This window comes from Gossypium hirsutum, chromosome D03 (assembly GCF_007990345.1).
Source record: "Gossypium hirsutum isolate 1008001.06 chromosome D03, Gossypium_hirsutum_v2.1, whole genome shotgun sequence".
NCBI classification, from domain to species: domain Eukaryota; kingdom Viridiplantae; phylum Streptophyta; class Magnoliopsida; order Malvales; family Malvaceae; genus Gossypium; species Gossypium hirsutum.
This window is the reverse complement of record NC_053439.1, coordinates 8,356,424-8,499,905: the sequence shown is the minus strand read 5'-3', so window position 1 is coordinate 8,499,905 and position 143,482 is coordinate 8,356,424. Positions and strand designations below refer to the sequence as shown.

The 143,482-nt window shown below is 32.4% G+C and overlaps 7 protein-coding genes, 2 long non-coding RNA genes and 1 other non-coding gene across 24 annotated transcripts; 6 read left to right on the top strand and 4 right to left on the bottom strand.

The window, feature by feature from the left end:
• Positions 1-6,673: 6,673 nt before the first annotated feature.
• On the bottom strand, positions 6,674-10,882 carry LOC107950549 (syntaxin-21). Its single transcript, XM_016885430.2, has 7 exons — positions 10,447-10,882; positions 9,705-9,792; positions 9,215-9,354; positions 8,564-8,635; positions 7,700-7,857; positions 7,487-7,587; positions 6,674-6,968 (listed from the first exon to the last, which is right to left on the bottom strand). Exons 1-7 carry the CDS (start codon positions 10,662-10,664, stop codon positions 6,903-6,905), a joined length of 843 nt encoding a protein of 280 aa, XP_016740919.1. The 5' UTR covers positions 10,665-10,882; the 3' UTR covers positions 6,674-6,902.
• Positions 10,883-14,394: 3,512 nt separating this feature from the next.
• LOC121215777 (small nucleolar RNA R71) lies at positions 14,395-14,501 on the bottom strand. The gene has a single exon (XR_005911752.1). It is a non-coding gene; the product is annotated as a small nucleolar RNA R71 (small nucleolar RNA).
• A 30,653-nt stretch (positions 14,502-45,154) lies between these two features.
• Positions 45,155-48,737, top strand: LOC107950550 (binding partner of ACD11 1). The gene is made up of 5 exons (XM_016885431.2): positions 45,155-45,609; positions 46,350-46,453; positions 46,645-46,720; positions 47,807-47,887; positions 47,973-48,737. Exons 1-5 carry the CDS (start codon positions 45,604-45,606, stop codon positions 48,516-48,518), a joined length of 813 nt encoding a protein of 270 aa, XP_016740920.1. The 5' UTR covers positions 45,155-45,603; the 3' UTR covers positions 48,519-48,737.
• A 20,073-nt stretch (positions 48,738-68,810) lies between these two features.
• On the top strand, positions 68,811-71,074 carry LOC107950551 (uncharacterized). Its single transcript, XR_001698098.2, has 2 exons — positions 68,811-69,088; positions 69,351-71,074. It is a non-coding gene; the product is annotated as an uncharacterized lncRNA (long non-coding RNA).
• Positions 71,075-82,858: 11,784 nt separating this feature from the next.
• On the bottom strand, positions 82,859-88,878 carry LOC107950552 (peptidyl-tRNA hydrolase 2, mitochondrial). Of its 5 annotated transcripts, none has more exons than XR_005911143.1 (9): positions 88,633-88,878; positions 87,574-87,801; positions 87,404-87,462; positions 86,549-86,608; positions 86,376-86,445; positions 85,575-85,644; positions 83,385-83,411; positions 83,127-83,257; positions 82,859-83,018 (listed from the first exon to the last, which is right to left on the bottom strand). XR_005911143.1 is itself a non-coding variant. In XM_041089717.1 (8 exons), exons 2-8 carry the CDS (start codon positions 87,775-87,777, stop codon positions 83,208-83,210), a joined length of 540 nt encoding a protein of 179 aa, XP_040945651.1. In that variant the 5' UTR covers positions 87,778-87,801; positions 88,633-88,878; the 3' UTR covers positions 82,859-83,207. The 5 variants fall into 5 exon arrangements, 2 of the variants coding, with proteins under 2 accessions (XP_040945651.1, XP_016740921.1); XR_001698100.2 differs by having other exon boundaries at positions 82,859-83,042; positions 87,574-87,808; positions 88,633-88,877; XR_001698099.2 differs by having other exon boundaries at positions 87,574-87,808; positions 88,633-88,877.
• Positions 88,779-93,093, top strand: LOC107950025 (transcription factor UNE12-like). The gene is made up of 2 exons (XM_041089851.1): positions 88,779-88,804; positions 92,706-93,093. Exons 1-2 carry the CDS (start codon positions 88,779-88,781, stop codon positions 93,091-93,093), a joined length of 414 nt encoding a protein of 137 aa, XP_040945785.1.
• Positions 93,094-95,222: 2,129 nt separating this feature from the next.
• On the top strand, positions 95,223-99,170 carry LOC107950553 (TOM1-like protein 1). 4 transcript variants are annotated; one of them, XM_016885433.2, is made up of 4 exons: positions 95,223-95,873; positions 96,479-97,008; positions 97,427-97,690; positions 98,526-99,170. In XM_016885433.2, exons 1-4 carry the CDS (start codon positions 95,633-95,635, stop codon positions 98,946-98,948), a joined length of 1,458 nt encoding a protein of 485 aa, XP_016740922.1. In that variant the 5' UTR covers positions 95,223-95,632; the 3' UTR covers positions 98,949-99,170. The 4 variants fall into 4 exon arrangements, with proteins under 4 accessions (XP_016740922.1, XP_040945650.1, XP_016740924.1 ...); XM_041089716.1 differs by lacking the exon at positions 95,223-95,873 and adding an exon at positions 95,921-95,938; XM_016885435.2 differs by lacking the exon at positions 95,223-95,873 and adding an exon at positions 96,121-96,262.
• Positions 99,171-120,192: 21,022 nt separating this feature from the next.
• Positions 120,193-123,403, bottom strand: LOC107950555 (uncharacterized). Of its 5 annotated transcripts, XR_001698104.2 has the most exons (6): positions 122,694-123,403; positions 122,459-122,567; positions 122,244-122,301; positions 121,672-121,765; positions 121,176-121,246; positions 120,677-121,055 (listed from the first exon to the last, which is right to left on the bottom strand). It is a non-coding gene; the product is annotated as an uncharacterized lncRNA (long non-coding RNA). The 5 variants fall into 5 exon arrangements; XR_005911142.1 differs by having other exon boundaries at positions 122,390-123,403; XR_001698101.2 differs by having other exon boundaries at positions 122,459-123,403.
• A 121-nt stretch (positions 123,404-123,524) lies between these two features.
• LOC107950554 (probable arabinosyltransferase ARAD1) lies at positions 123,525-128,896 on the top strand. Its single transcript, XM_041089715.1, has 9 exons — positions 123,525-124,004; positions 124,153-124,326; positions 124,912-125,069; positions 125,158-125,305; positions 125,949-126,064; positions 126,144-126,282; positions 127,296-127,406; positions 127,900-127,968; positions 128,462-128,896. The coding sequence occupies exons 1-9, from the start codon at positions 123,525-123,527 to the stop codon at positions 128,606-128,608; spliced, it is 1,542 nt and encodes a 513-aa protein (XP_040945649.1). The 3' UTR covers positions 128,609-128,896.
• Positions 128,897-129,969: 1,073 nt separating this feature from the next.
• LOC107950557 (exosome complex component RRP45A) lies at positions 129,970-137,128 on the top strand. Of its 4 annotated transcripts, none has more exons than XM_016885437.2 (10): positions 129,970-130,283; positions 130,407-130,560; positions 131,305-131,514; positions 131,598-131,693; positions 131,795-131,909; positions 133,381-133,461; positions 133,569-133,754; positions 134,656-134,915; positions 135,903-135,961; positions 136,889-137,128. In XM_016885437.2, exons 2-10 carry the CDS (start codon positions 130,424-130,426, stop codon positions 137,095-137,097), a joined length of 1,353 nt encoding a protein of 450 aa, XP_016740926.1. In that variant the 5' UTR covers positions 129,970-130,283; positions 130,407-130,423; the 3' UTR covers positions 137,098-137,128. The 4 variants fall into 4 exon arrangements, 3 of the variants coding, with proteins under 3 accessions (XP_016740926.1, XP_016740927.1, XP_040945648.1); XM_016885438.2 differs by having other exon boundaries at positions 130,051-130,195; XR_005911140.1 differs by lacking the exons at positions 135,903-135,961; positions 136,889-137,128 and having other exon boundaries at positions 130,061-130,283; positions 133,549-133,754; positions 134,656-134,736.
• Positions 137,129-143,482: the final 6,354 nt, after the last annotated feature.

Here is a 143,482-nt window from a genome sequence, read left to right as displayed (position 1 = left end):
AGAGGGGACCAGTAGTTACTTACTTTTTACAAATGATTGTATCCTTTTTGGTGAAAAAACTAAAGGAAGTGTTAGTATCTTGCAAGAGGTTCTAAAAGAATATGAGATATGCTCTAGACAGTGTGTTAATTTTGATAAGTCCCTTTTATTTTTCAATTCAAATGTTATTGAAAATGTCAGATATTTAGTGTCACAAACGTTGAAGGTTCAATTTTTATCAGACCCAAAAAAGTATTTTATGCTTCTGAACATGGTTGGCACGAAAAAGAAAATTGCTTTTTAGATATTCAAAGATAGACTGATTAAAAGAATTAATAGTTGGTGTGTTAAGCCCCTCTTTCAAGGTGGAAAAGAGGTGTTCATTAAAAGTATGCTGCAAGCCATACCAACTTATTCAATGTCATGTTTCTTAATGTTTGTTTCTCTTTGTACGGATATGGAACACATTATAAGTAGATTTTGATGGCAAAACTTCAAAGGAAAAAGAGGCATACAGTGGTGTGAATGGAAGAACCTATGTGAGTTAAAAGAGGATGGGGGTTAGGTTTTAGGAATTTAGCAAAGTTTAATGTTGCTTTGCTTGCGAAGCAATGATAACGTTTGGTTAATTACCCAAATTCTCTATTGGCGGGCATGTTGAAGGAAAAATATTACCCAAATATTACATTTATAATATCGACTTTATGGAACAATACATCTTATACTTGGAAAGAGCATTTGGGCCACCAAAGGAGTGTTGCAAGAAGGTATGTGTTGGCAAGTGTGAGCAAGGACTGACATCTCAGTTTGAGATGATGCGTGGCTATTACGATCTGTGGATTTTAAAGTACGCAATAGTGTTTAGGAATAGTGAACTGAATGCAATTTTGGACTTAATCGATCAAAGACAAAGATGCTAGAAAGAAGATCTTATTGCTAGATATTTTTCCCTAAAAGAGGCTGAATACATCCTTTGTATTCTGTTATCTCGACACCCTCAAGAAGATAGGATGGTTTGGAGGAGTAAGGCAACTAGTGAGTATACAGTGAGGAGTTATTACAAACGCTTATTATAGGGAGGGGATACACCTGAGCCTAGGCACTACAATAATGATTACACCACATTTTATAAGAAATTGTGGCAGATAGACTTGCCATGTAACAGCTCGTTTTCAGTGAAATCGAAACAGTGGTTTTAGGACCACAAATTCGAGTCTGGAAAAAAAATTATTTTAATATTATTTTATGGTCTGCATTATGATAGGAATATCGTAAGAAAATTTCGTTAAGAAATTTTACTAATTTTATGTTCAATCTAATAAAAAAGAACAAATTACATAAAATGTAAAAATTGAATTCTAGTAGCTAAAGGTACCAAATAGCTATGAAATTCAAAATTGGAGGTCCTTATATGGCAAATAGACCATTTAGTGGAATTAGTAGATAAGGATGATTATTTCTCATTGGAATTTAGCAAATTATTAAGGGTTAAATTGGAAAGATGATAAAATAAAAATGATAAATGAATTAAATAATAAAAATATCATCATTTTCATCATCTTTCCTAAAATTAAAAACATGAAAACCCTAGTTACAAGAATTTGAAGTAAGCAAACTTATTTGGCTTAATTGGGTAAGTATCTTTGTCCAATTTTTAATAATTTTTATGTTTCTGATATCGTAATAGCTTAATCTAGCTATTTCGGGGATTAACTTGTAAAGTTATTAAAGTATCAAAGTTTTGTCATGGACGAGTGTAGTTGAATTATGAAGTTTTATGGTAGAAAATGAAGGGTTGTTGATAGATAAACAACTTCTGTAAAGTGAATTTTGATGAAATTGTGATTTAGGGACTAAATTGAAAAGATAAAAAACTCATGGAAAAATTCTGAATTTTATGAAATACATGGGCTGCAATTGTTACATATGAAAATCGGCTAGGCTTGGAATAAGGATTAAATTGTATGGATTTCATTTTCTGAGCCTAGGGACAATTGTAATTAATTAGCAGTATAGAGGCAAAATAGTAATTTTGTCAAAGATGTGTATTGGACTGAATTTAATATAAATTATATTAAACTGAGTTAAATTCTTTCATATAGATCTGGATAGACCAAATACGGAGTTAGATCGAGGAAAAAAGAAAGTATTAGATTAGTAGCCTACGAATTTACATACACTGGTCGAGGTAAGTTCGTGTAACTAAATTAAATATTTATATGCTTTGAATTGAATATTATTATGTATGTGAAATGTATAATTGTCATGTATAATGTATTGATCATATATCTGGCAAGTACTAAGTCTTGTTTGAACCTTAGAAAATCGATGGATACAGATGACATTGTCATTAAGGGTTTCTGATTGGTTGTGATCCTGCATGTGTTGCGGACACACCACAGCTAGCAAGAGTGTCCCATTATTAGCTCTCATGAGCATCCCAATATTGGCTCTCTTGAGCTTCCTGATATTTGGTTCTCACGAGCTTCCCGTTATTTAGCTCTTATGAGCACACTAACATATGGCTCTTACGAGCTTTCTGATTAAAGGCTCTCTCATGAGCTTCCCGATTAATGGCTCTCTAGAGCTACCTGATTGCGGCTCTTATGAGCTTCCCGATATACGGCTTACATGAGCTTCCCGTTATATGGCTCGAAAGAGCTACTTGTTTATATGCTCACATGAGCATTCCTAAATATGAATTGACGAATATTATATGAATTGACGGATTATAGTTTTGTACACTTAGTGTGTATTACCCATGTATCCATCGATATTTTAAATGGTTCAACGGGCAAAAAATTCTAATATGAAACAATATGAATACGAAATGAATTATTACCCGTATATACCTGAAATACATGAAAATGATGTTACTTGATAAGTTGAAAAATGAGATGAAAGATACATGTGTGTGAAACTTGCCTGATGAGTTGAAAAATGAGATGAAAGATACATGTGTGTGAAACTTGTCTGATGACTATGTACAATTGTGATTATGAGTTATTATATGAATTATATGACTAACATATTTGATGAAGATATATGTTTAGGCATTTGGCCAAATTGGTTTAAGCATGTTTAGTTTGTTTACCTTAAATGAGAATTAATTGGTAAGCTAAATTCCATGTTATACGAACTTACTAAACTTTAAAGCTTACTCTGTTTTATTTCTCATGTTTTATAGTAACTTGGAAGCTCGTTAAGGTTGGAAGTTGGTCGAAGTCACATCACACTATTCATCGGCCTTTTTTGTATATTTAATAAATCAACTTTGGTTATAATGGCATGTATAGGTTAATTTGGTCATTTATGGTATGTAAATGTTTTGTTGTGATTAGTCATTTGAATGGCTTATGTTTGATACATTTTGACATATAAGTATATGGCCTTATTATGGTTGATGTGTGTTTTGGTATGATTGAATAATGGTTTACTAATAGGCATATTGAGGCATGGGTTGATTTGGTATATTTGGTACAAATATGTTTATATATGTAATTGATCAATTTGATAAACATGTATACTTGGTCATATATGATGATATGTCATATATAAGACATAGTTTTGGCTTGGTTTAAATGTCTTGTATTGTCTTGTGAATGTGTTAAAATGTTAATGTAGGTTGAAGATAAATTGGGTTAGAAATATGGCTAGAAAAATGACCTATTTTCGTCTACACGGGTGTGTGTCTCAACCGTGTGTCCCCTGCATCTTTTAAATTGTAAAACAAAATACTCAAATTGTTCACATGGCTTAACATACAGGCGTGTGCCTTGGCCGTGTGACCCAAGTCAGAGAGCTCTCAATTTTGGACACAGGCTGGGACACGGCTGTGTGTCCCTCTTTCGAGTGCCCACACAGGCGTGTCTCTTGATCGTGTGAGCCACACGGCTGACCACACGGGTTTGTGTCCCCTGCATCTTTGATAAATTTTAATGTTTTTCGAAAAAAATTTTGAGTACCCGATTTAGTCTCGATATATTTCTAATGTATATTTTGGACATCGAGGGCTCATATAAGGGACATTATGATTGATTACTGATATAAATGCTATATGATATGAATTATCTGTTTATTTGATCTATAAATTCTGGTAATGCTCCGTAACCCTGTTCCGATGACAAATACGGGTTAAGGGTGTTACATGCCATCTAAAATAAAGATTACAATGTGGAGGCTCTTTAATAACTACATTCCAACGTACAATATTTAGTTCATACAAGTCTCAAAGATTGACCAAATTACCCTTTGTGGCAAAATTTCCATTTTATCTCTTTTGTCCTTTTTTATGATTTCCTCTCAAAATTAAATATTTGAATCAGTTTAAATTATTAATTCATATATAGTTCTCAATATAAGTCCTTGTATGGTGAGAATTATAGTTTTTCCCTTTTCCTAGTGGAAATGGGAAAATTACAATTTACTCCCTTTATTTTTTTTCAATTTAGTCCCAAAAGTGATTTCCATCTCACCACATCGCATCCCAATCCATTCAATGTAAAATAATCCATCCTAACTCATGTTTTCCATTTTTGTATAATTTTACATATTAGTCCTCAACTTTTCAAAATTTACAATTTGATCCTTTTGTCATATTTTCACTTTTATGACACCTTTCACATTTTTCATATCCAATTCATTCCAAAAATTTTCTCATAATTTCCTCGATATTTGAGTTTGAAATTATGTTATATGTTATATCAGAATTTTCGGGGCGTTACAATTTTTCCTTAACAAATGATCTTGACCAAATTCCTTTTTCATAATATATGTAATGCTAGTGAGAGGACGTCAATTACCTTTTGAATGAGCTATAAATTTCACTATTGCAAGTGAAGCCATGCACATGTCATACATAAGTTATATACCCCACATATAAACTTTCGACTCTGGCATCAAATGAGCTCAAGCTTTTAATATATCAAAGTAAATGAGTTACATATGCATAGTTAGTCACTTACTTAGGATTAAGGTAACTCACACTACAAACGTCACAATTAATTTATCAATAAATGGATCAGGATTAATTCAACTTGGGTCATGTCCGATATATTGTTAATCTGGACAATCACACCTATGTTTTTATCTTTCTAGGATTCATCATGCACAGATACCCAAGACAATATATCTCATCAATTGTGATAGACAATATAATAGTATCTTGAATTATTTGCTCATTTTTATTTCTTAGACTATGTATATTACCAACTATCTAAGTTGTCTTCTCTCATATAATCTAACTCTATGATGCAACTTAATATTAGTTGATTCTGTGTAATTAATTACTCAGTATTTCCTTAGTTCATTTTCCTTGTTGTGCAAAAACCAATGAGGACAAGATACGAAAGATAATAATTTAACTATGGAATTTTATTAATCAATCTGTTCAAAAAAATTACGAGCACAAATGATGAAATAACTTCACTAAGGGCTCAAAATCCCAACAGCTACAACTTCACTCCTATACACAATCTAGATCCCCCTCTTACCAAGTCTTTCCCCCTTAAAAACTTAGTTGTAAATTGATCGACAAGAATAGCTCACTTATAAAATAATTTGCACTCAAAGTAGTTTCAAAATAAGTTCCTCATTTCAAAAAGTTAAAAATACAAATATTTAAATATGCATTATGGTACTTTGTAGAAGAGCAAGTGTGATATGAATAAATCTTTTAAATTTTACCCCAATTAAATCACTTATTATAGAATATGATATAAGAGAACTTTTTCAAAATCAACATCTCTTTAAATAAATTGATCACACTAGAACTCTTTGAAAACATTTCTTGTTTAATCCAATCTTTTATCCAAACATGCCAACAACTAAAATATGTACATAAATAATTAAGAAACCTTTTCAAACATGCCAACAACTAAAAAAGTTAGAATGTTCTGTCAGCTTTTCTATAAGGGTAAACCTATAACTTATCCCCAAGTTATACCTAAATATCACTTTGGTACTTGAAGGTTCATTTGTATCAATTTGGTACATAATGTTTCAAAACATTGTACCCATTACTCCAATACCCGATTTTGTTAAAAAATTGATGTGGCGCACTTCAAGCTTGCCATGTTGCTCGTTTTGAGAAAGAAATCCAAAAAATGGATTTTTTTTTTTAAAGAAACAAAATAGAAAAATCCCCCCCGAAAGAAACGAAAGAAATTTTAAAAACTATATAAAAACATCAGAAATTATCAAAAAAAAAAACTTTTCTTTTTTAAAATACATAAAACTCAAGAGCCAAAATTCAAAAAATATAAAAATCCAAAAATAATTATTTATTTTTAAAGCACATGGAATACATTTTCTAGAATTTCTTTTTAAAATTTTAAAATTTTCCCCAAATTTTAATAATTTTTGAGATTTTTTTCTTTTATTTTTCCTTTTCCCTATTTTCGAATTTATTTTGAAAAAATTTAGAGTAACGTCCCAACCCCTACTCTTTTAAGTCATGAAACGTAAGGCAAGGTGAGGCATGTAATAACTTAAAAGGCAGTCCATATCCAAATAATTAGTGTAGACATGAAATTAGCTTATAAGCCACTCTACTCTACATGTCAAATTGAAGAGATGCTTTATCATAAAACCTAATATTGAGCCCTTCTTCATTGTCCTTGAGATTATAGAATTGAATCTCTCTCTCTCTCTCTCTCTCTCTCTCACACACACACACCCCAACACTTTATGCCAATTGTTACAAACAATTTGAATATACAATTTTTCACTTTGAAATTTTATTACACGAGGCAATCTATTTTACATGCTTTGCTGCCAAACAAAGAGCCTCCATAGAGGATCTTTACCTACAGCATAAAAAATTAGTATTACAGATTATACATATGACTGTATGATTTGGACGGCATACCACCCGACTCACTGCTTCGGAGAACTTTTAAGTTCGAGATGCCAAATCTGTAGGCTTAAGCCACAACAACTATGATGAAAATAAGGAGAATGATCCCAAAGATTAACACCAGCAAACACCTCTGCATGAAAAACAGTAATTGTATAATTGCATCTTTTTTTTAATGTCACAGATTTGCTCAAAACTTGCAAAAATTGATCAATATGCCTTATCCTATAAGAAGTTTGAATTATCATCCACTATGAGAGGAAAATGGGGAACTGAAGAAATGTGTTATGTGAAACAACTATAAGTATGACTAAAAATTTGTAAACAATCAACCATTGGCAGTTACAAATTGATTGAAAGAGCTGATTTCTTTAGCTCATAAGATTGTCATTTTTGCTTTTATAAATTCAGTTAAATTTTGCTCAAGTGGTAAATGAGTTGTTCAGACAATTCAACACTTCTACACTTAATGGCAATTTAAGGAACTAGCACCCATAGAAGTTATTGTGCTGCTAGAGTCAAAGAACAAGAACTAATACCTTCCACTTAACTCCCATAAATTACTCCAATAAATCAAAACATCAATACACTAAACCGGGAAAGATAGTTCCATATTGATCAAGGAGGGAAAATCAGATATATTAAACTTACTGTTGATGAATTTGCTCTCTGGATCTTGGATGCCCTTTTAAGATGAGAAGTAGCTTGCACAGTTGCAGAATGGGAATTTTCAATATTCGAACCTATGTCATCTGCCAAGAGTAAAATTTCAACAGCTTGGAAAGTTAGCAGGCAAAACATGGAGAATCTAGAGCAAGAAAGAGAAATATTCCACTGGAAGTACACAAAGGACACAAGTATTACCAATCATGCCTCCTTGCACATGTACCAAATCTGCTAGATCTTTGAAAATCTCATTCACCTCACTGATCTGTTGCTGAACTTCTTTGATCCCCTGCTCTCGTTCTTCAATAATAGCTTCATTAAATGTGATTTCATTCTCCAACAGTACAACTTCTTGTCTTTTAACACAAAAAATAAATTGACAGTCAAAAGCATTTCCAGGAAAATGAATTGATGAAAAATTCAAAGGAAATAAATATAGCTTTACCCCTTGAATGGTCGATACAATAACCAAGCATGTAGATCACATGGATGAAAAAGAATATTTGAAGCCAGGCTATAATTGTTTAAAGCCTCAAAGAAAAATACTGCACTAATCCAGTGCAATTGTTTTGGCCGAAGTTACTCAAGAAAACCATTAAAATGAGTCTCATAATAGCAACTTCTTAAACATAAATAAGGAGGCTGATCAATTCTGGAAGTGGCAGTCCACACTTTAGAATAAGGAAGAAGAAAGGTAGAGATCCATATAAACGATTTTGGAATTAGAAACCATCAAACAGGATTTCTTGAGAATCAGCAACAGCATTCACGGAGTTAAGATGAAGAATTTCTCAATTTAACAAATCTTTCTTCTACAATATAAAGGGAAGATGAAAAGCTCCCACCTCAAAAGTATGAATCGCAAAGGCAATGGAGAAAACATTTTTTTCTAAGCAAGAAGCTTAAAATAATAATAAGGTTAAGTCATAACAGTGCTAAAGATTCTCCACTACACCAATAGCAAAACCTTAGCTAAAATCTAGAAAGTTATTGCAAATAAGTAATAGCTCCTTAAGAGAAGGTTATAGCATCAACATACTATGTAAATAGAAAACAGCTCACCTTTTTGTAACCAGAAGATTTTGTTGTTCAAAACTCTTAGATGGATTGTTCTCCACCTCATGGGCAGCATAACTGCATATGTTTAATAAAAGTGTAACACAAGAGTCAAGTACAAAGGATAACAGCTGAGCAGTAATTAAATTATAGACGGTATGGTCAACCCTGTACCAGATAAAAGTAGCTTAAAAAGTAATATCAAAACCTTCCATGAGTCACACTATATTACATTCCAATTTAATCTTTTATATTCTTCAACAGAAATAGAAAGATTGTATAATTAAAAATATATATTAATATTAAAAGTAATAAAACATCAAAATCATTCACCAATATGCCTAATTTTTTAGAAGTCTTGATTTGATTTTCTTTTTTCATGTTCTATAGTTACTAACTTACTATATGTGTTCAAAATTCAATAAAATTAAAATTAAAAAACATAAAAAGGTTGGTTAATGTTTCACTCCATAAAAGAAGTCAAGATGTTTGTACCCAGAACACAACCAACCTGAAATCACATTGAACATGCGTGGAAGCATGTGTATATTTGACAGATTCAGACAGGTGTTATCTTATACACAAGCTTCAGGGTATGTGTATTTATGCTGCATGCACATAAGAGTAATTTCAATGCTTGTCAACTGTAAAAGTTACCTGGAAGGAAGAACTTCTTTGGGAGCAGAAGGTGTATATGCTGTTTCTCTCTCAGCTGCAAGCCTTTGAGCCTTCTGGAAGTCTTTAAGAGCAGCTTGAAAATCTTTCGCAAGCTTAGCATCAGCAATCTTCTTTAAGGGCTGCAGTTCAACGAAAAAATTTTCAGGTGAGAAATGTAAGGCAATAAAATGACGGTGACAAATATAGTGGAGAATAAAAAATTTTCAAAAACCAATCTAGTAAAAAGATGAGAGAATAAAAGCATAAGCAGATAAAGAACGGGAAACCAACAAGTAAACCAATGTCATCAAGAATGAAATGAAGTGCTCGTGAGAGGTTACAGACACAATGGAAGTGTCTTAGAACACCCAAAATAGGACTGACTTGCATCCTCGTACCATAATTATTTTCATAAAAATATTACGTAGTTTTCTATTTTTGGAGAAAAGCTGAACAAATTAAACAAAATGCAGATTTAACATGCACTAACTTCTGCATCTTGATCAGCTTCACTTGCTTCCCTTAGTTTTGCTGAAGTCTCTTTGACCAGCTGCCCAATATGTAGCCTTGTCTTGTGCCTGCCAATGCAAACATCCAGATATAAGGACCAATGCCGAGCAAAACCATTGGATGCATTACATATCATGTTGAGCAACAAAATAAGAGAGAAGTCGCTCTCATCCCATAAATTCCATCTAATCTATTCCGAGATTCATGTCCAAGATATCTAAATTGAGTCCCAAGTGCTAATCGCAGGAACATGAAAGGTTAAATAGCATTAATCATGCAATCAGTCATTCATTCACTCAATTATTTGTTAGTTGTACATGGCTAAAAAAATAATCCCACAAAATAACAAAAATTCAAAACTCCACAAGAAAATTGTCCAAAATCTTGAATAAGCGTAAAACAAAACCAAGGGCCAAATACAATTTGGCTCCATAATTATATGGTCAATTTAGTTAAAAAGGCTAATCAAGTTAAATTCTCCCAATAATAAATCAGAAAAACCCATCTTCGAATTGACCAAAAAAGGGGGGAAATTGTCAATTAAATTACTCGGTAGATGATCCAAGTACAGAAAATCCTGAAAGAAGGCCCAAATTTACCTTCTTTTGATTCGATGAAAAGTAAGCTTCAATTAAAACCAAAACTCAAATACATTTATAGCCCAGAGAAAAAGAATCAAAATAAAGAAAACTGTTATTTTGGGGGGGGGGGAGAGAACATACAACTTATCGCGTAATTCAAAGGTGTCTTTAGGGGTAGCGAGGGAATTAACAAGGCGATCAAAGGCCAAAAGAGCAGTTCTTAATTTGAAAATCCCGGCCGCCACCGACTGCGAAGGCGAAGTGTCTCCTATTTCTTGCCTCAGCTTTTGCTGTGAAGAATTCAAGTAATTACTAGGGTGTGGCCTAGCGAACCCCGCTTCAAGATCCTGGAAACTCATCTTGTTTTTCTTGTTCCTTAATTTGGAAGGATTTAGGTTAGGTTGAAGAAAGGCAAAGGAAGAGTAATGAAGGATGAAAACTTGGCGTTGAGTTGTTGATGAAGTCTTTTATTATTTTAATTTATAAATTAAAAACAGAGAAAAACTTGTTTGGCGTAGCCGCTGTTCAAGTCAAACTAAGACAATCTAATCTTCAAAAAAAAAATCTGGAAGTTTCCATGGATTTGGACATCATACCAAATAAATTATGGCCATCCATATTTTAAATTTTTTAATAATTAAATGCGAAAAGTATTTGCTTATAAATTCTCATTATTTTTCAGGGTTCATATAAAGCGCTTTTGGCACTTGAATCCAACATTTATTTTTTAAAGTATTAGTTTTTTAGTTATATAAAAATAATAAAAGACAAAACCATTGTTATAATATTATTTATTGCTTTATTACAAAATGTTTTTTAAGTTATTTTTATGATTAAATTAGTGTTGAGTTGACACGTGACATTAAATTTATCAAATTTAAATTTTAATCTCGATTCTCTCTTAGATTTACTTTAAGTTTAAATCTATCATATATAGATGTTAGCCTTATCGGGTCTTACATTGGTTTCATTCTAGTTATAGTTACTCAAACATATATTATTTGTTATTTAAAGAACAACATAACACCTAATCATTGAGTAAAATAAAAAAATAAAAAACTTGTAAATAAATATTGATAAGTTTAATTTTATATTAATTATATTTCTTGGGTTTAAGTTTAGATTTTAAGTTTTCTATTGTGATTACAAGAGAGGAAAATATAATACATATCGTTAATATTTAAGTATGTTTCAATAAAATTATTAGTATTTATTTAGGGTAAAAGAGACTTACCTCTCAAGTTTGGTGTAAAATATACTCTCTTATAGTTTGAAAAATATTGAATTACCCATTCGGTTTAGAGAAAACCACGTAAAATCCTTTAAAGATCTCTTTACTAAATAAATTTTAAATAAAAAAATTGGTAAAAGTACTAGGAAAGCTCTTGTATATAGGGGTGGATCGTATTTCAGCTCTTTTACTGAAAAAATGGGCAAATTAACCTTTAGATATTTCGAAACATGCAAATTAGCTCCTCTGTTAAATTTTATCTATTAAATGACATGGAACGTTATACTCATGCTGAAAATTATTTTTTTATGGGTAAACTGCAAAAATGTTATCAAACTATTAATTTTTCAATTTAGTCACTAAACTTTTCAAAATTAAATATTTTAGTCACTTTGGCCCGATATGGGCTTTTTTATTAGTCTAGTAACAAAATTAGCCCTATAATGTTTACATATTCTATCAATTTGCTCCTAAATATAAAAAAATCAACAAATTTAGCCTTCAACGTTTACAAAATTTGATATTTTAGTTCTAATTCTAAAAAATTCAACAAATCTGGCCCTCAACATTTACAAAATCTATCAAAATAGCCTTAACTCTAAAACTAAAAAAATGTTTTTTAACAAAATCATTTTCAGCCCTTTATAACTCATCGACTAATCCATGTGAAATATTAGAATAAGAAAACCGGTACCCCTTTTTGCAACAATTTCTTTTACTATAAAATTAAGTTTATAAAAAAACCATAGAACAAAAAATATATTTTAAAACATAAAACACTTGATAATAAAATTTGAAACGTATTAACGTAGAATAAATATGTTGTATTACTTTTTTAACTCAAGGATTTGTTTTTGAGGATGTGGCATTTAAATAGTCTATCCATACATGTCATTCAAAAATGTTATCCATGAAAACATTGTAACACCCTTCATCGTCCTAACGTATGTGATAAATGATAAATCTAACATATTTTAATTTCGTTCTTAATACATTTTTGGATGATTATTTATGCAAATTGATGAATTTGATATTTGAATTCATGTTCCTATACTTAGGTGAGCATTTGGGAGCTAAAGGAGCGAAAATTGGACAAAAAAAGCAGATTTCAAGAGCCACACGAGCTGGACACACGGCCATGTGTCAGACCTTATTGATTTTGCAACTTGCTTCCCAAACATGCAGGAAAATGCAATTTTTAGACTTTCTGAGTATTCTAAAGTCTATAAATACCAAATAGAAGAAGAGATATGAGACAATAGAGAATATTGAAGAAGACAACTCGAAGAACACCATTGGAGCCAACTCTGAAGCAGATTTCCATCAAGATCGAAGACCTCCTTTTAATTTCTTTTGAAGTTTTTATGATTTTCTTTATTTCTTATGGTTATTCTGACTTTGAGATATTTTTATTTAGAATTATGAACTAATTCCCTAGATACCTAGAAAGATGAACCCTATGATGAATTCTATTATTTGATTTCTATTTTACGTGATAAATATTAGATTCTTGTTTTCAGTTGTGTATGTTTATTTCTTGTTTTAATATTTTCGGGATATTAATTCATGTTTAATGTGCTTAAATCAGATGAGGAAAAATCCCTGTTTAAGAGTAGATCTAGCATAATTGAGTGGAGTTGCATGCAATCCTAGAAATAGGACGACATAAATCTACCGGATTAGAGTCAAATCTAATAAGGGAATCCATAGATCGAGTTAATTCGATAATAGGGGTTTGAATTAGAAAGAAATTTTAGTTTATCAACCTAGAGTTAGTTGCTCTTACTCTCGAAAGAGATTTTAGCATAATTTAGGGATTTCTACGAATCAAGATACCAACTGAATAAATTGTTTAACTCATATTCATAATAATAGATGAAGCTTAGGTGGATTCTTTCCTGGGTCCTGTCTCTCTTATTGGTTATTATTCAATTATTTTCCTGATTTATTCTCTGTTGAGTTCTTAGTTAAATTAGTTTAGTAATTTTAGTTTAAAACCCATCACTCTAAATTGTCAGCTAAATAATAGAAAAACGGTAATTACTAATACTTTTAATCCTTGTGGCTACGATATCTCTACTTACCATAGTTTATTATTTATCGATAGGTGCACTTGCCTTTGTTGTATTTTTAGTTAGTTTCGTGATATATCAAGTTTTTGATGCGCCGTCACCGAGGACTAAAATATTAGGAACATTTGATTTTTATTAATTTAGCCATTTTATTTTATTTTTATATTTTTGTTTTAGTTTAATTTTTACATCCTAATTTTTCTTTTGTTTGCTTCTGGCAGGTTCTTTTAGTTTATGACTAGAGGAAACCCGTCGGGACCATTACTTTTCAATAGTGAAATTGAAAGTACTACTCGTAGAAATCATAGAGAACCAAGACAGAGTCGACAAAATATAGTAGACGACCAAGAGGACAACAATATTACTAAGGAGATAGGTAATAATCAAAATATTCAACTACCTCCTACAAATCCTGCCCATCGTACTATGTACGATTATGCCAAGCCTACTCTGATTGGGGCTGAATCGAGTATTGTGAGACCAAATATTGCTGCGAACAATTTCAAACTGAAGCCGAACACAATTCAGATGGTACAACAATATGTTCAGTTTGATAGTTTGCAAGATGAAGACCCAAATACACATTTGGCCAATTTTTTAGAGATTTGTGACACTTTTAAGATTAATGGCGCCGCTGATGACATCATTCGGTTACGGTTGTTCCCATTCTCGTTGAGGAACAAAGAAAAACAGTGGTTAAACTCTTTACCACAAGGATCCATCACTACATGGGCTCAAATGACCAAGAAATTTCTGCTAAAGTACTCTCTACTAGCTAAAACAACCAAGTTGAGGAATGATATCTCTTCCTTTGTTCAGATCAATTTAGAGACTTTATATGATACATGAGAGAGATACAAAGATCTATTGAGACGGTACCCTTACCATAGGCTACCTTTATGGTTACAAGTTCAAACCTTCCACAACGGTTTGAATCCCTCAACTAGGCAATGAATTAATGCAGCAACTGGTGGAACACTAAACAATAAAACACTTGATGCGGCTTATGAGTTTATAGATGGCACTGAATAATTATTAGTGGTAAGTCATGAGGACAAAGTTGATGAAAGTAGTCGGTGTTTTTAATCTAGATGCAGCCACCATGTTATCAAACCAAGTAGAATTACTAAATAAGAAAATTGATTATTTATATTTTTCTATGGAGGTGAATTCGGTGATGCAATGTGATACAAATGGAGGTGGAATGAATAACCCAGAATGTTTACCTTTCGGTCCTAACATAGAGAATGAGCAAGTCAATTATATGGGTAATAATTCTAGACCTCAAAATAACCCTTATAGTAATAACTATAATGCAAGTTGGAGAAACCATCCCAATTTCTCTTGGAGCGATCAAGGCAACAAAGAACACAACCACCTCCAGACTTTCAGCAACCTTATCAGCAAGAGAAAAATCGAACCTTGAGGAGATGTTGACAAAGTTTATATCAGTGTCAGAAACTCGCTTTTAGAACACTGTGGCAGCACTGAAAAATCAACAAACGTCGATTCAAGGACTCAAAATTTAAATAGGTTAGCTTGCTAAACTAATTTTGGAAAGACCACAAGGTAGCTTGTCTAGAAATTTGAAACTAACCCAAGGGAGTAGCTTCATGCAATTACTGTTTAGGACATGGAAGGGTTGGTTGAACCTGAACAAGAACCGAGGCAAGAAATTGTGGTGAACAATGATGAGATTGAGGAAGGTAAGGGAAAGCAAAAGCTGGTTGTCAAGGAATACAAACCTCGAGTGCCATATCCTAACGCGTCAAAGAATGACCACACGAACGAACAATATGGTAAATTTCTTAAGCTTCTTAAAAAATTACATATTAACTTACTATTTGTTGAAGCTCTTTCGTAAATGTCAAATTATGTCAAGTTCTTAGAGGAGCTATTAACAAACAAGAGGAAGATAGACGATCCGTTGACTATGGAACTCAACGCAGTTTGCTTGGCCATTCTCCAAAATAAACTACCCAACAAACTAAAAGATCTAGGGAGTTTTACTATTCCTTGTCTCATTGGTAGTTTGAATATTGATAATGCTTTGGCTGATTTAGGGGCCAGTATTAATGTTATGCCCTACAAAATGATTCAACAACTTGGTCTTGGGAAACCCAAACACATTAGGATGAGTATTCAATTAGCGGATAGAACCATTAGATATCCTAGGGGTATTATTGAGGATGTGCTTGTGTAAATTGATAATTTTCTATTCCTCGTTGATTTTGTTGTTTTAGACATGGATAAGGATAGTGAGGTATCTTTGATCTTAGGTCGACCCTTTTTAGCCACTACTAGGACTATTATCGATGTTGGTATGGGTGAACTTGTGCTTCGTGTAGGTGACGAAAAGATTATTCTCCAAGCACGTGATTCAGCGAGAGTCTCTAGTGATTGAGATGATATTAAAAGCTCTGTTAATGTTAGTAACCAAGTGGCTCAACCTTCTTTGAAGGAAATCCCTCGTGAAAATGTATGAGAGTCATGTTTTGGTCGAGGTGACAAAAATAGAACAACTTCTGAAGAGCGAATGGTGCAACTCGATGAATTAGATGAATGGCAAACACATGTCAAAGAGAAACAAAAAAACGATGAAAAGCCAAAATGACGCCATGATGAGCATGTGAATGGAATAAACCAATTTAAGGTTAGGGATAAAGTACTGCTGGACAAAATGGATCCACAAATCTCCCCTTCAGAGCTCGAATCAAACGGATTGAACCCATGCACGGTACTAAACGTCTTCCCATACGGTACAGTCAAAGTAACTCATTCTGAGTTCGACACATTTAAGGTAAACAGTACTTGACTCAAACCTTATCTTGGTAAAATAATTGATAACGAGAAAGAGGAGCTTCAGCTTTGCAAACCACCGTGACCATGTGCATACAAGGTAAGTCGAGCTTAGACTCTAAATAAGTCCTTCTCGAAAGGCAACCCGAGTGTTTAACCTCTGCTAATTCTTTTAATTTTATTACATGCTAATTTAAAATTAAATTAATTAAAAAAAATTTGACCCACACGGCCTGGACACATGGGCGTGTCCCAGGCCGTGTGTGTAAACCCCTAACCCGTATCCGTTGCTGGAATAGGATTACGGAGTATTAAAGAATAAATCATAACTTAAGACATTTAATTCTAAACATTTCATAATTCATAACAATTTCATTCAAACACATGCGTATTATCTCTTATTCGAGTCCTCGAGGTCCTAGAAACACTTTAAAAACAATTCGGGACTAATTCAGAAACATTTGGAACCTTAAGGAAAAAGATAAAATTTTTCACACTACATGGGTCACACAGCCGTGTGGCCAGGCTATGTGGACATTCAAAGTAGGGACACATGGCCGTGTCCCAGCCCGTATCCGTACCAGTGTAACTCTCTGACTTGGGTTACACGGCCAAGCCACACGCCCGTGTGCCAGGCCGTGTAACTCTCGAATGGCCTCAAACACCCGTGTCCCAGGCTGTGTGCTAGGCCGTGTAACTGTCTGACTTTTAACCCTTTTAAACCTACAAGGAACATTAATTCATGTTTAATATTTTAGGGATATTAATTCATGTTTAATGCGCTTAAATTAGAGGAGGAAAAGTCCCTATTTAAAAGTAGATCTAGCATAATTGAGTGGAGCTGCATGCAATCCTAGAAATAGGGCGACATAAATCCACCGGATTAGAGTCATATCTAATAAGGGAATCCATAGATTAATTTAATGCAATAATAGGGGTTTTAATTAGAAATAAATTTTAGTTAATCAACCGAGAGTCAGTTGCTCTTACTCTCGAAAAAGATTTTAGCGTAATTTAGGGATTTCTACGGATCAAGATACCAAGTGAATAAATCGTTTAACTCATATTCATAATAATAGATGAAGTTTAGGTGGATTCTTTCCTGAGTCCTGTCTCTCTCATTGGTTATTATTCAATTATTTTCCTGATTTATTCTCTGTTGAGTTCTTAGTTAAATTAGTTTAGTAATTTTAGTTTAAAACCCATCACTCTAAATTGTCGACTAAATAATAGAAAAACGATAATTACTAATACTTTTAATCCTCGTGGATACGATATCTCTACTCACCATAGATGTACTATTTTTCGATAGGTGCACTTGCCTTTGTCATATTTTTAGTTAGTTTCATGATACATTAGTATGATACGAGTGGGAGTTGTTACCAGAGCACTTTCAGATTCGAATAAAAAATTTTCTTTTGTAAAAGTATTTATTTTGCATTAATGTTCTTTAAATCAAATTGGTGAAGTTTAGAAAATTTTGATTAAAATTATAAATCATTTCGAGTCGTTGAAACATATACGAACATTACTAATTCGTAAAACGAGTATTCAAAGCTTTTTGACTTAAATCAAAGTCATACAGGTTGAGAAGAGTAGGAGTTTCTCAAAAACTTAAGATAATTTAAATAAAATTATAGAAATATTTTAAAATAAAATTGAAGGCTTTAAAATCATCTTAAAACCATTTATAAAATTTCCGTGGGTGATCGGAGGTGTTCAAGGTCAAATATGAGCTCTAGGGAGCTTAAAATAACCAAAACAGTGCAAGGGCTTTGTCCAATAGGCTAGGTATCGGTACCTATGCCCTAGGTATTGGTAACTAGGCCTAGAATTGTAGCATTTTGGCTATTGACTTGTTTTGGCCGGATACCTACGGTAAGGGTATCGAATCTTGAACCCCCGAAACTGAAAATAAAGACCAAAAGACATTTCAAAAACATCCACAATCAACACCATATTGCATCAATAGGTCCTAGATCATTTTAAACACATTTAAATGACTCAAAGACTCCATTCATTCATAAAAAAATATACAAAAATTTCAAGAAACAACTATAATTTATCATTCATCGAATTAAAGCCAAATCATACAAACTTATTATTGAATGAAACTCATCCTATGTACATGTCATGCTACAGGAGACAAGTGAAACACCCTTATACCCGACCCATTCGTCAGGTCCAAGCACCGGAATGTAACATTCGTTGTCGAAGCAACTTTAAAGAAATATAATTCAAATGCTTTTTCTAGTCAAGTTAACAAAATAATCTATAGTAAATATAAGGTTTTCGTTTCTATTCCAAGTTTTAATCGAGGTTTCGTTAGCTCCTTCAACAGCTTATAGACCATTTAGGACTTATTTACAAACTTTTTAAACTTCAGGGACAAATAACAATGTCTCAAATATTTTATAAAGTACAGAACTAGTTCCAAATGAATCAAATATCGATACCCTCTATATGGTATCGATACCTTGACTCGAGTATGATACCCCTGCCTAGTATCAATACCAGTTTGAGCTTTAATGTTTAGAATTTAATCATAAGTATCGATACCTTCGTCAAAGTATTGATACTATGCCCTTGGTATCGATACCAAAATATGGCTCGATGTTCTGAATTTAAGAGAAAATTCATTTTAGGACAATTTGAATCTTACACTCTGACTTCTCATAATTATTACAATTAACCGAATATATATATATATATTAAATTTGTTATCAAAAATCATTACCCATTAACTTATTTCTAGAACATATGATATTTTCTTAAAGAATCATGTGTAAATGTTGTTTATATCAAAGTTTATAAAATTATCACAATCATTGAAGTTTTACAAATAAGTCCATTAGAGGATTCACACTTTACAAAAATAGTTTACTCTTTCTATATACCGTCATTATGCCAACCTTTACCAATCAATTATCAATTAGGACTCCCTTAATTTCTTTTATAACAATCACTCACTTAGTATTTCAACAATTCATCTAAGCTTCTTTTATGTATTAATAAATCTGCCATTTGCAACAATTTCTTAATGTTATAACTCTTCTATTATTTTCCTCCTCCTCCTCCTCCTCCTATTCATTCCACATCTTATATGTACATGTAGTTATATAAAAATATTTGATTTTTAATATGGCATGCTTATATGTAACATTAATTATTCTTCCACTATTTACACATATACTTTAACAAAGCTTTCTTCTTGAGTAGTAATTACTAAATTATTTATATCTTGACCTACAGAATTCTAAATTAAGATTTTTTTTTTGTTTTTAAAACTAGACTCTATGAGGTTTTTATCATAAAAATTCTAGAATTTCTACATAAAATAAATACAATTTTTTTTCCAAATATTCTCTTGTTCTGTTGCTAGACAGCTCTAACCCTTCTTCAGTAAAAATAAATTACCTTTCAGTACAAGACTCGTATTATATTTCCGTTTGTTTCCGTTGAAAATAGACTCATCAAGATTTTAGTATCTTGTCTCACAAAAATTATTATATCTCACAATCTACAACTCAATTGTTTTCACCATTTCTTCTATGAAAAACTAGACTCGTTAATATTTAATTTCATAATCGATTCAACCTCTAACTCAATTTCTACAATTTTTGGTGAATTTTCAAAGTCAAGTCACTGCTGCTATCCAAAAACTATTTTAGTGTTAATGATTACTTTTTCATGGTTCTTTGCATTAACTTTCATTTAGACATACATAGTCATTACACTTTTTATTATTATTCAATTTAATCCTTAAAATTCACGTATCATTAATATATAGTTTCATCATAACTTCACTTATTTCAATTATAGATTTCACAACTTTACAATTTAATCCTTAGCATTATGAAAATTCATCATTTAATATAATTTCACTTTAATATCACTTTGTAATTTATCCTCTAACACATAACACGTAATTTAAACTCTTTTTCATAATACTTTATTTAAATAATAAAATTTTGTACACTTTACAATTTAGTCTCCATTTTCACAAATGCAAGTTAACTTGGAAATTTCACCACACCATCACTTTTGATGTAATCACTATATCATCACACTTCATTTATATTCTATTTTCAACATTCCATTCCACATATCTTATTTTGTTTACTTTACAACTTAATCCTTTTTTCTACTATTTCAATGTAGTAATATAATTTCATTAATAATATTTGCACATTCATAATTAATTCAACTATTTAACATTCTTTATAGACTAAAATTAAATAAAGTAAAATCCTTAAAGTACATACCTTTTCTCTTTAATCTCTTCACTTTCTCCTCAACTTTCTTCATCTCCAACTTCAAGTTTTTTCTTCCAAGATGGTATTCTAACTCTTTTTGGTATCTCTACTTCACTTCTCTTTTGGGTGGCTATGGAAATTATCAAGGAATTTGTAAGAAAAGTGGGATTTCATGATAATGACCAAATTATAAGAAAAGGAGAACTCCTCCCCTATTTATAATGGTGTCATGTTGAGTGAAAGGAAAATGTAGAGAATTTTCTTCACACTTCCATACAAATATCTTTTTAATATCTTAATTAAAATTTGAAAATATCTTATGATAATAAAATATTCAACCAATCGTAATTTTACACTTTTCTTCCTTAATTATTACAACATATAATTATCTAATTTGGGTGATGACCATTTTACCGCTCACATTTTTTCAAAATTCCAATATTGAATCACCACTCACTTTTGGTAAAATTGTTACTTAGTCCTTCATATTTTTCCACTTATTCAATTTAGTCCCTACACGCCAATTTTATGTCATGAGGAATTGGGTTGTTTTCAATTTTGGTCCTTCAATTTTTCTTATATTTATATTTCAACCCTTCAAATTTTGAATAATTTTATTTGAACCTCAAAACTTTTAACACATTTATGATTTAATCCTTACTTTAATATAGTATCCCACAACATACTTCTCAATTCAATTTTCTTTAATACTCCTCAATATTCTATTTTATCATGTTTATATTATTTTCTCATTTACCAGAAAATCAATTATACACTATTCAATTTATTACTACTTTCACAATATATCAATTTTAAGGGTGTTACAACAAGAACCAAGTATTAATATATAACTCTTTAACTTTTCAAATGTGATGGAGACTTATGAAGTGGATGTGACCTCGCGTAATGTAATGCCCTAAAATTTTCCAATGTTTCATACAATATTGTTCTGATAATTTTATTTATATATCCAATAAGAAATTTTTTTATTGGATTTAATTATTTTTAGACTACTGAGAGATCATTAGAATGCATTTTGAGACATTTTTAAAGTTTTAGGCCCAATTAGGTATAAATTCCAGTCGTGGAATTCATAGCCCAACTAATGAATAAATGATATCTTCTCATCGACATTAAATGATAGATGAAAAGTAAACATGGCCATGGATCGTTTGTCTTTATGATAAATGACTTGATTACTATTTGGTAGTAATTGACTTTTCATGAAGAAGATGTAATGGTTACCATGAGATAAAATAGGATCATATTGGGAGAACAGATTTATCCCAAAGAGATTAAGGATATATATCCTATGAGGGTAACACACTTATGACAAGGTCATTGGACGAGCACTTATTAAGTTGTTTTTGTAATAGTATGTAATTAGTAAGAGCTTAGTCACAATACTATAGTGGAATGACTTCGTGACTAAATAAGTATATAATTAATAGGCGAAAAGCTGGAACTTAATTATAAATTATTTGAGCCCTAATTATATATGTCTAATCGATCCCTCCGCTAGCTCATTGAAACCAAAAATGAATTGCATGTAGAACCAAATGAATAGAAATGGTAAAGTTAGAGAAATGGGTGCATTCACAAATGAATGTATTTTCTCACTAAGTATAGAAATAAGTTGAGAATTAATTTAAGGTTTTCGAATTATTATTTAATTAACTATAATTAAATAATTAAAGTTCGAAAATGGAATTAAATTAATTAGTCATAATGAATTTGTTTAATATAGAAATTAAATATATTTCTTCATAAATTATTTTACGGTAAAGTTTTCATGAGTTTAATAGAACTAGAATTGGTTTGATAAAATTATTTAATTGAGAAATTAATTTAGTTAATTAATTAATTAATTAATATTTATTTTGAGAAATAGAAAACAAATATTGGGTTAAATTAAATTATAAAGTATTGGGTCAAAAATCCAAAAAGCACATGTAATTGGACCCAATACAAGAGATGCTCAAATCCTCTCATATTATATAAAAGAGGCAGCAACCCTAGTGTTATTATCTAAGGTGTGCCTCCCCCCTCTCTTTCATGGTTGGACTAAGGGAGTGTTTTCTATTAAATAAATATTATTTGTGCTATTCATTTTCAATAAGAATTCTCTTATCTCTCCCTATAAATAGATTATACTAGTAAAATTATTTACACTTAAGTTCTATATATTGTTATTCTGCTTGAAAGTAGTGGAAATTTATTTTCTTAGAATAAATTCTATTTTTTTTGGAAATTACAATTTCTACGAGTTTATATTGAGAGAATTACTTTCCTACTGAAAGTAATAAAATTTGTTTCTTGTTCTGTATTTGGTTCGTGTTGCTCATGCCCACACTCAACGCAATTCGGGGTACGAGAATAGCAAAAAAGGGGATTTCATTCAAAGCCAAAAACAATACAAATCCGCCTTGCACAAAGCATAGATACTTTTCGGTAAAAATTTATTGCTATAAATATCATAAATTGGCTCAATTTTCAAAATTTTTAATCTATCCTTTGTAACTAAAAATCATTTTTAACCAAATTTTTTCAACAATTGGCATCAAAGCCAAATTGTGCCATGCTTATATATAAATTGATATCGAATTGTCTTTATTTTCATGTTTGGTTAATTTAGATAAGATATTATACTTTTTATTATATGCATGTTTTTTTATTACATATTTGAATGAATATATTTAATTATTTTATTATATATATGATGAAGTAATTTTGTCAAAGTTATCATTCCTAAAATTTAGATTGGGGGTAAATTTAGAATTTGTTAATTTTTAAGATATGTAATTAGATCGTGGGCTATCATCTCCACGTAGATTCTAATTTAAATATTTTAGTATAAGTCATGTGAGCCAAAAACAAACTTATTTTTTGTAACCAATTTTTTCAACAAATCTCGGAGAACCAAGACACATCTAAAACTAATCAAGACGGCGCAAACTTGACCCAGCCAACCAGAAAAAGATCCGTAGTGAGTCGACCAATAAAAGTCGACAACGACTGAAGGTGGTTGGATGATCAACACCAGTGTTCGACGGTGACCTGATAGTGGCGACGATGACGATGGCATCAACGACGATTACAATGGTGAACCGTGGTGGTGATGTCGATTCGGTAGTAGATCCCTTTGGTGATTTTCAAGTCTTTTGGGTTTTGGGAAATCCAAAACTAGGATATTTTTCTTTCACCAAGAAGACCCAAAGAATGTTTTGGGATAATAAATATAAAGTTTTCATTATATATATTTTTAGAATGGAATCATGGAAACTTTGGCTAGTCAGAGTCATTTAATTTTATGCTTTTATGTGATACCATGATGATATTTAAATTGACTGAAAAGTATGTTACTACATATGTATGATAAGCATGATATATAGTTTAGGAAAAGAATGTCACATGTACTTGTTATGACATTTTAATCATTCATGATTGAAAACAAAAATAAAAAACCTTATATGTTTTCTAAAAGATTGAGTGGGAAAAGGCCCTAAACAAGACCTATAGCCTCCATCAATGGTCCCTTATGATGGCATGGCAATTTGTCGGCCCTAAAGTAGGTATTGTCATGTGGATTTCATTGAAGAGATTTCCTTAATAGAAATAACTATCCTGTGATAGCATATGATAATTTGTTAGTCTTGAGGTAGGTATTATCATGTGGATTTCACTAAAGAAAGGGGAAATAACTATCCTTCATATTACATGACAGGGGCAGCAACCCTAGTGTTATTCTATAGGATGTGCCGCCCCCTCTCTCCTAGTTGGACTAGGTGAGTATTTTCTATTAAATAAATATTATTTATATTATTCTTATTCAACTAGAATTCTCTTATCTTTCCATATAAATAGATGACACTAGTAAAACTATGTACACACAAGTTTCATATATTGTTATTCTGCCAAAGGTAGTGAGAATTTATTTTCTTAAGATAAATTCTATTTTCTGGAAATTACAATTTCTACGGGTTTCTATTAAGAGAATTACTTTCCTACTAAAAATAATAAAATTTATTTCTTGTTTTGTGTTTGGTTCGTGTTGCTTGAGCCCACACTCAGTGTAATTTGGGGTATGAGAACAATAGAAAAGGTGGTTCGGTTGAAAGCTAGGAACAATACAAATTTATCTTCCATAAAGCATAAGTACTTTACGGTAAAAGTTTACTGTTATAAATATAAAAATTTTGTTCAATTTTCAAAAAAAAAATTTAATCTTACGTTGTAACCGAAAATATTTTTCTTAACCGAAATTTTCCAACACATGATGCCTTCGAGCTTTTCACTTATATGCCTTGGTGTGGTGTAGTTCTGTGCTCTCAGGAGCATTCTTGGTGTAGTGGTGGGTTACCGTGTGTCTAAGCCCATTTTACTAAAATTACATTGGGTAAAAAGCTTTATACATATAAGTACTTGACTATTGCAAATGAATAGGAAATCATTGAGATACGAACTTGAATGAAACGTTAATGATTATATATGCCTTATTATGTTATAGGTGTAACGAAAGTTGAAATTGTTGACATGCTTATATGTTCTCATGCTTAATTTTTCTTATGTGTTGTAGTTGTGATTGTTAATAACATTGTTTATGTTCTTATGGAATTTGGTATGCTCACCTCCAACAATGTAACAACCCGATTTTCAGTGGTGACGGAACAGTGGTTTCAGGACTACAAATTTCCGTTGTGTTGACTCGCAAATATTATTTTTAAATTATTTATAGATTCATTAGAGTCGTATTAAAATTTTGGTTTAGAAATATTAACGATTAGATAGTTAATTAAAGAAAATGTACTAAATTGAAAAGGTTGCAAAACTTGCAAATTAAAGAAAATAAATGATAAAATGGTTTAATTAATGTTTGAGGAGGGACTTAGGTGATAATTATGCCCCAACTAATATAGTAGGACGGCATGTTAATAGAAAATAACAAAATAAGGTAATTATAATAACAAAATTGTAAATTATTTGAAATTAAAATAAAACAAATTAGAAATTTAAGTTTCCTATTCATTTTCTTTATCATTTGGCCAAAATACCATAGGAGGAAGCACTAAGTTTGGTTTCTTCTTTTTTTATGCATGTGAGTTCAATTCTTACCCGTTTATTGTAATTTTTATGTTTTTGATATCGTTACGACTAGGTCCAGCTAGTTCGTACCTTTGTTTTCGATTCTGTTAAAATTTTTGGAAGTTTCGATTGATTAATATTGAATGTTTTTTATGAATACTATGTATTTGGAGTCTTTATTAAGCTATTTCATGAATTTGTAAAGAGATTTTTGTTAAAACTTGATTTTAGAATTAAATTGTGGAAAAGTCAAAATATTACGATTTGATAGTGAATTTTAGGTTTATTAGGGGTTTTTTGAGGCTTAGAATATTTGAATAATTTATTGATTCGAGAAAATTAGTTAATTTGATTAATTAACTAATTAAGGGATTAAATTGAAAAATTTGTAAAAATTTAGGGTAATTGTATAAATTTGAAAAATGAAATGTTATTAATTGTAAAATGGATTTGAAATGAAATATATGCGAATAATTGAAAATTTTTACATTATAGATCAAGAATCCGTAGATATTCGAGGAAAAGGGAAAATAACATAATAGTCCCTAAGCTTCTACAATTTCTACGATTCAATCCAAGGAAGTTTGCTATTTGCTTACTATTAATCTTATTGAATATTTGTACTATTTCATTATTAATTGAATATGGATTTTATTTAGTTATGTTTAACGAAATAGAAATCTGGTGATTATTCGGGCTATGTGCCTAGCAGGCTTTGTGCCGGTGATTATTCAATCTATGTGCTTAGCAGGCTTTGTGCTGGTGATTATTCGGGCTATGTGCCTAGCAGGCTTTATTCTGGTGATTATTTGGGCCATACGCCTAGCAAGCTGTGTGCCGGTGTATTAAAAACTTGCATTACTTGGATAGTCTTTGGTTAATTATTAAAGGGAAACTTATATCGAACTTACTAAGCTTGTTGATGCTTATTAGTTTGATTTATTCTTGTAGGACCATTGGAATCGTTGCTTTAATTGGATCGACTCAGAAGCTCACACACTATCATCAACATCTCGGTACTCATTTTGGTTCATACTAGTTGGTTTAAGTGGCATGTATTAGGAAAAGGTCTATAGTGCTTGAGTATTTTGTATGAATGTATATATTGGAAGTAACTTGTTATGCTTGTTTCTAGTAAAGACAGTTGAACTTGTGTGCTTAATTAGTAATCTTTTTAGAACATATATAAGTAGAAGTTGTGTAAGTATTTTGGTGTCAAATGATGATGATTAAATACTTCAAGTATGTTATGTGAATTAGCTTAGTTTTAAGTAGTTATGATGTTTAATTTTTATAAGTGTTTGACATGTTTAGAAATATGGTGAGATGGTACTTTGCTATGAATGACATTTATGAAAGTAAATGCTAGTAATTGAATGGCATATTTTTCACCATTTGGTATATATTGGTAAGCAAATTCAATGATATGTATTGTTGCAAATATTCTTAGAAGTTAGTTGATTATTTAGGCCCAAATTGTGTGCATGGTTATACATGTTTATATGTTGTCATTTGAGGTGCCTAAGGGCATATTGGTTGTATGATCTTATAGTATGTTTGAATAGCTAGAATATGCATGATTTTGGTGCCTTGTTATGACTTGTATATATGTGCAATTTCGTTTGTAGGCATATGCCAAGTTAATTGTTTATTCGAATAAAGACTTCAAGTATTTGTGTTTGAATAGCTTCAAATTTTCTTACTAGAATATTTGGATAAATTATTTATTCGAGAAAATTAGTTAATTTGATGGATTAACTAATTAAGGGATTAAATTGAAAAAATTATAAATTTTTGGGGTAATTGTGTAAATTTTAAAAATAAAAGGGTATTTATTGTAAAATAGATTTGAAATGAAATATATGCTAAGAATTTAAGAATTTTACATTATAGATCAAGAATCCGTGTATATTCGAGGAAAAGGCAAAATAATAGAATAGTTTTTAAGCTTCTACAGTTTCTACCATTCAGTCCAAGTAAGTTCGTTATTTGGTTACCATTAATCTTATTGAATATTTGTACTATTTCATTATTGGTTGAATATGGAGTTTATTTAGTTATGTTTAACGAAATAGAAATCCGGTGATTATTCAGGCTATGTGCCTAGCAGGCTTTATGCCGGTGATTATTCAGGCTATGTGCCTAGTAGGCTTTGTGCTGGTGATTATTTGGGCTATGTGCCTACCAGGCTTTGTGCCGGTGATTATTCGGGCTATGTGCCTAGCAGGCTGTGTGCCAGTGTATTGAAAACTTGTCTTAATTGGATAGTCTTCGGTTAATTATTAAAGGGAAACTTATATCGAATTTACTAAGCTTATTGATGCTTATTAGTTTGATTTATTCTTGTAGGACCTTTGGAATCGTTGCTTTGATTGGATCGACTATGAAGCTCGCACACTATCATCAACATCTCGGTACTCATTTTGGTTTATACTAGTTGGTTTTAAGTGGCATGTATTAGGAAAATGTCTATAGTGCTTGAGTATTTTGTATGAATGTAAATATTGAAAGTAACTTGTTATGCCTGTTTCTAGTAAAGACAGTTGAACTTGTGTGCTTAATTAGTAATCCTTTTAGAAAATATATAAGTAAAAGTTGTGTAAGTCTTTTGGTGTCAAATGATTATGATTAAATACTTCAAGTATGTTATGTGAATTAGCTTAATTTTAAGTAATTATGATGTTTAATTTTTATAAGTGTTTGACATGTTTAGAAATATGTTGAGATGGTACTTTTCTATGAATGACATTTATGAAAGTAAATGCTAGTAATTGAATGGCATATTTTTCACCATTTGGTATGTATTGGTAAGCAAATTCAATGATATGTATTGTTGCAAATATTCTTAGAAGTTAGTTGATTATTTAGGCCCAAATTGTGTGCATGGTTATACATGTTTATATGTTGTCATTTGAGGTGCCTAAGGGCATATTGGTTGTATGATCTTATAGCATGTTTGAATAGCTAGAATATGCATGATTGTGGTGCCTTGTTATGACTTGTATATATGTGCAATTTCGTTTTTAAGCATATGCGAAGTTGGGTGAGAAAAATGGCTTGTAAAATAGCCTATTTTCATCCACACGGCCAAGTGACATGGTCGTGTGTCCCTTGTAGCTTTCAAAAGGTTGCAAGTAAGGCTGTTACATGGCCTAGCACATGACCTTGCACACAAGCGTGTGGGGTTATTTCGAAGGGTACACAGCTTAGCACACGGGCGTGTGGCTTGGCCGTGTGACCCAAGTCAGTGAGTTGCACGGGTTAGGGCAGGGTCATGTGTCCCTATTTCGAATGCCCACACAGCCTGAGACACGGGCGTGTCTCTTGGCCTTGTGACCCCTGCAGCTTTGAAAATTTTCTTTGTTTCTTGAAAAAAAATTTGAGGTTTCGATTTAGTCCCGAACTGTTTCTAACATTTTTTAGGTCCTCGAGAGCCCGTATAAAGGACAATAAGTATGTTTTGGTTTGGATTTAATATGATTATGAATATGATTTGAAATGTTTGAATTTATGTTTATTTGATTTGAAAACTTTGGCAATGCTCTGTAACCCTATTCCTATAATTGATACGAGTTAGGGGTGTTACGTTTATTGATATTCGAGCTATGGTTTAGTCAGTTATTGGACTGAACATAGCATGTACAGAGTCTAGAAATACATGCTACTTGACTAACTGATGATAGTGTAATAGCTTTTGATTATTTTGAATTGTTCTTATATAGATAACAAGATGTCGTTAGGATCCGATCGAGCAGGTTCTGCTGAGGTAGAAATTTTTATTCCACCTACTGATGAGAAAAGTACGCAGAATGAACCTGGACCACAAGGATCTAGGGATGTCGCACCTGATGCATTTCTCCATATGATGCATGACATGTATGATGCGTACTTAAAGGTAAACTCTGCAGTTCCACAACCTCAATCTTCTCATCCGCAAGGTTCGAGTAAGCAACGTGTTCATAGAGTGTCAATTGATAAAGTTAGAAAGAGTGGAGCCGTTGAATTTTGTGGTAACGTGAGTGATGACCCAACCAAGGCAGAGTATTGGTTAGAACATACTCAGAGGGTGCTAGATGAAATGTTGTGCTCTCCTAATGATTGTTTACGGTGTATAGTATCATTGTTGAAAGAGGAAGCATTCCACTGGTGGTCCATACTAATGGCAGTGGTCCAGAAAGAAAGAATCAACTAGCACTTCTTTAAGTCCAAATTTCGAGAAAAGTATGTTAGCAAACGCTATGGAGAGCAGAAAAAGAAGGAATTTCTTGAGTTGAAGCAAGGAAGTAGGTCAGTAGTAGAGTTTGAGAGACAGTTTATTTAGCTTACCAAATATGCTTGTGAAATAGTGCCTACCGAAGAAGATATGTATGTACGTTTTGAAGATGGATTGGGGGATGAGATTAAGATGCTAGTAGGAGCTTTAGAGATCCGAGAATTTGTGGTGTTGTCTGATAGAGCCTAGAAAATGGAAGAAATTTGTGAAAGTAAAAGACGAAACGAAGAAAAGAAGCAGGAATTTAGTAAAAGTGGGGGATCGAAAGCTTTCTCCAATTCTCCACCAAAGAAGATGAAGGAATCCAGTAATAAGTTTTCTACTCCGTCAGGGCTTTTGGAAATAGATCAGTTGAGACAGAATAGCAAGAGAACTCCGGCTCCTTCAGTGGCCAGTGTAGGAAATATGAAGAAGTCAAAAAGAGGGGAGTTTAAGCAATATGGACGGATTCACTTTGGTGTCTGCAGAATTAACGACAGGGTGCGCTTTAATTGTGGATCTCCTGATCATTTCTAAAGAGAGTGTCTAAGTCTTAAAGAGCATAACGAGAAACCAGTGACCACTTCTAACAGAGGTAGAAGACATGGAAATAGTGCAAAGATAGGGGCCAACAAAGGTGGGGTTAAAGAATCAGTGACCAAATCTGAAGCCAGGGCTCCTGAAAGGACATATGTCATTCGTGCGCAAGACGAAACATTGACTCCTGATGTTATTACGTGTACATTTTCTATCTTTAATGTTAGTGTGTATGCCTTAATTAACCTAAGGTCAATGCATTCATATATATGCACTGCGTTAGTGACAGAAAAGAAATTATTTGTTGAATCTACTGATTATGATATTCATGTTACTAATCCACTAGGTCAGAGTGTGATAGTTAACTTAGTTTGTCGTAATTGTCCACTGAAAGTTAGAGGCTTTGAATTCCTACTGATTTGATGTTGTTACCCTTTCGGGAGTTTGACGTTATTCTGGGTATGGATTGATTATCATTGCATGATGTTGTAGTAAACTGTAGACAGAAATGGATTGATTTGGAATGTTAGACAACTGAGATGATTTCAGTGCAGTCTGAGAGTCTGAAAAATGTTGTTAGAATTATTTCGCTTTTTCTGCTTAGAGATTGATAAGAAAAGGTAGTGAAGCATTTCTAGCATATATTCTTGATACCAGAGATTCAGAATTGAAGCTAGATCATTACCAGTTGTTAGTGAGTTCGCTGATGTATTTCTTGAAGACTTGCTGGGTATATCCCCTAATCGTAAAGTTGAGTTTCTAATTGACTTGATTCCTGGAACTACACCGATATCGATATCACTGTACCGTATGGCACCAAATGAATTTAAAGGATTGAAAGTACAGTTGAAAGAGTTACTAAATCGAGGGTTTATTCGACCGAGCGTATCTCCCTGGGGTGCACCTGTGTTGTTTGTGAAAAAGAAATATGGCTCTTTGAGATTGTGTATAGATTATAGATTGTTGAACAAAGTCACGATAAAAAAATAAGTATCATTTGCCACGTATCGATGATTTATTTGATCAATTGAAAGGTGCCACAATGTTCTCGAAAATAGTTCTCAGATCCGGGTATTATCAATTAAAAGTTAAAGACTGTGATGTGTCAATGACGACTTTCAGAACTCGTTATGGTCATTATGAGTTTTTGGTAATGCCATTTGGCTTGACCAATGCCCCTGCTGCTTTTATAGATTTAATGAATCGGGTTTTTCAGCCTCACTTGGATAGATTCGTTGTTCTATTTATTAATGATATATTGATCTATTCCAAGTCAAAATCCAAGCATGCGCAACATTTGAGGATCATATTACAGACTTTGAGAGAAAAACAGTTGTACGTAAAACTTAGTAAATGTGAATTCTGGCTTCAAAAAGTTGGATTTTTGGGTCACAGAGTATCAGCCGATGGGATTTTAGTTGATCCGAGTAAAATTTCTACTGTAATGAATTAGAAGACCTCGAAGAATGTTTTAGAAGTGCGAAGTTTTTTGGGTTTAGAAGGTTACTATCGACGGATTGTTAAAAAATTTTGATTATTGCTTTGCCGATGACCAAATTATTACACAAAAATATTGATTTTGGTTGGTCCGATAAATACCAAAAGAATTTCGGTCAGTTGAAGAAGGTGTTGACAGAAGCTCCAGTGTTGACTCAACCTGAAGCGGGGATAGCATATGTTGTTTTTAATGATGCGTCTCTAAATGGTTTGGGTTGTGTGCTGATGCAGTCAAGAAAAGTAGTAGTTTATGCTTCTCGACAGTTAAAGTTGTATGAAAATAATTATCCTACTCATGATCTCGAGTTGGCCACGATTGTATTCACTTTGAAGATTTGGAGACATCATCTATACGACAAGAAATATCATGTGTTCACAGATCACAAAAGTTTAAAGTATTTGATGACTCAAAAAGAATTGGATTTGAGATATAAAACGTGGTTAGAACTATTGAAAGATTACGATCTGGTTATTGATAATCATCCGGGAAAGGTTAATATAGTTGCGGATACACTCAGTCGAAAGTAATCATTGTTTGCGCTGCGAATGTTGAACGCTCATTTAGTCCTGAATGGTGATGGTTTTGTATTAGCAGAATTGAAAATGAGACCCCTGTTCCTTCAGTAAATTCGAGAATTACAAGAGGAAAATCCAAAGTTGATTATGAAACGTCAGTTGGCTCAAAATAAATTGAGTTCAGAATACAGTGTTGATGATAATTGTATATTGCGTTATTATGATAGAATTTGCATTCCGAACAATTTTGTTTTAAACATGATATTCTTCCTGAAGCTCACAGCAATATGCACTCCATTCATCTTGGTAGCTCGAAGATGTATTGTGACTTGGAACAGATGTACTGGTGGTTGGGTATGAAACGAGAAATTTGCGAATTTGTAGCTAAATACTTGATTTGTCAGTAGGTGAAAGTAGAACATCAGGTACCCTCGGTTTTATTACTGTAACACCCCAAACCCGGTCTAAAAGTTATGAACGAATCTGGCGATGTCACATTGTAACATCCCTTACCCGTATTCGACGCCGTAATAGGGTACAAGGCATTACTTAAAGACATACATCTGCATACGTATTAAACCAAGTTACAAAATTTCATCTGAATTAAAACTTTTAAATTATTAACGTTCTTTTATAATTCTTTACAACATATCCTCGAAATATTTATTCATAACAAATAGGGCCTACGAGACCCGATATTTACTCATATAATTCAAAGCTTCATTTCCATTTCATTCAATTCACAATTCAAATCAATTTATCAATCCAATATATATATATTTCAATCATCTAAGAAAATAATTCAAGTTACACGAACTTACCAGGTTAAATTGCAGAAATACCAAAATTCAGGGATATTTTGGTAATTTTCTATTTTCTTTCGAATTTCCACTCAATCTTGATATAAATTAATATTTCATTCAATTTATTAATTTAAATAATAAAAAAATTCATTTCATGCAATTTGGTCACTTTTTGACATTTTTTACAAATTTACCCTTAAAATATTACTTTTATTCAATTTAGTCCCCGAACCTAAAACATGCAAATTAGCCATTTTTAATGAAAACTCATGCTAGTTGAATAATCATATATTTTCATCCTCCTCCTCTCTATTTCACAACCTTAATGTATATAACATGCTTATATGTAACATTATCTATAATTTCACTATTTATTTATTTGTTCATTCAAAGTTGTCCACTTGAGTCATTGTCACAAAATTATTTATATCTTGAGCTATATAAATCTGAATTGATATCCATTAATTTTATCTGAAACTAGACTCAGATATCTTCTTACTATAAAATTTTCAAAATTTTTGGTTTAGCCAATAAGTACAGTTTATTCTTTAAAGTCATCCATGTTCTGCTGTCTGACAGTTCTGACCCTTTTTCACTAAAAATCAATTATCTCCATGTACAAGATTCGGACGATGTTTCTGTTTGTTTCCCTTGAAAATATACTCATTCAGGATTTTAAAAATATAAATTTAATCCCATAATTATTTTTCTCCAACGAAATTTAGAATAGGGGAACCAAAATTCATTCTGACCTTATCTCACATAATTTATTATATCTCATGATTTTCAATTCCATTACTTAAACCGTTTCTTCTATGAGAAACTAGACTTAATAAGTTTTAATTCCATATTTTTCATCCTATAATTCAATTTCCATAATTTATGGTGATTTTTCGAAGTTAGCCTACTGCTGCTGTCCAAAACTGTTTTAGTGCAAAATGTTCATTACTAAGTTTATAACTTCCTTATTCATTTTCTCTATAATATTTTCCATCACTTTCTCTTCTTTCCCTTCACTAATATATCAAGAACATAAGACTTCATTTAAGAAAACTCTACTATAACATCATTTCCATGCTTTTTCAATAATAACAAACTTAAAAATATATTGAAATCTTGATGTTCTTACCTTGTCCTATTGATTTCAATCTTTAACTTGATTTTCTCTCTCCTCCAGCTTCTATTTCTTGAATCTAACTTGATATTCTAGCTCCCCATTGTCTCCTTGTTATCTTTCTCTCTTGATGGATATGAAAATTCTTTTGATTTCTAAGTGAAAATGGTGAATTTTTGGTGAAAGGACCAAATTGTATAGAAAGAAAGTTTCTTTCTTTCTTTTCTCTTCATACGTTGGATGCAAGGGAAGAAGATGAATTTTCTTCATCTTTCCTTTCATATATATACTAAATAGAATAATAATAAAATACTAAAATATCATTTAAAAATCAAATTAAAATATTAATAAACTAATATTTATTTAATTAATTAATCTAAAATATCACCAACATCATCATTGCCTTCTAGATTTCTCTCTCTTCTAATTGGCTATTTTTCCTTTTATAATCTTTAAAAATTTCATCCTTAAGTCATCACTTAATTTGGTAAAATTGTGATTTAGCCCCTCAAAATTCTTCACCTTTTCAATTTGGTCCTAATTCATCCATTTTCCTTAGTTTCTAGATTATTCCACCCTTAAAATATTTACACTATTGGTCCTTCATTTTTTTCATATTTACACTTTAACCCCTCAAATTTTGAGTATTTACTCTTGGGCAACAAAACTTTTCTCACTTTTGCAATTTAATCCTTTCTTGAATTAATATGTCATAATATAATTCCCAATGTTGCCATAACTCAAAATTTCCCTTTTTGTCACTTTATTTCCTTATTTTACTATCAAGGATACCTACTTTCTTACTGTAGTAATTTTCGGGGTATTACAGTAGTAATTTTCGGGATATTACAACTACAACCTATTATGATTCCTGACTAGAAGTGGGAGCGAGTTGCGATGGATTTCGTATCTGGTTTACCTATAACTTTGAGAAAGAAAGATTCAATCTGGGTGATTGTTGACAGATTGACGAAATCGGCACATTTTATTCCAATCAGAATAGATTACACCCTTAAGAGACAAGCAGAACTATATGTGTCTGAGATTATGAGATTACACGGAGTTCCGACATCTATCATTTCAGATCAAGATCCGAGATTTACATCAAGATTTTGGAGCAAACTTCATGAGGCTTTAGGCACTAAGTTTAATTTCAGCACTGCGTTTCATTCTCAGACTGACGGGCAATCAGAACGAGTGATTCAGATTCTGGAAGATATGTTGAGATGTTGTATACTCGAATTTGAAGGTAACTGGGAAAAATACTTATCGTTAGCCAAATTTGCATATAATAACAGTTATCAATCCAGTATAAAAATGGCACCATTTTGAAGCTTTTTATAGGAGGAAATGTATAACGTCATTGTATTGGTCAGAACTGAATGAATCCAAAATGGTCGGAATTGATTTGATCCGAGAAACAAAAGACAAAGTTTGACTTATTTAGGATTGTTTGATAGCTGCATCTGATCGTCAAAAATCGTATGCGAATTTAAAATTAAAAGATATAGAATTTACGGTTGGGGATCGAGTATTCCTGAAAGTTTCTCCGTGGAAGAAAGTGTTGCGTTTTGGCAGGAAGGGAAAGTTGAACCCGAGATTTATAGGACTGTACGAGATTGTTGAAAGAATTGGCCCTGTAGCTTATAGACTAACTTTTCCCTTTGAACTCGAGAAAATCCATAATGTATTCCACGTTTCAATGTTGAGAAGGTACAGATATGATCCTTCGTATGTGATTCCTCATAGTGAATTGAGTTACATTCGGACTTAACGTACTCGGAAGAACCAGTGAGAATCTTAGCTTGAGAAGTCAAAGAATTATGGAATAAACGAGTATTGTTAGTAAAAATCTTGTGGCATCGACACAGTTCAGAAGAAGCTGCCTGGGAAACTGAGGAATCAATTAGATTACAGTATCCGAATCTATTTTCAGGTAACAATTTCGATGACGAAATTTCCTAAAGGGGGAGAATTGTAACAACCCGATTTTTAGTAGTGACAAAACAATGGTTTCAGGACCACAAATTTCTGTCCTGTCGACTCGTAAATATTATTTTTAGATTATTTATAGATTCATTAGAGTCGTATTAAAATTTTGGTTTAGAAATATTAACGATTAAATAGTTAATTAATGAAAATAAACTAAATTGAAAAATGTGCAAAACTTGCAAATTCAAGCAAATAAGTGATGAAATGGTTTAATAATTATGCCATAAATAATATAGTGGGACGGCATGTTAATAGAAAATAACAAAATAAGGTAATTATAATGGTAAAATTGTAAATTATTTGAAATTAAAACAGAACAAGTTGGAAATTTATGTTTCCTATTCATCTTCTTCATCATTTGGCCGAAATCACCATAAGAGGAAGCTCTAAGTTCTGTTTATTCATTTTTTATGCATGTGAGTTCAATTCTTACTCGTTTATTGTAATTTTTATGTTTTTGATATCGTTGCAACTAGGTCCAGCTAACCTGTACCTTTGTTTTCGATTTTATTAAAAATTTTGGGAGTTGCCATTGATGAATATTGAATTTTTTTATGAATATTATGTATTTGGAGTCTTTATTATGCTATTTGATGAATTTGTAAAGAGATTTTTGTTAAATCTTGATTTTAGAATTAAATTGTGGAAAAGTCAAAATATTAGGGTTTGATAGTGAATTTTAGGTTTATTAGGGGTTTTTGAGGGCCTAGAATATTTGGATAAATTATTTATTCAAGAAAATTAGTTAATTTGATGGATTAAATAATTAAGGGATTAAATTGTAAATTATAAAAGTTTGATGTAATTGTGTAAATTCAAAAAATAAAAGGGTATTTATTATAAAATGGATTTGAAATGAAATATATGCTAAGAATTTAATAATTTTACATTATAGATCAAGAATCTGTAGATATTCGAGGAAAAGGCAAAATAGCAGAATAGTCCCTAAGCTTCTACAATTTCTACCATTCAGTCCAAGTAAGTTCATTATTTGCTTACTATTAATCTTATTGAATATTTGTACTATTTCATTATTGGTTGAATATGGATTTTATTTAATTATGTTCAACGAAATAGAAATCCGGTGATTATTCAGGCTATGTGCCTAGCTGGCTTTGTGCTGGTGATTATTTAGGCTATGTGCCTAGCAGGCTTTGTACCAGTGATTATTTGAGTTATGTGCCTAGCAAGCTTTGTACCGGTGATTATTCGGGCTATGTGCCTAGCAGGTTGTGTGCCAGTGTATTGAAAACTTGCGGTAATTGGATAGTCTTCGATTAATTATTAAAGGGAAACTTATATCGAACTTACTAAGCTTGTTGATGCTTATTAGTTTGATTTATTCTTGTAGGACCTTTGGAATCGTTGCTTTGATTGGATCGACTCAAAAGCTCACACACTATCATCAACATCTCGGTACTCATTTTGGTTCATACTAGTTGGTTTAAGTGGCATGTATTAGGAAAAGGTCTATGGTACTTGAGTATTTTGTATGAATGTAAATATTGGAAGTAACTTGTTATGCTTGTTTCTAGTAAAGATAGTTGAACTTGTGTGCTTAATTAGCAATCCTTTTAGAACATATATTAGTAGAAGTTGTGTAAGTCTTTTGGTGTCAAACGATGATGATTAAATACTTCAAGTATGTTATGTGAATTAGCTTAGTTTTAAGTAGTTATGATGCTTAATTTTTATAAGTGTTTGACATGTTTGGAAATATGGTGAGATGGTACTTTTTTATGAATGACATTTATGAAAGTAAATGCTAGTAATTGAATGGCATATTTTTCACCATTTGGTATATTTTGGTAAGCAAATTCAATTATATGTATTGTTGCAAATATTCTTAGAAGTTAGTTGATTATTTAGGCCCAAATTGTTTGCATGGTTATACATGTTTATATGTTGTCATTTGAGGTGCCTAAGGGCATATTGGTTGTATGATCTTATAGCATGTTTGAATAGCTAGAATATACATGATTTTGGTGCCTTGTTATGACTTGTATATATGTGCAATTTCGTTTGTAGGCATATGCCAAGTTAGGTGAGAAAAATTGCTTGTAAAATAGCCTATTTTCGTCCACATAGGCAGAGATTATTTGCTTACTCACTGTTGTTTTTACTCGTAGATGGTTGATTCAGGGAGTCTTGAAGCCTAGCTCAATCCGAGACATCACACAATCATCGAGACCTATAAGAGTATGAAAGTGACATATTTTTAGTTGTGGTATGTATTAGGTGTCTACATAAATAAATATGTTAATTTCATATTATTTGGTCCGTGTGTTGAATGTTGCTTAAATTTAAGCTTGGAAGCTAAATATGTTAGTTCAGTATCCTATTCTTCTTTTGGTTAATCAATGATATGCATGGTTACTTTACTTTCAAGACTATTGGTTGTGATTTTTAAAGTTTTTTATAATGGTTTTTGCATATATTTGAGAGATTTCTAAGCATGTTATATGTACATCATGAATAAAGAGACTTTGGGAAAACTTTTTGAAGTGTTTTGGGCATACTCAATGAGTCATGTCTCAACCACAGAGTTGTGACGTCGTGACTTCGATGTCTGACCTTGTTACTTTGCTTTCCTCACATTGCAACTTCATTACTCAGTCAATCATGTTGCTTCATCGCGCCACTGTTACAACCCTGCACTATTTTAAGTTGTTTTGACTTGTGGGGCCCATTTTGGGTTTCAGTCAACTCCGAATAAATTCTAAATGATTTTAAATTATTTTTTAAAATTTTAATTTGTCTAAAACATATTTTAATTATCTTATAAAAAATTTTTAAACTTTTAACTATTAAATAAATCCAAAATTTCTTACTCATACATGCTTCAATGGCATCTCTCATCTCCAAACAGGTGTGGGGTGTTACACGTAAACCACAATGAGTCTACGTGCAATAAACAACTGCACGCCAAGAATAAATGCTTATAAAGTAAACAAGGAAAAAGTTAACTTACCTTGAGGTCTATGAGGTTTAATTCACCTTAAGGTTTTGCTCTCTCATTGTCAAATTACAATGTAGTTAAAATTTGTTATCATCATTGATAACTCTTGAAAAGAGTTATATTTCAGGCATATAGATGGAATTAATTATTTTTAATTAAGTAAATGCATCTACATTTTTAGGATAATTTTAGAACATTGCATAACAAAGCTTGGATTACGCTATAATGGTCATTATTTGTTACTTTTATCACTTGGGGAGGAAAGGTGTGGTTTTATGTGAACACAGGTGTAGGAAGAAGAAGAAGAAGAGGAAGAGGAAGAAGATGAAGAAGGAAAATAAGGAAATGAAAAATTGTTGTGGCAAATGGTAAGATTGATTGCCAACAAAATTGCCATAGAAATTTTGGAAAATGACTTAGCACTCTAACCACGTCACTCTCAGCCAATTGTGCGTATACCAGAAAAACCAAACTGAAAAGAGGAATGAAAAATATAGGTTGAGGTGGAATGGATCTACCTAATAAAAGAAGGAGAGAGAAGAAGAAAGAGGGAGAGGAGAATTTGCGTGAGAAAAGAAAATCAGTGACAACAGTTTTCTCTCTGCGCAGAGAAAAACTCCATTGGAAAATTCCAGAGAAAGAAGGGTAGCAACTAAGAGAGCAGAGCACATGCGTGAAGAAAGGGGAGAGACATCTACCCTGGGTTCATGAGCAATCTAAAGATCAAAGAGGATGTAACACCCCAAACCCGGCCTAGACGTTATGGCCGAATCTGGCGATGTCACATGGAAAGGGATTTGAAGACAAGATTGTTGAGTTTAAAAACCGTTACAGTAAGTTAGCTTTTATTTAATTTGAAAAAAAAACTAGTTGATTTGCTTTAAAACTTGTCTCTTAGCGGAAGCTTTTGTAACCAATTAATTTAGGGAAAATCGTTTCTATTAACGAAAAACCTTAGTTTTTAGAAAAAAAATTGTACTTTATGGAGTTGCTGTTTTTTTAAAAAAATCCATAAAAAAGTATAAAGTCTCAAATTTAAAGCCAACCAGTCCATAGTCCAGAAGATACACCAAAAACCCCAAATAAGTAATGAATTCTAGGCATTAACGGAAAATAGTCTAAAATTTACGTGTGGCCACCGTCGAGTCCTCCACTGCACTGACCCGTCAAGTTTGGGGATTACCTGTACAGATTAAATAGAGAAAGGGTGAGTTTTCGCAAACTCAATGTGTAATCCCCACAGAAAACATGCATACAAATAATTAACAGAATTCAGTTAGATACAGTCTGGGGCCTGTGCCCATCACAGAATCAGTTTGGGCCTCAGCCCATTCAGATACAGTCTCAGAAATACATTAGGGCCTTAGCCCATATCAGATACAGAATGCAGATACAGTAAATCAGAATTCTACCCACCAGCCTTTACACACCATCTCTGTCCAACCCTACACATCATATGGGGATTAAATCAACCCACCCATCCCTACACACCATGCTGTACCGAAATGCGGCACATAATCAGAAGGTTTCAGTTGAGCTACCAGATAACAGGCTTAATAGCCTTTCAGACACTTCCTCCAAATATCATCAACCCACCTCGATGTAATGCAACATGCAAAATATGTCATGCCATTATGCAATTAATAGTACATACATTCAGATATCATAAGCCATGCTCGGTATAGAAATCAAACAGACAAATCACACATATAGGGGTCTAAGTAAAGCTTACTGAACCTACAATAGGTCCACAATAGACTTGGGCAACCCGTGCAACCTTACAGAACTTTTTAAAAAAATGGGCTCACATGCCCATGTGGCCTGCCCATGTGGCCCACTCGACCCAAATTGGCCTTGGCCACGTGATCCATTTTTAATGTAACCCGTGCTAGCTAAATATTCATATATATTTTGATTAATTACATATATGTTCCTTCAAAGCTGTCTACTTGAGTCACTGTTACTAAATTATTTTTATCTTGAGCTACAGAATTTCAAATTAAGGTCCGCTTGATGTCTTTGAAACTAGACTCAAATATCTTTCTACCATAACATTTTTAGAATTTTTGGTTCAGCCAATAAGTACAATAAAATCTTCAATCTTACCCCTATTCTGCTGTCTGACAGCTTCGACCTTTCTTTGCTAAAAATTAATTATCTCTTAGTAAAAAATTTGGATGATGTTACCATTTGTTTTTATTGAAAATAGACTCATTAATAATTTAAACATGTAAATTTTAATCCCTAATTATTTTTCTCCAGTTTTTGATGATTTTCCAAAGTCAAAACAGGGGAACCCGAATTCATTCTGACCTTGTCTCACAAAGTTTATTATACATCACGATTTAAAATTTCATTACTTACACCGTTTCTTCTGTGAGAAACTAGACTCAATAAGCTTTAATTCTATATTTTCTTAATCCTCTAATTTGATTTCCATAATTTATGGCGATTTTTCAAAGTTAGCCTACTGCTGCTATCCAAACAGCAAGCAATTTCGGCTTTTCGCTGAATCCTATTTTTTTTGCATTTCGGGCACACAGCTGGTTTTTTTTATGCTAAAACAGTCCCTGAGCACTCCAAAGCCTATAATTGAACAAATAATACTAATTTAATCTCACATAACATGATCCCAAATCGAACTCGTATCGAGGTTTTAACCCATAAGCTACTAAACCTTACCTTCAACTGATGAACAGTAATTCCCACACAAACTAAGACTTCAATTGGTGATTACGAGCCCTTGAATCATCCCCTAATTGGCATAAACAAAACACTTCAGAAGAAATTTAACAAACAGAGACAAATCACTTATCTAAAACTTACCGAACAATCACAGACAAACGTGGGGCAACACGAGGTAAAGTGGGAAAAGAAAAATCAAGAAGATGAAAGGTGAGAGAGAGTAGAAATTCGGCAGCAATGAAGAGAAAACGGCAAGATGGTGGAGAGATTCTGGGGAAAGTAAAAAAAAAAGGGAAAAAGAAAGATAAACAGAATATTTGATAACCACCTCATTCCCTTTTTTCTCTCCATCAAACTCCTCACTAAATCCACTACTCAGATTTTCAGTCCATCTCAAAATCTCTTGGACGCACGAGCAAAAATAATGTCCACGCCAAGATTCAAACACAGGACCTCCTTCACACCAACACTCCACTTATCCACCAGACCAGCAAGCCCATTTTATTAATTATTTGTCAACTTTTATTTAAAAGCCTACTGACCAAACCAAAATTTACCCCAAGTCCTGGCTTAAACTTAGGACCTCCCAAACACACCCAGAACACATAACCACCAAAGCAGACAGATATTTTATGTCACACATTCACAATACCCAAAATTAAAATTTTGGGGCGTTACAGAGGAGCTGGAGTGTGGCGAGAAATTCATGCATTTCTACTTTATTTTCTTGATTTTTGTGATTCGAACTTATTTGAGAATGTTGATGAATGGTTTTATTTTGATGTTAACTTTTTCACCCATGAGCTAAATCCTTTCTAGGTTGGAGTTATTTTGGGTGAATGTTTTATCACATTTAATGCCCATGATTAGGGATTGCCTATATCATTGTTTCATTCGATTTATGCTTATTTTAAATACAAGCATGCAAGCTCTTGATTGTGTGTTGTGTTCTTAAGTATTTTTAATTCTGAAAAGGTTAAATATACCAGATCTTGAATCGTTTGATGCAAGTGAATACTCGACAGAATATTCATGGCACTCTAGACATAGATGTTGCGAGTTGTACAGAGAATAACGTTCATTACGGTTATTAATCCAGAGTTTTGTAGACATACAATAACTTAGATTTCTAGCTTAAGATCTAGGTATCGACAGAGGCAGATCATAGTAGTGATTCTCTGGGTAGTAGATTAGACAATGTTTTGCCATGACATTATTTTGATATGAACATTTCACCTGAATAATTCCAACCCTATTCATTCAGTAGCAGAAACACTCTTGCTTTTCTCTGTAATTTGCCATAGCATTTTATTTGCCATATCAATTCTTTGTTGTTTTTGCATTTGACTTCATTAATTCATTATTCAACATCTTATTCAACTTGAGAATATTTCCTGTTATTCAGTATAGTCATTAAGATTATAATAACTTACTTAATTTCTTACCAAATTTCGATCCCTGTGGAGACAATACTTACTTATCACTTTATTACTTGAATGACGTGTACACTTGCACAATTGCATTAGTTATTTACATACAACAATCATAATTTAGTTTTTAAATTTTAAAATTTTTGTGAATCGTGTTGTGTATTAGCTATATTGATTCTTAAATCATTTTTCTTTTCCTCATTTCCACATAGTTTCTCAATTCAAATTTCACTTATAATTAACATAGCATACGGTCTAGTCATTTTTGCCCATAAAATTCATTTGATGTTTCATATTTAGTTCATTATTCTCACACTTTACATTTTTATTCAATTTATAGTATTTATCCCTTAGTAAAAACTAATAGAAGAAGCTTGAAGATTCATCCAAACACCAAAGAGCATGAAATGTTAAGCACCACAACACTAAGGGCACTGAAGTGCTAAGGTCAAGGGTTTCATACTATGCACATGAATGCAAGGTCCAAAGGCTAATAGAAAGTGCACATAATATGCGCAAAAGCCAAAGGAAATAGAACTCTAAATAACATGAGATTGGATTAAGAGAGGACATGTAATCTTAGAGAGGAACTAAACCCAAAGAGGGCATAACAACCATGACAAAACCATGCGATAGTTCTTGTTTCTTGGAGGCTTTGAGATCACCGATGCCAACCATAACTACCACACTATAACAAGTATACCTTAAGAAAATGAAATTAAAAGCTACTTGGCACTATAGTGAATAATGAGGTGCCACCCTCATAATTCAATTGGGACTTCATTAATCAAATTGAGAGCACTTACTCAAACTTTCTTGTGTTTTCTTTTTTGTTATCTTGCTTGCTTCACTTATAACTTTTTAACGTCAGTACCTTAAAGAATTCTCTTTGAGATTCTTAGTTTTCGAGGGTTCAAGTTAACTTAGGCAAATTTGAAGCAAATTCACTGTCTAAGGCTGCACGATTTATTAAGGTAAAGTCCAATGCCTTGACAGTTGGTAATAAACCTAGATTTGTTAAGGTGTTGAGTTGAGATGATAAATCAAATAGATGATCAATCTGTCCCACCAAAGACCCGTGTGAGGGCTAAAAAAGGGAGTAGTTCGAAAGATACGCTATTGACAATAGATGGCAGGGTTGCCAAACTTGAGGAATCCATAGGTGATGTGAAGGAAAGTCTCAAGGTGATTGAAAGCAGCATCATAGAGTTAAACTTTAAGAGAGATGAGCTCAAGGAGCATGTGCAGGATGCTCTCAATGCCAATGTGAAGCAGATGCAGGGGGTTCTAAAAGAATCATAAAAAAAATTCTTTCTAAAGATAATATCATAAGTTTCCATCATGCATAAAGCTCTCATACATACAATTTAATAATTTTGCCATTAGAGCAAAAGATTGACAACTACGGGTTTGTTTTTAAAATCATGATTTCCATATATTCTAAAATTCATTTAAAAAATAATACTACAATTGTAATTATTTTAATTATATTTAACAATTTAAATAAATAACATAAAATAAAAATATAATTTAACAAATTCTGAAAACATAAAATCAGGTGTAACAAGGTTGACATAAACAACCAGTTGTATAAATATTTACTTTTAAGTACTAAGTTTAATAGAGCTATGAACAAAATGTAGATGATGTAATGAAGGGTATAGATTGAACCTCGATCGAACCCACATTTTTTTACTCATTTCCATGAAACAAGACTGAACCTCGAAAATGAAAACCTCATGACCACGTTCCTTCACACGTCAACCCTCCTCACCTCTTCAAATCTTCTATACCCGAATCTATCTAAACTTGATATAACCACGCTTCTCACCTTGCACTTATATTCCCAAAATACCCTCAACGACATGATTCCAGCAACTATGACCACAAAAGTAATAGATCCATAACAAGGAATTAAGTACATATCCGCAGAGGATATTTTATGTTCAACCCCTTAATCCCCGCATCAATTTTCCCATTTCCTTTAAATTTTGTTGAAAAGAGAGGAAACACAAAATAGCATTTTTTTTCGGTGAAGAAAGATTCGATCTCTTTCGCTAGAAACGGGACTGAATGGCGGTTAGTACAATTTTTTTTATTTTTTCTAACCATCTTGTTTGTTTGATGAGAAAATTTATGACAAACAAGAAAAAAGAGATTTTGTATTTTCCAATTCAATTTCACCATGAAGATCTAAGATATTCTTGTTCTAACATAAATATCTGTAATTTAGTTAGTAATTTATGTTTTATTATTTTTCTTGTTCTAACATAAATTTTGATTATTAGGGCCTCATTAATCAGACGGATATAATGCTAATTTGAGTTTTGAGTTTTGTTTCTGCTGTTGCTGTGCACTTCATTTACCTTTTTCGTATTTCGTTATATGATACTATCATTTACCCTGGTCCTTAGAAATTTTATTATATACTTTTTTGCACTAGGTTAATAAAGAATCCGGCTATATCTTCTGTGGATTTGTATGCAACTATTTATAGATCTGGTTGATTTAATTTCGTGTTGTATAATCAGTTGTATGCTAATTAGGAATTTATTATGTAAAATGTTGCTCCAAGTAATGCTTACTTGAAAGAAAAATGAAAAAGTGCGAATTTAACTTGCTAATATTGAACTGCGCTCGCGTTTTTGTGATTATTAATTTAAGATGCTAGCTTTCTATGATGGTCAACCTAATAAAAATTTTGTTTGTATTCAGCCTAAATATTTATGGGAGGTTTTCTTTTTTAATGGATGTAATAATGTTGATTTGAAGATGCTTTCTCTTTTTTGGGCTGTATAAGTTGTTGTATTCTTTGACAGATCCAATCAGTGAAAGTAGGCAACGTTTCTTTGGGTGCATCTGAGCAAGATATTAAGGAGTTCTTTTCGTTCTCTGGTGACATCGAACATGCCGAAATGCATGGGTTAGTTATTACCATACTTTTGTACCGTATGGATATGAAGAAAAGTGATGATAATTGTTGAAACTACTTCTGTCATCTAACCATGTAGATGTACCAGTATAGTGATGTTCTGAGATTCTGCAAACATTATCTGGTATAGGTTTCTTATTTGCTTTTGTTTTCTCTTTTTTTTTGTTCCCCTTCCCTTTCAGCAATAACGAGCGATCACAAGTTGCATATGTTACTTTCAAGGATCCACAGGGAGCAGAAACTGCTGTTCTTCTTTCAGTACGCACATATCTCATTTCATTTGAGCTTTTTGTATCAATTATCTTAATTGTTCTCACTGACACACATGCATCACATAATCGGATTTTATGCTACTGTTTGAAGGAAATGGTATGTCTAATATATATGGGAATTAAATGTCAATGTTTTTGACGCATTTTAGTAGATATTTATATGATGCTAGTTCAATTTCTACTGTTTTTCCAAGTGAAATATGTAAAAGCTGGTAAACTTTGTAAGCAGCAGCTTTCTGCTTTCCTTGGATATTGAAATAAAATCATTTATCCAAAACACAAGGATTAAGTATTTATGTATCATTTCTGGAATCTCACAAGTGATGTGCTTTTGAAAGTGAATACTTCAGTGCATTGCCAATGTGATGACAATGCTAATGGCCATCTTTGTTTTAAGTATTTCATCATTTAGAAGATAACATTGTTACTAAAAGATCTTCCTTTGAGGTAGATTTGCTAAAGACATGTATATGAAATCCTTGCATGCATTTGACCAAGTATTTGTATTTATATCTTGAATTTTCACTGTTCTTCCGTTTAAAGGTAATTGATTTAAACCACAATTTGATGTTAAGGAAGTGATCAAATCTAGTTCCCCATTTGAATGGCGTTTAAAGCCTTTTTGGCTGATGTTTCTATTGGCATGTGTTGTTCTGGCTCGTGAACAGTTTGTTTGGTTTCACAAAAAAATTCTTGTTGCCTGTTGTGCATTATGTGGAAAAAGAACAGTTATTCTGTTATAGCTTGGATTTTGTTAATCATTTATGCGAATTTATTTTTTAGTTAGTCTCATGGTTTCAAGATATTTCCCTTTTCTTTTTGTTGGTTAGATGTCATAATCATTCCTTTTCTTCCCTTGTTGTTTTTACACTTTTTCTTATGTAAGGGAGAAAGTGAAGAGGGAAAAAGTGAGTGGGTAACTGGTGGCCATATTATTGTTAATTGCTAGCTTTTGAAAGTTTGATTAGCTTTTTCACAAAAGAGCAATCTCCCCTAAAGGCTAAATGCTTATTGATTAAATGGAAATATTTAATTTCATCGTTATGAATTGAGAATTCATGGTTTTCTCCAGGGGGCGACAATTGTAGATCAATCTGTTACCATAGAGCTGGCTCCGGATTACAAGCCACCTGTTACTGCCTCTGCAACACCTGTAATGTCCTAACCTACAGCAATCTGCTTTGACTTCACTTATTAAATGATGATTTTATTGTGAATGAATTGTTTGATTACCTTAGGCCACACAGAACAAAGAGGCCGGCCAGGCCGAATCTGCTGTCCAGAAGGCAGAGGATGTTGTAACCAGCATGCTAGCCAAGGGTTTCATTCTTGGCAAAGATGCAGTGAACAAAGCAAAGGCCTTCGATGAGAAGCATCAGTTAACATCAACTGCTACTGCCAAAGTTGCTTCTCTGGACCAGAAGATTGGTTTTACTGAGAAAATTAGTGCTGGCACAACCATGGTGAATGACAAAGTGAGGGAAATGGACCAGAAGTTTCAGGTTTCCGAGAAGACCAAGTCCGCGATTGCTGCTGCCGAGCAGACAGTCAGCAGTGCAGGTTCTGCTATAATGAAGAACCGTTATGTATTGACTGGAACCTCGTGGGTCACTGGTGCATTTAACAGGGTTGCTAAAGCAGCAGGTGATGTGGGGCAGAAGACAAAAGAAAAAGTTTTGGCTGAGGAGGAAGAAGCCCACAAATCAAAGGGGTATGCAAGGATGGACGAATGCGAATCTCCCAAAGCTGGTGCTCCCTCATCGGCACAAGGTCTAATCCTTTAATTTGCCAAAAAAGGACTGTAAATACCAGCAATGGAAGGTATGGATCTTGCCATCAGAGATGTGCTTTCTGGTTTGGACAATAGTTTAAAAACTTAAATGTAGGACAGTTTGTCACATATTGTTTGATATGTTTGGTATATTCAACTTTAAATGATAAAAAAAAATGACACTGCAAACAATTCAGCATCAATTTTATTGGTATCCATCTATTATTCTCGACTTCATGTGTATTTTCCGGAAAATGAAGAAAGATGAACGTAAATGGACAAATCGACTGGGCTTAGGGTGATCCAACCCAACTCAATTTTTAAGATTTGCTCAGTTGAAATCTTTTAAACTTTTTATTTTTATATATAAACGACGTGTTAGATTGTTTTTTTTCTTTTTTTTTAGCTTTTACCATTACAAATACTATTGAAATGACATACAATAAATGATTGAAGGAGATATAATAAAAAATTGGAGGTAATAAAGTGATATCAAAATAAAATTTTGATTAAGTGGTAAATTTAAAATGTATATAAAATATCAAAACAAAATTTTAGTTTAATGATGAATTTAAGGTGTTACTAGTGCAATTGACTTGGGTTTAAATAGTTTTGGTACATCCATAAATCAGTGAAATTTATTAAATCTAATTACATAAGTTGCTTATAGGCATTTTTGGATTTAAAATTTTTTTAATCGATGAAAAAATCATCTCTTAGCTTTAAAATGCATTTTAAATTACTTAATTTTGTGTTTGAGAGCTTTTAGTGAAAATTGCACAAACTAAATTTTCTAAAAGGGATTATTATAAGAATTATGAGTTTTGGTAATTCATATTGAGTTTGATCTTGCTTAATTTGGTTATATATAATATAGGCAGAATATATAAGAGGAAAAAGGCATTAATTTAAGTCCTTAAGGTGAAATTATTCATACTTTACTTTAGGTTCAGTTTATTTAATTAGGATTAAATTGTTTTATTTCATTCTAAAAACTTTTTTTTCTTAAATAAAACCACCACAAGGGTCAAACATTTATTAAATCGCATCACAAATGACAGCATCATGGATATCTAAAGGATAGACCATGTCAAAGAACCAAGTACAAGCCTCCGCACACATTTTCTTACAAATTAAAGCAGCAATCAAATTACAACACCAGTTAACCCAAACTAAATTTGCTGACTTAAAATTAACAAAGGCTTTTATGCTTTCCTTGATCCGCACACCAATGACCGTGACATCCGTACGTTGATTCTTCACTTTGTTGACAAGGCTTTAATGTTAAGCTTTCGGCTTCATCCACCGACATCATCTCGTACTTGAAGCCCCCGCCACCGCCTAACACGAACCCATCTTCATCCCTTGCTATAACACCATAGCCGACGCATCAAAATTTATTTTAACATGACCCTTGGGAGGTTTTTCCCTTCTTTTAACAATAGGGTTAGTAGAAAGCTACGGATCATTTAACAAATTACAAATGCGGAAATCTTGACTAAGCGTTCTAGCCCTGTCCCAAACAACCTGCGCCTCATCTTCCTTACCCCGGAATATGAAATTGTTTCTATTATTCCAGCTGTTCCACAGGTAGTCATAAGGTCGGCATGGCTCTCTTATCCAGAACTCTCATCAGGTCTTCCAACCCATCGATGCAGCAGTTGTACTCCTTCGAAATGGTGCTATTTTCCAGACCACCAGTTGAAAGAATCGCCCGAGATGTAGGGCTGTCTTTAAGGGCGTGAATAAGGGTCTCATACTCAGCCCCGCACCTAGGGCATTCCTGCCCAAAACCACGTCCAATAGATGCAATTTCAACGTTAGTAGGGAGGATCTCATGCCCCACCCGCCAAGTGAAAACCCGAATTTTGGGGATGGTGTCGAGCTTCCATATAGCTTTCCACAAGAACCTATGAGGGCCAAACCCCATTTGCTTCAACAACCATGAATAAGCCGACTTAGATGTGAACGAGCCAAGAGGGTTGTGGATGTTAGAGTATGACAGAGTTAGGCATTAACTACAGTCTGTTAAAGTCAGTTACTTTCAGTGTTACGAGTCTGTTAATGTTAGTTGCTGCTGTTAGCTACTAATAGCTGTTAGCTGTTATATGCAGTTATCAGCTTCATAGTCTCTATATATAGTATTGCATTCAGCATGTATTCGATAAGTTTTACAGATGTATTTGTTTTTCTTGGTTGAATACAAGATTTATCTTTGGTATAGAATTTAACAGTGGAACCACACCACTCTATCGCATTGGCTCTCTTCCCCAATCGGTGAGTTGCAAATTTTATCACCCAAGTCTTGCCCATACAACTCGCGAACTCTAACGTTGTTCCATCTTCTACTATCATCGAGCCATAAGTCTTTCACGCTGCTCTCATTAGGGTTCAGCAAATTTGAATTAACAGCCACACCATTAAAACCTTCCAGCCCCCAGTTATCGGTCCGAATATTGATACTATCACCATTTAAGAACATTTTTTTATTTACATATTGTTGACATCATTCTTTTGTGAAAACGGGGTCGACTTGGGTTTTGAAAATGAAACGAAAATGGGAGTCACCACCAATCTTTTTTAATGAGATGTGATCGGTCACCTCGTAAAACAGTTGTTTTTAATAAACGGTTTTAGATTTATTAAAACAATGTTTTTGGTCTGCGAAATTCAGAAAAATAGATTCGGGAGTCAGTTACGTACGAAGAAGGATTAGCACACTCGTAACGCCCAAAAATTGGTACCTAGTTGATTAATTAGTGTCTTAATGTCGAAAATTGAAAACTTTAAAGAGATTTAAAATACGATATTTTATTAAAAAAAACTTGTATAAATCAAATTACCCGTTAAGACCCTCTCATTTCGAAGAGAGAAAATGTCATACCCAATGAGTTAGGGCATAATATTTCACCTCCTCAAAAATGAGTTTATTCAAAAACTCGTACAATAAAATTTTAAAGGATATTCAATTATTTAAGTCAGATTAAGAAATCGCAGCCTAATACGTTAGGGCATAATTTAACATTGAGTATTGCCTTTATTTAATTTTTTTAGAAAATTTCTCGTCTCGAGAAAACAATGTGTCATATCCAATGCGTTAGGACACAACGTATTGAATTCTCAATAATGAGCTTTTATTTATGTTTTCTGATTAAAGAGCATTCTCGATTATTTAGATTCAACGAAGAAAATGAAACCCAATACGTTAGGACTCAATCCTCTCGAAGATCCCAAATACCGAATATTGCGTTATTTAGAAAAATTTCTTTTTTTGAATTTGGATATAAAAAAGTATGTGACAGAATAACAATTATGAAAATGCAAGTAAAATAATAATACGAACAAAAATAACAAAAATAAACATATATAAAAAACGAATCAATTATATATACAATAACAAGTAAATAAACAAATAAAAACTAAAACATTTTTTAAAATAATAATAGACATATAAATAAATAAATAAACATCAAGTAAAACAATAATAAAGAAATGAATAAAAATATAAAAATGTATGTATGAATTTTAAAAAATTTAAAATACAAAAACTATGTAGGTATTTATATATAATGAGAATATGCATGTCTATACGTATATATATATATGTATAAGAATTATAAAGTATGAAAACATAAGTACGTATATATAAATAAAAATATGCATGTGTTTATATATATTACATAAAGACAAAAAAAGATATATATGTATATTATAAAATAAAACAATGTAAGTATGTACATAGATATATATGCATATAAATAAAAATATGAATATGTATGTAGATTTATATATATATGAATTATAAAATATAAAAATGTGAGTAATTATATAATAATAATTTTAATAAGACACATACACTTGAAATTTAAATAAGTAAACACAAATAATAATATATTAACAGTAACAAACGATAATAATAATCATAATAATGTCTAATTTGCTAATATTATTAATAAAATAACTAAAATAATAAAACAAACAGGTTTAAAAGAATTTTGAAATAAAAATTGGGGGTTTAAAACGCAAATAAACAAAACAGGGGTCCCCAGGGACCAAAATATAATGCGCTAAAAGAACGGAGGGCTGATTGAGCAAATATTCCCAACCTTTAGCGCATCATTTCATTCAGGACCAAATTGAAATAAGCGCAAAAACTGCAGGGCCAAATTAAAAAGTTGCAGACTTGATTGTAAAGCTATTAAAAAGCGGAAGGGCTAAAAGCGCAAATTGCCCTTCCGCACAAAAAACACGAGGATCCCTTTGCTGGAGCGGGTCGGGTCGCGGGTTAGAGGTACAAAACGGCGTCGTTTTGGCCTCTGAACCCCCACCCCCAAAACGGCGCCGTTTAATGTCTTATTTAAACCAAAAAAAAAATTTAAAACATTTCATTTCTTTTAGTTTTCAACAAAAAAAATCACCCTCCTTTTCTCTCTTAAAGCTCCGGCCAGGTTCTGACCAAGTGCTTCGGCGCACCTCCGCCGTAGCTCCGCCGCAAGCGACGGCCGGAGGTGCAAAATTGAGCCTTTCGGGTCCCTTTTTGAACCTAGTGGCCTCTATAGCATGGATTCGACGTCGAATCACGGGAAAGGTGAGCCTAAATCCGAAAAAACGAGGAGAAACCGTTCGGTCTCTCCTCTTCCAGCGCGGCGCAGGTAAGGCTTTTTATTTTTGTTTTTGTGTTATTTTCTATGAAAGATAAAAAATATTACAGAAAAATAAAAGAAAATAGATATCCGAACACAAAGAGAGAAAAAAATCCTTTTACTTCTTTTCTGTTTTTCTAATTATTTTTGTCAAAAAAAACCCCCCTTTCGTTTTTTTACAAATCGACTTTATAGCCGAGAATAAAAACTAAATTTTGCTATTCTGGTCTCGTCTGATTCTGTTTTTGCTTCTCTTATTGCGTGTTTGCAGGTTATGGTAGAGCAGGTGGTAGCAGAAGGCGTCAGAGGCGATGGGACAAGGACGGTGGCAAGTAGGGTGCCAGAAGGCCACTAGGTGCGGCGGCAGCAGACTAGGGCTAGGTTTTTTTTTTATCTTTTTCTAATTTGATGCTTTGGGCCATTAGGGCTTGGGTAGTTGGGCTGGTATTTTTTGGGCTTAGGTTATTGGGTTTGGGCCCCGGGTAAATTTGGGCTGTACAGCTGCCCCTCTTTGCTTGTTGTCGTATAACGAGAATAGAGCAAAGACAAAGAAAGACCAAATTTGCCCGGTCTCGCCGAGTTTTGACTTCTTTTAATGCTTCTCTTTTCAAGTAGCTTTATTCCAGTCCACTGTGTATTGTTGCTTCAATCCACTCCACTGTACTTCAGAAATATCTGACTTGTAGCTTCAATCTTCTTTGTAGCAACTTCAGGGGGACGTGATTTGGGGTTTTAGTCTGCTCCACTGCAACATCAGAGAGATAAGACTTATTGTGGTAGATTTAATTTGACCTACTGCAACTTAAGAGGTATAGGATTAGCAGCTTCAGTCTACTCCACTGCAACTTCAGGAAGATAAGACTTGCATATTCGACCTGCCCTACTGCAACTTCAGGGGGATAAGGTTTGCTACTTCAACCTACTCTACTGCAACTTTAGAGAGATAATGTTTGATATGATCTGCTCTACTGCAACTTTAGATAGATAAAATTCATCATTTTAATCCGCTCCACATCAACTTCAGGGAGATAGGATTGGTTTCTTCTGTCTGCTCCACTACTGCTTAGGGAGATAAGACTGGATGCGATCTGCTCTACTGTAACTTTAGAGAGATAAGATCTGTGTTTTTAATCCGCTCCATTGCAACTTCAGGGAGATAGGATTGGTTTCTTCTGTCAGCTCCACTACTGCTTAGGGAGATAAGACTGGATGCGATTTGCTCTACTGCAACTTCAGAGAGATAAGATTTGTGGTTTTCGGTCTGCTCCACTACTGCTTAGGGAGATAAGATCTACAATCTTCTACCTACTCCGCTGCTGCTCAAGGAGATAGGGCTGGTGGCTTAAATCTGCTTCCTACTATCTCGGGAAGATAAGATTCACCGTCTTCGATCTGCTCCACTACTGCTTAAGGAGATAAGATCTGCAATCTTTAACCTACTCTACTGCTGCTCAAGGAGATAGGATAGGAGGTTTAAATTTGCTTCCTACTACCTTAGGAAGATAAGATTCGCCGTCTTTGATCTGCTCCACTACTGCTTAGGGAGATAAGATCTACAATCTTCAACCTACTCCACTGATGCTCAGGGAGATAGGACTGGTGGCTTCGATCTGCTTCATTGTCAGTACAAGAAGACAAGATCTATAATCTTCGACCTACTCCGCTGCTGCTCAGGGAGATAGGACTGGTGGCTTAAATCTGCTTCTCTACTACCTTGAGAAGATAAGATTTTTCGTCTTCGATCTGCTCCACTACTACTTAGGGAGATAAGATCTGCAATCTTCAACCTACTCCACTGCTGCTCAGGAAGATAAGATTGGTGGCTTAAATCTGCTTCCTACTACCTTAGCAAGATAAGATTCGCCGTCTTCGATCTGTTCCACTACTGCTTAGGGAGATAAGGTCTACAATCTTCAACTTACTCCATTGATGCTCAGGGAGATAGGATTGGTGGCTTCGATCTGCTTCACTGCCAGTACAGGAAAACAAGATCTATAATCTTCCACCTACTCCGCTGCTGCTCAGGGAGATAAGACTGGTGGCTTAAATCTGCTTCTCTACTACATTGAGAAGATAAGATTCGCCGTCTTCGATCTGCTCTACTACTGCTTAGAGAGATAAGATCTGCAATCTTCAACCTACTCCACTGCTGCTCAGAGAGATAAGGCTGGTGGCTTAAATCTGCTTCCTAATACCTTAGGAAGATAAGATTTACCGTCTTCGATCTGCTCCACTACTGCTTAGGGAGATAAGATCTGCAATTTTCAACTTACTCCACTACTGCTCAAGGAGATAAGGCTTGATATGATGACTTCAATCCATCCCACTACAACTTCAGGGGTATGGGTAACTTCATTGATCTGTTCTTTGGGGAACATGACCTGTAAAATCTATTTCATGGACCTATTTATGCCTAGTGTTTAGAATATTATGATTGGAATGAATCAAAATTTCCTAACTGGATGTGTACGAATGATATTTGCATGAATGGAGAATGCCATGAGAATGATCTCTCTTTAATACTTAGGTTGTCATTACTCGCTGTTCATCAAGGTTCTACCACTAATGGCTTATTGCTCAGTCAGTACCTTTGACAGAAAAACCAAAGAAATAGTCGTAATTTAGACTATTCTTTCTCAAATGCTTCCAACCCCTAGGTTTGGTTAGTTCTAAACAATAGCCTTGCTTCGGGTCCTCGTACTATTTAGAAACTTTTAGAGTTATATGCAGAACTTCTTCTACTTGAATATTATCAGTCCAGTAATCGTTATTTCAATTTGAAAAAGATTATCAAAATGGACAAGATGAAATTTTGTTGAGAGCAAAGCTCAAAATGAATGAATCAATCAAGATAGCAAATTTTGCTAGAATACAAAATGAGAATAAATTAATCAAGATGGCGTATTTTGTCAAAAATACAAAAAATGAATAAAATGGAAATAGGTGCCCCAGATATCGTAGCATGAGATTCTCTGCCCCAAACTTCTTGAGGACCCTTTTGAACTTGATATGTGTTTGGAAGTCCTAGAAGACTTTGCTGATGCCCCAAGATATAACATCTCTCCTTCTTGCTAATTCAAGAGGACAAGGCTACCGTATGCCCCACCTTTAATCAAAATTTGAATTGCCCATTCCTGGGTTTTCAATTCAAAACCCCTTTGGTCTCAAGGCGCCCTTTGTGGGTTTTCACCTTGGCCTCTCCTTTTTTTCCTTTTCTTTTTCATTTTTCTTTTTTTTTTCTTTTTTTCAAGTGAAGTATTTATTACTCGAATTAGAATTCTCAAGATTAGGCAGATTCTTGCTGTCTATCTTGGTCAATATCAACACTCTCCCAGATAAGGCCTTCCACATAAGGTCCTTTCCAGTTTGGCATCCACTTTCTTTTGAACTCCTTTTGTATGGGAATGATCTTTTCGATACCAGGTGCTCCTCATAGAATTCTCTGGAGCGAACCTTTTGGTGAGCTTGTATCATTTACTTTTGATACATTTGACCATGACAGATAACTTTGAACATTCCTCTTCAATCGGGATTAGATCCACAAAAAGCTCAAAGAGAAAGAATCTCAACTTTAATGGGTAAAAACTACAATAAGCCAAGGAGAAAGATGTTGCCCCAGTAGAGTTTTTTCTTCTTTTTTTTCCTCCACTGAACTGTTCATTTTGGGACGATATGGTGTCAATCTTGAACAGATTGCAAACTTCTTACAGTTGTTCAAATTTAATGCATTGTCAGATATGATCTTTTTTGCATTTTATTGACATATGATTTCTTCCAGAATTTGCTGACTAACCATTTTGACATTGGCATATGAAGCAGCTTCCACCCACTTAGTGAAGTAATCAATGACCACAAAGATGAATCGATAATCGCCAAAAGCTTTTGACGAGATCAGCTCAATGACCTCGATGCCCCACATAGAGAAAGGCCATGGAAAGGTCATAACATTAAGAGATAAAGGAGGCACATAAATCTTGTCTCCATAAATTTGGCACTTATGGCATTTCTTAGTATAACCGATGCAGTCCCCTTCCATGATGGATCAGCAGTACCCATATCTCATGATTTATTTGGCCATTGCAAAATCATATGCATGTGTTCCTCAGACACCCTTATGGACCTCTTCCAAGATTTTCTTAGACTTAACAACGTCCACACGTCTAAGTAGCTTAGGCATACGAAAACATCTTTGAATTGTTGGAGTAACTCAATGACGTCTCGCTTTATCTCTGCAGTGATACAGGTTCCGATCTTCACCTCTTTCTCTTCTCGTAAGTTCACAATTTTCACTGATTTTTTTGTAAAGCAAGATTTGTTTCTCGACTTGTTCTACCCTCCTTAACAATCAGGAGATAAGCTACAGTCTCGGTCATCTTTAAAGTCCTGAGATTCCTTTGGATACATATCTTGCTCAAAAGGGGATTCTGAGTCAATAGCAGTGTCACTAATATCATTGATATTTGGAGACCTATTCTAGGGACGAAGGAAGACTCAAAGAGCTAATGAATCAAAGGATAATTATCTGTGTGGTATAAGTATGAATGAAATAGAAGGAACAAAAGAATGTTTGTCAAAGCAAGACACGAAGATGCATTTCGTTGAAATAAAAATAGTGGACATGTGCCTTTTTCACAAAAGAATTTTCTATTGCTCCCAGACTTAGAGCAATAAGAGTGTTCTGAATATTACTCTGGTCCTAAAAACACAAGAATCTCCTCTACAGTCCAGTTGTTTAAAACGCCTCTAGGGATGTAGAAACAAATTCCTGATAGGTTTTTTTAGTTCCTTCTTCAAAGGCACAAACATCATTACCTTCCGAACCATCGATATATTCAAAGAATTCCAATTCTTTATCACCCATCTGGCTCTGCACTAAAGTTCTAAATACGACGTACTTTTGGATTTTAGGAAATTTATTGTATGTAATGAAATGTAATGTTGATGCATGAATGCGCATTTTTGGATTTTAGGAAATTTATTGTATGCAATGATATGTAATGTTAATGCATGAATGCAAAAAAGATACGTTAATTCTTGGTTCAATTCTACTAGAACAACTTTTCTTTACATAAAGTGGACATATATATGGTTTTACCCTTATAGGCGGAGACATTTGATCCTCTTTTTCATCGAGTGTGAAGATAAATCTCACGAACTCTTCAAAAGGGACGTCTCTTCTATCTCCTTTTTGCTTGATCCGGGCCGCCACTCGTTGCTCACTCATCCTCGTGATGCTCGTTGGATTCTCTTTAAGAAAGTTCTGCGGCTCTCGAATAATCCTTATCATCTTAAATCCTTGGGCAACGGAGCAATAGTCGTGTAGTCCTCCATTAAACTATCATCCTTCTCTTATCACATTTTCTTGGACCATACTCGGACAACCATATTGTCATCCACTTTATCAAGAGACCCATTTTCTTATGACAAGCTCTGTATTTAGCAACTGAACGTGAATTAACACCTATTTGTTATGATGAAAATGTAATGCAATCATAACAAAAAAGAAAATAGGTTAGTACAAAGCAAAACCAAGCAAGAATAAATAGAATACCTATTCGGGTGACCACTAGGGGTTTGGTGTAATTATTCCTAAGGTGGGCAATTAGGGTTCACTATATGTAGTTCGGCTTCTAAAGTAAGGGTACCCAAATCGGCAGATTCCTTGATCCTCACCCGTTATAGGCTCATACGGACCAAGTTCAATTCAGGGAAATACATTTCCCTATGGCTGCACGGAGATAAAAATCTCACGAAGACATAGGTATGGATGTATCCTGAAAGCGATCCGCTATCCTGTACGGAGGTGAAGACCTCACGAAGGAAATAGCTTTTCACTCCCACTTAAAAGGAAATAATCACTACACCAAAATAGGCTTTTAGCGGCACTTGCCGCTAAAAGTTTTTGAGGCGCTTTGAAAAGCACCGCGAAAAACGCCGCTAATGACTGCGTCGCTAACTTTAGTGGCGTTTTTAGAAATAAACGCCGCTAAAAACCAAGACCTTTAGTGACGCTTTCATCACAAATGCTGCTAAAGGTCATGGTCTTTAGCCGCACTTTTTCCACAAACGCCGCTAAAGACCATGACCTTTAACGGTGCTTTTCTAACAAATACCGCAAAAGACCATGACCTTTAGCAACATTTATCCAACAAACGCCGTTAAAGACCATGACCTTTAGTGGCGCTTATCCGACAAACGCCGCTAAAGACAACAACTTTTAACGGCGCTTTTCCAACAAACACCGCTAAAGAAAATAACATTTAGCGGCGTTTTCCAAACAAACGCCGCTAAAGACCCTAATCTTTAGCGGCGCTTTTCCCACAAACGCTGCAAAAGACCATGACCTTTAGTGGCGTTTGATCCGGGGCTGCAGACTTACATAATCTTGGATTCTTGTTGAAAAAATTATCCAAATATTTTGAATCATATTTCTCATCATTAAATTTGTCCCACCATTTAGTCCTGTAATTGCGAACTAATAATGGAATTCCAGTGTGTTGGTCTTGCTCATAAGAATAATTCCATGAGACAATCCAGGAAATGCATAGTTTTGAGAAAAAATGGATTGTCCTGTAAATGTGTTTTTCTTTCCAAAATGGTTGCTGGTTATCAGATCTTTGCATGACTCTAGTCATAAAGACATCTTTATACCATTTAAAATCGGTTAATTTTTTACATTTTAAATTTGATAATAATTCTGAATTTCTATCTTTAAGATGAGAAGGATCTCCAATGAAGTGTTTAGAGATTGAGAAAATTAAAGTTGCTACTGCATCTTGGATTTCTCTTCCTTGTTCGTCTAAAATAATTCATTATTAGTTCAGCCATGATTAAAAGAAGAATACCTGGGATGTTGTATGTAATTCGTCTTGGCTTCCAGGTACAGATCTAAAATAATGCATTTACCTGGGATGTTGTATCTAAAATAATGCATTTTTTAAAACGCCACTAATTTTGGCAGATTTGTAAAAGATATTTTTTTTATATTTTCAGCCCTCCTATAAAAACAAATCAGAAGAAACCAAATCTAAACCAACCAAAGAAATAAATCTATATAATATTTAAAATTAAACGAATAATATATAAAAAATATCAATAACTAAAATTCGTATTATTCTTACAAAAATGTTAAAAGTTAAAATGATAATTAAAAGTCAAAATTGAAGTATATTTACACAATAGTCTAAGACGGCGGCTGTTGCGACTGCCGAAACATCTTCATCATATTCTGAAGTTGCTGCTGGAGTTCATCGTAATTTCTACGTTGCTCTGCTTCCCTTGCTGCAGCCTCTACTTCCCTCGCTGCAACCTCTGCTTCTCTCGCTACCGCATCTGTTTTAAGCTGCAGCTGGAGTTCTTCATACTTTCGTTGAACCTCAGCTTCTCTCGCTGCTGCATCTGCTTTAAGTTGTAGTTGGAGTTCTTCATATCTTTTTTGAACCTCAGCTTCTCTCGATACTGCCTCCGCTTTAAGTTGTGTAATTTGCTCAACTGTTTTTGCTTGCATCTGAGCCATCTGGCCTCTTAACATCTGAACTTCAGCTTGAGCCTGACTCCCCGAACTCATGTATTGTTGCGAGCTGGATCCAAAATATTGGGATGGGTTAACAAAATATCCTTGAAATCGAACCTGACCATACCTTTCAAGACCTAAAACTTCAGTAATAATCCGGTTATCAATGCCGTCAATATGAACAGAACTATCACTGGAAGCAATCGCTTTGTACTCCGCCTTTTTATCCTTTAGTTTTTCCTAAAAAAATAAATCACATAGTTAGGAACACAATATATATTAAAAAAACAAATGCAACATAACTTAACAATATTTGCATTACAAGAAATGAAATAAACCATTAGAAAATAAACACTATAAATAATTAAAAAAAGTCAAATTGTATTAATCAAACGTACCATAATTTCTGCAGCTTCAGGAGTCATAGGGTTTCCATCTTTCTTCCTATGTGTAATGTCAAAAATTTGAAGGCGTCCAACTTTTTGACCAGACGACAGTTCCTACAATACAATAGTAAAAATATTATTTGATACAAATATATGCCAGTATTAAAAAATTCAAAATACCTCGGCCTGAGCTACACATGTAAAACTTTTCGACCCAGCTGTGTGAGTGAATTTTTGTTTCTACCTACTACTTTTTTCAACTCGTTCACGATCCTACGTTTTGAAATTATTAGTACGTTAATTAGTAAATACTATACACAAAAATAATTACAAGATTTTTGTAGTAACACATACCTCTCCTTTCTTCGAAGTCCAAAATCTAACAACCTCTTCCCACTGGTACCTCAGCATTCCCGGCGGGACATTTTGTAATTTCTAGTCGAGTGTTGTTTTTGTCTTAAAATAGTCTTTCTTTAAAGTGCTCTTATGGTATCTCCATCTTTTTCCCAATGCCTTTTTTACATAAGCATCGGAGACCTCTAGAGCAAATCTCGCCTACAAAAAACACAAGTTAAGAAAGTAAATATAAATGAAACTTAAACCCAAGTATTATAAATGACATTAACGTTTTGTTACCTTAATGTTATCGAGAGCTTGGTTATTGTTACTCTCGGGCATTTTATGCCATGACTCGAAGTTAATTGGCAACATATTTGCATTCCGTGCTAGAATGCCCATGTATCCTGCTAAAAGGCGAGCTTCTGATCCAACGGGTTGACCAAAGCTATTACTGGATACTTTGACACGCTCGACTGGATCTAGCTTGTATAAATCCCTTAGTAGCGTACGTCCTCGAACTCTCCGCGTCCCACCACTTTCAGCTGGAAAATGTTATATTGTAATATAAGAATTTTAAAAATAAATAAGCAATAAGTCAACACGCATGTAAATTAAATGTTAAATTACTTTCAACTTCTGTAGGTTCCTCAGGTGTAATCGGAACATTCGAAGATCCAATAACAGTCTGTTGTTCAGTGCTGTTTATTCCCGCCGAGTTTGGAGTCCATTGAAGAATGCTTAGCTCTTGCACTTTTCTTCTAGGCATTTTATCTGCAAAACAAATAAAATAGTTGAAAGCTTAGTATACAATTACAACTATAATAGCACATATAAAATAGTTGAAATATATAATAAGACCAATATTTATATTATGATATTACATATAATTAAATAATCGTAAAAGCTTACTACATTATAATTCGTAAATATCTTCATCTGTATCCTGGCAGACCCATTGAAATTGTGAACAAAATTATGAACAGGATATAAACAAATTATGAACAAAATTTTGCAACGAGAAATGTTATTAGATTTATATTATTTTATAAGCTATAGAGTAAGAATTATTATGCAACGAGAATTGTTATTACAATTTAATTACTTGACAGCCTATGCGACCAAATACAACAATTATTTGATAAGGTATACAGTAAGAATTATTGGGTAGAAAGCACCTTTAGATTTATATACAAAATAAGATTTTTTCCAACACTATCAATGGCGTCATTGATCATATAACCTTTTCTTTTTCCCTTTAGAAACAGATACAAAATAAGATGTTTTCCACCTCATCCACAATTGGCTACATAACATAAAATTTGTAGACTATATGGATCAGTCACGGTCACCATCATTTTTTTTTTACACTTTCATAATATTATTCGTATAACATTATTATTCTAATAACATTTTATCGTTTTCTATAATACAAACAGGATAGTGAAAATTATGAACAAAATTATGAACAGTTTCAAACTATTTTAAACTACAAACAGGAAATAAACAAATAATGAACTAAATTATGCAATGGGTATACATAAAATTCTAATAACAATTTCTCGATCTTTTCTGTCCCAAACAGGATAGTGAAAAATTGTCTAAAACCCATCAACAATTTGCGCATTTAGTTATCAATGAAGGCGTAAAACAATGTATGTGAGGTTGTAAGACAGACGGAACCATGTGCAAAACTATTTGAGTGCAGGAGAGAAAGAGGAAAACCTTACCGATCGATTTACCCTAGCGACGGCAGAGGAGTACGGCGGTACAGGACTGTGACGGTCGACGGTCGACGAGCGACAACAGAAGGGTCAGTCTACGACAATGTAGCAGAGATGGTTGGGGCGCAGCAGACTAGGGTTCTAGATTTGGGGAATTTTTGAGGAAAAATTGGGGGGAATTTTTTGGGAGAAAATAGTTTTTTCGGCTAAGTGTTGGGAGTAATTGGGATGAAATATAGACACTACAAAACGACAGTGTCTAACCAGAATGAACAATTGTGGCGTTTGTAATATAGCGCCACTAATGCCGTTAATGTGACAGAAAAACGACAGCGTTTTTTTAAAACTGGAAAGAAAATTTCCGGTGTTTTCAGCATAGCGCCACTAAAACATACCTTTAGTAGCGTTTTTACAATTGCGCCGCAAAAGCCAGTAAATTCCTAAACAAAAACTACATCGTTTTGCCCAAACTATTAATAATTTTTTACGGTGTTTATGAATAAAACGCCGCTAATGCCCATTTTCCTGGCGTTTTTTACAAAAACGCCACTAATAAATTAAATTCTTCTATAGAAATGGCACCGTTTTTTAGAGATTTTAAAATATTGTTTTTTTAATTAATATTTAAAAAACACAATATATAATTACAAATTGCGGCGTTTTCAATGGAGCGCCGCTAATGCCGTTAATATGCCACAGAAAACGACAACGTTTTGATTAAACTACAGAGAAACTTTGCGGTGTTTTCTTCCTATCTCCGCTAATGCCCAACTTTAGTGGCGTTTTCGCCCTTGCACCGCGAACGCCGTTAAATTCTTAGCCAAAAATTACATCGTTTTCACCAAATAATTAATAACTTTTTGCGGCATTTTTGCTTAAAACGCCGCTAAATCTCACATCTTTTATTTATTTATTTATTTCTTCTATGTTTCATTAGAATTTTAATTAATTAATTATTAAAATTTTAAGTAATATTTAAAAGTATTTGATAAAATTATAAATTTTAATTTTTGTTATTTCATTTTTATATTTTTATATTTTTTCTTATATTTTGATCCTATCCAAATTAAATAAGTAATTACTTATATATATATCCATATAAAAAATATCGATAATTGTTAAGGTTAAATATTTTTAAATATAAAAGTATTAATTAAATGTATCATTTAACAAGTCTCAAATAAACCTTAAACCCTAATTTAACCATTCAGTATACATGCATATATAAAATGATCTATATATATATATTATATCTCTTAATTTAATAATATAAACTATACATCTTTGAAATATCTTAAATGATCACTGAACCTCCACCAATTGTAGGATTCTTGACATGTGCTATCGGTGCCCTAGGAACATTGCCAAAATACCGAAAGGGGGCTTCTAGCTTCCAACACTCCAAATCCCGTTGTTCATCAATAAATATACCTAAACACGATCCTTTCTACTATAAATTAGAAGGCTGAACCAGATTTTGTAGAGTAATGACAAAAATTTGGAGAAACAAAACCGGGCCGTCACTACTTAATATTAAATTTATTATTATATATTTTACAAACATATAAGAACATATTTAATATATAAATTAATAAAACTAATTAATCTAAGCAACCATCCCTAACTTGAGTACCATTGACATCCTAAACCCTAAATCCCTAACCCCTAACCCTTAAATCCACTTAACCCTTAAATCCCTAACTCCTAACCCCTAACCCCTAAATCCCTAACCCCTAACCCCTAAACCTTAATCCCAAACCCTAATCCATACCCCCTACTCCTTAAAATACCTTCCAAAAATTCCCTAAATCTTTAATAATCATAAAATATAGTTAAAATCGATTAAACAATAATTAATAGTTAAAATTTTTGTATAAAGTAGCAATAAACAATATTAATCTTTATAAAATTTATTTTTTTATATAAAGTATGGAATTCTTCATATTTTATTTTATTGATAAATGAATAAATTTCTCTAATTAACAAATTTATTATATTCTTAATTTCTCAAATAGATAAATGAAAACAAGAAGGACGAACAACTATATATATATGACTTTTTTTTAATATTGAAGTGATAACAAAAGGAATGATAGTGAGTTAGGTATATGCATATATTTTAATTTGAATGATTTCAATTCAAATTCGCAAATTTATTTAAGTATTTAATTAAATGTTTGTCATGAATTATTTGAGTATTACTATTTCAACCTTAAATTTAAATTAAATAATATTATTCATCGAATTTTTTAATCCTAATAAAAAACATAATTTTAAAATTTTAACCTTTTTTTGGATATTCATATCCACAATAACTAGAATTTGAATTTAAATTAATACTATATTAAATTAATAATCATATATATATACCTTAAACCTAAAACCCTAAATTAACTATACTAATAATTAATTAATTCAATATTTTAAATTTAAAATCATACTATCTGTTTTACGATTATATAAAAAATTTTACTATATATAATATAAAAAATAATCAATATTAATCATGTACCCAAAAATCTTAAAAATTATTTTAAATAATAGTATTTTAATTTTTCCATGTGATTTATTTTAAATTATTTCTATGTGTTATTTTTCTGAATATTTTAAATATTTAATTAGATTTAAGTTGAATTTTATTTAATTAATCTAAATAATAAACCAATTAAGATAAAATATTTTTTGCGGCGCTTCAACAAAAACACCGCTAAAACCCCTAACATTAGCGGCGCTTCTCAAAAAAACGCCGCTAAAAATCTTAACTTTAGCGGTGCTTATTTAAAAACGCAGCTAAAAGACCAATCATTAGCGGTGCTTCAAAGAAAATGCCGCTAAATACCTTAACGTTAGCGGCGGTTGATTAAAAACGCCACTAAAACCCCCGACCATTAGCGACGAATACTTAAAAACGCTGCTAAAAGTCACAGCATTAGTAGCGCTAATACAAAAACGCCACTAAAGCCCTCCGAATACTACCAAACGACGCCGTTGGGAATTTTTTTGCGGCGTTTTCTAATGCATATTTTTAGCGGCGTTTTCTTAGAAACGCCGCTAAAGCTAAACGCTGCTAAAGCTCATTTTTTAGCGGCGCTTTCTCACAAGCACCGCTAATTCCTGATTTTTACTGGTGTTTTTTTTCAAAACGCCACTAAAAATACCGCTAAAACCCTATTTTGGTGTAGTGATATGAGCGATTATGTAATGCAATATGCAGAAACATATCAAAATTTAAACCCATAGAGTAATTACAAACCGAAGTAATGATCATAACAAAACGGACGAAATACAACAAAATAATCGTAAATTTAAACCAAGTTTTCAGGTGACCTCTAGGCATTCGGTGTGGTTCTACCTAGGGTAGACTCTTAAGGCTCATTATATGCGGTTCAGTTCTAAAGTAAGGGTACCTGAACCGGCAGATTCCTCGATCCTCGCCCATTATAGGCTCATACGGACTGAGTTCAGTTCAGGGGAATACATTTCCCTATAGCTATGTGGAAATGAAAATCTCACGAAGACATAGGTACGTATGTATCCCGGAAGCGATTCACTGTCCCATGCAGAGGTGAAAACCTCACGAAGGCGTAGTTTCTCATTCCCACTTAAAAGGTGTGACCCACGGTCATGCAATGCAATGTGTGAATATATAAAAATTTAAAATATCAGACATGATGAAAACTCAAACTCAAAAACAGATGAAATGTAATAAGAGGATCATATATTAAAAATCAAAATTTCAACTTTCAACAAAAATACAAAAGTTAATCAATTCACGACCTGACTCTCTTATAGTCCCCAGTGGAGTCGCCAACCTGTTGACACAATTTTTTTGTGAAAACGAGGACGACTTGAGTTTTGAAAATGAAACGAAAATGGGAGTCGCCACCAATCTTTTTTGATGAGGTGTGATCGGGTCACCTCGTAAAACAGTTGTTTTTAATAAACGATTTTAGATTTATTAAAACAATGCTTTTGGTCTGCGAAATTCAGAAAAACAGGTTTGGGAGTCGGTTACGTACGAGGAAGGATTAGCACCCTCGTAACGCCCAAAAATTGGTATCTAGTTGATTAATTAGTGTCTTAATGTTGAAAATTGAAAACTTTAAAGAGATTTAAAATATGATATTTTATTTAAAAAAAACTTGTATAAATCAAATTACCTGTTAAGACCCTCCCATTTCAGAGAGAGAAAATGTCATACCCTATGAGTTAGGGCATAATATTTCACCTCCTCAAAAATGAGCTTGTTCAAAAACTCGTGCAATAAAATTTTAAAGGATATTCAATTATTTAAGTCAAATGAAGAAATCGCAGCCCAATACGATAGGGCACAATTTCTCAAAATTCTAAACATTGAGTATTGCCTTTATTTATTTTTTTTAGAAAATTCCTCTTCTCGAGAAAACAACGTGTCATATCTAATGCGCTAGGACACAACGTATTGAATTCTCAATAATGAGCTTTTATTTATGTTTTCTGATTAAAGTGCATTCTCGATTATTTAGATTCAACGAAGAAAATGGAACCCAATACGTTAGGACTCAATCCTCTCGAAGATCCCAAATACCGAATATAGCGTTTTTTAGAAAATTTTCCTTTTTTGAATTTGGATATAAAAAAGTATGTGATAGAATAACAATTATGAAAATATAAGTAAAATAATACGAACAAAAATAACAAAAATAAACATATATAAAAAACGAATCAATTATATATACAATAACAAGTAAATAAACAAATAAAAACTAAAACATTTTTTAAAATAATAATGGGCATATAAATAAATAAATAAACACCAAGTAAAACAATAATGATAATAAAGAAATGAATAAAATTATAAAAATATAAAAAAGTATGTATGAATTTTAAAAAATTTAAAATACAAAAACTATGTAGGTATATATATATAAAATGGGAATATGCATGTCTATACGTATATATATGCATATGTATAAGAATTATAAAGTATGAAAACATAAGTACGTATATATAAATAAAATACGCATGTATGTATATATATTACATAAAGACAAAAAAGATATATATGTATATTATAAAATAAAACAATGTAAGTATGTATATATATATGCATATAAATAAAAATATGAATATGTATGTAGATTTATATATATATGAATTATAAAATATAAAAATGTGAGTAATTATATAATAATAATTTTAATAAGACACATACACTTGAAATTTAAATAAGTAAACACAAATAATAATATATTAACAGTAACAAACGATAATAATAATCATAATAATGTCTAATTTGCTAATATTATTAATAAAATAACTAAAATAATAAAACAAACAGGTTTAATCGAATTTTGGAATAAAAATTGAGGGTTTAAAACGCAAATAAACAAAAAAGGGGTCCCTAGGGACCAAACTATAATGCGCTGAAAGAACGGAGGGCTGATTGAGCAAATAGTCCCAACCTTTAGCGCATTATTTCATTCAGGACCAAATTGAAATAAGCGCAAAAACCGTGGGGCCAAATTAAAAAGCTGCAGACTTGATTGTAAAGCTATTAAAAAGCGGAAGGGCTAAAAGCGCAAATTTCCCTTCCGTACAAAAAAAGCGGATCCCTTTGCTGGAGTGGGTCGGGTTGCGGGTCAGAGGTACAAAACGGCGTCGTTTTGGCCTCTGAACCCTCACCCTCAAAACAGCGTCGTTTAATGTCTTATTTAAACCAAAAAAAAATTAAAACATTTCATTTCTTTTAGTTTTCAGAAAAAAAATCACCCCCCTTTTCTCTCTCAAAGCTCCGGGTTCCGGCCAAGTACTCCGGCGCACCTCCACCGTATCTCCGCCACAGGCAGCGGCTGGTGGTGCAAAATTGAGCCTTTTGGGTCCCTTTTTGAACCTGGTGGCCTCTAGAGCATGGATTCGACGTCGAATCACGGGAAAGGTGAGCCTAAATTCGAAAAAACGAGGAGAAACCGTTCGGTCTTTCCTCCTCCGGCGCGGCGCAGGTAAGGATTTTTATTTTTGTTTTTGTGTTATTTTCTATGAAAGATAAAAAATAATACAAAAAAATAAAAGCAAATAGAGATCCGAACACAAAGAGAGAAAAAAAATCCTTCGATTTCTTTTCTGTTTTTCTTGATATTTTTGTCCAAAAAAATCCCCCTTTCGTTTTTTACAAATCGGCTTTATAGCCGAGAATAAAAACTAAATTTTGCTATTCTGGTCTCGTTTGCTTCTGTTTCTACTTCTCTTGTTGCATGTTTGCAGGTCCTGGTAGAGCAGGTGGCGGCAGAAGGCGTCAGAGGCGATGGGACAAGGGCGGTGGCAAGTGGCGTGCCAGAAGGCCACTAGGTGCGGCCGCAGCAGACTAAGGCTAGGTTTTTTTTATCTTTTTCTGATTTGATGCTTTGGGCCATTAGGGCTTGGGTAGTTGGGCTGGTATTTTTTGGGCTTAGGTTATTGGGTTTGGGCCCCGGGTAAATTTGGGCTGTACACATATAAGTGGGACCTATTGGAGAGTAAAAACATAAGCAGAATTTCCATCTACTTTTTATGAGATCTAGAGCTCTCTCTAAACGAGTCTTAAAGGTTTTAATCTCCCTTGATTATCAGTTACCATAGGTTGTTCTAGGAATAGTTATGAAGGGAAAACAATCACTTCCAACGTTCTCGTTAATTGCCCAATGACTCCATCCTGTTCTTGTGTTTTCAACAATTTGGCATCAAACCCACTCACAATGAGTGATAAAATCCAAACTTACGTAGATTGTGGTGGTGATGAAATTTGTTGATCTGCAAAACCAGATAGACAAACAATTTCAACAAATGCAAGATCAGATGAAAGTCCTATTTTCTTATCGAAGCAAATCTACAAATAGGGAGGAGAACCCAACTAGATTAGGCGCCACTGCCACCACCATCGGGTGGGACTACTTCGACAGCTGGAGGATCTGTTCCTCAGTTTGCAAAAAGGTTATGTTATAATTGCGATTAGCCTTATTCGGCCACTCATTAGCGCAAAAAGCTACTTTGGTTAGAATTGGTGATACGGTGGAGGAGAATATTGAAGAATTAAGAGAACTTGAAATCTCCTTGCATGGTAAGACTATGCAGTTACAAGCCGTAATGAATGGACAAACGTTGTTGAGCTTGATAGATTCGGGTAGTACACACAACTTCATTAGTGTTACAGTTGCTCAGCGCCTTGCAATTCCGGTAACACCTAGTGTGTCAATTGCCAATGGTGAGAAGGTAAAAAGTAGAGGGATTTGTTCTCGGTTACTTTTTTATATTGCTACCCATGAATTTTTTGCAGGCTTTTATATTCTTCCTCTGATTGGGTCTGATATCGTGTTGGGTATTAAATGGCTTCCAACATTTGGACTTTGGTGCACTTTTGCAGTGAAAAGAAGATAGGCGAGCCCACGACTTGTTTATAAACTAACTTCGATGCCTTCCTTAAGTTTCTTTCATCTCTATTTATAGGAGTATTGTTGAACTCTTGTTTAATTTTTTTTGAATCCCGTACAATTTTTTTGATAAAAATGATGTCTCATCATTGATTTGTCATGACATGGTTGCTTCAACTTTTTTTTTTGTCTAAACTTGGATGTTGCTTTCTCAAGTTGTTTTCTTTTTTTGTCTAACTTGGATATTGTTTTCCCAAGTTGCTTCCTTTTTTGTCTAGACATGGATGTTGCTTTCCCATGTCGCTTCCTTGATATTTTTATTTGTTTTTTCCAATTGGCTTTTATCTTTTCTAAATATTATCTAGATTTATTTTCTCAATTTCATCTAGATGTAATAAATCGATTGACAGTCTTGGTGAGTTTTAATTTTTCCATGTATTCTTGATTTTTTCTATTATGTGTGATGGAAAATCATCAATATTTATGTCAACTATTTTTTTTAATAGTTGAACGGGTTCTTTATTTCTATTATCCTGGGTGTATTCGACTGCAGTATCGTATGTCAATATTCTTCTTCCATCAGTTCAGAGGCTATAAGTTTTTTGTTGAAGTAAATATTGGGCTTTGGTCTTTAAATCTGTTCCTGTTTGGATTTGATAATAACTGAGATTATTGTAACACTTATAAATATTTTTTGTCAAGTGCTCTTTCTCCTCTTTAGCCATTGAAAGGTTGGGACCTCAAATCATTTTTTTAATGGCCTAAATTTGATATGGTTGATAAAATTTTTCTTTTTGAGCTATACCAATAAGATCGTTGATTTCAAGATGAAAATAATAATAATAATAATAATCTTCATATACCATACGTAATAATATAGTCTTAATAAATGCAGAAAAATCTTTTAATAAATGGAAAGAAAACTTTTGAACTATTATTTCTTTAAGAAAATCTTATTCAATACTGCTTAAATCAAACGGTTCATGATCAAGTCTAAACTTTATAGTAGAGAATTTTTTATTTAAATCGTTTAAGAAAACATAAGCTTGTAGAATGTATTCTGAAAAGTTTTTGAAATTTAGCTTGCTAGTTGTAAATAATTTCATTTATTTTTGTAAATATTTCTACAGCAGAATATTCCTAGTCTTATTATATAAACATAACTTAAATATTTTATTTATAATTGGGTTATTTGTTCCCTTATTAATAAAATACTGAAATATATCAAGAAGATTGTTTATCCCCTTAATATCTAAATAGCTAATTTCTAGTTCTTCCCAATCTTGATATAAAATGAATTTTAATAATAAATTATGAGCTTCTTCTTCTTTAGTTGTTTTTTAACTAAAAATTGTGAAAGCTTAGTAAAAGCTTTTCTGAAATTAGCTCTTTGCTCAATAATATGGGTTTTCTATATTTCATTAAAAAAATTATATAATTCTAATGGTAAGTCTAGATTATAAAAATATTTTATTTCCTGAATTTGTTGTGGTTTCAACAAATTTTTTGATGCACAAAACTTTTCTCCTCCTTTTATGATTTCAACATAATTGACTTGGTATGTTGAATTTGGATCTTGAGACCAATGTAATTGACTCACTTGTTGTGGTGTAAATGATAATTGAGTTCCAATTGGTTGTTTTATCTTTGGATATGGAATGTAATATCCTTGGTTAGGATAAAAAGATATTTGAGAAGGTATTGTCATAAATCCTTGATTAGGATTTATTGATTTGAAAATGTTCCCTTTGTTGGGCCTTTTATGAATAGTAGCCCATTCACCGACTTTTTTTAGAGGTTATTTATCTCTGTTCGTTTGGCCTACAAAGATAATCAGCAATAATATTGTCAGTTCTTTTTACATATAATACTTCAAAATTAAAAGTATATAATTCATTATACCATCTAATTCTTCTGGGTACAGTTTCCAAACTTTTATTAATAAGAAAATGTTTAACTGCATGATTATCAGTTTTTATAATAAAATTTTCAGGTGCTAAATATATAAGAATTTTTTTTCTTTCTTTATTGCTAATAATTGTTTTTCATATATGACATTGTTGACACCATTTTTTTGTGAAAACGGGGTCAACTTGGATTTAAAAAAAATGAAAACGAATATGGGAGTCGCCACCAATCCTTTTTGATAAGGTGTAATCGGGCCACCTTGAAAAGTGGTTGTTTTTAATAAACAATTTAATTTTATTAAAATAACGATTTTGGTTCACGAAATTCAGAAAAACGGGTTCGGAAGTCGATTACGTACGAGGAAGGATTAGCACCCTCGTAACGCCCAAAATTGGAACTAGTTGATTAATTAATGTCTTAGTGTCGAAGATTGAAAACTTTAAAAAGTTCTAAAATACGATCCTTTATTGAAATGTTGAAAATTTTCGGGAAAAAGACATATTTCACGTTAATCGATAAAGAAAATTGTATCTAGTAAGTTAGGACACAATGTCTTGAATTCCCGATGCACGAATAAATGCCAAAAATTTAAAAGATATTTAGCCATCTCGGATTTTAAAAAAATGATCATGCCCAGTAAGTTAAGACACGATCTTTTCTTAATTCCCAAGATCGTTTAAAACTTGAGAAAAAAAAGGATCATGCCCAGTAAGTTAGGACACGATCTTTTGATAATTTTCGAGATTTGTAAAAACTTGTTTGAAAAAGATTCGTATATTTAGATTTATCAAGAAAATCGAAACCCTATAAGTTAGGGTACGACCTTTCGAATCTCAAAATACGAAATGCCATTTATTTAGAATAAATTTTGACATATTGAGTAAAATGAAACACGATGTCGTGTTAAAAGAATGCGAGAACAAATTACATTGTTGATATGCATAGCAAAACAAAAATGAATACGATGGTATAAAAATAATACGAACAATAGCAACGAAAATAAGATAGATAAAAGGATCAACCAATAACATACAAAATAACAATGCATATAAGCAAATAAAATTAAAACATTCTTTCAAAATAATAATGAAATGTAAATAAAGAAATAAATAAAGAAATGAATAAGATTATAAAAAAAAGTAAAAGATATATATATGTATATATATATGTATAAAAAATTGTAAGATAAAAAACATGTAAGTATATATATTCGTGAAAATAAAATGTGTATTGATCTATATAGATATGTATATAAATTATAGAAATATAAAAAATATATATATAAGTATGTACATATATAAATCAAAGATATGTATGTAGAACAAAAATAGTTTATTATAATTTATATATACATAAAATAGGATGGTATAAAAATATTGTACAGCCCAAATTTACCCGGCTCACTTACAATGCATGGCCCAAATGGCCCAACACCCAAATCAGACCCAAAAATAACTAAACAGACCCAATTACAAGGCCTAGTGGCCCAAAATTTTAAAACCATTTCAGAAACCCTAATCCCCCCTAACCCTAGGGCGCCGCATGCTAGCCTTCTGCCGCCACCATTGTCCCATCGCCGTTCACCTACTCTCTGCTCCGCCGCTCACCTACCCACCCGCCGCGCCGCACGTCAAGTCGCCCACTTGCGCCTATGACAGAAATGACAAGAACATTAAAAAAGTAATGCTTGTAATGGCTATAAAAGCCAAACAAAAATCTATTGTAAGGGTTCGGGCCCTCTTTCACGTTTTGAAGAAATAAAAAAACAAAAAACAGATTCAAGAAACCTTTTTTGGGTATAAGATCTATTTTCCTTTTTTATTTTTATTTTTCTCTTTATTTTTTCTTCCTTTCGAAACTATTGGTGTTCGATTTTGTTTCTTTTATTTTTTTAAAACTATATATATAACGTATAAACGTAAAAAAAAGGTAAAAAATACCTTTTATTTGAATTTTTCACGGTGGCCGGCGCGACGGCAGCTCTCCTCGCCGGATTCCAGGCCGGACATTGGAGAGGGGAGGGGTTTTTGAGAGAAAAATCAGTTTTTTTAAGAGAGATGGCAGAAAATGAAGTTTAAAAAAAATTTTTGATTTATAAAGGCACTTGAAACGGCGCCGTTTAGCTATTAGGGTCAGGAGCCAAAACGACGCCGTTTTGGCCTTGACCCGCGTGGTGACTCGACTCTGGGGGCGGATCCGCGTGTTTTTGGCTTTTAGGTTATTTGCGCAATTGGTTCCTCCGATCTTATGGCGCTTTCAAGGCAGTTTTTCGCATATTTGCAATTTTGGCCATAAAAATTTGCTTCTGTTTCGATTTGGTCCTTAGACCATACGCTTGGATTCCGCTAGAACGACACCGTTTCAGTGACATGGGAATATTTCACGTTTGATTCTCATCCTTTTGCAGCGTGTTTTAATTACCCTTTTTTATTTGTAATTTGAGCCCTTAAATTTATTTCTGATTCCGATTTAATCCCTTTCGTTTTTTTATTTTATTTTTTTAACTATTAATTTTTTTATTTTATTTATATTTTCATTTATCTTTATATATATGTGTGTACATTATTTTAATATGTGCTATTATTTTTTATTATTATATATTATTATTATTATTAGCATCATTATTAATATTATTAAATACCTTTTTTACTTCAAATTATGTTATATGTGTATACATACATAGATTTTTACTTTTACAATTTTATTTATTTTTGTGTTGTTATTATTGCTTTATCTTATATTTATTTATGTGTTCATCATTATTTTTATGAAATGTTAGCCCTAGTTGTCTATTATTTCATGTATAATTGTTTTGTCATCTTTTATTTATTTATTTATTTATCATTTTGTTGTGGTTATTCGTGTTATGTTTACATCGTCGTATTTATTATTGTTTTGCTACCCATATTAACATTGTGTTTTACAATTTTAAAATAAACAAAATTTCGTGTTTAGATTTGAGAAAGTTGTACCCTAACTTACTGGGTTTCGATTTTCACAATAAATCTAAATACGTGAATATTTTTAAACTCAAGTTTTTAAACGATCTCGGGAATTAAGAAAAGATTGTGTCCTAACTTACTGGGCATGATCTCTTTTCTAAACCCGAGATAATTAAATATCTTTTAAATAAGTAAATTTTTGGCATTTATTCTCGTATTGAGAATTCAATACGTTGTGTCCTAACGCATTGGATATGACACGTTGTTTTCTCGAAAGGAGGATTTTTCTAAAAAAAAAAAATAAGTATGGCAATATTTTGCATTTGGAAATTCGAGAAAGCGTGCCCAAATGTGCTGGGTTTCGATTTCTCGTTTAGCCAAATAGTCAAATACCCTCTTAAAGTTTCAAAGTATGGGTTTTGGAAACCATAAGGTGATCTTGGTTTCGAGAGTTTAAAGTATCGTATCCTAATGTGCTGGATGTGATATTCTTTCAGAATAAGAAAATCTTAAATTCCAACCCATATTGTTCGAAAGTTTTTAGGATCGTATTTTTAAAATTCTTTAAAGTTTTCAATTTTTGACATTAAGACATTAACTAATCAACTAGGTACCAATTTTTGAGCGTTACGAGGGTGCTAATCCTTCCTCGTATGTAACTGACTCCCGAATCCGTTTTTCTGAATTTCGTGGACCAAAATTGTTGTTTTAATAAAACTAAATCGTTTATTAAAAAGAACTACTTTTCAATGTGATCCGATCACACCTTATCAAAAAGGATTGGTGGCGACTCCCGTTTTCATTTTCAAAATCCAAGTCGACCCCGTTTTCATAAAAAAAATGGTGTCAACAAATATTATTGATTTTTAAAGCATAGAAGTATATAAATAAAAAAATTTAAATATATTATAAAATAAAATTATTTAAAATATATAGACAATATTGAATTAGTATGAAAACATAAACTAATACATTATGAAATTAGATATAATATACGATAAAAAGAATTAAAATCATAGTACAAAATAAAATAAAATAATATATATAAAAGGTAAATAGATATATAAACTAATACAATAATAATAATAATAATAATAACCTAATTAGTTTAATAATAATAAAATAACAATAGGAAATGACTAAATTAAAATAAACGGAAATTTAGGGGCGAAATTGAAAATGGAAAAAAGGATTAAATTGTGACACACGCGAAAGGGGGGACCAAAACAGTAAATTTCCCGCCCTCCAAAACGCATCACTTTGAGCAGGACTAAAATAAAATAAAAATAAAATTATGCGGCTAAATTAAAATAAAAGGAAAGAAGGAAAAAAAAGGGGGCCTAATTGCAGCGTGTTGCAAAAGCGGAGGGACCGCAAGCACAAATAGCCCATTTAGCTTTAAAACACGCGGATCCTCTGTCAGTCGGGTCGAGTTAAACCGGGTCTTATGCAAAACGGTGTCGTTTTGGGACCTATGCGTACAGGCAAAAACGACGCCATTTGGCCTTGTTATATAAATCAATTTTTTTTAAAACCCTCATTTTTACTTTCTCTTTGCAAAAAAACAAAGAAAACCTCTCAACCCCTCTCTCCCTCTCTCCGCTTCTGGGCAAAGGTCCGGCCGTTGGCCACCGTGGCGGCAGCTGGTTGCCGGCGACGGTGCTGTAGCCCACGGTGGCCAAAAACCTAAAATTTTTTATTTTTAGCCCGTTTTAAGCCTAGATTTTAGATCAAGGAGGAAAATGCCTAAAAAGGGAAAAAGAATGGAAAAGGTTCTGCCTTTAGCCTTCTCACCGGAGAAAGTGTCCGACGGCGAGTCACGAAGCGACACAGGTGAGTTTCTTTCCCTTCTTTCCCTTTTTCTTATTACTTAATATGTAAAAAAATAAAAACAAAAATAAAATAAAAAGGATAAAAATGAGAATCGAACTAGAAAGCAAAAGAAATCACCTCTTAAATCTGTTATGTTTTCGTTTTTTATTAATGTTCGTAAAAAGGGGAACCCCTTTCGTTTTTACAATAATCGGCTTTATAGCCGAAAGAAGAAGAGAGAAGAAAAAAAAGAATAAATCCCTCTTTCCCGTGTTTGTGGTCTGTTTCTGTTCTTGGTTGCGTGTTTCTTTTGCTTTGCAAGTGACGTCGGTAGCAGGTGGTGGTAGAGGAGCAGGTGCGGCGCTGGTCAGAGGCGGTGGCAAGTGGGGTGATGGGATGGTAGCAGAAGACCCTAGGTGTGGCGCACCTAGGGTTAGGGTTTTCTGTTTCTTTTTTTCTGAAAATGGGTCTGTTGGGCTAGGTTTGGGTATTGGGCCTGTTGGGCTTCGGGTTTTGGTCTAGGCTATTGGGTTTCTGGTTGTAATTGGGTTAGTTGGGCCCCGGGCAAAATGGGCTTGCACAGACATAATTAATTTCATTTGGTTTAAATTTTCCCGAACTATATCTACATTTTAATTCTTCGTTATTTATTGTTCTAGCTTTTAATATACAACCCTAATGATTTTGTGAATTGTCTGTTTCTAAAATTAGTTTATCTCCTTGTTTAGGTAAATAAGTTTTTGGAATTCGATTAATTTCAGATTTTAGATTTTTTATGATTTTCGAGTCTGTTTAAGACCAGATAAAGGGTTTATCCTTTTTAAAATTTTCATATAACCTACCTATTTTTTCAGATAAGTTAGGAAAAAAATTTCTTTCATAATTAATAATTCCTAAAAATTGTTGAAGCTGCTTTTTATCTTCAATTTTTCAAGAAATTCTTTTATTTTTACTATAATATGATCTTGTAGTTTAATACCATCTACAAATAATTTTAATTCTAAGAATTCTATTTCTGTTTTTTCTAGCTCTATTTTCTTAGGACTTAGTATAATTATATGTTTTATGAATTCTTGAGAAATGATATTTAAATGTTTTCTATGTAATTCTAATGTGTCTGGAAATATCAAAATATCATCTATATTAACTACACAATTTTTTTTATATTTATTAAATATAGAATCCATCCATCTTTGAAAGATTTGTGATGCATTACATAATCCAAATGGCATTACTTTTCATTGATAATGTCCATTAGGTGTACTAAAAGCTGTCAAATGTTTGGATTATTCTGTTAGCATAATTTACCAGAATCTTAATTTACAGTCAAATTTACTAAAATATTTTGCTTGTTTAACTTGATTAATTAAAACATCCTTTCTTGGAATAAAATAACCATCAAAAATAATATTTTGATTTAATCTTTTATAATTAATAACCATTCTAGCTTTTCCTCTTTTTATTTCGGCATGATTTCTAACCATCAAGGCTGGACTAGAATGTGGACTATTAGTTATTTCTATTAATCCTTTTTCTAATAATTCTTTAATTTGTATGTCAAATTCATCTATATCTTGTTTAGTATAGATCATTGGTTTAACTCTAATAATTTTATTGGGATTTTCTAATTTAATATCACAATATCTAGGACTATTTTGCCATAATTTTAATGGTTCTTCACCAAAATTATTTTCTAATATTTTAAACAACCAATGACTTGTTTCAAGTTGTTTAATTTGTTTTTTTCTTAGTGGTGTAAAGTTTTTATCACAAACAAATTTATGATTTTCTACCAATGATATTTATATAAAAGTTTTTTCTACAGATAACATAATTAATTTTTTATCAATAAAAAATGGTAAATGTTGATATATAAAATTATTACCTAATAATATATCTCCATGCATTTTTGGAAAGCATAATATTTTAGGTATAACAAATCTTACATTATTTATGTAGATTAGTACGGTTTTAGCTTTATATTGAATTATGGTTTCATTACCATCTATTTCTATGGCTCTTATTGCATACTTCATAGGTTCCCATTTTTCTAAAGGAATGACATTTTTTCTGCAACTAATAGTTGTAGTTCCAGTATCTAATAAAGCATGTAAAGAATATGTTTTATATTGTCTAAATTGAAATGTAATTTCAATATATGTGTAATATTTCTTGGATTGGAAATTTGAAAATGTAATTACATCACTTGTTCCAAGTTTCATTTGTTGGATTATTATCGAAGTTTGTAATTCTTCCATTCTAGTATTTCTAGAAGATACAAAGTTTCTACTTGGTCCTGTAGGAAAAAAAGAAATATGAACTGTTTTCATTCCTATCGGTGTTGAAGATATAGAACTTTAACTTGGATTTTCCTCATCATCCTCTATTTGAGTATTTGAGGGTAAAACCAAATTATCATTTGTATTTGTTATAGCTGTATTTTTAAAATATAATTTATCACAGGACGACAGATATTCTATTGTACTTATTGGTTTAGAAGTACTTGCACTACTTATCCTATCTACCATCCAATCTTTTGGTATTGATAAATCTCTTAAATGTAATAATTTTGGTTATATTTCAATAGTTATTTTATTAGGTTCAAAGAGTTCAATAATTTTATTATTAATTTTTTTGATTTCTACTTCTGCTATATTAGTATATTTATTAATAGAAGTCCAATTAATTGCTAGATCTTCTGCTAAATCATTAATTTCAGAATTTTTTGTCTGAATTCTAAGATATAAACATTCTTCTATCAAATGATCTGTAATAGATATAAAGTAATTTGGTTTAACTTTAAATCATATTACTCTTGCATGCAAATTTGATTGAATTCCTCCAATAAGTGTTTTTATTGTATTTTCAAATCTTTTATCTAATAAAACTGCTATTATTTGTATATCATGACATTTTCTAAACAAGGCTCTTATAGTTATCATTATTATTCCTAAATGTATGTATCTAACTTGAGGATATTTCTTTTTAATCATCTTAATTTTATCTTTATTAAATAGTGAGATTTCTGTTAATTCACCTCTAGTATCTTTGGCTACTATATTACCTCTTATTTTTTTCTATATGTCTTTGACACCATATCTTATATTTAGATATTTTATAAATTTCTTCTTTAGAAATACGATTTTTATTAATTTTTTTCTATCATTTCATCAGAAAAGTCTTTTTTTTCTCCTACTATATTTCCTAATTTTATATCTTGTTGTTCATTTTTAGGAATTTCTTCTAACTGATGATTAGAACTGCTTCCTATATTAAACATAAATATATATTCTTCTTCTTCTGTATCAGAATCCGTTTCTGATATTAAATTATTAATTCGTATAATATTTCTTCAGGATTTATTTTCTCTTCTGAACATATTTCTAAATCTTGTTTTTCGAGTGTTTTAATCATTTTTCTTGCACTTTTTCCTTTATTAGGACAATTTGATGCTATATGACCTTCTTCATCACATATAAAACACTTACATATTTGTTTTTTAGATTTTTTAGAAGTTTTTCTTCTAATAAATCTTTTCTTTTTATTAGAACCAGAATTTTTCTTATTTCCTGGTTTCCATCTAACTAGCTTATATTTTCTATTTTTCTTTTTTATAAATAGCTTATTTTTTTGTTTTTATATTTTCGAACTAGTTTATGCTTAACTTGTTTAGAAGTCTTACTTTGTAAACAATGCATAATTATGCTTTCTTTTGCAAAATTAATTCATTTTCCTATAGAATCTATTCTTTTTGATTCTACACCAGCTATTTTACTATGCTTTTCTAAATAAGAATCGTACTTTTTTATACAAATATCATTCCATGGTGGTGGTAATTTATGGAAATATTAGTTTTTTCAGAAATTTATATTTTCATTTTTTAGTTTTTGATATTCATGAAGAAATTATTTAGAAAATTATTTTAACTATCTGATGTCACATAATTTAATTTTTGACAATACATAACTAGACAGACAATCTTGATCTTTTTTATCAGTATATCCACAAAATTCTATTTTTAAAATAAAAGTTAACTCTTTTAATAAATCTTTTAATAGGCTTTTATATTATTCCTTTGATAGGGTTATGCATAAAGGAATACAAATACACTCTGAGATAGGCGAGCCCACCACTGAATCAAACCAATTAAAGAGTATCTTGGCAACATTTAGCGACTTATTTCAAGAGCCAACGAGCCTACCACATCTAAGGCAATGTGAGATTCAAATTTGTTTGCTACCAGGATCTACACCTCACTTGTAGAAGGATAAAATTGAGCGACAATGTACTTAAATGATTCAACAAGGTTACTAGTTTTGTTGGTACTAAAGCAAGAAGAGACTTAGCACTTCTATGTTGATTACAGGGAGTTAAACATCAGAACTATAAAGGACGGATTTCGTATTCCAATAGTAGATGAGCTTCTTGATGTTTCAAAGTATTTTACAAAGTTGGATTTGAGATCTAGCTACTTTCAAATACATATATGTTCCCTACAGATATTGAGAAAACGACACTACGTACTCATCATAAGCACTTTGAATTCCTTGTTATGTCAGTTAGGCTGACAAATGCCCCTATCTACTTTTTGGGCTCTCATGAACGCGATATTTCATACTCATGTCACTTTGTGTTAGTTTTCTTTAACGACCTCTTGATTTACATTTAGACATGGAAGGATTATTCAGTACACATGTAGACAGTTTTTGAATTGTGACGTGCGCATTGCCTTTATCCGAAGTGTTCTAAATGCTTTTTGCAGACAAACATAGTCATAACGACAAGTGTAGAGGTTGATTCAAGCTATATTAGATTGGCCTCAGCTACAACCTCTTACTTCTCTCAGAGGATTCCTGAGACTTGCTGGTTATTATCGCAAGTTTATTGTCATTATAGCCAGTTGGTTCCAATATGCTTAAACGAAATTCTTTTCAGTGGTCTGAATCGGCCTTGAATGCTTTTGATAAACTAATGCTTTTGATAAACAAAAACAAGCTCTTTGACTACTCTAGTCTTACAGTTGCCAAATTTTGATATTGAATTTGTTGTAGAGTGTGATACTTCAAACAGAGGTATAGAGGCTATTTTGCAACAAGATGGTCACCTAATGGCATTCTTCCCCTAATGAAAGAGGGTTTATTGGCAACCTAAGAAGCACCGCCAAACGACTCTCCATCTAGTGCCATCAAACGGTCACCCAATGACGAACCACCCACATGCCTCACACCGCCCATAAAGAGGGCACCGAGGACCACTAAGGGACTACTGAAATTTAATAACATCGTATTGCTAAAGCTTAATAACCTCGTATTATCTCAACAAAGACTTGCCACCTGGTCAACCATACAAGCAAGTCAATCCATACTATCGGTGACGAGACACTATTAAGTAAAGAGGCCTTCCACCTATATATACCTCAACCCAAGATGAATGATCTTTGTGGCCACCTTTTTACTCCCTTAAACCATTCTCCCTACTTCATCCAACTTCGGCTCTCCGCTTGTAACAAGTGAACCGACCTCTTCATCACCATCATGTATCAACAATTGTTGTCACAAAGCCTTCTAATAAAGTTAGAGCGCCTACGTTAAATGGTGAAAGCCTTGCGTTTCTATACCTGTAATTGAACCATTTTTCCCAATAACATTGATGCAGATGCTATTTTTGTTTCTAATTTGCGTATTCATTTTACTTGCAATGCAAATTCATGGTAAAATATTAGAATATAATAAAAATCCCCAAAGTTATTGAATATTCATGAAGCCAAACATCTAAAGCGTTATTGAATAGCACGAAACAATTCTCCAACTGTCTTCAAACCCACCGAGTAGAAAAAGCAGCAACTTTTCGCCATCATCACAAAACTGAAACAACAAGTTTCTAAGAATCTAGCACCAAGTATAGAGTGGATTTCACTTTTAAGTTAATGGACGAAATATCTTTAAAGAAAAGTAGATGAAAATAACCACAACCTTGTTAAATTAGAAGTTGCTCCTCAAGCTTCTTCAATGGGAGGATTCTGCAGAAAAATTCGATGGTTTTGAGAAGAATCATTACAATAGCTTCAGTCCACCAGTTACATCATCCACCATTTCAATAGGACCTGCAAATAACATTAAATGGAACCGAAGGTAGAATTTTTTATTTCTTTTTTTTGATAATTGGGGGAGGGAAATGTGGTTGTTTGGAATTGAACCCAAGCTGTCATGCCTACAACATAATGTTCTTACCAAGAATAGCCATCACTGTCCTCGAATCTGAAAATGAATATATTAAAAAAAAAGCCTTTAGAAAGCAAAAGCTATCGAAATCTTCACCTAAGAACTTAAATGCATTCATATGCTAGGAAAATAGAGAAATGAAGAACATAAATGCGTTTGTATGCTTGGGGTATAGAAAAATGGAAGAGATTTGATTTGCACTCAATGACTAAAACCAACGCAGATGTTTGAACCGAAGCCATAGTTCTGAAGCTTTTAGCTTCAGATACTAATTCAAACAATCAAGCAATTTATTATTTCTTTCTTTAACCTTGGGTCTCCACAACTTGACTTTTCAATACCAATGCTAATTCTAACAATAAGAATAACTCTTGAGGTTTAGCATTCATAGATGCACAAGCACCTTCATAGCAAGCATCAAAATGTTTCCATAGCTTGTCCTTCCTAACTTCCCCAATAGGATCAATAGTTTAAGATAATAATAGTTTATTTAACTGTTCTGAAAAAGTAGAAAAAAACAGATTTCATAACACCACCCAGTAAAGGTTACACAAACAACAATGATAGCAAAATATCCTAACCTAGAATTTTTTTTCCCTTTTTGGTACATATCCAATCTAGAATTTGATTCTTCTACATTTTCTCTTATTGATCCCTTACCATCTCTTATCAAACTCAACAGTTTCCCCCAATCTTTTCTATTTTTAGCTATATACTGCTAAAGCAATGAATTAACTAAGGGTTATAAAGGAGGCAGAAGAACAGAAAACGAGCCACAGAAAGCAAAGATGGAAGGCCCTACATAACTTGTTTTCATCTATACTATTATTTAAACCCCTTACTGAGTTGATGTCATTAGTCAACCGCTTACCAACTCTGTTAAGGGAAATCACGGAAATATCATTTGATAATTAAATTAAGTAATATTTATTTGGGGATACTTTAGTCTTTCTATTTTAACTAAAACAAATAAAAATAAAAATATGCATATGGTAAAATTTGAACCCACGCCAATGGATTGGTAAAACCTTAAATTTACCACTCAACCAAAGCTTCTTTTTTATACATTTTTATTTTAATATGCACACTTTATTATATCCATTAATTGTATATATTAATAATGTTGTTAATTCAGTTGCTCACAATCGATCACAATACCATGGTAAACAATTTTAGTGCATTTAGTATTGTTACTTTGATGTATTTATGTGTTTAAATTTCGTTTTACTCACAATTTAATCTTTTTTTATATTTTAATATTGTACATATTTCATGTGTTATTATGATTAATTACTTTCATATTTATTGTATGTTATTCTTAAACACGCATTTATGTTCTAAATCCGTGTTTTCCACAGACATACACGTTTGATAGAATTTCTAATATAGCTTACATTTGTAACCACAAGCCCAAGCTAAGAAAAGCTCTTAACTTTTGCAATTTATAAAAGAGAATAACTTATATTAAAATGATTCTAAAAACCTTGTTTTTTTTTTTAAAGAAAATAACAAGTAACTATTTAAGAATAAAATCAGCATAAATAATGAAATCAATACAGTTAAAATATATATACAGTAAAACTAGACCAATTGATTTTTTAATAATAATAATATCAGGGATTCTACAATCCTCTTAACAAACAGTAGTCAGTGAGAAAAAAGCTAAAAATCATCTTACCAAAGAATGCAAAATAATCATACCAATCCTAGATCAGATTTTTAGTTTTCATTGACCGAAAATAAATTAAAACCAAGTTTCCATTCTTTAAAAACACTTGCTGCAAAAAGAACATATACCCTCGTTTAGAAACTTTTCCCAAGCAGCAATAGACTAAACAATTAGTATTGAAGCAATATATCAATGTAAAAAGTAAAATAACAGCAATGATACCTTTGGATAAACCAAGCTTTGCCCTTAAAGCTTTTGGTTTTTTTAATCTATAAACCTAGCAAATTATCTAGTAAAGTTACCGCTATTTACTTATTAATTTCAAATTGTAATGTTAATTGGGTGTGGAAGTGTACACTATAATAATTTTATGCCTTTAAAAAAATGATAATGTGGCATTATTTTATTAGTGTCTAAAACCTCAGTTTTTTAGGATCATCCTAATATAAGTTAAGTGATGCTTTACAATTTAGCAAGCCCGGGATGACAGACGCTATGAAGTGAGAAATAAAATGAACTATGCCACTCACTTGGTGCAATCTGAGTTCTCCCTGCATCAATGGTGATATGTGTTGGTATGTTTAATGATTTTGCCCTCTCCTGAAAAGTTAAAATTCTGGTTAATAATGAAAAAACCATGTAAATGAAATACCAAGATACATTATCATAAATATTAAAGCTCTAAGGAGAAGGTATAAGAGCAAACAAATAGTAGATGTCATTCAAACTGGTGAATTGTTGACCATTTTTGGAGACAGGTTTGGCAACACCAGAGAGAAACATCAACAAGGTCCTAAGATTTATATCAAAGAACTATCAACAGCAAGGTTCATGAGTAAAACATTAAAATGTCTACACACAACATAGAGAAAGATGGATAATTCTAATAAGAGAGAAACACCATTTATAATATGAAAATGGAATACAGAATATCATTGGAGCAAGAAACTGACCACAAGTATATTTGAATATTCTTCTAAGAATCAACCTCTATTTTAACATTTCCCATCAAATCCACAAATCTAAAAGTTCAAGAAAGCTCTTTCACCACTGTTCTCTAAACAAGTAAAAACGGCCTCTATGACCCACAAAAGAAAAAATCATTAACTTATTTCTTCCATGCCATACTCAAAAAAGAAGTCATAAGTTTCACATTGCAATACTTTTTTTCTTTTATCTGAAACTATGGCTTTTTCTTCTGACCATAACTTTCTCTGTTGATAAATTGTTGATACAAATTCATTAAACAAGGTAGATGGTGTTTATAGTGGTGTATCCATAATATTTATCAGAATATGAAGCACAAGAACAATTCTTAAAACCACACTGACTTGCAAAACTAGCATATCTTCCTCGCCATCAATTTTCACAACCACCTTTGGTTGAGCACACATCTCCCACCTGCATATTAACAACACAAGAAAATGAAAGAGAGACATGGTCAGAGGCAGAATGATAAGCACAAAACTACAGTTTCAGTATTATAACGCCAGAAATGCTCTACCTGTTCAAAGCTTTTGGTGCTCGATGTAGGAGTTTTTTGTAAAGACCCAAAGTTGCATGACTAAACATTGAAAGGAAAAACAAAACCAGTTGGATTACAAACTGAACAAAAAGGGATTCACCAGAACAAACTTTGTCAAGAAAATATATGAAAATCAACCAAGAGGTTAACAAATCACATCAAACAACCACTTCTTTAACAGTATAAAAAATCAGTGACAGTAAATTTACACGAAATTCCTTATAAAAGATGGCAAAATGAGAAACCACCCAAGTAGCAGCATTTTGTTAAAAGATAGCAAGAAATGACTTGATGAGACTCAAATGTGTTTACCGAAACTGCATGGTTGCACATGAGGAACTTAATAGATGACCTTATCCAAGGGGTTAAATCTTGTTTTGAGGAAATCAAAATTCCAAATTGTTGCAAACAATTTCTTACAAAATGCTATGCCATGTCTTGATGAGATTCAAAATGTGTCACACCTAATACAGTGCAAAAGTTACAATAATTTATTGAGTATGATCTGCTCTAAGAACTCCTGCTTATCACACCCCAAGCATTATAATGACAATTTATCCAATAGCAGTCAGAGTTCTGTTTGGCAGTTGGTTTAACAATTTATCCAATAGCAGTCAGAGTTCTGTTTGGCAGTTGGTTTACTTTTACTCGGATGGATATTCATTATCAATACTAGGAATATGTATATCCCATCTAATCAACAAAATTATGAGTTAGGAAAGGACCCATCAACAATCATATAGTAATCCATTGCTTGACCTGTAAATCATATCTCAGCAGCAAAAAGTTGCATCTAGAAAAATAAGTGATAAAACTAGAAAAAACAAGGTTCACCTGCATTGGGCAGCAATTTTCCCTTTACCCATCTTAAGATCGTTTCTTACAACCAGTACCTGAAGAAAATAAAATAAAGACACAGTTGTTCATTGTCTACATTTTTACACTTAATAGTTTGCCATAACATACCAATGCCAATCACCAAGAGATGAGAAACAGTTCAATACCATTTTAAAATCCTCTAGAATGTCTGCCAACTTTTCAATTTCCAAGGGTTCTTTGATCTTCTTATTTACTTTAGAGATTGTAGTATCTTTAGCTCCTCTTGATGAGAGAAATAAACATGTAGGACGGTGCCTACCAATGCAGTACCCTAGTGCAAGGCAGCCCGCCCCAACTAGGATGGCACTCAACCATGACAAATCCACCATTTTAAAGTACAACGACAATTCCCCCTTTGTCCTAAAAGCCACAGCAAGCATCCACTTAAGACTCAAAGGAAATTAACATCGTGCTTAAACAGATTTCAGAAACCCACCTTGACGATTTTAATAGAATTACAATTATGTTACACATAAAATGAATGGAAAGAAAATAGAAACTAATAATCTTATTATTGGTAGTAGAAACTATACAAGTAAGCACTCAATAAGGGCTTATTGAGGCTCCATTTAGTTGATCATCTTGTAATCTGCTTTCCGCCTTTTCTATTGACATTCGGCTTCAATTAACATTGCTAAAATGTAGAAGTAAATGGTAAAAGGCGAAATGATAATTAATTAGAAAAGGAACAAACAACTAAAGTTTAATAATTATATTGTTCAATATGAAAGTTGAATTATGCATTTTCAAGTTCAAAAGAATTACATTTCTAATTTTTTTCCGTATCAAAACATTTATTTTCTCGGTGCTTCCAGAAGGAAGGAAAAGATAACTATAATGAAAATAAATCAAGTTAACAAAACTTTAGAAACTCTGAAGCCAATGCCAATATCAAACCAAAAACTTCAAATTTCTCAAATGTGATTGATCCAATTAAATTAAACACCCAAACACCTAATTTTCATTCAATCAGGTTTGTAACTGCAGAGGGTTCAGACCATTGACAATAACTAAATCTCTGAACTATCAAGTTTCAAACTTTATCCTAGACATTCATCAATGAAGCAAACATTTCCCAAATCACCAAAGAAATAATTAAAAGGAAACATCATCGAAGGCAAAGGTAACTGAAATTGCAAACAAAACTTAAAAGGAACAAGGAGAAAGAAAAAGAGAAACTATACCAATTAGGAACTTGGGTTAGAGTTGGATCGTGAAGTTATTGACCCTGGGTTAAATGGGAAAGTGGGTTTCTTTGGGGTTTTGTGTTTGGGTTCAAAGAAAAGGTTCAGGGAACAAAAAAAGAAAAGGCTGCGAGTAAGCCAAAAAAATGGGGAGAAAAAAGAGGAATAGAAGGTGGGTAAAGTGAATAGAAAACAGCAATAGAGCAGAGACAAGTAAGCAAAGCAAGAAGAGAGTGGGATCCTCCAAGTCAAGCGACTTGGCTCTATTTATTCATCCCATCAATGTAATTTATGATAAACTACTTTTTAGGTGATTAAAATATTAGTAATTTTATATTTTTATTATTTAACTCTAAAAAATTACAAAAATAATTATCAAATTATTTAAAAGTTTTCATTTAAATTATTAAATTATTCGAAAGCTTTTATTTAAATCACTAGATTGTTAAGTTTTTTTTTAAAGTTCAATTAGCGAGTTCTAAATGATAGCGAGTTCTAAATGATAATTTGATGATCGATACAGTGAATCAATACTCATCGATGATTAGAAGAACATATCTTAGATTCAATTCAATACGACAGTCAATATTAGAAATTGAAGAAGAAAATTATTTGAATTTTGGCTCGTAAAATAGTAAAGTTTATTTCACAAAAAATAAATAAATTGTAAAAGAAACGAGAACTTTCGATTATTGCAAGTATTGCAAATAGAAGAGGTCATGTAGCAGTGGTATAATTGTTTTATAAATGTTTTAATAATTTATCTAATGTCGGATAGATGAATCGGTGACTTAATTCATTAAACCACCATATAATTGTAAAAGAGTTACTAAAATTCTAGATTTTTTTTATTAGAATAATGTAAATGACATTTCATAATTTGTTTTTGAACTTATTTAACAAAATTGGTTAACACCCATAGTTGTTGAGTTATAGGAAATGTAAATTGCCGGTAAAGTTGATAGTTCTGAGTACGAGGGGAAGTGCTATTGAAGAAGAAGGGTGTCAAGGTTCGTTACATTAATCTCTCTATCTTTTTAATTTTATTTTAATTAATTTGGTTTAGACTTGATAAATTTTATTCAATTATTATATCAAACATAGAAAGAAAGATTGCTAACACCATATTTAATTTGCGTTAGCATAGATAATAAATTAATAAAAAGTGAACTGTAGGGTAAGTATCTCTAAAATAATATTCTTCTTATTTTAATATTTTAATTTTTTTAATAATTTAATTAAGATAATTATTTAAATTAATCATCATTAAAATTTTAGTTAATCTAGATCTAATACAGTATTTCTCACCGTCACATTTTAACTTTTGATTAAAATTATAGATTCCTCGTTCCTCTATTTCTCTTCCAGAAAAAAGAAAAATTCAAGCAAAGCTCATACTCTCAACCATTAATGCTAATCAATGACATCCAGACAAAAAAGTCTTGCAACGTGGAAGCTATCATCAAAACAACGATGATGTAAGCAGTGATGAAACAACCATTAACTCAAGCATGCAACGTGGAAACAACCATGACCATGCAACTAAAGAAGCAACAAGACAAATGAGACGTGGAAGCAGCCACATCCATTTGAAGCCGAATCCTTATCAGAAACACTGTTCGGGATTTAAAATACAATTGTATAGAGTTTTTAATCTCCTCTATAAATAGAGAGGAAATATCAATTGTATAGACATCTTGTACATTACCAAATAGCTTTCTCTTAGATAGTTTTCTTCTATAAACTTTTCCTTTTGTAATAAAGAGTCTATTTCTCTTGATTTTATCTTTGGTAAAAAGAGGGATTTCTGTTAATCCTCCTCTTATATCCTTAGCGACTGTGTTACCGCTAATTTTTTCTATATGTCTCTGAGTCCATATTTTAAACTTAGAGATCTTATATATTTCTTCTTTAGAAATATGATTTTTATTAATCTTTTCTATCATTTCATCAGAAAAGTCTTGATTTTATCTTTGGTAAAAAAAGGGAGTTCTGTTAATCCTCCTTTTGTATTCTTAGCGACTATGTTACCGCTAATTTTTTCTATATGTCTCTGAGTCCATATTTTAAACTTAGAGATCTTATATATTTCTTTTTTAGAAATATGATTTTTATTAATCTTTTCTATCATTTCATCAGAAAAGTCTTTTTCTTCTCCTATTAGATTACCTAATTTAATATCTTGTTTTTCAAAATTAGGAAATTTCTTCTAATTGATTATTAGAATTATTTCCTATATTAAACATAAATATATATATTATTCGTTATTATCAGAGTCTGTTTCTGATATTAATTCATATAATATTTCTTTAGGATTTATTTCCTTTTTAAAACATATTTCTAAATCTTGTTCTTCAAGAATTTTTTTTATCATTTTCCTAGCATTTTTTCCTTTATTAGGACAATTGCTAGCTATATGACCTTTTTCATCACATATGAAACATCTACAAATTTGTTTCTTTGGTTTAGAAGTTTTTCTTCTAACAACCTTTTGACTTTTACCAGAAAATTTTTTATTACCTGGATTCTATTTTCTTAATTTATATTTTTTACGCTTTTTGTAAGTATTAGGATATATTTGTTTACCTCCAAATCTCCACTCATTTTCTAGTATTTTAGTACAATACTTATTACTTAATTTATGTTTAACTTGTTTAGCAACTTTACTTTGCAAACAATATAAAGTTATTCTTTCTCTTGCAAAGTTTATCCTATTTCCTATAGAATCTAAATTTTCTATCGGAAGACCAGATGTTTTACTGTGCTTCTCTAAATAAGATATATATTTGTTTATACATATCTCATTCCAAGGTGGGGGTAATTTATGAAAATATTAGTTTTTCCAAAATTCTATATTTTCGTTTTTTAACTTTTGATACTCATGAAGAAATTTTTTAGAAAATTCTTCTAAATATCTAATATCTCATAATTTAATTTTTGAAAGGATATAACTGGATGTACTATCTTGATATTTTTTTATCAAAATATCCATAAAATTCTGTTTTTAGAATTAAGGTTAATCATTTTAAAAGATATTTAGGGGTTCCTATCTGATTGATTAATTGCACATTTTGTTCTTTACCTTTCTTAGACTCTTCTCATCGTCTAAGAAATTGTAGAACATCTCCTTGAAATGTTCCAACAAAGTAATTTAAGAATTTTCCTTTTGACTATGTGTTGTTGTTTACAACAATAGTCATTGATTGTGCCCAATCATCTATAGTTTTTTCATACCTAAAAATAGGAGTATTAGTCAAATCTAAATATATTCCTCCTTGAGCCACATTTCTTTTATTTAAGTCATCTATTCTTGGTTGAACAGGTTGACTAGATGTTTCTCCTACGTATTTAAGTTTAACATCATTTGTAGCTATATTTTCGGTTTTGTTACCAAAAATCCGAACTGTGTCTTTATCTATTTCAAAATCTTTATTTAAAGACCTAAGATAATCATTTGTTTGATTATCTGACTCTATTTTCCTTTTTCCATACAGATCGTTGGTTCAGTATTCATGGGTTCTGGAATTTCTATATTTTCATCTTCATATGAAGTGTTTTCTTCATCAGAATTATAAGTTGAGACTTTTATATCTTCATCCTACTCTGTTGAAGTTTTTTTTTCATCAGATTGTTTTTTAAATAATTTTGTGTTTTCAGAATTACTTGAACTACTACTATCTGTATCATCATATTTTAACATATAATGATAATTAAACATACTAAATAGATCTTTATGTTTTTCATAAAGTTATTCTATTAATTTTAAATATTCAACTCTTTTTAGTTGATCATTACTATTAGTAAATTTTTCTTTCCAATGTTCTATAAAAGTTTTATAGGACTGGAAATCATATTTTTTTTGTTTATCATATTTTTTACTGTTTTTTATGTTTTCTATAATTTTTTTAATATAGAGTATTTTCTTCTTCGGATAAAATTAAAATATTATCCTTACTCTAAACTTTCCCCTTCTCAGTTCTCATTGCAAGGGAAAGATTAAGCGAAAGGAAAAGAAAAAAGTTGATCTTTTTGTTTGGTTCGATTCTCTTAAGCCATTTCATTTTTGCATGTAGATGCTCTTTGGTAGCCTTAACTTGCCAATTCAACTCACTTCAAGCTAATAACCTCAACGAGTCCCCCGCCAATGATTTCCTCGACCAAATCCTCACATTCCCCAACTTCGTGCCTGTTGAGACTGCCTTAGCAGGGCCTGACAGTAGACTATCTAGAAACGTCGCGACGGCTGGAGTGCCAATGCTCTTGCAATTCAGTTCCGGCGGTGGCACTGGACACATCGGCGCAATCGGCAATGGTAGAGGCGGTGGGTTTAACGAACATGTTTTCCCATTGGGATTGAGCTTGAATCAAGTAAAAGGTGGGTTTTTGAAGCCCGAGGAAGCTTTCGGTAGCAGCAAGTGCTTCTGTGACAAGATCGTTAACGGCAAAGTTGCTTTCTGTTAAAAACCTAAGACAAAAAATGGTAATCATATTTATATGAACAATATGTATACCACATCCAAAACACCAAAAAAACACTCCTTTAAATCATAAATTAAGAAAAACTCATGTCATAGAATCATGAAAACAACTTATCCCGTTACTTTTACAAGGAAACAAACAAAAAATAGAAATCTTAAAAAATAATTTGAACTAATTATAGAAACATTTGTAGCTTTATTTAAAAGTAAAAGAACACCACATCAACAATCTGTTTAGTCAATTAATAGAATTTTTAACAATAACGACTAATTTGAATAATTATTTTAATTAGAGTAATTAAATTGACAAAAAAATTTAAATTAACCGAAATAGGAACAACCTAGAATAACTTACAATGTAATTTAATCCAATAAAAATGATTTAAAACAGTATAATTTGCATCGCAAACAATATATAATAGTATAACATTAAAAGAAAACATAACCCACCTTAGACACCCAATCTAAGGTTGCATATTTTATCCCTATTAATCTCTGCAATGTGGAGTATAAAATTCTTTCCAAGGTTTTGGTTAATATACTAAAAGGTATTATGAATCGAAATTAGACGCTATCAATCTTCTTTTGTTTGCTGGCGATTGCTTTCTATGTAATTTATCAAGCTTGTTAAAGCTATCCTAATGGAATTCTATAATTTATCAGGGATATGATAAAATTTTGATAAGTTGGAACTCTTCTTGAGCTAATCCACAAACAAAATGAAATAAGATGGTTCAGTGGGATCTTAGGATTGATAAAGTATTTGGGGGTAAATTTTTAGCATATCAATAAAAACGAAGTTTTCTTCCAAGTCATCTTTGATAACCTAGCACTCTAGAAGGCTGAATGTCTGTCGCAAGGAGGAAGACTCACATTTATCAAGTCAGCGCTTGCAGCCTTACCCCTCTACATGTTCTCTTTTGGTGGGGGCATGAGGTTGGTGAAAACAAACTTCACCTACGTAGATGGGAGAAATTGTGTAGACCTATACGAGAGGGTGGATTGGATATTGAGCATACAAAGTTTGATGAATGAAGTTCTATCGTTAAAACGAATAAGGAGAAACTACAACTAAGACTTTAATGGCAAAGTGTTGCAAGAATCAAGATCTTACGACCATAGAAACAAGACCTTTTGATTCTAGAGTTTAACAAGGAAGGATGCCTGTAATTTAGGAAAATACTTTTAGATATGGGGAGGTTCGAATTGCGAGCTGGAAACAATACATAATGCTACAATCATATGAAATCTTATTTGACAATCACATAAATTTTGCAAGAATCAAGATCTTACTACCATAGAAACAAGACCTTTTGATTCCAGAGTTTGGTAAGGAAAGATGTCTATAATTTAAGAAAAGACATTTAGATATGAAGAGGCTTAAATTGCGAGCTGGAAACAATACATAATGCCACAATCACATGGGCATCTTATTTGACAATCACACAAATTTCTCTTCAAAAACTATTTAGGAGACACGAGATGAAAGATCCATTAGAAATACTTACTTCTCCTCCTTTGGTGGAGAGAATAAAATGGTTAAGGGCCAGTTCTTCATTGCTTAAAAAAACACTTTTGACTCCAAAAGCACTTTTGAAAGAAAAGCTGTGAAGAACAAACTGTTTTTGGCTGAAATTTTTAGCTTTTCAAAAATGTTTTTCAAAAGTACTCCTGAAAAAGAGCTGAAAAGGAGAAGCTAAAAATTTTAGCTTTTCCTCTCCCAAAAGTACTTTTGGTGCTTAATTATTTTTTCAACCCTCCAATAACATAGATTTTTTTTCTTGGTACTTAATTACAATTGTATTAAAATCATTAATTAAAAATAAAAAATATTTTTTAAAATACTAATTTCAAATATTTAAAGATTATATTTAAATATTTAAAATTTAGTTTATATATTCTAATTAAATTTTATAAATAATTAATATTTATTGTTTAAAAATATTTACAATTTATATTTTATATATTAAAATATTAACTCAAAAACACTTTTCCACAATAATTTTCAAAAACACTTTTTACATATTATGCACTATGGGATCATAAATTCTATGACAAGAATACCCATAACTAGCTTGATAAGAAGTGGAAGGTTATATGGCAACTTAAGTTGCCTTTGAAGCTCATTATAATTTTGTAAAAGATTTGTCATAATTTCCTCTTTATGAGGAATGAGCTTCTGAAGGGATCGAGTTTCTATCCACTTTGCAATGATTGTGATGAATCATTGGAACACCTCTTCATACGATGGAAATACCATGTCTTTAAGGATTCAAATGTTCAATCTTGATCCATTGAAGGAATAGATATTTTGATGGCTAAAGCAAGAGAGTTCTAAACAAACTTTACTTGCACACTTTAGGGTATATGGAAAGCTAAAAAACTGGTTTGAGACTTTACGACTGACTAACAATTGAGTCTTCTTAATATGAATGCAAACTGTAGGTTAGAGGTAGAAGATGCCAACTAATATTCAAGTTGGCAAACTCTCCTCATAATGTTGGAGCAAGGAGAAGCAGCTGATGTTGATATCTCTTTCTATTCACTGCAATTTTTTTTTTGTGAAAATTGTGGTAGCAAAAATATGGTATGGTGTCGCTTTTCGACCAAATGGCAAGAACCTTGTTATATGCGCAATATTTATTTTTATTCCACAAAACCCAAAAATCTGGCCAAAGACTGAAACTCCAAGGAATGTTAGAAAACTCAACATTACCCAGTCGCTACGCTTCGACGTCTTCTTTGATTTGATATCTCAACTGAGTACGAAAGCTAAAATTTTTCTTTGTCATTTACTTAATCGCATCAATTTTGGGTCACCAAGAATTGTAATTTTCCTATGTTTTATTTTTGGATTTTGAATTTGAAGCTTTGGGGTGTTTAAAGGATTTAAAAAAAAAAAACTTCTTATGCATCTATTTTCGTATATTAAGTTTTAACTGCTGCTAAATTAGGAGAATTTATATTTACTTTTAATTAATCGACTTGTTTGCTTTATAATTAGGTATATGTTGGTTTATTTTGTTTAATCAGCAAATTGTTCATTTTTGGAAATTTGAAGTTAATATGTTGGTAATGTGGGTTATATGTGGAGCTTTGGAATTTAGGGATTTTGGGTTTGAAGAATTTTGATGCTATTGAAATTTGTTGAGGTAAATTTTTAGATTTGCATTTCTGGGTATACAATTGGGAAGAAGTTGAAAGAAGCTAACCCAGATGTTTTTTTATTCTTCTAATTAACAATGACGAGCAAATCATCGATATGTTTGTTTTCTTCTTTTTCCATTGAAGAAATTTGATGGATTCATTTAGCCATTTATTTCTTGTTTGAGATTGATTGAACATATCGTCGTGTTGCTTTTTTGAAGGCTTGGTGAAAATGGACAAAAATTTGATGGATAAAGTTAGTGCCTTTGGTGAACGCCTCAAAGTTGAAGGAGCTGAGGTGGGTAGAAAGGTGAGTGCTGGCATGAGTTCAATGAGCTTCAAGATGAAGGAGCTCTTCCAAGGCCCTAACCCAGCTGATCAACTTGTCGAGGATGCCACCTCTGAGGCCCTTGATGAGCCTGATTGGGCCGTGAATCTTGATATTTGTGACATGATAAACCATGAAAGAGTTAACAGTGTAGATTTAATCCGTGGCATAAAGCGGAGGTTAATGTTGAAGAGCCCTAGGGTTCAATACTTGTCATTGGTGTTGCTGGAAACTTGTGTCAAGAACTGTGACAAGGCATTTTCGGAGGTGGCAGCGGAGAGGGTTCTTGATGAGATGGTTAATCTAATTGATGACCCTCAGACTGTTGTTAATAATCGGAACAAAGCTTTGATGCTTATTGAAGCGTGGGGAGAGTCAACCAGTGAGCTCCGCTATTTGCCTATTTACGAGGAAACTTACAAGGTAACGGCATCAAGTTTTTATGCGGTTTCCTGTGTTGTTTTTCTGATTGAAATCATGTAACTTTAGCAATAACAGTTTTTGAAATTTTTTCTTTGGTTGCTGTTACAGCTTAGATTTGTTGTTAATTTAGCCTACAATTCTTCATTAAACCATGGAACCAGAATTTTTCTATGAAAAAGAGCTCATAAAATCAATTTAGAAAGTCCTTGAATAGCTTTCTCCATTACTTGAATTCTTGACTAGAACCTTTTTGAGTAGGGTCTCTTCAACACCTATTTTTTGTGCTTTGCATTGCTGTGGGATTTAATATGCATGCCAAGGAAGCAATGGAAATATTTCTACAAAAGAGAAACACCTATCTTTTGGCTTGTAGATTGATGTTGAGTTTTTTCTTGAATGATCCTTTTCTCTTGTGTAGAGATTAAAATCAAAGGGTATTTGCTTTCCGGGTCGTGATAATGAGAGTTTGGCACCTATTTTTACCCCTAGTCATTCAATTTCTGCACCAGAAGTGGATGTTAGTCTTGCACATCAGTTTCAACATGACATGCAGCTTCAGCACGATATTCCTGTCCAAAGCTTTACAGCTGAACAAACTAAGGAAGCATTTGATGTGGCAAGAAACAGCATTCAGCTTCTTTCAACTGTGCTATCCTCATCACCCCAACGAGATGCTCTCAAGGTATTATTGTCTTTTTTTTAATCACTTCTTAGTTTCTAAGTTCGTATAAGATTACCCATAAAGTAAGCTTTCTTCTATGCTGCCAAGGAAGAGGCCTTAAAAATCTGAGCATTTGCAGAATGAATCTTTAATCTGTTTTGTCTATCAATTCCTTAGATAAACAATATTTAGTTTTCTGCTACATGCACAAAAGATCATATTGTTTGTCACAAAATTGATTTCTGTTCCATTTTTAAGGAAGAAAACTTTCTTTCTAGGGCTTTTAGATACTCTATATTATCCGTTTATAATCTTCATTGCACTTGAAGGGTTATACTCTAAAGGTTGAAGTGAATGTCTGAGACTTGATGCTTTGTCATCATTGAGTTAAACTTATTCAACCTTTTTGCAAACTACTGATTGTGATTTAACTCGGACTTATTTTTTGAGATCTTTGTCACTAGAAACAGACAGATAGCAATTGCATAATATCCTGGAATTTTATTCGGTGTTAGACTTGTAACATCAACATGATGCCCCAAATGGTTATTTAGTTGTTATTGAGGTAGAAGCATTATCTGTATTGTTCTGAATCTCTAAGTTACTGGTGCAGCTCGTCTATACCTTTTAAATTTTGAAGGTGCTGCTACCATATGCAAATTTAGCCTTCTAAGATGAAGTGTGTTTTTGCTTTTTTTTCATTTTATTCACATTGGTAGAATCATATGAATGAGCCTCTTTGTTTGGTAGGTGAAATGATTTTGCTTTTTGCTTTTTGTAGTGTATTTTTATTTTCCTCTTTATTTAGGGCTGAAAGCTGGTCATCTCCCAATAATATATATTTACTTTGTTGCAGGATGACTTAACAACTACTCTTGTCCAACAATGTCGTCAATCCCAGTCCACTGTTCTAAGAATCATCGAGACTGCTGGAAATAATGAGGCCCTCCTTTTTGAAGCTTTAAATGTCAATGATGATCTCCAGAAAGCTCTCTCAATGTATGAAGAGTTGAGGAAGCCATCGGTTGTTCCTCATGAACCCGAACCCACTATGATTCCTGTGGCCGTTGAGCCTGACGATTTACCCCTCAATACAAAACATGATGCCTTGATTAGAAAACCAGCAGGTACACGACATGGGAGTTATGGGGGAAGCAGCGACGACATGATGGATGATCTCGATGAAATGATTTTCGGAAAGAAAGGTGGGGATTCATCTGAAGGAGGGCAGGATTCAAAGAATCAGCAAGCACCAATAGATGATCTAATCACGTTATGAGTGTTACTCATAACACTACAAATATCCCATTATTTAGGACACAAAGGCCCATGCCAGGCCATTGTAGGCATTGAACGACAAGTTTGAATGAAAAACCTTTTTTTTTTCACATACAACATTGATTATTGGTGCAAAACGATGTGTAAGTAATTCATGACTGGATTCATTATTTGAAGAGTAAACAATAATACATCATTCATGGGAGGATTGGTACGGACTTAATATATCTGTATGTTATGGCTCTCATGTTCCTTTGGTTTGATCACTTGATAAACATAATACAAATACATCAACATTTTAATATATAAAAATTCATATAAACTTCCTAAAATAATAATAATTCATATAAACTATTAATAATGATTTATTTTTTATGGATATACTAAAATTTAGTGCTTTAAACATAACCCCAAAAAAAAAAATTTCCTTCCTTCTGTATTGTTTAATAGGTTTGTACCGTAATAAAAAATTCATAGGCTTACTCTTGAAGATCAAGTTAGGATGAACCAAAACTCGAAAAAAGTTACAAATGTTAAAATTTGAACACATGCCATTAAAATCTATAAAATCTTTTTTTACCACTTCGACAAAAGTTTTATTTTAATATTTTTTATACATTTTAATTTTATTATATAGGCGGTTTCACTCACACTTTTTTATCTGTATTGATAATGTTGTTAATTGAGTTGGTATTACAAGTCAATTTGATATCAACTGAAGAACCAGGATAAACAATTAAAGTGCATTTAATATTCTTAACCTAATGTATTTGTCTATTTAAATTTTATTTTACTCACAATTGAAACTAAATTTTTATTTTAATTCCGTACCTATTACATATGTATTGTTATTACTCTTACTAGATACATGCCTACACTTTGTTGCAGGCATGCTATCTAATTTGTAATGAGCTTTAAAAATTAAAAAAATTGAATAAAATAATTTAGACGTTTAATATGAAATGACATGTATATGAACAAATTTGTTAAACTTAAAAAAGTTATTAATATGTCAACATTTTTATTAAATATAATATATATTGAATATGATGATGATTATTGACAAAAAAAAATTTAAAACGAAAAAAAACCAACACGAAGATATGACATGGAAAAATGTAAGTTATTGTAATAGTTTTTACTTTGCCAAGTTCATGTATTAATATTTTTTATACCATGCTTATATTTGTTTTTTTTTGTGGGTTTAGAATATTATAAACATATTGTTAATAATTTAGGGTCCGTTTGATTTATGGTAAAATATTTTCCGTAAAATGATTTCTGGAAAATGTTTTACTTTTCTGTAAAATGATTTACTGGAAAATATTTTCTGGTGTTTGGTTGAATCTGTGTAAAATATTTTTTGCTGTTTGACAAATTTCCTGAAAATATTTTCCGGAAAAGTTATTTTTTACATATATTAATATATATTAATAAATTTTTATATTTTAAATTGCTTTTACATATATTGCAATGATTTATTTATAATAATACTCAATTATTAAGCTACAATATTGATAGTTATAAATTGAAAAAAAATTATCCACAATGAGTACTAGTAATAATATTGATAATTATAAATTGCTTCGAAACCACAATGAGTACTAGAAATAATATTATCCAAATACATAATTAGTAGTACACCACATAGTAACAACATTGTCCAAGTGCATAATATTACACCACATAAATGTATCAATATCTTCAACCCTGAGAAAATTTTTGAAGCCAAATTTTTTTATGCTTCTTACTTTTAACTAAAAAAACTTTGGCCTCTGATTCATGACTTCCTAGATAATCAAACACAGAACACAAGAAGTCATCATCAAATCCTTCTTCTTCCATCGACATCACTTGTTCGTAAAGCTGTGATGTCTTATCGACAGTAAATTGTTCCAAAGCATTAGCAATTTTGCCAAGTTGTTCACCCACAAATTTAATTTGTTCATCAACAAGACTTTCTTGACCACTTTTTCTTTTACGTTTGGATGTGCCAAATGAAGATACATTTGTTCTTACCTCTTCAACCTCTTCATTGTCGCAGTCTACAGGCATTGAATCTTCATTACCATCATCCAAATCTATGTCAGCAAATGTTCTGGCAAAACTCCCTGTTGCCATATCTTTGCCAACAACCACAGCCATTTCATCATAATGATCAATGCTTTTATTCAAAAATGGTTCATACTTCTTGTGTGCCTGTTGGATATTATACACAATTAGAATAACAAGTAAAAAACAATTGAAATATACTTAACATATATATACATATATTACCATCACTGTTGCATTGTATGTTGCTCTATCACATGTGATCATGTTATCATCCCATCCAAAACCACTTTCACCTCGAATTTTGCATATAATCTGCCACTGGTTTTTTACTGTCCTCAAATTATTTTCCACGTGCTTCGCATCGCATTGGACCTGGAATCTTTCAGAAATGGCATCGGCAACTCGATTAATAGAAACTGATTTGAAAGTATTAGAAGACTTATTTCCTTTTCGAGCCTCCTCTGCTAGAATTTCAAGGAAAACATGTTCCATCGGTTTTGTCCACCTGAATTGCTTGGAGGTCCCTTCTTTGTTGCCCTTACCCATTCTACATTAAATAATTGTCATTGTCAATAATTTCAATATCCAACAAGCTTAAAACATAATAATCAATTCAATATCCAACAATGTTAAAACATAATCAATATCTAACAAATTCAAGACATATATCAAAATCCAACAATCTAAAATTTCAATATCATTATCCAACCAACATTTACAAAAAAAAAATATACTAAAACATACATAACATAGAAACAATAACCCTAAGCCCTAAATCTACCTAATATTTCTAGCCATATATTCAGTCTACATATTTTGTGCAATCTCATCTCTCTTAGCAGACCATTCTCTTGCTTCTTGTCTTTCTTCTCGCTCCGTGAGAGTTTGTATTATCGAATCAAACTCAGACTCCTCGTATAATCCTTGATTAAGTAAATCACTAGGATCAACTCCCATTATATGATTATGAATGATACAACAAGCCAAAACTATATCTACTTGAGTTTGAAAATTCCAAAATGGTTAAGCATCTAATACACGAAACCGTTTCTTCAAAATCCCAAAAACACGTTCAACAGTGATCCGTAATGATGAATGTCGAAGATTAAAGAGTTCCTCTGCATTTTCAGGCCCTTCAACACCAAACTCTTTTAAATGATATCGGACACCACGATATGTGGTAATACATCCAATTCAGATGCCATATCCAGCATCAGCAAGATAATATTTACCTACAATTTTACAATACGTAATTAATACTGATAAACTATGAGCTTACTGGAACTATTTGTGATAAATATTACCTTCCGGAATTCTTAATCCTCTTGGGCGTGAAAGTGCATCACTTAAAATACGAGAATCATGTGCACTACCTTCCCAACCAGCTAGAACATAGGCAAATTTCAAATCAAATGTAATGGCAGCCAATATATTTTGTGTCGTCCCCCCTTTACAGCTACGAAATCTTCCTTGCATGCTAGGTAGAGCGGATGCACGAATATGAGTTCCATCTAATGCTCCAATACAATCTTTAAAATAAGGATAAAACCTTGGATTGTTTCTAATTTCACTAGGAGTTGACTCATCAGGTAATCTAATAACTAGTCTATACAATTTCAAAATAGCTCTCAATACAACCCTAAAGTAATGGTGAACTGTCTGAATTGATCTATAATATCTAGATCCAATCACTCGAAACCTTACATTATGACCAATTATATGTAAAAAAATAACTACTTGCTCCCTAATATCGACAGATTTAGACGATTGTAACAAATTATTCGTACTAAGAATATCACATAAATTAAAAAAGGCGATCGGTCTCATCCTTATCATATCAATGCAATGCTGGTCACCACTATATAAAATACTATTAATATAGTTTTCTCTTTCATAATCTTGATTCACACGAGAGCGAGAAGCAATTTCCTTCCTAGTTTCTAATTTTTTTAATCCAAAGAGCCCCAAAAGCTAAAACTGAAGCCACGACTCCGGCAATTGCCATTTGATGTTGATTACGATCCATCTACACAAAATAATGCCACACAAATATATGATCACTACTACAAAAGATGCAAGATTTTCATAAGATCACATAAAGTTACCATGACTAAAAAAATGCATACATACATATCAAGCTAATTATAATTGCCTAATAATAATTTTTTGAAAGTAGCACTTAAAATATATTGATCATAGTTAATACAATACTTCAATTGGTGCAAGATTTTGTTATATATTATTAGGTTATCTTTCATGTAAAAATATAAAATATTTTTATTATTTAAGTTACCATGACTTAAAATATATTGATCATGTATTTATAAAGAGTTTTAAATTATAATATGTTTCATGTATTTAAAGAGTTTTAAATATATTGATCATGTATTAAAGTTACCATGACTTAAAATATCTTTCATGTATTTGTTATATATTGATCATAGTTAATAATATGTTTTTATAAAGTTACCATGACTTAAAATATATTGATCATGTTTTTATAAATGTTGATGCCTCTTTTTTTTAAATATAAAAGAGTTTTAAATTATAATTGCTATCAAGTGTGTTTTCTTTTTTTATTTCAATATAAACAAAAAAAATTTTGACAATGTTATAAAAAAATTTTATTTCTATTTTTTATAATTTTTTAAATTAAAAATTGATTACTTTTTATAAAAAATAAATAATGTTTAAGTGCACTGCTACAATTGCTATATATACAGTTAAAATTTCAGACATAATTAACAAAAATATCAGTCCCTAAAATGCCTATATAGATGAGTTATTACTAGCTTCCTGATTTCTTAAATCAAAATCTACTTGAAAAGTTAAAAACAAATTTGATTTTGGTTCATCTGTCATTTGCAAAAGTTTTGAGACTCTCCCATTTCTAACTTCATCTTTTCTTTAATTTTGAGTCTTTGAACTGTGAAAAAAATGGTGGGGTGCATGAATTATTTCCCTCCTATTCATACTGTATATTCACTACAATCTCTTTCATGCAAATCGATATCAATGTGTAATATTTAAACAATATTTCCTTATATTTTAAAGAAAAAAACATAATTCCTCGCCATAAACTCTATATTTCTACATATATTTAAATCTATAACATCTACCATCAACCAAATATAACAGCTCATCACTGTCATTTCCCAAATAATACGTAAACAAATTACAGACAAAATGTAAATCAATAATAAACCATACCCAAACACATTCAACAACCATTTAATTCACTTGAACCGAATTATAACAACCACAAATGCATATTTTACCAAATCGTAAATCAAGCACACCACAAATCTCTTATGAAAATATCGACCAAGGCCACCAACAAGAGTAAGAATGCTGAGGTAGAGGCTAGGACAGCAACAACTATACAGCTGAAGGTCAAGCATAGAAAGAAATTAGAACCGTTAGGAGCAAAAAAAAAATAGAAGCTAAGACAACATCAGTCTTGCTATCATCAATAAGTCTGGTTCGTTCAAACCCAAAACCTAAATAAACATAATCAAAATCCCTGCCTGCTACTGCTTAATGTAATAGAAAGTAAAGAGATTGTAGGGGGTTTCGTTTTCATCTACAAAGAATTGGGATCTAGCTTAGGCATTTTGTTTTCCCGTTAATTTTTGGTAGCAGCTGGTGCCGAGTTTTGAACTGCATGTTTATTATTTGCCGAAATAACCGAATTGAACTGCATCAGTTCGATTAGGTTTATTCTTTAATGTTTAAATGAAGCAATCTTTCTTTAATTCTTGCTTTTCAAGTCAAGAAGAACAGAAAGTCATAATTTAGAGGTTGCTTGAAACCAGGTATACAGGCTAACCAAAACCAGTCAATTTCATCAGCAGTCAAAAGGTTTGCCTAATTTTTGGTGACTTGGGTTTTCTTCATGGCCTAATTTCCATCTAATCAATAGACATTTTTCTTTACTCTGAAAATGATGATCTAAGCTTATATACCTATAACTAATATTTCATGTCCTAAACAAATTTAGATGTGGGCTTTTTCAACCAGCCACGATTTTGATACCAATTTTAATCATTTTAGTAAATAGTTCAGAGCTAACACCAATAGTAGCGAAAAGATAGGCAAAATGCTCATCCTAATTACTCAAGCAGTCCAAAGAAAAAACAAAAACAACAGTTTAATATCAGAAACAGGTCAAAACCAACAATGTAGCACAAACAATCCAACAAAAACAACCAATAACAGTTTAACTACACATGCAGTTCAAAAAACCAAATACTGGCACTTTACAAGTATTCCAAATACAAAAACAACAACTAGCAACAGTTTATTATTTACCAAAAATACGAAAATTTGCAGGATCAGACATTACTGATCTGTATATTTATTATTTACCTTGCATTACCCAATTTCGTGCATAAAAACCTAAAACCCTTTTACAACTGAACAATGCATAACATAGAAACAGAAAATACAAACCCAGCAAGTCTTTTTCGACATTGAAAATAAAACCATAAAAAATCAAATAATGTCTACAATAATAAGGTTACCTGAAATTTCCCACAAATCTGACGGAAATTGGAGTGGAGATAGCAAAAATAAATGGTGGTCGGAGAGAACGTTTAGATCTGTAACTGAATCAGTCGGAGAAGAGGGAACCGAGGAAATGAAAGAAAACTGCGATAATCTGCCACTGGGAACCAAGGAAATGAAGGAATGAAGGAGTTCTTGTGGGGGATTAGTGGAAAATCAGTCGACAGATCTTGTGGGGGTGTGGAAATGGAAGGAAATGAAGGAATGAAGGTATTAGAAGGCTGGAGAGAAAACAGAAAATGTCTTACCGAAATGAAAGGCGTAAGACATTTTCCCCAAATTTGTAATAGGTTTTCCCGTGCTGCGGAATTGGTTTTACAAAAGGAAAATATTTTCCTGCTATCAAACACTGGAAAATGTGTAAAACCAATTCCGGAATTGGTTTTCCCCTATCAAACACAGCCTTATTTTATATAGAAATTGTTGTGTTTTTTAATACTTGTCATATTTATGTTTTTTTTTTGGATAAGTAAGTAGTATTATCTAAGAAGCAAAAAAAAAAAACATGTTACATCCAACAGTACAGAACAATCAAACTGTAATTGTACAATAAAAACCTAATAAAACTCAAGAAACACAATAGATTACAACAACCAAAATCAGAAGCCTATCCTATACATTCCTCAAACTTCATTCTAAACATAATCGATTATTGATAGGGTTTGAATCAATGGGACATCTACTACTAAGACGAAACCGCACAACATCTTTAACTTTCTCCAACAAAACTTTAACAGAATTAGAAGAATTCTCAAATAGCCTATTATTCCTTTCACACCAAATAAAGTACACAACTGCATTCCATACCAACTTGAGCAGGCAGAGAAAGAACGACTTACTTTTCAAACAAGAAGTTGCCCAGTTAAATTCTTGAAGCCACATACCAATAGACCTCTTGATGCTACACAAACCCAGAACAAGTTGCCACAAGCCTCGAGAGTAGGCACACTCAAAGAAAATATGGTTTTGAGACTCAGAAGAATAAGAGCACAATAGACAACAACGATCAGAAACCATACCATGACTAAACAATCTGTCACGAGTGGAAAGTGTATTTAAGATTGTCATCCAAGCAAATGTAGAGTGTTTAGACACATGAAGAAGGAACCAAAGGAGTTTATACTAAGTGACCTTAGCAGCTTTAACCTAAAGGTCCTCCCAAAGCTTATGAGTTGACACTGCTGTCCCAATCGGAAAGCTTCTGGAAGAACTAACTACAACATCCTTAAGCTTAAAAAATCTTCTCCAATTCCAGCTACTAGTTGAATTGGCAGTAACAGACCAATAGGAACCACATTTTAAAACATATTTTTTGACCCAAACAACCCATAAGGAGCCTTCAGAAGTAAGCAAGGCTCAAAAGCAACCCATCCAACAAGCTTCTTCAAGCCAAGCCTTCCCTCAGACTTTGGCAAACATAAGATATCCCATTTGACTCTAGCACCAGATGCAGAAAAGCTACTACCTTTCCATAAGAACCTAGAGCACAATTGGTCCACTTGTTGAAGAACAACCTTTGGCAATAAGAATTGTCTACTCCAATAGGCTTACACACTAAACAACACTGCCTTTATCAATTGAAATCTGTTAGCATAACTGAGATGCATAGGAGACTATTGAAGAATTTTAGCCTTAATCTTCTCTACAAGTGGCTTACAATCAACACAAGAGAGCCTCCTAGAGATCAAGGGAACTCCAAGATAACAAATAGGGAGAGTTTCAGACTTAAAACCAATAATATTCAAAATGTGAAACATTTCCTCATTAGATACCCTTGCACAAAAAAAAACCTCACTCTTGGAGGCATTAAGCTAAAGACCAGAAATAGAGTAGGATTCATCTAGAAGGCACCTTACCCTCACAACAAAGTCCATACATCCTTTCACAAAAATTAAAAGATCATTTGCAAAAGACAAATGAGTAAGTTTAACTTTGCTACATTTAGGGTGAAACTTGAAGATACCATAGCTAGCAGCAATCTCCAATAGCCTAGACAACATTCCCATTGCAATAACAAAAAGGAAAGGGGAAAGAGGATCTCCTTGCCGCAATCCATTTGCCCCCTTAAAGTAGCCCACCAAACTGCCATTGAGTGAAATAGAAAAGTGAAGTGAAGTGATGCATGCCTCAATCCAATTCTTAAAAGTTTCTGGGAATTTCAAAGCCTTCAAAATCGAGAGAAGAAATCACTAATTGACTGAATCAAATGCCTTTTGCAAGTCAATCTTGAGGGCACAATGAGGTATTATGTTCTTTCTACCATAACCCCTCACTAACTCATGAGCCAAAAGGGTGTTGTCAACTATACTTCTACCTCTTGTAAAATGGCAGACTGGCTCGGAGAGATAATTTCAAGAAAAAAATAAAGTCAATTAGCCAGGATCTTAGATATACCTTTATAAATTGTATTACAGCACGAAATTGGCCTAAATTTCTTAACATGGGTAGGCTAGACACATTTGGGAACAAAGGCAATAGCAGTGGTATTAAGAGCAGGGAGCATCTTAAAGTTGAGAAAAAAATAACGAACTGCTACAAGGACATCTAGCCTAACAATACTCTAGAAAGACCTAAACTTAGTTGTAAAGCCATCAGAGCCAGGGGATTAGTCATTCCCCTGACTGAAAAAAAGTTGTAATTTCTTCATCAATAATAGGTTTGACAATTTCCTGTTACGCATGATCAGGCAAAGGTTGTTGCAGAAGCTTAGACAAAACTTGATCAGGACATGAAACAAAAGGATCAACCTCACCCAACAAGCCCTTGAAATAAACCACAACCTCAACAGACAGTTGAGTAAAGGAAGTGAGTTAATTGCCTTCAGCATCCTATAAATCCCAATTGGTAAACTTGTTCTGTTTGATTGGGACAACTGCATGAAAAAACCTAGGGCTTGTTGGAAAAAACCCGGTTTGAAAAAATTTTATTGTGCAGCAAAAAATTAAAAATTTTAAAACGACCCGGTTTGTGATATTTATAGCAATAAACCTTAATCAAATTTGTACCTATGTTTTTGGATAAGCTGATTATTGATGTTTTCCAGCTTTCAACCAAATGATCTTCTCCGTTATTCTCGTACCATGAATTGATTCGAGTGTGGGCTCGAACCAATTGAATTAAAACACAGAACTATAAAAAGTTTTCTTTTTGGGGTGAATACAAAATTCTCTCTTATTTAATAGAAACCAGTAAAATTATTTTTCTAAAAAATATGTTTATAAGTTTAAAATAAATTCTCTTTATTTTTCGGTAAAATAACAGTATCTCAAAAGTTATGTAAATAGCTCTACCGATGTCATCTATTTATAAGAAAAGAAGGTAGAACTCTTGTATAGTTGTAGAGGTTTTTTTAAAATAGAAGAACAACATTCTACTTAGAGCAGGACTGGGGTGAATGACTCACATTTGTATTTCTACTAGGGTTGTCGCCCCTTCATGTTATATGAGGGGTTTTGGGCCTCTTTCATATCGGGTCTAATTACGAGTACTTCTTGGGCCTTTTTGACCTAGTACTCTGTAATATGATCCAACCAGATTTAGTTTTTTTATTTCCCAAAATAAACTTTAATATCTACATATTAAATAATTTTCCCACCCTAATTTTACCCTAATAAAATTTTGACGATTTTACACTCAATAAAATTTTGACAAAATTCGTTCAATATGTCACAACTCAATATGTTCACTATGAACAAATGATTTATTTTCATTTTCAAGCTTCAAAATAGCCAAAAACATAAACTCATTATTCTATCATTTTTTAAGTAATCTTATATAAGATTGCAAGTTTCCATTTCCATTTTCGTTTTCATTTCTAGTTTTAGAAACCTGTATTCATTTTCAAATAATTTCATTTCTCCATTTAAAAGAAAACCATATTCATTCCTAAATGTTTCCCATTTCTCTTTTTCTATTCATTCTCTTCATTTCTATTCAAATACAACATTCATTTCTGGTTTCAACGAGCTATTGGAGGGACTGATTGGACATTTATGGTTAAGGCTTAAATGATTTATAATTAAGTTCCAGCTTTTTGCCTATTAATTATAAACTTATTTAGTCACGAAGTCATTTCACTATAGTACCGTGACTGAGCTCTCCTTAACGACATACCATTACGAAAGCAACTACTCAGTGCTCGTCTAATGACCTTGTCATAATTGTGTTACCCTCATAGGATATTCTTGATCTATTTGGGATAATATCTATTCTCTCAATATGATTCTATTTTATCTCGTGTTAACCATTATATCTTCCTTTATGAAAAGTCAATCACTATCAAATATTGATCAAGTCATCCACCACAAAAACGGACGACCCGTGGCCACGTTTACTTTTCGTTAACCATGTAATGTCAATGAAAGGATATCACTTACCCATGTTTTGGGTTATGAATTCCACTATTGTGAATGAGCTACATACTATAGAAGTCGTATTGTAACACCCCTAACCCGTAACTATCGTCGAAATAGGATTACGAAGTGTTATCGTAAAATCGCAACTAAAAACATTCAATTCCCAAGCATTTCATATTTCATAGAAATTTCATTCAAACACATGCATATTGTCCCTTATTCGAGCCCTTAAGGTCTAAGAAACACATTAGAAATGATTCGGGACTAATTCGGAAACATTTGGAACCTTAAGGAAAAAGATAAAATTTTTCACACTCTAGGGGTCACACGATTGTGTGGCCAGGCCGTGTGACTCACACACGGCTGAGACACACACCCGTGTCTCAGGCCGTGTGGACATTCGAAGTAGGGATACAAGGCCGTGTCCCAGCCTATGTCCGTGCCCGTGTAACTCTTTGACTTAGGTTACATGACCAAGCCACACGACCGTGTGCCAGGCCGTGTAACTGTCTGACTTGAAAGCTTTAAAAACCTACAAGGGACACACGCCATGTCACATGGCCGTGTGTGACACACATTCGAGACACACGCTTGTGTCTTAGGCCATGTGTGGACATGAAATTAGCCAAATTTAGACCATTTTCATCTCCAACTCCAATATGTACCTAAAAGCATTTTGTTCCAAAATTATAGACCTCAAAACAAACCAATTCATTCAAGAAATAATCCATTCAATGTACCAAAATAATCTATCCAACCAATATACCCACAAGGCACCTCAATTTCAAGCAACCAACAAATCATCTAAACATGCTAAACACTTATTAAAAGTAAGCATAATAACTTATCATAAACAAAGGTAATTCACATAACATACTTGAAGTATTCAAGCATCATCATTTGGCACCAAATGATTTATACATTTTCTACTTATACATGTTCCAAAAGGTTTACCTAATTATGCACACAAGTTCAACTATCTTTTACTAGCAACAAGCATAACATATCAACTTTCAATATTTACATCCATACAAAATATCTAAGTACTAAAGACCTTTCCTAATATATGCCACTTAAACCAACTAGCAATAACCAAAATGAATACCGAGATGTTGGTTACAGTGTGTGAACTTCTAAGTTGATACAATCAAAGTAACGATTCCAAAGGTCCTACAAGAATAAATCAAACTAATAAGCACCAAAAAGCTTAGTAAGTTCGGTATTAGTTTCATTTATTAATTAACTGAAAATGATCAAATTGATATAAACTTTCAATACACCGACACAAAGCTTGCTAGGCACAGAGCCCAAATAACACTAGCATAAAGGCTGCTAGGCACAGAGCCCGAATAACACCGGCACACAGCCTGCTAGGTACATAGCCCGAATATCATCGGCACAAAGCCTGCTAGGCACACAACCCAAATAACACCGGCACACAGCCTACTAGGCACATAGCCCGAATAAAATCGACACAAATCCTGCAAGGAACATATCCCGAATAACATCGGCACACAGCATGTTGGGCACATAGCCCGAATAACACCGGCACACAGTCTGCTAAGCATATAGCCTGAATAACATTACATTTCTATTTCTTTAAACATAATTAAGTGAAATTAATGATTTAACCAATAATAAAATAGCATGAAATATTCAACACAATTCATAGTAACCATATAACGAACTTACCTGGACTAAATTGTAGTAGTTGCAGAAGTTCAAGGACTATTCCGCTAGTTTTCCTTTTCCCCAAGTATCTACGGGATCTTGATCTAAAATATAAAATTACTCATTTATTACATATATATCATTTCCAATTCATTTTATAATTAATACCCTTTTATTTTTTAATTTTCACAATTACTCCAAACTTTTACAATTTTTGCAATTTAGTCTCTTAACTTAAAATTCATAAAATTAACCATTTTTCTCAAGTCAATATTTTATCCAAATATACTAGGCCCTCAAACAGTCCCTAATAAACATCGAATTCACTATTAGATTCTAAAATTTTATCAAAATCTAACAAAAATCACTTTACAAATTCATCAAATAACATAATCAAAGCTCCAAATACATGGTATTCATAAAAAAACATTCAATATTAATCAATGGAAACTTTTAAAAATTTTAACAGAATAAAAAATGAAGGTATGGGCTAACTGGACCTAGTTGCAATGCTCTAAAAACATAAAAATTACAAAAAATAGAATTAAAATGGACTTACATACAAGCTTTTATGCTCAGTCGATTGCAAAGCTTCCAAAAATGGTGAAAAATCATTAGTTTTTCGGCAAGAAGATGAAAAATATGATAAGTTTGACTTTTTTTTATTAAACATTAATTTATTTACTAAATTACCTAATTAGCTTTAATTAAAACCTTTTAAAACCACAATTTAAAAACCCATTATGGTCTATTAATAATCAAATGGGCTAATTATTATTTGAGCCCATTTTTATTCCATAATTAAGTTATTAAACCTATGGAATTCAAGATTTACTAAATTTTACACCTTTTCAATTTAGTCCTTTTCTCTTAATTAACTATCGAAACATTAATATTTCTATACCAAATTTTAATACAAATTTAATCACTCTATAAATATTTTAAAAATAATATTTACGAGTCGACACGATGGAAATTTTTGGTCCCAAAACCACTGTTCCGTTACCACTGAAATTCGGGCTGTTACACGTATACCCAACACACCAGCTTTCGGTTCTTTATCTATTTGAACTCAAGCTTTTACTTACATCAAAGTGTTTGAGTTACACATACATAGTCTGCCTTACACTTAGGAATTAGGTATGCTACACTATAAACGTCACTAGTGAATAAATTCACAAATGGGTTCAGGGTCTATTCTGCTTGGGTCCTATCTGATGTATTGTCATTTTAGTCAGTCACATAGATTTATGTCTTTATCATCTGGGAGTCATTCGCTTCAATACCCAAGATAATGTATCTTTTCAATTGGACTTGATAGACGACATACTAGTCTTTCAATCGGTTTCCTCATTTCTGATTAGACTAATGACATGTTTAGGTTCATCTACTAATACAAATTGTCTTTTTGTATTACAATCCGACCACGTAATACCGCTTAGTATTAGTTAAACATTAGACAACCAGTGAGCAACATTTGTTTATATTTTGCTTTGCGTGCAAAAACCATGTGAGGGCAATATACAAAGTATTAATGTAATTCATGAATAATTTTATTAACCAATCTGTTCAAAAAAATTACTAGTGTACTTAGACGAAAATACTACACTCAGGGCACCAGGTCCAACAATGCTTTGGTCAACCTCAGTGAGCCATTGGATCCTAGCTTTTTGTCTATAAAAGCTAGCCTCTACCTCTTGAAGCACCCTTAATTCAGCTGAAAGAGTCTCAACCTTCTAATGAACCTCAACAAGGTAGTTAGTTGAAAGATTGAGAAGCTGTTGTGATTCAAGCACAACTCTCTTCTGCTAAAATTTCTTAGAAATATTACCAAAATAAACCTTATAGAAGTCCCTCAGCTTACTATTAAGCCTTTTCAATTTGAGAAAAAGACATTTCATAGGGTCACCCTAAACTGGAACCTGCCAAGACTCTACAATAATAGAAAGGAAATCCTCATGCTAAATCCAAAAGTTAAAAAATTTAAAAGGCTTTGGGGGCATAGACAAAGACTTCTCAAACCAAACAATAGAGAAGCAATGATCTGAATCTTCAGGCCCTAAAAAATCTGCTTAAGAAAGAGGATAAGCCAACAACTAGATGGGATTTATAAGGACCCTGTCAAGCTTCTTGGCAAGAAAATTAAGCTACTAAAGATTTGACCAGGTATAAAAAGGTCTAACAAACCCTAATCCAGTTACATCAAGGCTATTAACACAATCTTGAAATTCCCTCATGTTAGAAGAACAACCTTGTGTACCATTGAAGTTTGAACTTTTAGAAGGAGAGAGGGTGACATTAAAGTCACCCCTATAATCCATGTAGGCTCCCAACCACTTGACTAACCTCAACAAGATGGGACCAAAGGTGCCTTCGAATAGAAGCATAATTCGAAGCATAAATAATTGACAAAAAGAAAGAGTTACCAGAGCAATTGACCCTACCAGTAATGCACTGATGAATAAATTCAAAGGGATGAAACTAATACCAGACTTGCAGAGCACCCAAAGTCGACCATTAACAGTAGCATCATAGTTGCAAAACACAAACCATTGATCACTAAGTTGTTGAATAACATGATGAGACTTGTCCACCTTAATTCTAGTTTCAAGAAAACACACAACATCCAATTTAAGTTTATTCACCCTATTGAGAACTTTTCGAAGCTTAATGGGACTATTGAGTCCCCTAACATCTAAAAACAAATAGTCATTGAGAAGGGGAAATAGATTTACCTTTTTTAACAACAAAGTCTACTATGAGTTTCTTTCCTTTGTTCAACAACCTTTCTTTTTACCCTTTAAAGACTTAACCAAAGGTCTACCCCCTTTGCAACTTTTCGAGGGTGTCTAATATAACCAAAATCATTGTCCATCTCAAGCTCAACAACAGAAGCAACAACATTTGTTACCACAACCCCTGAACCTGCAACAACAACCATTGAAGTAGAAACACCAACATCAAATTCCACAGCACCAACTTTAACAACAACTGTAATTTCACCAGCATCAGAGCCCACAATACCAACATCAAATCCAGAATACCACCTTCAGCACAAGGCAACTCAAGTAGATCCTTGCTGAGAATTGCAAATCTATTACAAAGCATCAGTCATGCTCATGTTGTTTTTCTTTATATTGTGTTCTGCATAGGCTATCATAGATACTTTATTTAGAAAATAATTTGTGTGTTCATGTTATTTTTTGTTTAAATTTATTTCATATTTGTATAATTTTTTAATAGTAATTTAATTCAAAGAAAAATTATATATTCATACAGTGTCTGTGCTTTTTTTTTTACATGCTAATAATTTTATATGTAAATTTTGACACATTTATGTATTTGTATTGTTTTAATGTTGTCATGTTTTTAATTAATCTACTTTGTTTTCATGATATGTTTTAATATCTTATATTTTGCATAATTATTTATATATACTTTTAGAATAAATAAGGTTTAGATATTAAATTGAAAAAAATTACATATAAATTATTTGTTTACTTGAACAAACACATAAGTTAAAAGAAACAAAAATGTCTTTTTTATTTTATCACAAATCTATTATTTGTAAAAGACTCAATATGAATATCTACAATCAAATGTATCATTTGGTTGTCAATTTCGTATTGAATCTCATCAATAAATTTGTGATAAATTAAAAAGATATAAATTTTTTTATTTTTTTAATACTTTACTTATATGTTTGTACAAATAAACAAATAACTTACATATAATTTTTTGTCAATTTCAATTTTATGTCATAAAAAATTGTCATTTAATTAAAAATTAAATGCTTTTATGAATATGTATTAAAAATATAAGGACTTAGGAAAAAAAACAACTACAAGGACTTTTTTTACTACCCATAACGATTAATATATTTAAAGACCTATCTATATTTTAAATATTTGGTTGTTATTTGACAGAATTTTTAGTTTATATATTAAATAATTTACAATATCTATTTTTAAAGGCATAATATCAAATTTTGCTCTTAATATTTACATTTTTTTTTGTTAATTTGATTCTTGTACTTTTTTAATTAAATTTTGCCCTGAACTTAAAAGAATCAAATTTGAGAAAAAGTTAAATTGTTGTTTTTTCAATAAAAATATGAATTAAAATGTTAGTTTTTTAAATATGACAACACGCATGACATTCAACATGTATTTCATGCTATTTTTAATATTTATGAACTTTTTATAATTTTTGAGTTTTTTTATATTTTAAAAATTATTTGTTGACATGCTATATAAGATAAATAATATCATGTCAACATGAAATACACATGCATTGTCATGTGAGTTGTCACGACTGTACAAGTCCAAATTTACCCGGGGCCTGCACCAAATTAAAACAAAACCCCTAGCCCAAACTCCCAATACCCAAACCATTCCCAAAACCCAATTACAGACTCAAACACAACTACCATAAGCCCAAAATCTAAAAGCCCAAACCCATCTTCAACAAAAAAAAAGCCGCACCTAGGGTCTTCTTCCTCTGCTGTCGCCACCTTCAGCAGCCACCTACCCTCTGCCACCATCGGCTACCTACTCCACTGGCACCAACCTGCAAAGAAATGACAACAAATAATAAAAAAAAACTTTGTAAAATGGCTATAAAAGCCATAGAAAATATGTAAATGGGGGGGATTTTTCGAAAAGAAAAAGGGACAAACCGTTTTAAGAAAAAGAGAAAAATAGATTCAATAAAAATAAAAAGAAATAAAGCTTTCTTCAGAGGTGATTTTTCGTTTTGCTCTTGAGCTCTCTTTCTTTTTCCATTTTTTACTTTTTTTTTGAGTTTTCCTTTAATTTCATCTTTTGAAATATTTATATAAAATAACATTTGTTTTATTTTAAGAAAAGAGTATACAAATATATATACAAAAAAAAATCTGACCTTTGAACTATACGGCGGCCGGCGCGGCGGCCGATGGTGGCCGGTGCGGCGGCCGATGATCAGTTCATTGGCTAGAGCTTGGCCGGTTTTTAGGGAGAAAGGGGGAGTTGAGAGAGTGTTTGAAGTTTTTTTTATGAAAGAAGGGAAAATGAATTTTTTTTTTGAAAATTTTGAAATTTATAGGGGTGCAAAAATGCGCCGCTTTGGCCTAGCCCCAGAACACCCAAAACGACGCCGTTTAAGGTTAGCCGACCCGAAACGACCCAACTAGCTACAGGATCCGCGTGTTTTCTTACGGAAGGGAAAATTGCGCTTCTAGCCCCTCTGCTTTTTAATGTTTTCTCGATCAGTTTTTTCATATTTTTAAATTTGCCCCTTGAGTTTATTTCTGATTTCAATTTAGTCCTATTTTAACGACGCTGTTTAGAGGAGAAGGAAAAGTTTCCCTTCCAGCCCCTCTATGTTATTCTCGCGTTCAATATAATCCCTTCCCTCTGGTTTTATTTGCGATTCAACCCCAAATTTTATTTTTTTATTCGATTTAGTCCAACTCTTTCTATTATTCATCATCATGGCTATTTTATATTTTAGTTTATGTACATACTTATACATATATATATATTATTTTATTTTATTTTATTTTTCTTCATAAATGTAGATATATGTTTGTATTTATATAATTATATATATATATATGTATATACATTTTTATATTTCTTGTAATCATGTGCATATGTCACGGGGCTAGACCTTTCGTCTCGCAATCCGTGCGGCCTTAGGCGATCTGTTCGTCCCAAACTCGCCTAAGTCAGCCTTTACGCCCAAAAGTGAGGACTCTTTAGAACTCCTCCAAGGCACCAATTTGTATAACGGAAGCGATTGTGCCAAAAGAAGCTACAAAAGAACAACAAAAAGCCAAAGAAAGAATGCACGCAAAGTGTTTGAGTAAATGCTCAAGAATTCTATTACTCTTAAGAATTCAGCTTACAATGGATGAGTACAAATGAGGGGGAGGCTCTCTATTTATAGTTGAGCTCCCCCAAAACCGACGGTCAAGAGACATTTACATCGACAGACGAGATTCACTATATCCCTTGATTTTAGGGATTTACAAGATTTGCCATATCAAATCTAATCTAATCTTTACAAGATATGATTCTCTCTATCTTCTAAGATTAGTTACTAAAATTAGCCTAAGTTGCCATGTCTTCATCATCGGGCCAACTAGGCTTCAATCTGACAGGCTTCTTCAATAGTTCTCTGAATCGGGCCAGTTCTTGTGGGCTAAATGTTCCTCATCTAATCGATAGACCTCCATGGGGCGCTTCTTGTGCCATGGTCACGAGCTTTACACTTTGGCCCGTGACACATACGCATACATGTTTTTATATATATGTGTGTATATGTGTATGTCTTCTAATTTATTTTTATATACATGCACGTAGCTATATGTATATTTACATTTGATATTTTTTACACATATCTATATACTAGTATATACTTATATATACTCTTCATATTTCATAACTTATATACTTATATATCTATAACCATGCCCCATTTCCATAAATATATACTTATATATATTCTTTATGCTTTTAAAATATATATTTTCTTGTAGATATTTTTATTTTTATTTTTATTTTCGTTTTATAACTCATGTATATTTATATATATATTTGTATTATATATTTTTATATACATATATGTCTGCGTGCATATATATATAAGAAATATACGCATACTTATTTTTAAATACATGTATATAAAAACATACTTTTATGTACCTTTTATAATATATATACACATATGTATGCATATTTCTACGCACGTATATGTATGCATTTGCTTACTTACTTTTTTTTATATAATAATTTTAAAAGATATACATATATGTATATATATTTACATTTCTATGATTTTGTGTATATACACACGTATATATCTTTTTACATTTCTATAATTTTATTCATTTTCTTTGTTTATTTCTTCATTTGTATTCACGTTGTTTAGAATGAATGTTTTAAGTTTATTCCTTATACGCTTGCTATTGTGTACTATATTAGTTTGTCCTTGTATTTATTTTATTCTGTAGCCCTTGCTTGTATTATTTTACTTACATCATCATAATTGTCATTTCATTACATCTATTTTTACCCAGATTCAAAAAAAGAAATTTTAAAAATATAAGTAATACTTGGTATTTGAGATCTTCGAGAGAACTGAGCCCTAACGTATTGGGTTCCGATTTTCTTCGTTGAATCTAAATAATCGAGAATACTCTTCTAAAAAACATAAATAAAAAGCTCATTGTTGGGAATTCAATACGTTGTGTCCTAACGCATTGGATATGACACGTTGTTTTTTCGAGATGAAGATTTTTTTCTAAAAAATAATAAAGGCAATATTCGATGTTTAGAATTTTGAGAAATTGTGCCTTAACGTATTGGGTTGTGATTTTTTTATTTGATTTAAACAATTGAATATCCTTTTAAATTTTATTGCACTAGTTTTTAGACAAGCTCATTTCTGAAGAGGTAAAATAGCGTGCCCTAACTCATTGGGTGTGACATTTTCTCTTTCTGAAATGAGAGGGTCTTCACGAGTAACTTGATTTATATAAGTTTTTAAAATAAAGGATCGTACTTTAAATCTATTCAAAATTTTCAATTTTCGACATTAAAACTTTAACTAATCAACTAGGTACCAATTTTGGGCGTATCGAGGATGCTAATCCTTCATCGTGTGTAACTGACTCCCGAACCTATTTTTCTGAATTTCGTGGACCAAAATCGTTGTTTTAATAAAATCAAATCGTTTATTAAAAACAACCACTTTTCAAGGTGACCCGATCATACCTTATAAAAAAGGATTAGTGGCGACTCCCGTTTTCATTTTCATTTTCAAAATCCAAGTCGACCCCGTTTTATCAAAAAATGATGTCAACAACGACAACATCGTTAAAAAATAATGTTACAGTAGAAAAAATGTGCTTCTCGTCATTAAATTAATGTGTTTGCTCGCGGTAATCGTGGCCTTTTGGGAGAATCAATGATGATATCTTTGAGGCATTTGCTAGTATTAGTACATATGAAAATTTTTTATTAGTTGGTTGTAAATAGCTCTAGAACTATAGAGCAGAAGATTATCTCGGACACTTACATTGATGAGATAAAATGCAATAAAAAAAGACACAAGAAATGAGTCATTTGCTCTTAGGTCCAGTTCTTTATTGCTTTTGCGAAGTACTTTTGAGAAGTGCTTTTGAGAAATTTGAGTGTTTGGCATTGCTGTCAAAAAGTGCTTTTGAAGAATAAAATGTCCATTTTAGAAATGAGATTATAAAGTAACAAATATGTATTTAAATAATGTTCAAATTAGTTAATATTATGATATTTTAGCAAAAATATAAAAATAATTTATTATAACTTATTGTTAATATTTTAATATATAATATTAATTTTAAATATTTCTAAGTAATTAATATTAATTATTTATAAAATTTAATTAGAATATATAAACTATATTTAAATATTTAAATATAAAAATTATTTTTTAATTTTAATTAATACTTTTAAGAAATTTGTATTATTTTATTTTAAAATATATTTAAATATATAACTCATATTATATACTAACATAACATAGAAAATATAAACTTAACGAATTAAAATATTACATATATTTAGATTAAAGTTTTAAAAAGGGTTAATATTTATATACTAAATATAAATACTAAAAATTTTACAATAGTATTTACAACTTAAAGTGAATTCATTAAACTAGAAGTTATAGCATCGTGTCCTGATTTTTGTTCGCTCGAACACTGTATTGAGTTTTTAGTCAGCTTCTCCAACTCATCTTGTACTTCTCTCAACTCTGCTCTAAGATCTCTAACTATATCCTCAGCTTCCCTTAGTTGTGCTTCGAGCTCCTCAATTCTTTTCTGTTGATTCAAAGACATCATCTCCGCTTCATTAACCTACAGTCACGGAGCAGACAGCAAATACTGTAGTTTTAAGCATTGGCTCAATTGGACCAACTATTTGTTTTCCATAGATAACCTTGAAAGCACACATTTACAAGGGTATGGCCTTGAAATAAAAGGGAACATTTATAGAAGTTCAAGCTTATAAGATATGATGGATCACAAGATAACAAAATGATCTCCAATATAAGATACAAAATAAACAATCTCGATTATCTGCTTCAATCTTATGCGCATATACGAGTAAATTTTCATGAATGAATACATTAGTCTCAGAACATCAACAATTGATGCACAAACAGACAAAACATCAACAATTGAAATAGCCTCACTTTCGCAGAACATATTTTGTTTAAATCTAAACTTTAGGATAATAACAATAGTTCAATTTTTGGTGCAAATCTCAGTAAATTCAACAAAAGAAACTAAAAACGGTAAAACACTTGCAATTTGGCATGAGAATCACACAAAGCTGATTGCCACAAATCAATGAGGCGAATTGAGCCCTTTGAACTACTATATGCTAGCATATTACAGTGGGCAGGGTGAAACTCTGCTGATGTTATAACCTCTGCAATGATAGACATTACAATAACCATTACTTTTGCAAATATATTGAACAACACTGAACTTGCATATGCTTTAAGAAGTGAAAGCAGCAGACTAAAGTACCAAAATAGAAAAGGCTTACCAGTTAGATTGCTAATTTCCAAGTTCCAAAGAATAATGAGGAACTGTAAAGGTTATTAAAGCTACCTAAAACTGCACAAGATTTTCAGTGAGTGTGTTCCTATCAGGATGATATAAGCACATTGAATTAATTCAATAGGAGACTAGTGTTAATGATATTGTCATCCCTTTCTAATCACCACCATAAATGGTCAGAAATTACTTTTAAGCAAGAACATGAGTTGATCATTCTAGGATTAAAGAAAAGTTAACACAAATAGACCAACTCAGCAAACATAGAATGTAAAATCTCATGTTAGCAAACAAAACATGTTCTGGCAATATGATGGAATAAATTAGATGGTAACCTGATCAAACTGAACTCAGCTACACTTTAAACTTTAAAAATATAGTATAATGTCACACAGGACACCTTATTGCAAAAATTCAGACACAGAATAAGAGACAGTAGGTATTGATTAACATAAAAGGATGAAATGAAGAGAAAGGCTACACACCACTTTCATAAATGGTGACTGGAAGATCTTTTTGCGTAGGATTGATTGCAGGATTGAGAAGCACATAGAGAGGACTTTCATTAATATCCATCAACTGTAACAATGAACAAGGAGAAACAATTATCAGAAGGAGAGGCAACCAAGTGTTACAACATTATAGTTCCATTGTAGAAATAAGTCATAAATAGAAGTGGAAAGCAGACCTAATCCATTTCTTCATGATCATCACCATATCAATCAAATATTTAATAATAAGCAACACAATCAAATATGCATCGAAACATAAATTACAAAGTAATTATCTATATATAACTGTGAGAGGATGGTTAGCAAATCATACGGCTCTATGAATGTGCATATCGGATTCCTGGGCGTCGCTCCCAGTGGAGTACCATCCAAGTATATAAAAATGGGGGAAAACCTTCTTATCCAGCACATATTGCCATATGATAAACACAATACATATACTCACGAGATTGAACCATAGCTAAACCGAGACAAGCAGAACTCATCCATCTTCTAATGCAGACAGAAATTAGATAAAACATAAAATAAGGTTTGAGATCACTTACCGTTTTTGAATTCCGATTCCAAAATCAAATTTCACAGTTTAAACCAAAGAAGAACTAGCTGGACAACAAACAGAAAAATAATAAGTTGCCAATTGACCGTAAAAAACGAAAAGAAATGAAAGGAAACAAGAGAAGTTGGTGAATACATCAATGGCAGCAGATCTTGATCTTTCACAAGAAGGAATTTTTAAAGAACTTGGTGAATTGGTGGATACCTTTTGTTTCCTTGACGATGATGATTTGGAGCTCATCAGAAAATCATTTGAATTCACGGAATTTGCCATGATTGAAGGCTGGTCAACGGAGTTGCAGACTGAGATTGAGCTAAGGAAATTGACTATTTGAAATCAAACCCAGAATTTTAAATTGAAAACAGAAAAAAAGAAAGGAATATTGAAACTCTTATCAATTTTCCTTCAATCCAAACGCTAAATCCAAATTCAAACCCACCTCATACGAACTCAAAAAGCAACCAACTTTGTTGTTTCCACCTCAAGATCAGATGATTTTATTAGTCCGCAAATGATTAATTTCGTTCGAAACAACCAAATAAATGGAAATTTTCAATCGCAAATTGAGATTTGAGATTGAATAATGAGAAACATGTTAGGGTTGTGAATTAGGGAAGTGAAATTTCAGAAACAGAGAAAAAGATTACGAATTACTTACCTTCTAGGAAGCTCCAAAGAACCAGAGAAGAGAAACTTTTTTGGGGGAGAAGACAGGTTAAAATGGGAAATTATCAGCCAAACGGACTTTTGGCTGAAGAAAAGTTAAAATTTTTAACTTCTCCATCAGCCAAAAAGCACTTCTTTGATGGTGGAAAAAATTCTGAAATGATGGCTGTTCTTCTTGCTTTTAAGAGAAAAAAAGCAGAGAAGAACGTGCCCTTAACGGTGAAATCGAACCATTTTATTATGACATTCTGAACCTTTTTAATAATTTCATTATAAGCTTTAATCATAAATGTTTTTTTCTTGATATAATACATATAACAATTCATATATTCTCTCAACTTTTTAATAAGAAGAGTTTAAAAGTACTCGAACTCATAACCATGGTTATATGAATCGAAGTATTGCTCTTAAAAAGAAAATTGTATAAGTGAGAGCTAAATTTATCAAAATTTTCTTTTTAACTCATCATTAAACAAACAAAATTAAAAGATCCATGCATTCCATATCAGATCTCGGTTAAAAACACTGCTTGCCTCTGCAACTCTCTCTCTCTCTCTCACACACTCACTTCTCCGATATCAAAAGATTCAAAAAAGAAAAAAAAATGCGAGCTAAGCAAATACCATCGTCCTTGACGAGATCCAAATCTCAAATTCTCCTTCTGTTCTTCTCCCTCTCACTCATCCTTCTTTCTTTCCTCTTCTTCCTCTTTCCTCCCTCTGACCCCGCTGCATCCTCCACCACCCATCCCTACCCTCACCCCCTCATCCCACCCCAAACCTCCTTCGTCGCTTCCCTCGAACACTTCCTTACTCACAAGGCTCTCAACCACCGCTCTTCCGACGACACCGTGCGTTCGCTGCTCCAAGATGACGTAAGGATGTTCGACGACCGAAAGTTCGCCAAGGAAATGGACTGGGTGCATGGAGATCCGTACTACCCGCTGAATTTCCCGATTAGGGTTTACGTTTACCAAATGCCCAACAAGTTCACCTACAATTTACTTTGGTTGTTTCGGAATACTTACCGAGAAACCTCTAATCTAACCTCCAACGGCAGTCCTGTTCACCGTTTAATCGAACAAGTAAATTATCGTGTATTTCAATAGAAACTAATTCCTCTACCTTTTCCTGAACAATCATTGAAATCTGTAGAAGATTCTCGATTGGAGTGTCTGCGAAATTTGATTATTTGTTATAATTTTCTTTCAAGAAGTTTTTCTGGTCGTGCAGCATTCTATTGATTATTGGCTATGGGCGGATTTGATTGCGCCGGAATCCGAAAGGCTTTTGAAAAATGTTGTCAGAGTTCATAGGCAGGAAGAGGCAGATTTATTTTTCGTGCCGTTCTTCACCACAATTAGCTTTTTCTTGTTGGAGAAGCAACAATGCAAGGCGTTATATAGGGTGTGAGTGCTTTTCCAGGGTTTAGGATTTTTTGTATCTACATGTTCTTATTACTGTGGTTTTTATTGTTTAAAAGAGGTACTTGTTTCCACTCGTATTCGTGTTCTTAGTAAGTGCATGCGTTGTCTGTGTCGTGCTTATTGGGTTGTTCAGGTTTATCAGTGTTGATAATTTAGGTCATTTTATTTTACCGAGTGATTCGTTTCAAAGGGAGGTAATGCAAGTAAAGAAAACCACATTTGGATCAATTTCTAAGCATTTTCTAGATTGAGCTTGTTGCATGTTTTAGCTCCTCTGTATGCAAGAGAATCTTAACTAGTGTGCGGTCAATAAGCTGAACTCTCAATATTTAATTTACATTAACTTGTTTCTTGGGTACCCTATCATAGTTTTGTCTTGTAATTCATGAATTATGTTTTCCTTTATTAATTCCATTTTTCCTTTCAAAAGGTTTTCGGCGACATATAGGACTAAGTAGAGCATAATTTCCCTTAAAGGACTTTGTCTGTATTGTTCTATATGGACATTTGTGCTATTAGGTTTTAGAATTTACTTATCCTTGGATCTTATTTTCTATGGTTGCAGGAAGCCTTGAAATGGGTAACAGATCAGCCTGCATGGAAACGATCTGAAGGAAGGGATCATATATTTCCCATTCATCATCCATGGTCCTTTAAGTCGGTTCGCAGATATGTAAAAAATTCAATTTGGCTTCTACCAGATATGGATTCCACAGGGAATTGGTAACTATATGACTATTGCAAATGAGATTTATCTTGCAAGTTTATAATCATTTCAGCTTCTGAAAAGCGATCTCTTTCAACATCCTAGGTACAAGCCAGGGCAAGTATCACTGGAGAAGGACCTCATTCTCCCATATGTTCCGAATGTTGATTTATGTGATGCAAAATGTGTGTCAGAAAGTGAATCAAAGAGAACCATACTGCTTTTCTTCCGTGGCCGACTTAAGAGAAATGCTGTAAGAGTTCTTTGTGGCTTATTAAACTGTTTGATTTCTTTTTTTTTCTTTAATTAAATTTGATAGAACATGAAAGGAAGTAGGATAATATGCATATGCAAGATATCTAGCCCTAGGACATACCTTTTCTATTTTCCAAACACAAGAATGGCATAATAGGAAAAAAAAAAAAGAATATAGGAGAGGAGGCGGAGGAAGGGGACAATGGAATAACCATAATCCTATTATTCATTGTTACCTGTGAAGATCGAAGGGTTTTTATCTCTAATATAAAGACTTGCCAATTGTTAGTTCTAAACAGAAGAAGGTGAAACAAGTAAGAAAGATACCTTCTTGGGCTTTCTATGTGTGTCTCCGTGCTTGCTTGCTTGAGAGTGAGAGAGAGGTAGAGAGTTGAAAGAGCATTACAAAAAGTTTTCTCTTTGAGATTATATCAGTTCTCTTAAAAGCTATTTGACAACCTTTTTTTATTGATTTGATGGTGAGTTGTTTACCCTATCCTTTTGACTTTTGTCCTTTTTTAATGGTGACCAGAGAATAGCTTTACCTGTTTTCTCCCCAATATTCTCTCTCCTGTGTCTCATATGCTAATGTATCTCATTCTATTTCTTGGATAGTTAATTTGTAGTTTTGTTTTTTTCAGGGAGGAAAAATACGTTCTAAACTTGTAACAGAACTAGCAGGTGCCAAGGACGTAGTGATAGAGGAGGGAACATCTGGGGATCAAGGGAAAGCTGCTGCACAAAAGGGGATGCGCAGGTAAGATGGGATGGTTCTCTTATACTGTGTCTTTTGACCTGCTTTGTCATAATGGTTGTGTTGTTTCCTCTGTCATCAGGTCTATATTTTGTTTAAGTCCAGCTGGTGACACTCCTTCCTCTGCTAGATTGTTTGATGCTATTGTTAGTGGGTGTATACCTGTTATTATTAGTGATGAATTGGAACTTCCTTTTGAAGGAATACTAGATTATAGAAAGGTGTGCATTTTCTAAAGCTTTAGCTATTACTTCCTTTCCTTCAATGCATTGTTGCTACCCTGACGGTGCTTTTTACTTTTTGTTCAATGATTGCCTAGTTGCTTATATATGATACTGAAAGTATTATTGGTATGAGTTGAAAATGATATTCCAGTCATTGTAGCAAGTTAAGGACCATTCAGTTGGAAACCAGCCTTCTGTTTTTTTTTTTTGTTGCTTGATGAAATGAAATAATCTATTATTTTCTTTCTTTCCATTTATAGAAAGTTGCTACTTGCAATTTTTTTCCCGAATATATGCTCTTACCTGTTGCTTCATAAGGTTTATGATAGACAGCCTCCATGGTTTCATGTTGCATGAAGTGAATGGTTATGATTTCTTTATTATCGGTTGGCAGTTTGTGTAAATCACCGTTCATAGTGTTGAGAACCAGATTTATGAATCAATTTGGTGTTGTTTCATCAAGGATACAATAAACTCATGATCATGCTAGCATTCATTTTTCTGTGCTACATATTTTGCAATGGCTAATTTAATTTTGTTGGTGCTTAGTTCGGTACTGAGGAATGTTTGAATATGGTTGGTGGTCACTTTGAAATGTATGTCCAGGAGTAAAAGATCATTTTGTTTAAGAGAAAGATGAACAGACTTTTAACTGAGTGATGTGTTGGATTCTGTTGTTGCCTGTGAGTGAGGACATTTGTCTCCCTCTGTATAATTCTATCTTCCAGTATGTCATGTTTGGGACAATGATATGCTCTCATTTTGTACCAAATTCCGGGAAATTTTTTACTGTATGAAATTTATTATATACCGGGATACTTTATAATATTCCTTTTCCCCTTTAAGAATTTGTTTGACCCTATTGAAACAGTTAAAGAAGCAATGAAATAAATTTTGCACTGAAGTTCATTAAGCTGCTATCAAAGAGTTCAATAGGGTCTCATAATTTCTGCATATTATGCAGTTAGATTATGTCACATAATCTATTGTTAATGTTTCCTTTCATGCAGATAGCTATATTTGTTTCTTCGACTGATGCTGTGCAACCTGGTTGGCTTCTGCCATTTTTAAAAGGCATTAGCTCTACTCAGATCAGAGAAATGAGGAGGAACCTTGTGGAGGTTTGTGATTGCAAAATCTGCATCTTGATCCTGCTGTAGAATTGTTTTACCTTCATCTTGTGCATTGTTTAGATGGAAAGACAATTTTTTTACCCATGTTGTCCAAGCTTGTACTTCGGAGAATTTTAATATTTGGTCTACTATTCTCATTTCATTTTCAAGCCAAAACTTTGCATCTTTGAATATTGATATCTTTATGCCTCTTACAATCATTTTGCTTGTACATGCGGAGAAATTTAGTGTTTGATTAGTGCTCGCATTTCACTTTTTGAAACCAAAACTTGGTATCTTTTGAATGTTAAACTCTTTGTGACTCTGATTTTTGTTTTTCTACCTAAATGTTATGTTTTTTTTTTCTTTTATAATTGGATGGTACTATCAATTTCCTGCTTATCTTTCATCTTTTAAGTTAGTATGATAATCTTAACAAGTAATACTATATTTTATAATGTGAATTTGACTGAAATATTTTGTTCTCTTTTTTTTTTTCCAGTTCTCAAGGCATTTCATGTATTCTAGTCCTGCTCAACCCTTGGGTCCAGAAGATCTGGTTTGGAGAATGGTTTGTAATTCTGTTCACCACAATTTTTGGCTTATATTTGTATCTTCGGTTTTTTTATTATTTGAAACTATACCGACTTTATTGCTTTGAGCTTAAGCTTGTTCCAGTTCAAAAAGAAGTTTAAAATAAAATAAATTATCTTGGAGATAGCATTAGCAGTAATATGCAATCTCATCATCCAATAGTCATGATCGATGTTAAGGTATGGTTCTCTAAAGATATAAAAGAAGTTACTAAAAATCCAAAATATTTGTATCTGATCCGATATTCATTCCTAGTCTGAGTAACATAGGCAATAACTGTCATGATAGATGTTAAGGTATGATTCTCTAAAGATATAAAAGAAGTTATTAAAAATCCAAAATATTTGTATCTGATCCAATATTCATTCCTAGTCTGAGTAACATAGGCAATAACTGTCTTTAAAGAATAGATGGTGTTTTAATTCTGGGTAAGTCCTACTAATTTACCACATATTTGTTGTGTGCAACAGATGGGTGGTAAGTTGGTGAACATCAAGCTTCATACTCGGAGATCGCAGCGCGTGGTTAAAGAATCAAGAAGTGTCTGTACCTGTGATTGCAGGTCTGGCAACAATACCACATCCAGTACTTTATCTGGTCAGTCTCTCTCCGGTTGAAGGTGCTGTGTATGAATCATTATACATAGACAGCTTCTTGTTTCCTAGTTGATATTAGATTGATTTGGGGGGCGGTGCAAGCATTCTTATTTTTATGACGTGCTTCTTTTAATTAGATATGCCCACTTGAAGCATCCGTGTAAATCTGTTCGATATGTGGATGGTTTGGACACCTGGTTGGGTCTTAGTTCCAACAGTCAACTTGAGTTACAATTATTAAAATTTATATTTGTATATTATTATCATTGGGTACTATATCTTTTAATACAGGCAGGGTTGGATTATGTAGTTATGGAGGAATTAGATAAAATTGAAGGTATATTTGTAGATATATTTGAATTGGGTTGAACCTAAATAGATGTTTTTAACAAATTAAAGTTTTGACTTTGACTTGGATGAAAGGTGGACCATTTTATAAGACTATGTAGACTCTTGTAAAGTGAATGATCAAAAGGAAAAAACAAATGTAAAAACCTTATATAACTATGAGGTGTTGGTAGATCTTGAAAATTTTAAGAAAAACTTTCGTTTCTCATGATGTGCACACGCACTAAAAGTAGCCGATCTTATCTGCGGATTAAACATATGACGTGAATTATAGGGTGAATACTCTTAGTCAATGAGTTTGATAGATCTTGATATTTAATTAAAATTATATATTAATTTCAGAAAAATAGAAAGAAATGAATAATAATATATATATATTCATGAACCTTCTTTTGGAAGCAGCTTAATATTGGTTGAAGCTTTTTTTTACCGATGCAAGTTTTTGGGGTGAAATTGGATAAGGGAAGAATAATCTAGGTATTAATTTTGATTAAAAAATGGGATCATATAATTTTTAGCTCTTAAATTTAATAACCGGGTTCATTTTGGTGCTTGCATTTTTTATTGGTTCATTTTATTACTTAAACTTAACAATTAAATTTATTTTGGTTTCTGAATTTGAATTTTATTAGTATTTAAATATGTGTCCCATATTTTTGGAACAAGATTGGATTGACCAGTTGGGCCAATTGGACCAAGAGTCAAATGACATATGGGTCCGAATAAAGTGATTAAATTGATTGACTCGAAAAATACTCGAAATTGATGAAAATTGATATAAGAACTAATATAATTTTATAATTTTTTTTTATGAATTTTTAATTATTAATGATTTAACAATTGAATTGATCAAATCATACGTAATATCCCAAGATTGTGCCAAATTTCACCTGTACAATTAAATAAAATTTTAACTTTCAAGTAACGATGAGGTACAATTTAAGAAATGCTATTAAATTTTTTTATTTTTTAAGTTTAGGGGCTAAAATGAATCTAATTATTAAATTTAAGTACCAAAGAACGTAAAAAATGTAAAAATTCCAAGATAGAGAAAAATTATATTATCCCAACAAATTAAATACCAAAAAAAAAATGGTTTAATCACGAATTATAGGTTAAGCCAAAAAAAGAAATAACAAATAAAACTCAGTCTCAAAGTTAAGAAAGATCTAAAGCTAAACTCGCTTTACTAGCAATTATTTTCTTGGGTTCCCTCTGCTCCAACTTTCGAACAACATCGTCAGCAATTACTACTAATTAGTAAGCACAAGAAAGAAGAACAGCTGCTCTCGCAGTTTCAACCTCCTTTTTCTTATTCTTCTATGTCACCAACGTACTGTATTACTGGGTATTGAATCCCTCATTTCTATGGCATTTCAAACGTTTGATGAATTGCCTCACAGAAAGAACCAGCTGCTCTCGCTAGATATTTATGAGTTTCTGAGTAATTCTTTTACCCGATTTCTTGCAGAAATTTGAGAAAGAAAGATGGATGCTAGACTGGCCAACACCTGGCGCTTGACATTGAATGAGAAGAATTTTATCAAAACAGCTTTACTTTCTGAAATAAGAATAGATGGTCGAAAACCCTTTGAATTTCGTAATATCAGCATCAATTTTGGCAGGCAAGTTAAATCGTACTTTTTATTTATTTATTTATGTTTATTTTCTTGTAAAACTTACCGCTTTTCCTTTCCCCTTTTTTTTGGAAGTTCTACTTTTCTGTTTGATTTTGTGCTATGATTATTCTGCGTAGAACTGAAATTATTACACTAAATTAAATTTTTATTATTCAAAAGCAATGATTTCTTCCAAATGCAAATTACTTTGTTTTATTTGGCACATTTGCTGAATTACAAGGGAGGAGGAGAGGAGATTTTAATCGTAGAACGTTAGGCTTTGCTTGGTAGAGGGGAAAGAGAATTGGAAAGAAGAAAAATTGAAAGGTAGAGAAATAGAAGGATGAAAAATATAATTTTTCTTTTCATAAGTGTAGGAAAGATGGAAAAACGGAGTTAGAGTTGAAAAATGAAAGGAATAGAACTTTTAAAAAATGTATAATTTTGAACTAATATACACCTCTTTCATTTTCTCTCCTTTTTTATTCCAATTTGGAAAGATTGGTTTTTATGCATGAAGATGGAAAATGATCATTTCTTATTTTCCTTCTTCTCACTTTTCTTTCCCACTAAGCAAATTCAAAATTTATTTTCTTTCTATTTTTCCATTCCCTCCTTCCACTAAACCAAGCGAAGTTTTAATCATTTTCAGAAGGTTAACAATCAGTAAGCCAAGTCTCAGGTGTTTTTTACTAATGAAAGTTAAAAATGTGTTTTTCTTCTCAATATGTATTTGGTTGACTTTTGCAGAGAAGATGGGTCTGCAGAGGTGCAGTTGGGCCAGACTCGTGTTATGGGCATTGTGACAGCTAAATTTGTTCAGCCTTATCGAGACAGGCCTAATGAAGGAACTCTTGCAATCTACCCAGAATTTTCGCCTATGGCTGATCCCTCATTTGAGGCAGGCCGTTCTGGAGAATCTGCTGTTGAGTTGGGACGGATAATAGATCGTGGTCTAAGGTTTTCTTTCTTTTATTAGCGTTACTTGTGATTATTTGCTATATGTTTAAACATGCGTCTGAAGGTATATAGTTCTCTTGCAGAGAAAGTAGGGCTGTAGATACTGAATCACTTTGTATTGTTGCTGGCAAGTTAGTGTGGGCCATCCGTATTGATATCCTCATCCTAGATAACGGGGGGTATGACCAATGTCTTTATTGAATAACGTTCTTTAACTCCCTCCCCCCTCCCCCAAAATTTGAAATGTTTGCTTTTTATCAATATGCCTTTTTGGAAACAGTAACCTAGTTGATGCAGCTAATATTGCTGCTTTGGCTGCTCTTATGACCTTTCGGAGACCTGAATGCTCACTAGGAGGAGAAGATGGTCTGGAAGTAATAATACATCCACCTGAGGTGATTATTCCAGAGTCTTGGCATTGAACTTTTGTTCTGAAATTCTTCTTCTGGTTCAATAAGAGTATTAATAAGAATTTAGCAAGTTTTGAGACCTACATTTTGATGCTTTTGGTTTACAAGGGTTTCCAGCCTTAGGAAGGAGATTGCACCAAATAGTAAATGCTGTAACTATAAACAGTATTGAAGTTCTGAATGCCTTTATTGAATCAATTATTTTAGTGGATTGTACTCGTGCCTTACCAACTTACTAACAAAGAGAATGTCCGTCATATAAAGCATGCATTATTTCCTTACATGTTTGGAATTGGTTTGCTATTTTTTTTAAAGTTCCAGCGGGTGATAAATATGCTAATTTAAGGTTACTAGGTGTGCCTTACAATATTCCAGCTAGGAGTATGTGCTTCGTGTAAATTTAGAAGCACTATTTTTCTTATCAATTTGGAACCTGTAGACTATTTTGTTGTTGAAACTTTGTGGTTGATAACAAATTCTACCATAACTTATATCTAATGCAATGTTCTGGTTTAACTTAAATCTTCATAAAATTTAAAGTAACATCAGATGGTATTTGTTGCTGTGTATACAAAATAGCATGATTATGAGTTATACATTCTGAAGGATGTGTTGCTTCCCGAAGTTAATTTTTTCAACATTTTATGAGCTTGGATGTGGTTTCATTTGGTAATCACTTAACCTGCTTGGACCTCTCTCAGCTTGTCTACAGACTGCTTTAACCAAGCTTGTACATGGACTACTCCAAGCCTATTTAAAGCATGACAATTCAGCTGTACCTAAGGAAACCAATTAAGTTGCTGGTCTGAGGCACTGAGCTATTAAGTTCAGTCTAAATAAGCCCCCAGGCTGATATTAGCGCGATTACATGGGCTCAGTCTTGCTGCAACAAATTTTCTGAAGTAGATAAAAGTTTGCAACAAATATATTTTATGCAATTTCTTCAATTATGAACATTTAGTAATTTGCTGGCTTCGATGTTCCCATATTTTATCTGTATCTTAGGTTGAAGATAGTATTTATGTGTTAATTTTAAAATTTCTTGAGTGAAAACATAATCTGTGTCATTTAGGCTTCTTTTTGGTGGAAATGAGCAATTAGTTAGCCTGCTCCTCTCTATGTCTCTCCAGGCAATTGTGCTCTCTTCTTATCTACTTACTGTCTGAGTGGTGCCATAGCCTTTGCTTCTAGCCAGTGCCTCCATATCCAACATAACCTTTTTATCATTACCTTAAATCCCTATTCGTCCAAGTGTAATCCACAATATAGAAAATTCCCCTCTTAAAGAAACTGGATTTTAATGATCGAGTTTCATACATTGGAGATAAACTAATTATTGCTGTTATACTTCTCTCCCCCCCCCCCCCTTTCTAATTTATTAATTTAAGTCTATATGCTTTTGACTAAATTGTATATTGCAGCAAATTGTTTTTAATAATGTCTTTTCTTTTGATAGATGAGAGATCCACTTCCTTTGATAGTGCATCATCTTCCTATAGCGATTACTTTTGGATTTTTTATTGATGAGAATGTTGTGGTAAGAAAACTTATTTCTTTAACTTGTAGGCTACTTTTAAGTGAAACATCTTGGTAAAAGCTAAAGTCCGTATGTTTTGTTTCTGAGTGTGATGAAATGTCATGAAGGTGATAGATCCCATCCTCAATGAGGAGGCTGTTATGGCTGGAAGAATGATTGCTACCGTTAATGCAAATGGTGATATTTGCGCGATTCAAAAAGCTGGAGAAGGTGTCAGTCAAAGAGTTATCATGCAATGTTTGCAACTTGCTATTACAAAAGCTGCAGATATAACAAAACAGATAAAAGCAGCAGTAAGTCCACCCCCCCTCCCTCGGTCCTTTGAAACTTGAGGGAAAATGGATCTTGACTGCTCATTTTATCTGCCGTTCATACCCTGATAAATTTTTTATCGATCTTAACTGGTAGTTAGGCTAATTGTCAACAAAGTGATTTTTTAGAATGTATAGCGATATGCTATTGAATTAGATGCTTTGTGGTTATTACTTTTACCACATGTTTTTTGCTTCCAAAAGTTAAAAGAAATATGCATTTGGATTGAAGAACAAAAAATATTGTTAAATAATTAAAACTTAAAATCATGTATAGCTAACAACTTGCTTGTTTTATTTTTATAGATATGTTTGGATTGGTGGATTGGTGTTAGATCTTAAGCACTTGCTCATTTTTAATCAAATTTGTTTTCACCTTTTTCCATACAACTTTGAAATTGTTTTGTCATCTCTATATGATTGCTTTACACCACGTCTTGTTCATATTTGTTATTTTATGCTGCTGGAGATTGGGAGAAAACCTTTTGCATGTGGTAAATACACTGTTTCCAGAGCTAGGAAGTATGACTGCTCTTCAGCTCATATTCCTCTTACTCCTTTTTCCATCACTCTGCAACTATTGAATGGACATGACTGCTTCTTCCACGAGCCAGTGAATACCAAGCTAGGAAAAAAAAATGTAGGAAGCTTCTGAGGAATCAAGTAGTGCAGCAATTAGATAGCTAACCAATTTTATTTTGTTCTTATATATTTACTTTCTATCCAGTAGAAACTCCGCTTCAAATTTTATTTTTTTACTACACAACTTGTGAGGGCCATTTATTCTTCCTCTTTAATCATGTTACTTGTTTCAAGTAGGGTTTTGTCACATTGAGCTTCTATTGTCCGCCCCACAATAAGCTTGTTCAATACCTTGATGTAGGTTGAAGCATACAACTCAGAAAGAGCTCTACAAAAGATCAAGCGTGAAACTACTTGTGTTGGTAATAATGTAAAAGGGGACCAAAACCAAACTCTTGATAATAAGGGCATTAGTGAGTTGGTGGGTAAATATATGGAGAGGTTAAAACTCATATCAGTTGAAAGCTATGCAAGTCAAAATATTAGTGCTGAGGAAACCAAATCATTGAGAAGAGGGACGGACAGCAATTGTATCAAATTTAACAGCACCCCCTTGAGTTGGTAAGAATTTAAGCAAGTCCAGTATTCATACATGCATTACATATACTTTTATGCATATATATTTATGGTTTTCCTGAAATTCTGGGGGAACTGTTTAACTGTATATACCTAAATTAAGCCTGTCAGAATAACCTTAGACCATTTATAGTTGAATACTATTTGTGTAAGGGGTTTTTCTTTTTATCTGTGCTATGCATTTTAACCGGAGGTTCCTTTGTCACTGATTGAAGTCTTCTATGATCTCAAAGAGATGGAGATCTGGCATGATGAATGTGTTATTAGAGCAGCTAATTTTGTTTGGATTAAATTGATATGATGTATCTGACTGATTGAAGTTATCCTTGACCAAAACATCTTCTAATGTCTGGATCACTACCTGGTATGTTGTGATTTTTTTTTTCTTTTCTGTACTTTAGCTATATGAAAGATATTGAAGAATTTATCTACAAGGAACACCTATCTGGAGTATATTATGATTCAAACCTTGTTTGACTACAAAGAAGCATACAACTTTCCAAGTGCTCTAATGTAGTGTTTCGATGTTTTGCTTGTTTGCTCTGCCAGTTGAACTAAAATGGCTACACCTTGGTTAGATTTGTGCAAATTTTGTTTGAGCTGGTTTTAGCCAGAGCTCAATGTTTATTTACATTAAGCAGTGAAATCTTGACGAGTTCCCCACATTGAAGAATTTGCTATGACATTTTAAACTAAAATTAGAGGTTTGAAAAACTGAACTTTAGCAAGGAGGGTGAGTACTACGGTTATGTTGCCCCATTGCATGTTTCATCTTTGAAGCTTTCTCACATTTGATCCCGGGATATATTTTTTTAAGTCTTTCATTGTTATGGTGCATGTTTAAGTCCTCTCTTCATGTCTTGCCGTATATTCACCCATTCTAATTGTGCTATGTGGTTTCTTTCGTTACATTTTAATTTATTGAACTCTTTTTATTTGTTAATGACGCTGAAACTTTTTCTTTCTCCTCAGGGATCCCTACTCAAAGTGTGTTGATCTGGAATTTCTGAAAGCTTCAGTCGCTTTGCAAGGTATGTGGTTTTTCTCTTTACTTTTCCTTTCCATTCCCCCACGAAAATGAATTGATTAGTGTCTGCTCATGCTTGTGCTTGTAATCCTACGTCCACTTTTACCATTCCTCAAGTTCTTGGTCTCGTTTGTTTCTGAAAGCTTCCAGCCTTCGGCTTTATTTTGCACAAGTTGATATCACTATCACTTAGTTCTTGCTCTTGTGTTTGTGGAACTCATTTCACTGCAAACCACACTCCCTTTATGCATAATTTTCATATCTCATAAAAATGGTGCAGATGGGATCTTATTATCTTAACAAGATTCTTGATTTATCTAAAAGACTTAAATTTACAGATAGAAACACTAAAAGACAAAAAGCCTATTTATGTTGACCATCAACAACAGAGTTTCTAAACAATGAGTTGCTAGAGTACCAGCATAGAAGCTGCTGCTAAGTTGGTTCTTTGCTTTTCCGAGCATCCTGACATCAGTCGATTTAGGAATAGGATCTAACCCCAGATAAATTGAATTCACCATATGGAGATCCATTTTCTGCAAAATCAAAATACACTCGTACCTGATGAGTAGTAATTGACACTTTTTATTAGATGAATGGACTTCTTTACTTTATTCCAAATAGGATAACTCTTAACAAGCATGATAGAAGTCATTACAGTGTCCTCTCGCTTATAGAATTTTCAGGTGTCTGTTTTTACTAGTACGCTAGGTTTAGGAATAGGATCTAACCATGAGATAAACTGACGTTCACCATATGAAGGTCCATTTTCTGCAAAACCGAAATACCCTTGTACCTGATGAATGCTTATGGGAACTTTTAAATAACGGCTTCTTTGCTGTTCTTCAATGGATTCTGAATAGGATAAGCTTTTATCTAAACAAGCTCAATAGAAGTGATTACAATGGCGTCTCACCTGTGGAATTTGTAGGTTTGTCAACTGCAAGTGAGGAAAAGGAGGCAACTGGCAAGGAAAAGGGTAGTGAAGCTGAAAGTGCAGGCCCTTATGAAGACGTTAATTCAAAGTGGTCAGCTGTTGATGCATCTACAACTGAAATGCACGTCATAGGGCCGAAAACATTGAAAGATGCTGTAAAACCTAAGAACAAGGGGAAAAAGAAGGCTTCCTCCGTGATTTAAGTTCAATATATATTATTTTTACATTTTTATCTTTTAACGTGTTCCACGTATTTGCATGTCAATTGGCTTACGTATGTTTCATGATTTTTGTGGTTACCACTAATCTAAAATCGATAAATTGAATAATTAAAAAAAATTTAGCCCATATTTGGGGTGTAACCAGTGCCACAATGAGCTCCTTATATCGAAGCAGAAGCAAGATTGCTGACATTTAGATATGTTTGGCTTGGTCGGGGTTTTTGAATTTTTTTGAATTATTTATTATAATTTGATTCGGTTTGATTTAATTTTTGGTTTTGAATTTTTAGATCTATTTTGACAAAATGAGTTTTATTTTATGGCTTTTGGATATTATTTCACAAAATTTCAATTTTTTTTTAAAAAACAATAATTTTTAAGAACTTTTAAATTATTTTTAGTATTTTGAATAGAAAATATTTATTTTATATCATAAAAATCAAAATTAATTATAAATTAAATAAAAGTAGAATTTATTCAATTTTGGGTAATTGTAGTTTTTAAACTTATATTTTATAAATTGTTAAAACACCTTAAACCATATTGATTTTGGTTTTTCTATTTTTCTTACTTTAATAGAAGAATGACTTTATTTTTTAGATTTTTGCCACTTAATAAAATATTTTCAATCTATCAAAAATTAAAACTTTTTTTTATAGGTTTTTAATATATTATATTATTATTAAACTCTATTTTAAATAAGATTATAAAACTATGTCACTAATTAAAAAAATAATTTTGAAGGAAAAATAACAATATTATAAACTAAATATGTTAGATATTAATTACAACTAATCAAAACTATTTTTTAAACATAAGTTTTATTCACTATTTAAACTTAATATTACAAAATTGAATATGTTAGACACTAATTAAAACTATGTTTTGAACATGGGAGAAGTCAGAAAATTTGAAGAGAGGTCGAGATAATGAACAATAATAATATTTTTAAAAATAAAATTAATTTAATAAAAAGATAAGCTAGAAAGAAATTTTAAAGAATATATTTGAATTGAACTTTCCAATCCTTGATCTCACTAAAACCATTAATTATTTTGTTTACATTAAAATTTTCTGCAATTTCTTTCTCAGTGTACACAACTAAATAACTTCTTAAAAAATCATCTTTCATCTTGCTACAAAATCGAGTCTTCACAATCTTCATAGCAGAAAAAACACGTTTTGCGGATGCAGTTGAAACTAGAAAAGTCAATATAGGACAAATCAATCTATCAAAGAGTGGGTACATGATTGACTTTCCACTCTCAACTAAGCTTCTACAAAGTTTAGAAAGTGTTGATATTTTTCTCAAATCAGGCTGCTTACACACATCAAGTTCATAATGCTTCAACTCATATCGGGACATTCTTTCTCTTGTTGAGAAATCTTCTGGATAGAACTTACTTACAAGACTGCAAATTTTATCAATATCAAATAATTTGAAAAACTCCTTGGGATCTTAAGCTATAGTAAGAGCGAGAAGCTCGACAACATGTTCATTAAATCTGCTCTTCAATTTTTGCAACTGAGTATCTATTGTAGCAAAAAAATATATCCACTTGATAATAATGCTACACTGTAACATCTTCCTTCTTGTTATGACTACGATCCATAATGTATTGAGCATTCATATATGGAAAATCCAACTCCCAAGTTTCACAAAAAGATATCACATTTTTCAACAATTCATCCCATCCATCATCTCTCAACTTTTGAATTAAATCTTTTGTTGTCGAAACTAAACTCATGACATTTAATATATCTTGAGAACGACGTTGCAAAGCTTGACAAAGATTATCAGTAACCCCTAAAACTTCCTTAATCATATGCAAAATAAAAATAAACTCAAAAGATCTCAGTCTATTATATGTGTTATGAGCATCTCCTCGCTGAGAATGGTTAGGAGCGATATTTTTTAGATTTTCAAGAATTGTGCTAGTAGCATTGTACATTGTTAGTAAAATAGTAATTGAATTTAAATGAGAACTCCATCGAGTCTCACCAAGATGTTGTAAAGTGCCAATCTGATTCATACCTATTCTTGTTGCTAACTCATTAATGGATACCAAACGAGTTATTTCAGCTGCTTGAGTTTTTTGTAATTCATCATGCTGTTTGGAAGAAGCAAAAACAATACTAACAATATCAGACAAGTCTTTAAAAAATTGATGCACTTCAACCACTTCTCTAGTTGTTGCAATCAATGCTAACTGAAGATGATGAGCAAAACAGTGAACATAATAAGCAGATCAACAATCATTTAAAATCAAAACTTGAAAGCTGTTAAATTCCCCACGTATATAGTTTGCTCCATCATAGCCTTGACCTCAGATCTTTTGTACTTCAAGATTATGTTGGAGGAGAACATTAAAAATCTCATATTTCAAAGTCAATGTTGCAGTATCTTTAATATCGACTATATCAAAAAATCTTTCTTTTACCAATATTTGTTTATAAACAAATCTCAAAAAAATTGTCATTTTCTCTCTTTTTTTTTTTTACTCATCTCTTGCTTCATCCACAATAATGCACAACTTTTTGTCACCAATTTCTTTATGAATTACATTACAAACTCTACTAGTATAAATTTGCAAGATCTCTTTTTGTATTGTTGAAGAAGTATAACTAGCATTTTGTGGAGCACTTTTTAAAACATCTTTAACTTTCTCATCATAAGATGATAATAGTGATAAAAATTCAAGAAAGTTCCCACGATATTTTGATCCTGAGCTTTCATCATAACCTCCAAAAGCATATCCTTGAAACGCCAATCATCGAACAACATCTATACTAGTTTTTAGACATAGACGATTAGCTGTAATTTGCTATGTTGTTTGTCTATCAAGTGATACTTCAATATATTGAGATTGATTCATTAAATCTACATAAGCTCGTTGTGAATTGTTATGCAGTGAATTCAGATCTTTTCCCACACGTGTCAAAAAAACACAATTGCATCCATTGTGTACCTTTTTCCAATTGCTAAAGCCACTATGAGTAAATGTAGTTGATCCAAAATGATTACTTGGGTTGCTATTAAAAAGAAAATAAGGTAAACAAAATACTGCATCTTTAGAAGGTGAATATTCTAGCCAGGAAAATTGTTTAAACCATGATGGTTGAAAATAATGAGGATGCTTTTTTGAATTAGAAGCAGGATATTCTGAAAGAATAGGTTCATATGGTTCAACCTTAATATAAGCTCTTCGACTTTCATCACACATATTAACTGGATACTCATATATTTGCTTATGTAACCCAGGTTCATGTTCTAAGTTATATAAATGAAGTGCCTCGTCTTCAACTCTAGGAATTTTAGAATGACGAGCATCAAAGTTTAAAGGACCAAACGATGAAGATAGTACCTCAATTTGTGACACTTTTGAAGGTGATTTTATTATCTCTGTCGTTTTCTTTTTAAATCTTGAATCAATTGTTTTCGACTTCATAACTACAATATCTTAAAAGATGAAAAAAATTAATAACTATAGAATAAAATTACACTATAAACTTTTAAACACAATAAAAACAATAGTGAAGTTGTAAAAAAGATAATAAAAAAAAACCCTTAGACTATGAACCCAATGTCGTGCTTGAAGGAAAAACGTTGATAACATTAGGCGTTAATAGCAGTAGTAAAAGAGACTTCTTTTTCACTAGGTAACAAATTGAATTTTAACTTAAATTCATATTCAATGTTAAATTAAAAAGTGACTAACTATCATCCAAAAAAAAAAGAAAGTTGATGGCTGGTGAGACCCATTATATAATATATAATATAAATATTTAAAGCTAAAAAGTTAACATATGTCTTATGAAACAAACAAAAAAAAAACATTTTTGACTGTTCAAAGTTGGAAGGGAGGGAAATAACAACTTGAATGGGGTTAAAATTTTCAAAAGTTAAGGGACTAAATAATAGATATACATTTTTATAATTTTAGGGGGTTGGGGCCCTGCTAGCCCCCAACTTTGCCACTTTTTTAAAGGGATGTGTAGCCCACGAGCTAAGCACTTCGGTACTCAGGTGTGTTTTGAGAGATTTAGCTCGAATGAGCAATTAGGTGGGTTTTAGTGGTTACCCGCGTATCTGTATCTATTATTATAGTTTATCGAGTTAGTTGGTTAATGTTAAAAGGAATCTGACTGTTTGATAATGCATATCGTGATTGGAATTGGATAGATGTATACATATGTGTTTGGAATGATGTAAAAGTTTATATGCTCAATGATTTCGATGAAATGGTGTTGAGTTGGATTGAATAGTATAAATTGAAATGCTTTATGACTCGTATGTGATATACTGATATGAGTCTCAAAGGCCCAACCCAAGCCCAAACAAGAAGACAAACCATGCTTACTTGAAAATCAGGCCAAATTGTCAAAGTGACCCAATTTGTAAAGTTTTATTTTTTTTAAATACTTAGTTTAAATTTTTATGTAAATATTCAGTCCAAGAGGCCCAATTAAAAGCTCTTGGCCGAATTTCCATTTAAAATTAAAATAATTAGGAGTTTGTTTAGTTTTATTTTCTAATTAGATTAGGAAAATATTTGAAAAGCCTATATAAAGGCTTGGCCAGCCACCGTGTTAGAAACTTCTCAGTTATATAAAATTTCAGATTTGTTTAAGTGCAGAATTCTCTTTGAGTTTTTTCTCCAAGAATTCTCTCTTGGGTTTTCTTTAGAAGTTGTTTTAACAATCTTTTGATTGTGGGAGCCATCTTCAGCCTTCTTCTTGCCATTGATATTCTTTGGAGGGGAGATTAGAGCCGTTTGAAGGGAGTTGTGAGATCTTTTGGGATTTCAAGGCTTCTCAGGACTTATATTTTAATTTCTTGCTGTCAATTCTTTCTTTATTTCTGCTTGTGCCGAATCTTTATCTAATTTATTTGCTGTTCTTATTGTGTTTCCAGCCTTTTTTCTATCTTAAAGAATCAGCCAAAAATCCTCAATTTCTAGGGTTCTTGCCGATTCATCCTTACTCTTTTTGGGTGAAATTAGATTGCCGAAATTTGGGGAAAACTATCTTGGTGTTCAATTGGGCAGAATCGCAATCTCCTTTAGGGTTTCAAGAACCCTTATTAATACTTATTTTTATTCTCAATTTGATTCTTTGCTGATTTGGGGATTTTATTTCAGATCTGGAAATTCAAAATTCTAATCTTTTAATTTTCTGTTTCGTTTCAGATCTGATTGTTTAGGGTTTTCGTAAGAGTTTCCCGTGACTTGGCAACTCGATCTTGGTCCGCGCGCAACCCCGTATTATTTGGTATCAGATTTTGGGCGTTTTGGGTGTTATTGGTTGATTTCTAATCTGATCTCAATTTTTTAAAGCAAAAATAGCAGTTTTACCCAGAAAAATCTTTCAAAAAAAATTCATTTGAGTGGGTAAATGTTGTCTGATTGATCTTAAATTTTACATACATATTTGTGGCACTGTGATTGAATCTAAAAAAAATTATTCCCACAAAAAAATCAGTCAAAAAAGTCAAAAAATTGAAAAAATACGAAATCCAATAAAAATTTTAAAAAATATTCAGCGGGTTGATTTTGGTGCCCAAACTTTCCAGATAAAAAATTCAATATTTAAGGACATTCCAGATTTAATTTTGTGATTTTTGGAGATCGGGAACACCTCGAACGAAGTTGTCAAGTTACTCCGTAGTTTTTCGGGTTTTCTGTTTTCAGCAATTTTTATTGATTCTTAGCTGTAGGTTTTCATTTGTTTGCCTTTATTTTTCCTTTACACTATCTAACACCTTCTTGTTTCTTGTGTTAGTAGGATTTTTAAAGTGTGCACAATTCTTCCTCGGTGCAACACAAATCAGTTGGTGTCTCGTCCGTTTTTGGCATCCTAGTGCAAATTAGAATTCTTTGGTAGTTCGGTTCATACACTCTCTAATTGATTGATATAAACTCTACTAAAGAACTCACAAGCCTGAATTCTACCTTATTGAGAATTTGATTTTCTTTTTGAGTGATTAACGGTGAGGTTTGCTAACTTTTATTTTTGAGTGTTGAGTGTTTATTTTTTGCAGATTTTTAGAAAATGTCTAAAGATGACCATAATGATACACTTATGAAAGTCCAACAACAGTTAGACGAACATACTGCTGCAATCACCAAAATAAATGCTACACTTCAAGCATTGAATACTACTTTGAATGAGGTACGATTGAATCAAGAACCTCAATATCGAGATCCAATCAAGGAAGATAGGGATAACCAGCCCCATAGGCGCGGCCCTCGACGTGTCCCTAGAATGGATGATGATTTTCATGATCGTGGGAAACCTTCTTTGGCAAAACCAAAGAGCGAGCAACAACGAGAACATCTCTTTCATACTCGCTGCCATGTACAAGGTA

Coding starts and splice junctions, on each gene's coding strand:
- LOC107950549 (XM_016885430.2), bottom strand. CDS start 10,664: ATGAGTTTCCAGGATCTTGAAGCGGGGTTCGCTAGGCCACACCCTAGT. Junction 7,858..8,563: donor AATCTTCTGGTTACAAAAAG/GTGAGCTGTTTT, acceptor TTGTGTTAAAAG/ACAAGAAGTTGTACTGTTGG. Junction 6,969..7,486: donor AGAGAGCAAATTCATCAACA/GTAAGTTTAATA, acceptor TTTTTCATGCAG/AGGTGTTTGCTGGTGTTAAT.
- LOC107950550 (XM_016885431.2), top strand. Junction 46,721..47,806: donor AAACTGCTGTTCTTCTTTCA/GTACGCACATAT, acceptor GGTTTTCTCCAG/GGGGCGACAATTGTAGATCA. Junction 47,888..47,972: donor TTACTGCCTCTGCAACACCT/GTAATGTCCTAA, acceptor TGATTACCTTAG/GCCACACAGAACAAAGAGGC.
- LOC107950552 (XM_041089717.1), bottom strand. CDS start 87,777: ATGGTGGATTTGTCATGGTTGAGTGCCATCCTAGTTGGGGCGGGCTGC. Junction 85,645..86,375: donor AAGATATGCTAGTTTTGCAA/GTCAGTGTGGTT, acceptor TTAACTTTTCAG/GAGAGGGCAAAATCATTAAA. Junction 83,412..85,574: donor GAGAACTCAGATTGCACCAA/GTGAGTGGCATA, acceptor ATTCATTTTCAG/ATTCGAGGACAGTGATGGCT.
- LOC107950025 (XM_041089851.1), top strand. CDS start 88,779: ATGGGGAGAAAAAAGAGGAATAGAAG. Junction 88,805..92,705: donor AGAAAAAAGAGGAATAGAAG/GTGGGTAAAGTG, acceptor TTTTGCATGTAG/ATGCTCTTTGGTAGCCTTAA.
- LOC107950553 (XM_016885433.2), top strand. CDS start 95,633: ATGTTGATATCTCTTTCTATTCACTGCAATTTTTTTTTTGTGAAAATT. Junction 97,009..97,426: donor TTTACGAGGAAACTTACAAG/GTAACGGCATCA, acceptor TCTCTTGTGTAG/AGATTAAAATCAAAGGGTAT. Junction 97,691..98,525: donor CCCAACGAGATGCTCTCAAG/GTATTATTGTCT, acceptor ACTTTGTTGCAG/GATGACTTAACAACTACTCT.
- LOC107950554 (XM_041089715.1), top strand. CDS start 123,525: ATGCGAGCTAAGCAAATACCATCGTCCTTGACGAGATCCAAATCTCAA. Junction 124,327..124,911: donor AATGCAAGGCGTTATATAGG/GTGTGAGTGCTT, acceptor CTATGGTTGCAG/GAAGCCTTGAAATGGGTAAC. Junction 127,969..128,461: donor AAGATCTGGTTTGGAGAATG/GTTTGTAATTCT, acceptor TGTGTGCAACAG/ATGGGTGGTAAGTTGGTGAA.
- LOC107950557 (XM_016885437.2), top strand. CDS start 130,424: ATGGATGCTAGACTGGCCAACACCTGGCGCTTGACATTGAATGAGAAG. Junction 131,515..131,597: donor ATAATAGATCGTGGTCTAAG/GTTTTCTTTCTT, acceptor GTTCTCTTGCAG/AGAAAGTAGGGCTGTAGATA. Junction 133,462..133,568: donor TTATTGATGAGAATGTTGTG/GTAAGAAAACTT, acceptor AATGTCATGAAG/GTGATAGATCCCATCCTCAA.